General features: G+C 50.3%; 2 protein-coding genes across 11 annotated transcripts; one reads left to right on the top strand and one right to left on the bottom strand.

Annotated features, from left to right (window-relative positions):
- Nucleotides 1–29,211: 29,211 nt before the first annotated feature.
- Nucleotides 29,212–107,332, top strand: LOC144933053 (SH2B adapter protein 1-like). Of its 4 annotated transcripts, XM_078857536.1 has the most exons (11): nt 29,212–29,339; nt 30,339–30,554; nt 65,466–66,620; nt 85,714–85,815; nt 93,015–93,106; nt 95,263–95,354; nt 96,776–96,967; nt 99,884–100,068; nt 100,615–100,780; nt 102,099–102,207; nt 102,636–102,791. In XM_078857536.1, the coding sequence occupies exons 3-11, from the start codon at nt 65,493–65,495 to the stop codon at nt 102,652–102,654; spliced, it is 2,085 nt and encodes a 694-aa protein (XP_078713662.1). In that variant the 5' UTR covers nt 29,212–29,339; nt 30,339–30,554; nt 65,466–65,492; the 3' UTR covers nt 102,655–102,791. The 4 variants fall into 4 exon arrangements, with proteins under 4 accessions (XP_078713662.1, XP_078713659.1, XP_078713661.1 ...); XM_078857533.1 differs by lacking the exon at nt 102,099–102,207 and having other exon boundaries at nt 102,636–107,332; XM_078857535.1 differs by lacking the exon at nt 102,099–102,207 and having other exon boundaries at nt 29,220–29,339; nt 30,339–30,562; nt 102,636–107,332.
- Nucleotides 107,333–109,949: 2,617 nt separating this feature from the next.
- LOC144933051 (ataxin-2-like protein) lies at nt 109,950–140,917 on the bottom strand. 7 transcript variants are annotated; one of them, XM_078857525.1, is made up of 23 exons: nt 140,199–140,917; nt 136,197–136,239; nt 135,022–135,072; nt 134,763–134,834; nt 134,023–134,176; nt 130,919–131,040; nt 129,179–129,270; nt 121,961–122,176; nt 120,831–121,003; nt 119,753–120,334; nt 119,084–119,224; nt 118,812–118,885; nt 118,353–118,672; nt 118,138–118,213; nt 117,636–117,776; nt 116,449–116,506; nt 116,107–116,294; nt 115,332–115,491; nt 114,503–114,648; nt 113,547–113,771; nt 111,937–112,133; nt 111,341–111,385; nt 109,950–111,179 (listed from the first exon to the last, which is right to left on the bottom strand). In XM_078857525.1, the coding sequence occupies exons 1-23, from the start codon at nt 140,255–140,257 to the stop codon at nt 111,047–111,049; spliced, it is 3,468 nt and encodes a 1,155-aa protein (XP_078713651.1). In that variant the 5' UTR covers nt 140,258–140,917; the 3' UTR covers nt 109,950–111,046. The 7 variants fall into 7 exon arrangements, with proteins under 7 accessions (XP_078713651.1, XP_078713653.1, XP_078713652.1 ...); XM_078857527.1 differs by having other exon boundaries at nt 113,547–113,756; XM_078857526.1 differs by having other exon boundaries at nt 119,099–119,224.
- Between the last annotated feature and the right edge of the window lie 3,262 nt (nt 140,918–144,179).

Here is a 144,179-nt window from a genome sequence, read left to right as displayed (position 1 = left end):
GTAAATCAATCACCTTGCGAAAACAAATATAAATGTTGTGGGGTTACTCGTTCAAATATGCCGGTGTGCTGAAGCAGCAACCGGTACGTTTTGCTTACGTAAGAAAACCTTAATAATTGACTGTGTCGGGTGGTAGCGGATTAAACGACGCACATTTGCATGATAAACACCCCCAAAAAAATAAACAAATGTTGTACAGCTTGTGTCTGATTCGTTATCGAACAGCTTCTGTTTGCGTGGCATTTGCCAACAGCGACTCGTTCCCGGAAGCTGCAGACAATAGCATGCGGGGGGAGTGGACCATAGCTCGCGGATACGCGCCGCAGACGGTGAAGAAAACAAGAGCATCTGTCCGCCGCTTCTGGTCCACGGACGATTTAAGTTGTAATCACCAGAGGTGTGGACTCGAGTCATGAATTTGATGACTTGCGACTCGACTTGGACTTGCATAACAATGACTTTGTCCCACCTGTGAGATGTGGACTCGAGTCATGTGACTTGGACTCGAGTCAGACTCGAGTCATGAATTTGATGACTTGCGACTCGACTTGGACTTGCATAACAATGACTTTGTCCCACCTATGAGATGTGGACTCGAGTCATGTGACTTGGACTCGAGTCAGACTCGAGTCATGAATTTGATGACTTGCGACTCGACTTGGACTTGCATAACAATGACTTTGTCCCACCTGTGAGATGTGGACTCGAGTCATGTGACTTGGACTCGAGTCAGACTCGAGTCATGAATTTGATGACTTGCGACTCGACTTGGACTTGCATAACAATGACTTTGTCCCACCTATGAGATGTGGACTCGAGTCATGTGACTTGGACTCGAGTCAGACTCGAGTCATGAATTTGATGACTTGCGACTCGACTTGGACTTGCATAACAATGACTTTGTCCCACCTATGAGATGTGGACTCGAGTCATGTGACTTGGACTCGAGTCAGACTCGAGTCATGAATTTGATGACTTGCGACTCGACTTGGACTTGCATAACAATGACTTTGTCCCACCTCTGGTAATCACGTCTTAAGGTTTATTTATTAAACGAATCGTGAATTGGGGAGGGGTGGGGGGGTATCGATTTTTTTTTAATTCATGCAAATGCACAAATCCATTCTAGATTTGAAGCTTTCGTGACTGCAAGGATTCATATTTTTAGGTTTTCTTCGGTAAAGTCATGTAGGTAAAAACATTAAAATTAATAAAAGTAGAATAAAAATCACGACGTTTCGGAGGCAACACAAGTAAAATTAAAATCACGACGTTTCGGAGGCAACACAAGCTTCCGTCTTCAGCTGTATCATTTATTTGATACAGCTGTCGTGGCTGTGACGGTTCCACCTGAAGACGGAAGCTTGTGTTGCCTCCGAAACGTCGTGATTTTTATTTTACTTTTATTAGTTTTAATGTTTTTACCTACGTGACTTTACCGAAAAAACCTAAGAATATGCACAAATCCAGCTAGGCAAAGCGGACGGTACATTGACCCCACCCCCCTGTACGTCTGTGAAAAAGAGCTTCACCACTCATCGGATTCCTCCGGTACAAATCGATATTCTGATTCGAACAAGGCGCAAGTTGAATGCTTCTTCTTTCGTACGGCTGATGTACATGCAGAGCGACAACTACAATGTCACATTCACGTGGTCAAAGGCAGCCTAAGCGAAACGGAAGCAGCGGAGTGGTGCTGACGCTACGATGTCGACTTCGTATTTGTGGATCGGAGCATTGCCTCGTCACGCGTTGTGCGGTCGAGTTCCGGATGACCACAGCCGCACACGACTGGAGAGGTTTCTTTAAAATTACATTTCCATTTGGGACCGTCCATAAATGACGTCACGCACATAGGGGAGGGGAGGTGGGGGGGTCAGACATTTGTGACGATGTGTGACGAGGCGAGGGGGGGTTTGAGAAATGTGACGTCACGTAAAAATGCGCAACTTTAAATCAATATAACACGTTCTACTTAATTAAATAGACTTTGTAATAAATGTTTTCTCCTACAATATCAGAGTGCAGCGCCACATTAAATACGCACTACAATGACAATAGTTTAAAGCGATTTGAAGCATGTTTTATTTTTTGTGGGGGGGGGGGGCAGAGCTTTGTGACGTCATATTTGAGGGGGGGTCTGACTTTTTGTGACGCCGTGTGACGAGAGGGGGGGAGGGGATCAAAAATCGTCCAAAATCGCGTGACGTCATTTATGGACGGCCCTTTTGTGCGTCAGTGCCACCGTTTGAGCAGTGGACGAGGTTAAGGGTGGACCCGTGAGAAAGCCTCGTGGAAGACCAAACCCCAAGAATCTTGTGCGTTTGGGTCTTTCACAAGGCACACGGAGCAGCGGCTGTTTTCACAGGGGGCGTTGCCAGAGATTCAGAGTGGGGCGCGCGCGGGGGGGGGGGCACGTTGTTATCTGCACGTGGCTCAAGGGGAGGGCTTGTGCCGAGTCAGTCGACGATTTCGCGTCAACGTGGACACGAGAGGGCGCTGTCTTCACGACAATGTGGGGAAAAAATTATATCGTCTTGAATGGAATCGCCGTCCGAATTCACCGAGTCACAAAACCAACAGCACCCGCCTTTGCCTCGCCCAATATTTTCTCTCTCCCAATATTTAACGCTGAATTGACCTACTGAGTACACAGCCCAGGTCCTGGCAATTCATGGCCAAACCTCGTGTGTGTGTGGTGTGCGTGTATCCCATCTCGTGCAAGAAACTATTTGGCGGCAGGTGAATTCATCGTGGCCCGAGTTACGATGAAGCTGATGGCCAAGTGTCGAACCCAATTCTCTGCAGCCGTGAGCGGGCTGCTTCATGACGTTGTTCACGATTAATTTGCGGCTATTTTATTGGTAAGAACCGCCTGGTTCCACCAGCCCACAGAGGATTATTGTGTCCGTCCGTCCGTCGTGAATCCAATAATGGGAGGGGTCGGGCTGGGTAGAGAGAGGAGGGTGGGGAGGGGCTGGGTGGGGAGGGTGGGGAGGGGCAGGGTGGGGAGGGGAGGGGGGGAGGGTGGGGCTGGGTTGGGAGGGGTGAGGCTGGGTGGGGAGGGGCTGGTCACACCCTGGTGCCCTTTTAAAACTCAACGTTTAACCTACTCACGCCGGCTTGTGCCCGCCCTCACTCGGGCATATTTGTGGAATACACCACGCCGCCGTTGACCCTGGCCATTGACCGAGCAACCCAACGTTACTACCAGCTCCCTCCGCAGGAATGTGTTAAATATCGAGTGCGGAAAAAAAAACCCTAACACAATGGCTCCTCTTTGTTATTTCATGCATGTCGGCCTCCTTATCAGTGCCTTACCTTATTACAGACCAATTCAGACATGAATGGGACCTTTTTGCCAGTATCACTAAGAATAGGGTTAAACCCTTTCTGACAATAAAACTGGAGGTGTTAAGATGTTCAAACACCAAATAGAGACCTTTTGCAAGGAATCAAGTTACTGCATTAATGCGTGTGTGTTTTATTTAGTGCCCCCTTATAACATTTACCATAGTTACAGGCCCCGCACTCGGAAAAGTGGGAATGAGCAGTTGCTTTGATGTAGAATCTTCGCTGCTTTTATTTCAACGTGTCTCAAATAGGTCGGCCCTGTTTTTGTTAATCGGTGCCCATTTCCTGTGATGATGTTTGCACTCATTTGCACGGGCAACCCGGATGAACGACGGGTGAACGCGTAGTATTGTTATCTTTAATATATTTACCATACTCTAGATATTCATAATGGAATTGTTTGGACATTTTTTTTATCTAGCTGTGCCGAGTGGTGCTCTCATAAGTGGCGTGTTAATTGTAAGTGTTGCACGTCGCGGCATATATAAACATGTATATAACGCGTAGCAAATATATAAAGACGTAGCAACAAACAGGCAATTCAACTTCACCTTTTCTGAATGTTTTTTACTGGTAGGAACCTCCTGGTTACACCAGCCCACAGGGGATTATTGTGTCCGTCGTGCAGTGAGGGGCTGGGTGGGGAGGGAGGGGCTGGGTGGGGAGGGTGGGGCTGAGTGGGGGGTGGGGCTGGGTGGGGAGGGTGGGGCTGGGTGGGGGGTGGGAGGGGTGGGGCTGGGTTGGGAGGGTGGGGCTGGGGGGGGGGAGGGGCTGGGTGGGGAGGGGCTGGGTGGGGAGGGTGGGGCTGGGTGGGGCTGGGTGGGGAGGGGCTGGTCACCCCGTGGTGCCCTTATAAAACTCAACGTTTAACCTACTCACGCCGGCTTGTGCCCACCCTCACAGTCGGGCATATTTGCGGAATACACCACGCCGCCGTTGACCCTGGCCATTGACCGAGCAACCCAACGTTCCTACCAGCTCCCTCCGCAGGAATGTTTCTCTCTCCACTCAATCGGAGTTTCTGCTCGCTTAGTCCTCATTCCTGGCCTGGGCCTTGCATGTCCACCCCACATTCCTTCATATCGTGGTTTATCATTTCAAACCATCTCTTTCTCAATTTGACTCTCAGTTCCTGGGGGGTGCTTGCCTCCAACCACATTCGTTACTTCTAGATTTGAAGCTTTCGTGACTGCAAGGATTCATACTCATAGGTTTTTCGGTAAAGTCACGTAGGTAAAAAATAAATAATAATAAATAATAGAAATGACACTTGTCATCTCGTATTTTTTAAAATTATTATTTTCGGAGAGTTTCTGCAAAACTAATTATGCTGTGGATATTATAATAATATACAGCGCTGTATCAGTGAATTGCAAAGACATTAAAACAATCAGATTAGAGCCCCCATTGAATTGAATGTACGTTATTTTGCAAGGGGAATATTTTGAACCGAGCGAGGTCATCAAAACGGAGATTGAAGAAAAACGGAGCGCCAATGATACAACAACAACAAACGTGTCACATTTTGTATTGAAAGGTTTCCCACTAAATATGGATTTTCAGGAACAAGAAAGGCCTGCGTTTGATCCCCGACTCTGGTACATTCCTGTCTGGAGCGAGCGCCGTTCTCCCCTCTCCTGCATGGGTTTCATCTGGGTGTTCTCAGTTTTGATAGCAAAGAAAAACACAGTGTCACTGGTATTGGCCAACAATTAGAATGATCATCAAACCCCTGCAAACTTCTCCAGTTGGGATTACGTGCGAGTACGCATGAGACAACCAGACAACGTCGTGAGAATTATTTTATTGTTTTATTATTATTATTATTTTATTATTTCCATTCTACGTGACTTTACCGAAAGAACCAAGAAGATGAGTGCAAAGTGCTACACGCGAGAGGCAGTAACATGCAAGACACACAGTACGCAACAGTACAGATGACTTGGTAGTCAAGACCAACAAACTGTGCACACGTGGCAATACAAACGAAACGGTGGGAGCGAGACAGAACGAACAAGTCACGACGATGATTCGGGTCACTCTTGCAAACGGCGCGTAAACCCCAGAGGTCACGAGTTGTCACCCGCTTAAGACGTGTTTGACTTCGAAGAGCTACGACAACACGGTACACACACGCAAGACAGCACTGTCGTTGAGCACAAGTACGCATGAGACTACCCAAGGACGACTAAACGAGTACTTGACGGTGCTGAATGGACGGCAGCGGAGTCACAAACCGAAGCGTGGCGGCATTACGCATCGAGGCAGTCTGGACGGGAGTGGATGCCACACAAAAAGACAAACAGCCTGCCGGGGCAAGTGCTGTCGGCGAGGGCCTTTGAAGGCCGGGGGGGGGGTGCGGTGTGCCAAGTAACCGTGGCCCGGCAGCCTTTGTCTTCCCCCCAGTGGGCGACTCATTTGAGGTCGTGTCCACCGTGAAGGGGAGAAGAAAGGACAACCTCCACCGCCCCCCCCCCCCCAACAGGACCTGTTGCAAATATTTGTCACTCGTTATGAATAGGTCGATGAGAGTGGGAATCGAACTTGGAGCGGGGGGAGGCTGCGGGGGGGGGGGGTCTTAACGCAGTGGGGCGCACTAACTTTCACCGCGCCAACTTTCACCGCATTTACTTTCACCGCACAAACTTGCACCGCACCAACTTGCACTGCACCAACGTTCCACCGCACCAACTTGCACCGCACCAACTTTCACCGCACCAACTTGCACCGCACCAACTTTCACCGCACCAACTTTCACCGCAACAACTTTCACCGCAACAACTTTCACCGCACCAACTTGCACCGCACCAACTTTCACCGCACCAACTTTCACCGCACCAACTTTCACCGCACCAACGTTCCACCGCACCAACTTGCACCGCACCAACTTTCACCGCACCAACTTGCACCGCACCAACTTTCACCGCACCAACTTTCACCGCAACAACTTTCACCGCACCAACTTTCACCGCACCAACTTTCACCGCACCAACTTTCACCGCGCAAACTTTCACCGCACAAACTTCCACCGCACCAACTTGCACCGCACCAACTTTCACCGCACTAACGTTCCACCGCACCAACTTTCACCGCACCAAATTCCACCGCGCCAACTTTCACCGCACCAACGTTTCACCGCACCAAATTTCACCACACCAACGTTTCACCGCACCAACGTTTCACCGCACCAAATTTCACCACACCAACTTGCACCGCACCAACTTTCACCGTACCAAATTTCACCGCACCAACTTTCACCGCACCAAATTTCACCGCACCAACTTTCACCGCACCAACGTTTCCCCCGCGCTCCACCAAACCCCGGTGCGTCTGCGCTCCACACGCGGACAGTGAGACGGGACAGTGCGACTGCACACCCAGACCCACAGGCCCACGTGTTGTGGTCGCGAAGGAAGCCGTGACGTCAGGGCGGAGAGGCGGCGGTGGGGGGGGAGGGAGGAAAGCGTGGAGGTGGTGGACCACAGCTCGCGAAGTTTGCGCCCGATGCCGTCTATGATGGGGGGCGGGGGGGACGTTAGCATCACCCACCGCCGCTTCCACCAACATCAGCGGCGACTTCTGTCTGCCCCCCCCACTCACAGTCATCCCACCAATGCCCACGTGCGGTGGAGGGTGACAAGAAGCGCGCATCTGTGGCAGTCGTGAAAAGCCAGGGGCAGGGGGACATCTCTGGTCTCTCTGTGCACGTGCGTCTCTGCGTCCATCAGACAGACACCAGCCCAGCTCGTGGAGAGTGAGACGGGCCAAGCGACGGGGTGTTCAGTGGGTAGTTAGTTCGCCAGCGGTGGTATCGAGTGGCGGAATTCTTTGTGAACACGTGAACATTAATGATCGTGGCCGTTGAATTGAATAACCGCAGCGGGAGGAAGTTTCTTAAAGTGTGTTTCGCACGTATCGTCTCTGTGTTTAAATAGACCGCGTTAAGGCGGACAAAAAAACTAAATTTCGTTATTTCGAACGGAACAAAACAATTCCAATGATGCCTGCTGGTACGAGAGAGTAAAGGCTGTTTTAGCTTCTGGCAGAGAGGCCAGCATCGCAGCTGGAGGGAGACGAGTAGTGGTTTGACGTGGACGCCAATGTTTTTTGGTGGTCTCGTAAAAGACAAACCCGACATGGATAGAGACAACGGAGAAAACAAGAGACAGAGAGAGAGAGCGAGGAAACAATAGGTGTGTTTCATTAATTTTAAAGAGGACAGAAACCCCCCCCCACCCCCCTCTCCATCCATCTCCCTGCCATCTGTGCGGCGCATTGGAGCGGGCCGGGCCGTGGGAGGGCTTCGTCCTCCGCGAGACGTGCGCGGGGACAGGAGGAGGAGACCTGGGATTACAATTGAACACGGGCACCGGACGGGCGAGAGACAGGTGCTGTGGCCAGGTAGGTGATCTGGAGAGGCGCAATGCACCTGTGTTGGGGGGGAGGGGAGGGGGTGGCTGGTCATTTCGTTGTTCTTTTTTTCCCCCCGAACGCTTTGTGCGAAAACGGCACGCACGCAGTAAAACACGCAAACATTGACGGGTTTTTTGGAGAAATAAAATCGACTTTCGTGGAAATTGACTTCCCATATTACCCCTCTGTCTGCTTTGTCTTCACCGGAGATGGTTTCATATTTGTTTTATCTCTCCCCCCCCGTTGTGTCAAAACCGGTTGAACTACTGCGGCATGGATGATGACGCGCGTAAGGAACACGTGTAAAGTTCACATTTGACCGGTTGTGCAGGGGGGGGACGGGACCCCCAGCGTGAACTATATAACACACGTGGGGATTGTTTGTTTGTGGTTGTTGTTGTTCCTATCGCTGTGCATGTAAAATTGTGCGAAGGATGTTAAATGAAAGGAGGAGACGGAGAAGAAATTGCGCGGAGACTTTTTTTTTTGCTGGGGACGCAATTGGATTGCCACACTCGCGTCTTATGCAATTGAATGTGCGCGTCAACAGCAACCCACGCAGTCCTCTACAGCTCCGGGTTGTCGGGGCCTTTCAAGCGGCGGTGCCTCCATCCTTACCCCCCAGCAGTTTCATCTTCATCAGCCTCATCATCATCATCTTCATCATCATCTTCATCATTATCACCACCACCACTCGTGACTGCCCAACCAACACAACGCGCGTGTTCTGCTGGAACAAGCGGACTTTACTCAGCGACCACCGGCGGATACTGCCGTGGAATTGCTTGCAAAATAAAATAACACGTTTATTTAAGTTGTATACGCAATCGTAGCCTGTTGCCGCTTTTCCTTCTCTTCTCAAAACGCGAGACGAAGGAACAGGAACGTCATCACCATCGGCAGCGGCGTTGTTAGCAGCAGCAGCAAGGGCATCATCGTGCATCAGTGTGTAGCTTAGCAGTGGCGGCATTAAGGTCATCGTCACAGCATCATCATGACCACCACTATCAAGGGCACAACGGAGGCATCGCCACCATCATCAATATCATCATCATCATCATCATCGGAAGCCGTATCAGCGGCAGCAGTCCCCATCAACGTGATGATCATCGTAACCATTAACAGCGGCATCATCATCATCATCACGAGCACCTTCGATTAGCGCGGTTGGCTACGTACGGTGCGAAAGAAGTTCAATATAAGCAGCAGCATCTGACGTCGCCATAATCATATTCATGTCTTTTACGGTTGGAAAACATCGGATGTTACCAAACTCTGCCCTCATCAAATTGTCAGTGACTCTTTCATCAGTCAACGGTTACGTGTGTATGTATGTATGTTGAACTTCGGAGAAGTGCAAAGGTTAACTGTGAGATGCGTTCAAATGTTATGGACGTAAGTCGCTCATCAATCATCATCATCATCAGCCAGGGTGAATCCACTGCTACATGAAGGCCCGCCCAAGCCACAGCCAGTGTCTCACTTTCCTGCGATGCAATAAATCCACCTTGCACCTAAACCCGAGCTGATTTAATTGTTCCATCTCAACGGCGAACGTCCCGGATAAAATAGGACGGGTTCCCATTTCCTTTGCCGCCTAATCCGTCATTATTCTTGTCCATCTTTTCTCGCGACCTGTCCTGCCCAAGCCCGCCTTATCTTTCTCAGCAGTGCGAATAAATGTATGTACTGTATGTTGAACATCTTTCGCACCGTACGTAGCCAACCGTGCTAATCGGAGGTTCGGGGGAAGGACGGCAAACACAAAACAGCTATTCTAAAGCAATTCGTTTGTCGATCTATATGATTTAAAAGTGCATAGCTTCGGTGGCTTCCTAATATCGGAAGGAAGAGCGTTCCAGACGGCCGCAGAAGCGCATCTGACAAGACCGCCTTTGTTCAATGTCCAGCCGAATTCCGCGGCGAGGATGATCGGAGTGCGCGTGATAGTTTATACTCCTTGGCGAGATCAGCACGGTGTTGTGTGCCTGATTTGTGGCCAGCACTTTGCGTGTAACTAGTGCGACCTTATAATGGCAGTAGCCTGTGAATAACTTCAGTAACCTTTGTACTCTATGGTTCTTTCGGTAAAGTCACGTAGATATAAACAAAACAATAACAATCAAGTAATACAAATAAAGTGAATATTTGATTATTGTATTGTTATTATTATAGGTTCTTTCGGTAAAGTCACGTAGATAGAACAAATAATAACAATCAAATATTAACTTTATTTTCATTATTTTGTTGTTATTATTTTTTCTATCTACGTGACTTTACCGAAAGAACCAAAAATAATAACAATAAAATATTCACTTTATTTTCATTATTTTATTGTAATTTTTTTTTAAATCTACGTTACTTTACCGAAAGCACCGTAGAATATGAAAGTTTGAAGTCAAAATTTAACCTTTATAAGTTTAGTTTTTGTTTCATTTCCACTTTCTGAATATCTGAATATCGCTCTGTAAGTAGAGGCATTCTAGGTAAATAGGACTCTGAACATAACTGACATTCTACTTTGAGAGAAACGGGGTTTACCATCGCTGAACTTAGCCCCCTTTATCAATCCACTACTGGATGAAGGGATTGAAGGCCTCCCCACGACGCCACGTTTGCCCTTGAGGTTTTTTTTTTACCACATCCATAAAATATTAATTACGGTAGTTTAGTGAGAACTCTGGAATTATAAAAGAAATTACAAACACTTCGATAAGAGTTGAACTCTGATTAGTCCTTCAATTATTAATCTTCAGTTGTAGTATAATTTCTCCTTCAACATCATCATCGGAAACACCATCAACATCACCACCATCATCGGCAGCAGCAGCAGCGAGAGTATTATTATTATTATTTTTCACTTTAATCTTCCCGAAGCAGGATATTTGGCCAAAAACAAAAAGTCCTGGTGACAGTCACATCCTTCTAAGTGACATTCACATATTTCATGTTTTGTTGCCCTCCATACCTGCTGATCATTGTTGTGCAATGTCGTTGTTCACGTGTGTTCAGCTCTCTCCCCTTTGTAAATTCCACTGCTGGATGAAAGCTCCACACGCCATGCGGATCTTGGGGGATATGATGTCCATGCTTCACCAGTCTCGTCAGTGGGAGATGGTGGAGGTGAGGAGCTAGACATGACAGCATAGTCCAGTACAACAATGTATGTTGCTGCAATGTCCGTGTGCTTCCCATATAACGTAGCCCTGCAGCAGCCGATGACACCTGGTTTGTGCATGGTGGTGGTGGTTGGTGGTCGCCCATCCAGGCTCTATCCAGGCTAAATCCAGGCTAAACCCTGCTTAGCTTTTGAGAGCTGAGAAAACAAGATGGGATGCCTTCGGGGTTATGTGGGCATCGGCGAAAATTGTATTTAGCGATTACAATTTAATGACAACGTAACTGCTATTATTGTTCATCTCCTAACATCTAAATTATTTGCCCATTAGTTGTATCGCGCAGCTAAAAAAAAACATGATGGATGTAAACTTGTGGGTATGGATCGTTTAGTTTCATCCGGCATCATCATGCATGACTGCGGGTCGTTCCCATCGTTCATCATCCGTGAATCGATCCTTCACAAAATCGATCCGCTTAAAAAGAATCCTGATGTGGATCACGATCAATATTAAATTAAGCCGTTTTACGTAAGTAAAAAAAAATCTTTGAAAATTACGTAGTTTTTTTATATGAAGGTAAGGATAGTTACACATTGGGTTCCATTCGTTAAAAGTGATCACCGTGAACTCTTATTACATCGTAATTGTTTGTGATAAGGAAACAAAACGTGGAATCACACACACGTGGCAGTATGATGCTTGTGTCGTCATCATCATCGGCCATTCTTGATCCACTGCTACATATACAGTATATGACGTACTAGGTTCCGGTCATAGACACGTGTAATTGCCACCACGGGCTCACAAGTGTTTCAAAGATCGGAGAGGACTCTGACTTATTTTTTTTCACGTTATAAGTTAGAAACAAAACTATTTTGAGCCATCATGGGACCTCGTTTGCCAGTACCAAAATATGAGAATAGGTTTTCCCCCTTTTTTTCTGGAGAAAAAAAAAAGTGGAAAACCTATTCTCATATTTTGAGCCACTTTGTCAATTAACTGCTGGAAATCCTCCCCACACCGTGTCAGTTATGTGGGTTACTTGACCATACTTCCCCACGCACTGCCGCTGGGACCATCCCAGGGGTTCGGAAACCAGAATAACTTAGAAGAGACATTTTTTTTTCAAATTCGGTAGTAAAAAAAAAACCCTCAATCTTGCAAGAGGCGCGATGCGTGGTGAATACGAGACGGTGGGTCCTTAATGAATAACGGTCACGAAGCAGTCCTCAAAGAGCCTCATGTTGCCGACCTCTGGACTAACCTAACCACGCTGGCTGGCCAGTGGCTGGCCAGTGTGGGTTGGTTGGAAGGGGACCCGAGCGGGCGACCCGGGCACCCGTTCAGATGATATTACGCGCCACTGATGTTCGCCGCGTCCGGGAATTCGAACTTGTATTGGGGTAGTTTGGAGCGCAACATGATTATATTACTGCGCCACCACTCCTCTCCTCTCCTCTCCTGTGTGTATGTGTACATATATTATATTCTTGGTTCTTTCGGTAAAGTCACGTAGAAGGGAAACAATAAAATAATACAAATATAAAATAATAATATTATCACGACATTTCGACTGCAAGACAAGCAAAAAAATTAGAAATTTTCTTGCTGTGGATTTCACACCTGATGATGATGATTGCTTGTCTTGCAGTCGAAATGTCGTGATAATATTATTGTTAATATTGCTGTGGATTTCACACCCAATTTCTAATTTTCTTGCTGTGGATTTCACACCTGATGATGATTGCTTGTGTTGCAGTCGAAACGTCGTGATAATTTTATTGTTTTATATTTTTATTTTATTGTTTCCCTTCTACGTGACTTTACCGAAAGAACCAAGAATATGAATCCCTGCAGTCACGAAAGCTTTAAATCAAAATGTACGTATATTGTTTTTTTAATGATTTACAACGAAGGTATTGAAAGCGATTGTACACATTAGCTCTGCCCGCCATGTGCGTCCGTTTCGTCCGTCCGCCTATAACATGGGGGGCACGGAAACTCTCGAAAAAGGCGATTCAATGTACAAATTAACAGAGGTGGGACAAAGTCATTGTTATGCAAGTCCAAGTCGAGTCGCAAGTCATCAAATTCATGACTCGAGTCTGACTCGAGTCCAAGTCACATGACTCGAGTCCACATCTCATAGGTGGGACAAAGTCATTGTTATGCAAGTCCAAGTCGAGTCGCAAGTCATCAAATTCATGACTCGAGTCTGACTCGAGTCCAAGTCACATGACTCGAGTCCACACCTCTGCAAATTAAGCTTTAGAATAACGCAGTGTTGCCATTGGGGGGGTACTCGCCCTAGAGAACATTCGGACACATTTATGAAAGGGCTCCTTCCCCCACGCCCTCTCCTGGAGGGTGCTCCCTCTCCGCTCTCTCTTCTATCCGAACTCCCGTTTCCCATCGCGGGCGACCGACTTGCAAGCTTCCTGTGCGGCTATTGACGCGAACGCTACCGTTGGGGTTTTTGTTGTTGTTGTTATCGCGAACGAAACATTTCCGAGGACGAACCCCGTGCTAGAAAGCACTAGCGGGGGGAGGGGGGTCGGGCGGGGGATCTCATGCGTATGCAATATTTTTCTTCCTTGTCTTTAAAAAAAAACCTACTTTTTAATATTAAATTCACGGAGGATATTTTAACTTCCTGCGTCTGGATTTGTCAGAGTCCTGTGTTTTATATACTTCGGTACAAACCGCAGCTGAAATATCAAAGCTAAGCAGGGTTTTTTTTTAGCCTGGATAGTGCTCGGATTATGGGCAACCAGCCGGCCACTGGACAGTGCCACACGACGATCAGCAGAAGGGCAAGTGTAGCGAACTTCCATTGTTGTACCAAACTTCCGATCCGCACAGCGTGGGGAGGCCCATGGTTAGTCCACTGCTGGATGACGGCCTCCCCATTCCACCCATCACCTGCACACGAAATTATTTCATCGCTCTGTTTCCTGAGCCAGTACATTATTATTATTGACCATTGTCCCATCATCCTTTCGATCGACCAAAGCCCCACTTATTTTGCTGAACAGTCAATATGATCGATAACCTCTAAGCTGCGTGTGTTCTCTCTCCCACTTGTTCATATTTCAGCCTCTCAATGCCATCTATACGCAATGTTTGTGCATTCTTCCGATCTCATTGTTCCATTAATGTTTTAAAGTTTTTGTTTAATGCCCTCCATGTTTGTGTTGGTATCAGTGGTTTGGGTGGGGGAGGGAGGGAGGGGGGCTCCATCCAGCCGTGGATAGACCATGGCGATGCCTTGAAATCAGAAGCCTGGCCAGGAGGGGGCATTAACAGGGCAAGGCATTCTAAGGATCCGAGGCAGGTTTATCAGCAAAGCATTTCGAGGCAAGGAAGAGCGGGGCACTACAGGGCGGGGGATGGGGGGGGGGTCAAGGCAGAGTTGGTGGGGGGAAGGGGTCAAGGCAGTGGTGGGGGGGGGGTGGGGGTCAAGGCAGTGGGGGCAAGGCTAGGCAGCGCAGGGCAGGGTAAGGGCATTGCAAGCCAAGGCATGCCGAGGAGAAGGCATGCCGAGGCGTGACCGGTACAGGGCAGGGTAAGGGCAGCCAGTTCCGGATGACCCCCTAGTAGCACAAGTGCTACGGGCCCCGCACTTTGAAGGGCCCCTGCGCTAAATGCTTTCAAGCTATCAATTCCGGTTCAGTGATTCTGCACTTGCTCTATTGCTATAGTACTATACCGCCTTCAACTTTTATGAACGACTGGGTGTTTTAAGGTGAGCGATTTGTCGTATTATCCGGCCGTATAGCAAAATGCAAAAATACAATTACTTTACTACGCAAGTTAAACATTTGTGCGTTTTAATATTTACGTTTTTAAAACGAATTTGGAGGCCCCTTTATCACAGACGCTACAGTCCGTCACTGAGGACAGCGCAGCCAGGGCCCTTGCATGCACGTGTGGGACGCCACGACTCCCGAAGCGCCTCTGGGGTGTTTCCCAATCGCGTATCGCAATCTCCCTCCCCGACTCGCGACTCGCTCGGCTTCCTGGCACCACCACCCAACCCAACCACCCAACCACCACCACCCACCATCACCACCACACCAACTAACCAACCACCACCAAAACCAACGTGCCCTAAGCACGTGCTCGCGTGTACTGTATACACAAAAGGCCGAGCTGCACAGTATGTGCACGTGTGCTGTCAACGTGCTCTGTCAACGTGTGAGAGAGTGCACTGTGTATGTGTGTGTATACTGTGTATATGTGAAGTGTGTATGCTGCCCAGTGGATTACCATTGCAGGCACTGCAATGGCAATCCACTGGCACCTATGATGGCCGACACCACAAAGACAAAGGTCCCCCGTGTAGCATTGCACAGGCTGTTGGGGCAAGTGCTGTTAGCGAACACCTATGAAGGCCGACACCACAAAGACAAAGGTCCCCTGTGTAGCATAGAACAGGCTGTTGGGGCAAGTGCTGTTAGCGAGCACCTATGAAGGGCTGACACCACAAAGACAAAGGTCCCCCGTGTAGAATAGAACAGGCTGTTGGGGCAAGTGCTGTTAGCGAACACCTATGAAGGCCGACACCACAAAGACAAAGGTCCCCCGTGTAGCATTGAACAGGCTGTTGGGGCAAGTGCTGTTAGCGAGCACCTATTAAGGGCCGACACCACAAAGACAAAGGTCCCCCGTGTAGCATTGAAGAGGCTGTTGGGGCAAGTGCTGTTAGCGAGCACCTATGAAGGCCGGAGAGGCACATGATGGGGGTGGATGTTCCAGCGCCATCCCCGGCCGCCTTTGTCTCCCCGAGAGGCTGAGTCGACCTAGGGGAGGCACAGGACCGGTTTAAATGTTCGCCCACTGTTATCGGTCGTGGGCGGGAATCGAACCCGGATCGCCGCGTTCGAAGCGCAGTGCACTAACTATTGCGCCACCGCTCTCCACACACTGTAGACACACATGCAGTATTCACAAGTAGTACAACACACACGTGTATACTGCAGTATGAAGTGTACCGTTGGCTAAGTAATGCATGCACTGCGGTATGCACGTGTATTGTATCGAGACTGCAAGCACTTCGTATACAGACTACAGTATGCACGTGTTCTGTAGACACTAACAATACCCGCCACAAAGTGACGGTGACGGCGCCCGTGCCAGGCTAGGTGCACTTTGAGGCTATCACGTGACGTGTCGATGGCTCGCTCCTGACAGGAGGCGGTATCGGGACCGACCCAGCAGGTGCCACGAGTTGGCCGACTGAGATGCACCACCAGCTGTACCCCCTACTTGTGCCAACTTGCTGTATTTTAACCGCCTCCGGCGCTCTGCTCGTTGTTGTGAGCGTCGCTCCTCTGCCCTCCGTCGTTGTTGCTGGGCGTCGACTGCTTCCAATTGCCCAGCAGCAGCAGCAGCGTCCTTCACGAGCCTCCTCCTCCACAGAGGCCGATCTTGACACCGCTGGTACCGGTCATCGTCAAGTCCACTCAGCTCCACATCCTCCCGTACCGCATCAGCTCCATCTCTTCTCCAGCCCGTGTCGTGCCCGTTGAGCCTCCCTCTATGCGGCCAAACAGAAGCTGCTTGGGGGCATGTGGTGGCTGGGCATGCGGTGGTTGGGCTCTATCCAGGTTCAAATCCCCACGCGGCTTCTAAGATCGATCTAAACGACGTGGGAGCATCAACGCTGCCTGAAATGATTTTCACTGCAGCGTTGGCAATTGTAACAGGAAGGGGTCAACTCAAGTGGCATCGCCGCAGTATGGCAGTCGGAGTCGTCACACCGTTGGCACCAACGTTCCACGTTTCATTGGGAATAGTCTCATCAGCAATAGCTAGTAGGGTGCTATAAACGGTAACGGCATTGTATGAAACATAAGAATAGGTTTTACCCTTACTGGAAATTAAACAGGAGGTGTTTAAAATGTTCAAACCCCAAATTGAAACATTTTAGCGAGGAATTAAGTTAAAGTTACTGCATTGACCACTTACTCTACCTGTGGTGAACTTGCAAACTAACATGTTCTGATAATAGATGTATTGTCTTTGAACAGCATTATTATAATCATCAGCAGCAGTAGTAGTAGCAGCAGAAGTAGCATAAGTAATCTCATCATCATCAGCTGTACGCAATAGCAGTACAGTCCTGTAATCAGTAGCAGCATTATTATAATCATCATCAGCAGCAGCAGTAGCAGCAGTATTCTCATCATCATCAGCTGTACGCAATAGCAGTACAGTCCTGTAATCAGTAGCAGCATTATTTTAATAATAATCATCAGCAGCAGTAGTAGCACTCTCATCATCATCATCAACTGCACTATCATCAGCGCAATGACAACAGCACAATCCTAGCCACACATCCTGAGCAGCAGCAGCAGCAGCAAATCTGTCGACTCTTTCTAGGAAGAGCCCCCCCCCCACCACCTCCAAATCCCCCACCCCCCAAACCCGCCCCCTCCCATCCCCCACAGCCCCCACCCCACAACCCCTCCCCCCCTCCACCACAATCCGCCTCCGTTTCCTCTTCACCCCCCCCCCCACGCTGCCCCCCCCCCCACTCTGCCCCCCCCCACTCTGCCCCCTCTCTCCCCCCCGCCCCCGGGGCCACTTTTTGCCTTTTAAGGGAATGCAGCGAGAGGCTTGCGGGGCTGCGAGTTCGGCCTTTTCATGCGATATTCATGGGATGAACATTTATTTTATTTTTATATTATAGAACAACACAACACGTTACGGGTTTTAACCCCTCCTTTTTAACAATTCCATTGAGGTGTTGTTGGTGGCCATACTTCACCTCGCTGGTCAATGCGTGTTGGTGACGGCGGGGAGCATAGAAGTAGAGTACAACGATGGCGTTTTGCTCCCCTGTCACTCTCTGGCGGCTCAATCCTCCCTTGCACGGGGATTCAGGAGTCACACCCAGGCAGCCCACAGGGGATTATTGTGTCCGTCGTGCAGGGAGGGGCTGGGTGGGGAGGGGCTGGGTGGGGAGGGTGGGGAGGGGCTGGGTGGGGAGGGTGGGGCTGGATTGGGAGGGACTGGGTGGGGAGGGTGGAGCTGGGTGGGGAGGGTGGGGAGGGGCTGGGTGGGGAGGGGCTGGGTGGGGAGGGTGGGGAGGGGCTGGGTGGGGCTGGGTGGGGGGGGTGGGGCTGGGTGGGGAGGGGCTGGTCACCCCGTGGTGCCCTTATAAAACTCAACGTTTAACCTACTCACGCCGGCTTGTGCCCGCCCTCACAGTGGGGCATATTTGCGGAATACACCACGCCGCCGTTGACCCTGGCCATTGACCGAGCAACCCAACGTTCCTACCAGCTCCCAGCTCCCTCCGCAGGAATGTGTTTGTGTCATGGGCGAGTCGGTTAACACAACTATTTTTTATTATTATGAGGTGCCCCCACACGTGTATATATATATAAACTTTTAATACAATGAATGTCACAGGTCATAAATTATTGTCTCAAGCATTAACATGTAATCGTCCAACTTAAACGGCATACAGGACAGTATATACGAACGACTAATAATACAATTTCCTTCCCGTGTAAGGGGCCGTCCATAAATGACGTCACGCACCTAGGGGGGGGGGGGTCAGACATTTGTGACGATGTGTGACGAGGGGGGGGGGGTTAAGAAATGTGACGTCACATCAAAATGCGCAACTTTAAATAAATATAGAATTGTTATAACAACACTAATTATTTTAACAACACTCCTACATCACAGTGCAGCGCCACATTAAATACACCCTACAATGATAATAGTTTAAAGCGATTTGAAGCATGTTTTATTTTCAAAATGGAAATATGGTTTTGGGGGGGGGGGGCAGAGCTTTGTGACGTCATATTTGAGGGGGGAGGGGTCTGGCTTTTTGTGACGCCGTGTGACGAGGGGGGGGGGGGTCAAAAATCGTCCAAAATCGCGTGACGTCATTTATGGACGGCCCCTTAGTGTGTCATTTCTAATTGGCTGCATGTGCTACACGTGTGTTTGCGATGTTGCCTTGAAGTGCACCTAGCCTGGCACGGGCACCATTATGACGTCGCCGCCACTGAACAGCGAATGTCGGTGGTTGTAATAATTTGTGTGTGTGTGCGATGTCATGGTTGTGTGATGTGACGACTCAGCCTCAAATGAGTACCTGGTCCGATGTGTAAACATCACCACTGGGGAGACAAAGGCGGCCGGGCGTGGTTGCTGGCCACCCACCACTCTCCGTGTGCCGTTCCGGCCTTCAAATGTGCTCGCTAACAGCACTTGCTTGCCCCCAACAGTCTGTTGAGGCTGTGGTGGCGGTGGCGTTAGGGTCAGAGATGGGTGGCTGACCCGTGGTATCTAGCGATTTATAGAATCATCCCTTGACATGAAATTATGAATAAGCGGACAATGCATTTCCTTCATTGACAATATCCGTCTGTTGACATTGCAACATAAGAGCCTCACTGCTTTCCGGGAGTGCATCATGTCAGCAGAATTGGTTCAAGACAAGCAAACTCTGGACCGCTTTTGACGCTGACTGCATCTCTGATGATGGTGAATCGTCGGTCAAATTGTACGTACGTGCGAGAATGTGCAAACGATGCATTTCGCGCCGATGGAACTAGAGGAAGAACGAAGCCAGATCGAGTACAAACGCGACGGTTCCAAAACTAGACAACAAAAAGCAATAATAGATTATAATCGATTATAATCGAGTATTGTTTAAAGCGATAATTATGGCGTTAAACCGCCGACGCCAAATCACACGACAATATGATCACCAGCGGGGAGAATTGTTAATGGGGCATGGTGACAATGTTGTTGTAAATGTGGTGGGTTCACTCTCCAACGCACCGGTGTGATGTCTTGTTTACGTGACAAACCCTACTACAGTAATTGGCTGTCGGGTGGTGGTGGGTTCAACGACACATTTATATTTACACGATCTAACCCCCCCCCAAAAAAACCCTATATTATGGATTGTTTGGCTTTGACGGTCTCGCTGCAGACATTTGGCCCTATCGTTCCGTGACCACCCAGCCTGCCTAACAAAATCATCGTTTACGAATCGTAATATTTGCACCCCCCCGCTCCCCGCGCGTGGCATTGGTTGTTTGCTGGCCGTTTGTGGACACCATCGGCCTTTGGGCCTCCGCCCGGTAATCGTGATGGGGGGGGGGTCAGCCCAAAAGGGCAGAGCTCTTGCGGATATAAGCAAGGGTACTGAGTACTCCCCGTCATAAAGTCACCCATTCCGGGAAACAAAATTGATTACATGTAAAATTACGTTTTCATTATACGTAATGCATTATTAATTGTATGTAAATGGTGCTAGAAGTAAAAATAAACCACCAAGAGGCAGTGATTATTTATTTACAAGTTTACATTGACGGAAAGAAAAATCTGAAAAAGGTCCATGTGACATCATTACAGTGCCCGTCTAACGCACGTGGTTTGAAATCAAGAACGGATATTGTTTTAGGCTCATCTCGTACTCTGCAATTTTATTTTCGGCCACGTTCCGTTCCGTATTCCCATAATTATCAACGACATTTGCGTGGGACGTGACTTGCCGCTTGTGAAACGCCGGCTTGTGTCGGTGTGCGCGAGCGGTCAACAACAACAACAACAAAATCCCCATGGCAAATTTTTTGTCGAGCGCTTAGGCCAGGGATCGGCAAACTTGTGGCTCATGCGGCTCTTTTAGGGCTGCTCCGTGACGTTGGTTATAAAGGACCGCCGTCTTTCACGTGTTCTTATTTTGGTTGCCGACCCCTGGCCTAGGTGGTGAGCAATCAGGCTGCCGGACAACGTATCTGGAATAAAAAAGGGCGCCACGGTAGTGAGATGTTAAATAATTCTAGATTTGAAGCTTTCGTGACTGCAAGGATTCATATTCTTAGGTTTTTCCGGTAAAGTCACGTATGTAAAAATGTAAAATTAATAAAAGTAAAATAAAAATAAAATAAAAATCACGTGACTTTACCGAAAAACCTAAGAATAAGATGTTAAATACCTTGCCTGGTATACAGGAGGTCGTCGGCTTGATCTCGACCCTCACACCTGTATGTTTGGAGTTTGCGTGTTCTCTCTCCCCGTGGTCACGTGGATTTTTCTCCGGGTCCTCCGGTTTTTCCCTCCGGTTTTTCCCTCCGGATTTAGAAAGGTGCGTTTAGAGTATTTGGCCGCTATAAATTTCCACGTCACCGGCCACTTCGTTGGGCTATCGTTTGTGGCCAGGTCGCTTCTGAAAAAGAGCTGTGCACCTCAGTGGGGCTTACCTGGTAAGTATAAAATTGTTAAAAGCATTTAAAGTCACGGGGAGGATGGGTTTACCACTGTACAGTTATTGAACACATTATTTGGTGATGCTGCTGCGTTGATGGCAGTGATGCATGTTTCTTTATTTTTCCATTGTGCCTAATTTAGCACCTTGTCCAAAACTTTCCCACCTCTTGTGTGTGCTTGCGTGTGCATGTGTGTGTGTATGCGTGATTGTGTGTGGCCTTCATAGATGCTCGCCAACAGCACTTGCCCGAGAAGCCTGTTAAAGCTAGACGTCCGTGTAGTGTGTTATCGCGCTATGTTACGAACCCGGCGACCCACGTTCGATTCCCAGCTCACGGCCAATGTCGGTGATGGTTATCTGAACCGGGTCCTCTGCTTCTCGTAGGTCGACTCAGCCTTGAATGAGTAACCTGGTGCAGTGTGTAAATATGACCACTGGTGTATACAAAGGTGGCGGGGACGCGTTTGGTGCTGGCCACCCATCCCCCTCCGACATGTGCCGTGCCGGCCTTAATATAAGGCGCTCGCTAGCAGCACTTGCTACGACAAGTCGGCTCAGGATACACGGGGGATCTTTGTGTGTATGTGTATGTAGCAATTGCCCGTTCTGGAGGCTGTCCAAGAAAGAGTGGGGGGGGGGCGGTGATGGTTCCAGTTCCCCCCCAGCTTGTCTGTGCCAAAAGGGGTGAGGCCAGGGTCGTTCTAGATGCGTGTCCCCTAGGGACCTCATGCACATATTTATTTTCACTTTCTTGTCGTGGTGGTTGCCTGTTTGTTTGTGTGTGTGCGCGTGTGTGTGTGTGCGCAGTTATACAGGGTTGGGCAAAAGTCACAAACCGTACGTCTGGACAGTAAAAGTATAGCAGATGTTTGAAACGTGGGTGCCGTTTTACGTGGGACGCGCGCCTCAAATCCGTTTCACACGCAGGACGCTCTTCAACGTTTCTCAACGTGTCCAACACCGGCACAACCGCAGAGGTGTTCCATCATCGTGCTCCTACTGCTGCTGCTGTTGTACGGCTCTCCGATGAGGTTTTCGGGTTATCCCAGCATTGTTTGTCCGTCGTTCCGCTCCATGCCGGGAGCTTCCGCACGACGCCCCTTCAGGAAGCTCCCTTTGCACGTGGACAAACAACAGACGGACACCGTAGCGGACACAACGTGGCACGTGGCACGACACGAACGCCGCATCGGGGAGCTGTGTCCACGTTAATCTAGGCACACTCAGCCCGTGTTTTGTAATAAACGACACTTGTAATGTACACAGCGAGGTCCTGATTTTGCCATGGTTCCTGGATTTTTGCCCTACACCCTGCGTATGTATGGCTATGAGGAGGGCCCAGTCCACTCCTCCGTTACACTGGAACATGAACAAAAGCAAAGATCCCCCATATAGCCTTAACAGACTGCTGGGCCAAGTGCCGTTAGCGAGCAATTATGAAGGCCGGCACGGCACACGAGGGGGTGGGTGACCAGCACCACGCCCGGCCACCTTCGTCTCCCCAGTGGTGATGTTTACACACCGCACCAGGTAGTCACTTGAGGCTGAGTCGACCTTGGGGGAGCCCCAGGACATGATTCAGATAATCGTCACTGGTGTTGGGCGTGAGCAGAAATCAAACTCGGGTCGCCGGGTTCTTAACGCAGCGTGCAAACCACTACGCTACCGGCTCCCCACGGGACGAAAACTCATACACCCACACACACACGCGCCCACACACCCACACGGGTCTAGCCGCAATAGCTCGCCACCAGTTTTTTTGTGGGTAGAAATTCTTGTAATTTTAGAGGCAGTAAGTCGAGGAATTGCTGAAATTTAAATGTAATAAATAACACGACGTTTATCACCATGATATTTGCATAATTCGTCACTACCCGGTTTATGATTTTTTATAATGACAGTTTTAAGAAATGGGAGTGGGGCGGGGGGGGCTAAGGCTGTGGGTATGCAATCGTGTATGAGATAAAAGTCTGGAGAACACCTGTAGCGTGACAGGGTGTGAAGCCGGTTTCAGATCCTGGGTTAATAGGCTATCACAATGGCCTGATAACAGTTGGATTCTGCCTAAAGCCATCACTCAGTAGATGTTTACGATATCCTCTATTTAACCACGGTTGTAACGTTTTTTTAACCCTTTCAACTAAAAGTTAAGCGTTTGCCGCACGCGTAGAAATGTTTAGCGGTAAGCTTTACCAATATTTAACCATTTTAAATGACAAATGTAGGGAGCTTGGTTACCACGCTGGACCTGCAATCCAGGGGTCGGTGAAAACGGGTGTCACGGCGGCGAGATGTTAACTACCTCGTCTGGTATACAGGAGGTTATTTGATCCCGACCGTTACGCATAAATATATTTGGAGTTTGAATGTTCTCCCTGCGGCCGCGTGGATTTATCTCCGGGTCCTCCGTTTGTTTCCCTCCACACGAAGAAACGTGCGTTTGGAGTATTTGGCCGCTATAAATTTCCACGCGACGATAAGCCACTTTCGATTTAAAGCTTTCGTGACTGCAGGGATTCATCTTCTTGGTTCTTTCGGTAAAGTCACGTAGAAGGGAAATAATAAAATAATAAAACATAATACAATTATTCTCACGACGTTTCGGCCACAACGCAAGCTGCCGTCTTCAGGTGAAGAACAGGGCTGTCGAGGAGACAGAGTCTGAATGGTCTCCCTGACAGACCTGTTCTTCACCTGAAGACGGCTGCTTGCGTTGTGGCCGAAACGTCGTGAGAATTATTTTATTATGTTTTATTTTTATTATTTTATTATTTCCCTTCTACGTGACTTTACCGAAAGAACCAAGAAGATAAGCCACTTGGTTGAGCTATCATTTGTTGGCCAGCTGTCGCTTCTTAAAAAAAGAGCTACGTAGCTCAGTGGGCCTTACCTGGTGAAATAAAAACATAATAACGATTCCATCTCCTGGCACGGCAGTCGTCGAAAAAATTGGGCAAAGCGTCTCAAAAAATAGTCGCTTTGCCTCTGCTCCACCCGAGCCATATAATTGGAGACACCACACCAGCGGCGTGCTAATAATCGCTAGGTGGTGGAGCGGCGGCGCAGTGGATAGCGCACTGCGTCACGAAAGCCGGCGACGACCCCGGTTCGATGTTCTGGCCACGGCGAACATCAGTGAGGGAATTATATATCAGCAGCGGTCCTGCCCCATTCACCAACCCGCACTGACCAGCGTGGTGAAGTATGGTCAAAAAAACCCTCCCCCCTTCCCCCCATGACTGACACAGTGTGGAGAGGCATCCATCCATCACTGATTAAGAAATGGGTTGGCCGTGACTGTATTATTTTTATTATAATCCTTATTATCCACAACCCTTATCCTATTGCTGCAGTAGTTGTTGTTTATATTCTTGTTGTTATTATTAGAGTATTTGGCCGCTGCTGTAAGTTTCCACGTGATAAGCCACTTCGTTGAGCTGATATCATTTGTGGCCAGGTCGCTTCTGAAAAAAAGAGCTGTATAGCTTCGTGGACCTTACCTGGAAAAAATTACAAAATAAAGTTTCGTTTAGTTTTGCTTTGATGCCGCCCTATCGATGACTGCCTGCACGGCCGCATCCTGCAGACACAACACGGAAGGATTGTGGGGGCACAGCCAACAGTTAAACACAAGATAAGACGAGATCCCCCCCGTATAGCCTTTACAGATTGTAGGAGCAAGTGCTGTTAGCGAGTAGCACCTATGAATGCCGGCACATCACGCACGAAGGAGTGGGTGGCCAGCACCGCGCCAGGCCGCCTTTGTCTCCCTAGTAGCGATGTTTACACACCGCATCAGGCACAAGATAAGGAGAAGAATGGCCCGGTCAGAGCCATAGCAGCATAACAAGCGACGCTAGCACGGACTGATGGGTTAGACCACACATGCCAACACAAATCGATAAGGCAGACAAAATCAATGCACTGGGCAGCGGCGTGGCTATCGAGTGTGCAGGCGGTGCAACTGCGCCAGGGTCCGGAAGAGGGGGGGGAGGGGGCTGTAGAGAGGGTGGGGGGTTGGATAGGAGAGGGGGGGAGGTGACCCATTACATTCCCATGCCAACCATTGACACGGATGATGAGGGCCATTGACTGAAACGTCGCCTGTTATATCTATGTACTTTTTTCCTCGTAAGGCCACAGTGATGTTGACTAATGTGTCGAGTTATTTTGAGTTACTCGTGAGGTTCAGAGAGACGTGTATATTTAAAGCAAAGAAAAAAGGTAACCAAAAGCAGAGGTCCTTCCCCGCACCTCCGATTATCACGCTGTGCTACGTACGGTGCGAAAGAAGTTCAACGTACAGTACATACACACACATACATAGGTCGTGTTGGGGTTGTTTGATCATATTTCACGGCCCAGCGGTTCTTCGCGCGGTTCGAATCCGGCAGGCCGCCCCGATTAATACTACTTCAACCCGAATATACAACATGACGTGAGAGATCCCGCGACATCAATCGAAACCAGGAGGCCGGCCCATTTGCGTACCAACCCTTTGACAGATCTGAAAAATTGCACTCCAAATGACTTAGTTTGGGATGGGGGAGGGGGGATACACTCTTGCAGCATTGCCCCCTCCTCCCCTACTATGGAACCACTTGCAGGCTGTGTCTGTGTGAAACACAGCAGCAGCAGCGTCTTCAGCAGAGCCCTGTGTGCTGACATGAATGGCAACGCCGCCAATGCCAAAATGCAGCAAATGATTTTGACGCTATGGGAACCTGGTCCAACCCATGTGAGACTAGGCTCTAAGGAAAGCTGTCTCGGGTGTGGACCAATCAACTTCAAGGACAGTGCATACATTATCAGAGTTATGTCTTTTTGTTTGCATTATGACTGCAGGTATTGCGGTCTCTGCAAACATGACTCCTTGTAAAAAAGGTGTCAGTTTTGTTGCCAGATAGAAGGGTAAAGAACCAATTATCATATTTTAACTGGCAAATGAGGTTCCCATAGTGTAGATGCTTGCCCCGAGCTCTCATACTCTGATGGTGCATTGTCCTTGAGTTGTGCGCCTTTTGGCGTCATCTGGTCCAACCCATATGAGACTAGGCTCTAAGGAAAGCTGTCTCGGGTGTGGACCAATCAACTTCAAGGACAGTGCATACATTATCAGAGTTGTGTCTTTTTGTTTGTATTATGACTGCAGGTATTGCGGTCTATGCAAACATGACTCCTTGTAAAAAGGTGTCAGTTTTGTTGCCAGATAGAAGGGTAAAAAAAAACAATTATCAGATTTTGACGCTTTCACCGAAGAGAGACAGAGATTTGGGTGTCAGGAGATGATGATGTTGATGTTGTTGTTGTTGGATGGATCTTCTCTGGGAATTTAATGAGATGGCCATTGTTGGACTGCGCTTCTATGCTCCTGCACTTAACGCTTCACCTTCGCTTAACCGCACTGACCCGGCGAGGTGAAGTATGGCCGATAATTAGCAACAAAACACATGAGCGCACAAAGACACGCACACGCAGATACGTGTGAAACAACGGCCATTCGCTACCAAGTGGTGGTGCCGTCACCGGGGCACTTGTGCCAGGCTAGGTGCACTTTGAGGCCACTCAAAGATATACACGCGCGCATAGATACACAGACCCACTCTTAGGGGGCGTCCATAAATGACGTCACGCACCTAGGGGGGGGGGGGTGATAAATGTGACGTCACATCAAAATGCGAAACTTTAAATAAATATAGAATTGTTATAACAACACTAATTGTTATAACAACACTCCTACAACATCAGAGTGCAGCGCCACATTAAATACGCACTACAATGACAATAGTTTAAAGCGATTTGAAGCATGTTTTATTTTCAAAATGGAATGTGGTTTTGGGGGGGGGCAGAGCTTTGTGACGTCATATTTGAGGGGGGGGGGGGTTTGACTTGTGACGCCGTGTGACGAGAGGGGGGGGGTCAAAAATCGTCCAAAATAGCGTGACGTCATTTATGGACGGCCCCTTACACAAATACACACACAAATACCATACAGAGACAAAGAACTCCCCGCCGTGTAGCCTTAACAGACTGTTGGGGCAAGTGCTGCTAGCGAGCACCGCTCTCCATCTGTTACACCCCACGCACACTCTGACTAGACATCGTCCTCTCAACACACAACAAACACAACAAACACAACAAACACAGACGTATACAACACAGACGTACACAACACACACGTACACATAAACAAACCCACAACAGGTACACACAAACACACACACAACAGGTACACACACGCACACACACAACAGGTACACACAAACACACACACAACAGGTACACACAAACACACACACAACAGGTACACACACGCACACACACAACAGGTACACATAAACACACACACAACAGGTACACACAAACACACACACAACAGGTACACACAAACACACACACAACAGGTACACACAAACACACACACAACAGGTACACACAAGCACGCACACAACAGGTACACACAAACACGCACACAACAGGTACACACAAACACGCACACAACAGGTACACACAAACACACACACAACAGGTACACACAAACACACACACAACAGGTACACACAAACACACACACAACAGGTACACACAAACACACACACAACAGGTACACACAAACACACACACAACAGGTACACACAAACACACACACAACAGGTACACACAAACACACACACAACAGGTACACACAAACACGCACACAACAGGTACACACAAACACGCACACAACAGGTACACACAAACACACACACAACAGGTACACACAAACACACACACAACAGGTACACACACGCACACACACAACAGGTACACACAAACACGCACACAACAGGTACACACAAACACATAACACACACCAAACCGCGAGAGTAAACAAATAAACAAACCCACCCACCCACCCACCCCCGCGAAGCAAACAGCCAAACAACAACAACAACAGCAAACAACAAACAACAACAACAGCAGCAAACAACAACAGCAGCAAACACCTTCAGCCTCGCAGCGGGTTCGCTTCGGGGAAAAGAGGGGGGGGTGGCGGTGGGTAGGGCGTGGGGGGGGTACGTGGGGGCTGTAAGGGGTGGAGGGGGGGTAAGGGTGGGGGGGTAAGGGGTATGGGGTGTAGGGCGTGGGGGGGGGGTGCGTAGGGGCTGTAAGGGGTGGAGGGGGGGTAAGGGTGGGGGGGTAAGGGGTATGGGGTGTAGGGCGTGGGGTGTAGGGCGTGGGGGGGGTGGGACGTGGGGGCTGTAAGGGATGGGGGGGGTGTAAGGGGTAGGGGGTAAGGGGTGGGGGGTAAGGGGTGGGGGGTAAGGGGTGGGGTGTAGGGCGTGGGGGGGGTGGGACGTGGGGGCTGTAAGGGATGGGGGGGTGTAAGGGGTGGGGGGTAAGGGGTGGGGGGTAAGGGGTGGGGGGTAAGGGGTGGGGGGGCATGGGGTGTAGGGCGTGGGGGGGGGGTGGTGCGTAGGGGCTGTAAGGGGTGGAGGGGGGGGTAAGGGTGGGGGGGTAAGGGGTATGGGGTGTAGGGCGTGGGGGGGGTGGGACGTGGGGGATGTAAGGGGTGGGGATGTAAGGGGTGGGGGGGGGTGTAAGGGTTGGGGGTAAGGGAGGGGGGTAAGGGGTGGGGGGGCATGGGGTGTAGGGCGTGGGGGGGGGGTGGTGCGTAGGGGCTGTAAGGGGTGGAGGGGGGGTAAGGGTGGGGGGGGTAAGGGGTATGGGGTGTAGGGCGTGGGGGGGGGTGGGACGTGGGGGCTGTAAGGGATGGGGGGGTGTAAGGGGTAGGGGGTAAGGGGTGGGGGGGTGTAAGGGGTGGGGGGTAAGGGGTGGGGGGTAAGGGGTGGGGGGGCATGGGGTGTAGGGCGTGGGGGGGGGTGGTGCGTAGGGGCTGTAAGGGGTGGAGGGGGGGGTAAGGGTGGGGGGGTAAGGGGTATGGGGTGTAGGGCGTGGGGGGGGTGGGACGTGGGGGATGTAAGGGGTGGGGATGTAAGGGGTGGGGGGGGGTGTAAGGGTTGGGGGTAAGGGAGGGGGGTAAGGGAGGGGGGGTGAAAAAAATGCTCCGAGTTAAATAACCAAATAATTGCTTCCAGTTAAATAACAAAATAAATAAAAGGCACCCGGCCATTCGCTCGCTCCCCTCCCTCCCTCTCCCTCTCGGGCTCCGTGGCTCACTCAGTCGCTCGCTCGCTCGCTACCGCGCGGAGGTGGTGGAGGAGGAGGAGGTGAGGGTGGTGATGGTGGTGATGGTGGTGATGGTGGTGGTGATGGTGGTGATGGTGATGATGGTCGGAATAATGAGATAGCTGCAAGCGCGGTTCAAACCGAGGTACAAGCTCATCATCGGTACCACCACCGCCGCTGCTGCCATCATCATCACCGCCACCACCACCACCAACATCATCATCAGCATCAACATCATCAACATCATCATCAGCAGCAGCATCACCAACATCATCAGCATCAACATCATCATCAGATGCAGCATCACCACCACCAACATCATCAACATCACCATCAGCATCACCACCAACATCATCAGCATCATCAAGATCAGCAGCATCATCAACATCAGCAGCAGCATCATCATCACCGCCACCAACATCATCAGCACCAACATCACCATCAGCATCATCAGCAGCATCATCACCACCACCACCAACATCATCATCAGCAGCAGCAGCAAGCGGCGTGAGTGTTCGCTGATTCTCTCCCTCTGGGCGCAGCGAAGGGATGGATTTTCCGCTCTTCCCCTAGGCATCGCCACTATGGTGGTGGTTGTGTGGTGTGTTGTTGTTGTGCCTGTTGTTGTGTTGTTGTTGTGTGTGTGTTGTTTTCTCGAGTGTTGTTAAATGTCGCACGTAGCCGCTTTGTTAATGACAGCTCGATTCGCAGAGAGAGAGACACACGCGTTACCGATGTCTGCGTTAAACTGCGAGTGCACATTTATATACACACACACACAACACACACAAGGAAGCTTATACATACATATACAAGCGGATAATATTTATCTAATTTTGTAATCCAATATTTTATACAGTACACACTCGGTATATAGAACGGCAGCAGTGTGGTTTAGTGTATATTGCCACGTATACAGTCTATAGTGTAAAGAGATTGTGTAATTATTATAGTGTATGCATTGTGTATATATATACACACACAGTCACCGTTTACCATTGTGAAACGTGGATAGTCATCGCAAATGGTCATTCTTAAAGGCACACCGGCGCAGCCGCTGCGGATGCTCGGTTGCGGCGGATGCTCGGTTGCGGCTGATCCGCGCGAACTCCGCTCGTGCTACGGAGGGTGGCGGTGGTGGTGGTGGTGATGGCAGTCGGGGAGATCGGAGGAGATCGGAAAGAGGCCTCGGATCGCAGAGGATTAATCCGCCCCAACACCGGCCACGAGAAGCCGGCTCGCGTCTCTTGGCAAGGGTGAGTGAGTGAGTGAGTGCTCGCACGGGCTGATTGATGTTCACTGATGGGGCTTTTTAAGTAAGGATCTCGTCCGTCATTAAATGCGCGTGGGTGAGATTAATTTGTCATCGATCGTCGTCGTCGACGTCGTCTTCATAATCACGGTTATACGTAGCATCACCATCACCGCCATCGTTAACACAATCATCATCACCAGCAGAAGCATCATCGCCATCGCTATTAGCATCAACAGCTATCGTAATCGTCACCTTCGTCATAACCATCATCATCATTGCCACCACCACCACCGTCATCATCGTAATCATCGCCACCATCACCCGCGTCATGTGTCAGCAACGTTGACAGTTCTCATTACCATCGTCGAGTGACGGGCGTCTGCATCATTATCATCTGTGATCATAATCATCATCATCATCCATCATCGTTCTTCATCATCATCACGTGCATTGCATCTCCTAACCAAAAAAATTATTATATAACACGGAGCCTCGTTGTCCCATGGAAAGACTGGGCCCCGTCATGAGAATGTCGATTTTCCACTCAAGGCTACCATCCTTTGCTCTTTGTGGCATGAGCGTCATGGGGGTCGGAGGGGGGGACAGGGGCTCGCTTTGTCTCTTACATTAGGAATCGCGGGTGCATAAAATACATTTATTTATTATCCTAATTGTAAACTACTGAAAATAATTTAATAACGGTGTCCAGTTTGGAGGGGGGAGGGGGCGTTGGACCCCCGTGCCCCCTCCCCTCCCAAACTCCTCCCATGAGGAGCGTGGCCTCATCAGTGACGCGGCGCGTTCGGGGCCGCTTTGTTGCAGAGGTTTCGCGGTTCGAATCTGGTAGGCAGCCCCGGTTATTGTCACGGGCGTCCGAGCCGTAGCAAAAAAAAAGAATACGCCGATCGCCATCAGCTTCAAAGTGGACGGTTCAAAGACCCCACGGCGTAATTCGGGAACGAGTGAGACCATCACGTACCAAGCAATTGGCCAAATTCGATAGAATTCCCACATATTACTCCCATTTTTGGATCGCGCGTACTAACAACATGGTTCCCCTACCACCACGAAACTACCGCAGACTGTGTTCGTATAACGGAACAGCGCCTTCCTTCGTCCTAGTCTCGCGCCGTAAGAATGACAGCGCGACTGGCAAAAAGTACTAAGTTCTGATTTATTTTGACTCGTATACGACAGCAGCGAGAACTGGTATATTGATACCTCGTACTTTAGTTTAACACGGCGGCTTACTTGAGACCAAAACGGGAAGACGTCCTCACAATTCTGGCAAAGCGACCGATGAAGCCGGTTGTTGTAATCGCCAGCGAAACGTGACGGTGCTCACATTGTGCACATCGTGGGTTTACTCTCCAACACACCGGCGTACTGAAGTAGTAACTAATTGCCACTTTTTGTTTACGTGACAAGCCTTACTAATTGGCCGTGTCGGGTGTCGGTGGTGGGTCAACGACACATTTATATTTACGTGATTTGACCCAACAAAAACCTTTATTATGGCTACCACGTACTGCTACTGTTTTAACAGCAAGGACTGTATTGATAAGCTTAAGCGCTGGAGGTAAATGATCACACCCTCGTGTTAATCCACGAGTGGGAGGGGGGGGGAGGTTGTTTGACCATACTTCATAATCACGTTGATGAGTGCGGGTTGGTGATGGTGAGAAGCCATGGATAGACATGGGGAGCATAGAAAAGTACAACACAACAATGGAGTTTGCTAAATTGTCCACCTCCGCTGCTACCCAACTAACCACCTCCGATTGGCACGGTTGGCTATGTACGGCGCGAAAGAAGTTCAACATACAACCACATAGCAACCACATAGCAACCTCTGGACTGTTCGTGATAGTCATGACCGGTATTTGTATTGATGTTCATAACATGATTGTTTTGATTGTTTTTCAATGACGCTGTACTTACGAAACAATGCATCGAAGACTTTGATGAATCGATTCACAAGGCTGAGGAATAGTGAAAGAATTGGCGTTTGATTTTCCCTGCGTAGCGCGCTGTGGTTAGTGCACTACCCCTACGAACTGGGCTATCCGAGTTCGATTCCCGTTCACGGCCAACATCGTTGACGAATATTTGAACCGGTCCTGTGCCTCCCCGAGCTCGACTCAGCCTTAAATGAGTACCGGGTGCGGTATGTAAATATCGGCACTTGGGACATTTTGTTGAGGCGACATGGGGGATCTTTGCCACACGTGGAGCCACTCGTGGCGCTATACAATTCACCGCAAACGTTTCAAACAAAGAACCGATCCCTGGAATGGAATTGCGGCAATGGATCTTGACTTAATAGAATAACGGGGGTGGGGGAGGGGGATCACCACTGATGAGCGTGTTGTGTGCATGTCATTACCAGTCTATGATCTAGCCACTGTTGAATCAAGGCCTCCCCAATCACGATGATCTCCCCACGGTCTAAAGATGGTCACCGCATCGCGCGGCGCTTTCAGATGCGCTTCCGCGGCTGTCTGGAATGCTCTTCCGATATCAGGAAGCTACTAGAACTCTGCACTTTTGAATAATCGACATTTAAAACTCATTTATTTTGTACCGATTTTGTGTTGTCCATCCGCCGCACCCCCCATTAGCACGGTTGGCTAGTATGGTGTCAATGGGCCTTCTTGCGGCCGTGCTATATATTTACACCGTTGGCCACCACCACTCCGTCTCTGGTCTCAGGATCCTTTTTTTTCATTCCAGCTTTCTGTAGAACTCAAATCTCAGTGCCAATGAAAAGGATGTGTCCTGCTGGACATCTGTGAAAAAGTGCTTCATAGCTTACCGGATTTCTCCAGTCTTAACAAATATTCTAACTCTAATGAGCCATTTTTTCATTCCTGTACAGTGGAACACTTTGTCCAACAGGCTGCTGCTGCTGCCGCTGTGCTGTAGGTCTATTTGTCTTGTCCTGAAAATAAACTACAGTAAGGTACTTTTAGCAATTAATCGACAGACAATACGACTCCTTCCCATATATGTCCCTCCACTTAAGACAAATACTAGCGTTTACAGGATGTATATTTTTGTACACATTACGTCAGCTGTATAGCTATCCGGGGAAGTGGATGTTTTGTTTCATCACAGTAGGTTTAATACCTATGTGGGCGCCACGGTGGCGAGATGTCAACTACCTCGCCTGGTCTACAGGAGGTCGCGGGTTCGATCTCGACCGTGACGCCTGCTGCTGTATATTTGGAGTTTGCGTGTCTCTCTCTCTGTAATCATCATCATGGTGGCTAGGAGATGTTAACTACCTCGCCTGGTAGGTCGCGGGTTCGATCTCGACCCTGACGCCTGCTGATGTATATTTGGAGTTTGCATGATCCCCACGTGGTCTCGTGGATTTTTCTTCGGGGTTTCCGGTTTGTCTCTCCACATTTATAAACATGCGTTTAGAGTATTTTCACATGATAACCCACTTTGTTGAGCTATCATTTGTGGCCAAGTCGCTTCTTTAAAAGAACTATATAGCTCAGTGGGCTTTACCTGGTAAAATAAAAAACAGTGTAATAGTTTTGAGTGTTAATGCCAGCAACGACGGCACGAATGGTAACTTAGCATTGTTCTGCTTTTGTATTGTGTTTGAAAAAAACAAGCAGCAGGGGGCTACAATTGTTACGTCTAATGTTGTTGTAGGCCATTCCACAGCAGCATCCGGGGGGGTGGTAGCCGGGTGGAGAAGTCCACTCGCTCCACCAGGGACCACGTGGTTGTGTCGGGGTAGTTGAGTGGAGCAGTCCACTCGCTCCACCAGGGACCACGTGGTTGTGTCGGGGTAGCTGAGTGGAGCAATCCACTCGCTCCACCAGGGACCACGTGGTTGTGTCGGGGTAGCTGAGTGGAGAAGTCCACTCGCTCCACCAGAGTGCACGTGGTTGTATTGAGGTAGCTGAGTGGAGCAATCCACTCGCTCCACCAGGGCCCACGTGGTTGTGTTGGGGTAGCTGAGTGGAGCAGTCCACTCGCTCCACCAGGGCCCACGTGGTTGTGTCGGGGTAGCTGAGTGGAGCAGTCCACTCGCTCCACCAGGGCCCACGTGGTTGTGTTGGGGTAGCTGAGTGGAGCAGTCCACTCGTTCCACCAGGGCCCACGTGGTTGTGTTGGGGTAGCTGAGTGGAGCAATCCACTCGCTCCACCAGGGACCACGTGGTTGTGTTGGGGTAGCTGAGTGGAGCAGTCCACTCGCTCCACCAGGGCCCACGTGGTTGTGTCGGGGTAGCTGAGTGGAGCAGTCCACTCGCTCCACCAGGGCCCACGTGGTTGTGTCGGGGTAGCTGAGTGGAGCAGTCCACTCGCTCCACCAGGGCCCACGTGGTTGTGTTGGGGTAGCTGAGTGGAGCAGTCCACTCGCTCCACCAGGGCCCACGTGGTTGTGTCGGGGTAGCTGAGTGGAGCAATCCACTCGCTCCACCAGGGCCCACGTGGTTGTGTTGGGGTAGCTGAGTGGAGCAGTCCACTCGCTCCACCAGGGCCCACGTGGTTGTGTCGGGGTAGCTGAGTGGAGCAGTCCACTCGCTCCACCAGGGACCACGTGGTTGTGTTGGGGTAGCTGAGTGGAGCAGTCCACTCGCTCCACCAGGGCCCACGTGGTTGTGTTGGGGTAGCTGAGTGGAGCAATCCACTCGCTCCACCAGGGACCACGTGGTTGTGTTGGGGTAGCTGAGTGGAGCAGTCCACTCGTTCCACCAGGGCCCACGTGGTTGTGTTGGGGTAGCTGAGTGGAGCAGTCCACTCGCTCCACCAGGGCCCACGTGGTTGTGTTGGGGTAGCTGAGTGGAGCAGTCCACTCGTTCCACCAGGGCCCACGTGGTTGTGTTGGGGTAGCTGAGTGGAGCAATCCACTCGCTCCACCAGGGACCACGTGGTTGTGTTGGGGTAGCTGAGTGGAGCAGTCCACTCGCTCCACCAGGGCCCACGTGGTTGTGTTGGGGTAGCTGAGTGGAGCAGTCCACTCGTTCCACCAGGGCCCACGTGGTTGTGTTGGGGTAGCTGAGTGGAGCAATCCACTCGCTCCACCAGGGACCACGTGGTTGTGTTGGGGTAGCTGAGTGGAGCAGTCCACTCGCTCCACCAGGGCCCACGTGGTTGTGTCGGGGTAGCTGAGTGGAGCAGTCCACTCGCTCCACCAGGGCCCACGTGGTTGTGTCGGGGTAGCTGAGTGGAGCAGTCCACTCGCTCCACCAGGGCCCACGTGGTTGTGTTGGGGTAGCTGAGTGGAGCAGTCCACTCGCTCCACCAGGGCCCACGTGGTTGTGTCGGGGTAGCTGAGTGGAGCAATCCACTCGCTCCACCAGGGCCCACGTGGTTGTGTTGGGGTAGCTGAGTGGAGCAGTCCACTCGCTCCACCAGGGCCCACGTGGTTGTGTCGGGGTAGCTGAGTGGAGCAGTCCACTCGCTCCACCAGGGCCCACGTGGTTGTGTTGGGGTAGCTGAGTGGAGCAGTCCACTCGTTCCACCAGGGCCCACGTGGTTGTGTTGGGGTAGCTGAGTGGAGCAATCCACTCGCTCCACCAGGGACCACGTGGTTGTGTTGGGGTAGCTGAGTGGAGCAGTCCACTCGCTCCACCAGGGCCCACGTGGTTGTGTCGCGGTAGCTGAGTGGAGCAGTCCACTCGCTCCACCAGGGCCCACGTGGTTGTGTCGGGGTAGCTGAGTGGAGCAGTCCACTCGCTCCACCAGGGCCCACGTGGTTGTGTTGGGGTAGCTGAGTGGAGCAGTCCACTCGCTCCACCAGGGCCCACGTGGTTGTGTCGGGGTAGCTGAGTGGAGCAATCCACTCGCTCCACCAGGGCCCACGTGGTTGTGTTGGGGTAGCTGAGTGGAGCAGTCCACTCGCTCCACCAGGGCCCACGTGGTTGTGTCGGGGTAGCTGAGTGGAGCAGTCCACTCGCTCCACCAGGGCCCACGTGGTTGTGTTGGGGTAGCTGAGTGGAGCAGTCCACTCGCTCCACCAGGGCCCACGTGGTTGTGTCGGGGTAGCTGAGTGGAGCAATCCACTCGCTCCACCAGGGCCCACGTGGTTGTGTTGGGGTAGCTGAGTGGAGCAGTCCACTCGCTCCACCAGGGCCCACGTGGTTGTGTCGGGGTAGCTGAGTGGAGCAGTCCACTCGCTCCACCAGGGACCACGTGGTTGTGTTGGGGTAGCTGAGTGGAGCAATCCACTCGCTCCACCAGGGACCACGTGGTTGTGTTGGGGTAGCTGAGTGGAGCAGTCCACTCGCTCCACCAGGGCCCACGTGGTTGTGTCGGGGTAGCTGAGTGGAGCAGTCCACTCGCTCCACCAGGGCCCACGTGGTTGTGTCGGGGTAGCTGAGTGGAGCAGTCCACTCGCTCCACCAGGGCCCACGTGGTTGTGTTGGGGTAGCTGAGTGGAGCAGTCCACTCGCTCCACCAGGGCCCACGTGGTTGTGTCGGGGTAGCTGAGTGGAGCAATCCACTCGCTCCACCAGGGCCCACGTGGTTGTGTTGGGGTAGCTGAGTGGAGCAGTCCACTCGCTCCACCAGGGCCCACGTGGTTGTGTCGGGGTAGCTGAGTGGAGCAGTCCACTCGCTCCACCAGGGCCCACGTGATTGTGTTGGGGTAGCTGAGTGGAGCAGTCCACTCGCTCCACCAGGGCCCACGTGGTTGTGTCGGGGTAGCTGAGTGGAGCAATCCACTCGCTCCACCAGGGCCCACGTGGTTGTGTTGGGGTAGCTGAGTGGAGCAGTCCACTCGCTCCACCAGGGCCCACGTGGTTGTGTCGGGGTAGCTGAGTGGAGCAGTCTACTCGCTCCACCAGGGCCCACGTGGTTGTGTCGGGGTAGCTGAGTGGAGCAGTCCACTCGCTCCACCAGGGCCCACGTGGTTGTGTTGGGGTAGCTGCGTGGAGCAGTCCACTCGCTCCACCAGGGACCACGTGGTTGTGTCGGGGTAGCTGAGTGGAGCAGTCCACTCGCTCCACCAGGGCCCACGTGGTTGTGTCGGGGTAGCTGAGTGGAGCAGTCCACTCGCTCCACCAGGGACCACGTGGTTGTGTCGGGGTAGCTGAGTGGAGCAGTCCACTCGCTCCACCAGGGCCCACGTGGTTGTGTCGGGGTAGCTGAGTGGAGCAGTCCACTCGCTCCACCAGGGACCACGTGGTTGTGTCGGGGTAGCTGAGTGGAGCAGTCCACTCGCTCCACCAGGGCCCACGTGGTTGTGTCGGGGTAGCTGAGTGGAGCAGTCCACTCGCTCCACCAGGGCCCACGTGGTTGTGTTGGGGTAGCTGAGTGGAGCAGTCCACTCGCTCCACCAGGGCCCACGTGGTTGTGTCGGGGTAGCTGAGTGGAGCAGTCCACTCGCTCCACCAGGGCCCACGTGGTTGTGTCGGGGTAGCTGAGTGGAGCAGTCCACTCGCTCCACCAGGGACCACGTGGTTGTGTCGGGGTAGCTGAGTGGAGCAGTCCACTCGCTCCACCAGGGACCACGTGGTTGTGTCGGGGTAGCTGAGTGGAGCAGTCCACTCGCTCCACCAGGGTACGCGCGGTTGTATCGGTGCAGTTATCAGTGACGCACTCTTCACAGTTTGCGCCTCACGGTCCTTGATTGTTCCATTCATGGGGGGACCATTCACACCTTCTTCCACGCGTTCATTCGGACACGGTGCAGAGCGGCCCTAATGGCATTTCATAACGATTAAAGCTCCATGTAATTGCATTGAGTGGGTCAGCGTAATGTTCATAGTGACTTGCCCCCCTCCCCCCGCCTTCTGCCCCCCCAACCCAACCCTGCCATTCAAGGAGGGGTGCGGTGTAGGGGTGGGTGTGATTAATATCCCTAATTGGCTATACCGGCCCACTTGCAGATGTGATTCATAACCCGGCCGTCTCATTTTAAAAGGGATCAAAGTCGTTTTCTCATCCATCGTGGCGACTCGCGCGGTTGGCTACATACGGTGCGAAAGAAGTTCAACGCACACGCACACGCACGTACGTCGTGCGCATGTCGCGACGAGGTGAGCTCGTGCGTGCTCGTGTGTGGAAAGAAGAGGTGGATTTTTAAGTCGTAGGATCGCGAGAGATGTCGGGAGCTTGGGGAGGCCTGCATTCAGCGGTGCGTTGGTCATGGCTGACGGTGACGTTTAGTGAAATATATTGGCGTGTAATGATGACATTTGACGCGTAAGTTCTCGATGCATGATGGCACGAGCCGTGGGTGGCGGTGGCGGCTACGATTCTGCACGTACGTAGCTGCCTGTAACCCAGCACTGTGGAGGCAGCAGCGAGAGTTGGTGGAGCCATAACCGTGTCTCGCCTGGAGAAGGCGGTGGAGCAAATGCGGACTCCACCCGTTCCATCTGTATGGGATAGAGCGTTGCCCCCTCGCCAATCAAACACTCTATGATTGGCCAATAACACCTTCATGTATTTGTGGATTTTTCTGTTTGCACATAGTCACTTTAAGATGTTTTCTTGTTCATGTTTTTGTTTTTTGTTTGTTGCGGTTGCACCCGATTCAAGAGCCGAATGGCTCACATGGCTATACCTAATAAATGAACTTTGAACTTTGATGTACAGAGGACCGTGGAGTTTGGGTAGCGCCAGCTCGCCGCCTGGCTGCTGCTGTCTTTCCACTCGCCTGTGGTTCCCCCTCGGCTCGGCGTTACGAGTTGAAATACATTTTATTGCGACTTGTATGTTTCACGCAAACGGCGGCCATTTAATCGTCACACTTTTAGACCGACGGCAGCGGCAAACGAGACCAGGCGAAACGAAGGCCAGACGGCTCGCAAAGAGACGGGGCAATGCGAGCTCGATGGAAGGAATCGGTTGTTGAGAATCGCAGCCCCAGGTCGTGACTGTTGAACTTTGCGCGCAGCACTCAGACGGATTGGATCGCCGTTCTTCATAACGGTGGGAAGCCCGTTGAGTATGAACTGCAAAGGGAGTTATTTTTTCCTTACCGGCAAAATTTTGCATTTTCGCTTGAACAAAAAATAATTTCACTCGCCTGGTTGGGCTCATAGGTATCTCCTCTACCCCCTCCTCGCCCCCCCCCCCCCCCATTCATTAGCTGCCCCAAACCTCTCGTCCACTCATCCCTCCGCTGCGGTGCACGCCTATCCTTTGTGTGATTTTTAATGGGGGCCTCTCGTCACATGCCGGGGCTTTCATAAGCGGCAGATTGGATAAGTTTGCGCCGGAAGGATACGCCAAATTAGCCAAAATTGTAAGGTCGTGCATTTGTAACGGCGACCTTGTCCGTCACGCAAGCCGCATGTCACGAGCTTTTAAAGTGGCACCGTGCGTGGTTGAAATTGGTGGAGTATTCTTACAGAGAAAGAAGAGGGGATTTTTGGCAGACAAACATACGCGTGCACAGATTCACCTCTTTTGTAGTTAACGAAATACGTGAATTATTACTACGCTTGTTCAGCAGGGAAAGGCCTCGCCACGTCTGACGACTCTTACTTAGTTCAGGAGGGTCCTGCCAAATTATCAGCGATGTCGCTGCTGCTGCTGGTGTAAGACCCTCCACCACCTGACACAGCCAAACAAATTAACTTATCAACGTGCACAAGCATTTGTATGTATGTACGTTGAACTTCTTTCGCACCCTACGTACGTAGCCGACCGTGGTAATCGGAGGTGCAGGGGGAGGACAACAGACGTACAGTATTACCGGATGTGTTGTTGGTAATGGTGTTGCAGGTGTGGTGGAGGCTACCCACGTGGTGGTGCTGGTGGTGGCAGCAGTGTGTGGCTGATGGAGGCTTTGGCTGACTGGTGGTGGTGGTGGTTGTTGAGTGGCCGTGGTAAATGTTGCGATTGTTGGATGGAGGCTAAGCCGCCGTTGAAAGCACTAGTTGTTGGGCAGAGGGTATCTGGTTGAAGTTGGAGGTGAGATTACCTTAGCGGTCGTGGTTTGGTGGTGGTGGTGGTGGTGGTTGTGGTTGAGAGTGATTACTCCGTTGGTGGTTGTGCTGGTAGTTTGGTGGGGATGGTGTTGATGGTGGGGAGTGGGAGTGCAGTGGAAAGGCGACGAACCCAGCGATTTGAGCTGAGTTCTCGCTGAACGGCCAACATCAGTGACACATTTTATACCAGCCCTGGGGTCTCCCCTCGACCGTCTTTAATGAGTACCTGGTGTGGTGGGCATCAGCACTGGGGAGAACAACACCACCAGCACCGCTCTCGTGCGCTGTTCCGGATGCAAGGCTGTGCGGGTGGAACCCCCAACATTGTCTTCGGTGGTGACTTTGCGGGAATGACGGCAACGTGACGGCGGGTCGCCGGTGGCGATCACGATTCTCCCCGTGGCCTACTCCGAGTGCCAGGGCGCGAGGTTTTCCCCGCAGGTTGGTTGACTCACGACACGTCGAGTGATTCCAGGGCCACATTATGGGACTTTTTTTTCTTCGAATGGGAGAGGTCGTTTCCACATCTCGTGACGCACACGGCGCAGTTTGTTTTTAATTGTATCATATCCGATTGTGCATCAACGTTGGCGGCGGGCGGCGGGGGGGGGGTTCACCTGATTCTAACGCGCGAAACTTTCTGTTCGGTGACCGCTCCCTCGCGTGGTCTTCCACGAACAATGAAATGACAAAAGGCCAAGAGTAAAGTCGACGTTATGGCAATGACGATGACTACGGCGAAATGTTGAATGTGTGTTTGCAGAAAAAGGCCTGGAATAAACCCTGCCCTATGGAACCGGCATGCGTCACTCGCGCTCACCCACCCACCCATTCATTCGTTCATTCATCTTTTTTGTAATTTTTAGCCTTGAGCTAAAAAAAAACCACCCAATGGCTCTTCCGGCAGCGTGGCGATAACTCGTAATTGTGCTCCAAACTTAGCCTCCTATTCCCCCGGATCCGTCTGCTCGCACATTTTTGTCGTCGTCGTCATCATTATTATCATTACGGTTGTCATTGTTGTGTTAATTACGACCTCCCCCTTTGTCGTGCTAGATAGACGAAGCGATAGACCCACGAGAGAGTCGTGATGATGAGATTCTTGACGTGCGAAGCTGGCTCGGATTCCTGTTTAGTTTTTTTGTTTGCGACGCCTAATGGTGTGCATAACACTCGGGGCACTATCAACACGACCAACTGCGAGATTTCTGCTGAGACTCGAGAGATGTAGAGCGCGAGAGAATGTTGTTTCTTGACGGATAGACCTGGGTTACGAAAATTACAACAAATCAGGTGCCGACAGGTACAATTGTAAAACACCGAAATGTCACACGCCACGTACACAAACCCCTACAGTGAGACATAGTTTGGTCACGCAACAATAGTAACCGGATGAGGAGTAAATGACAATAAGATTAATGCAGATTATTATTTTACGCACGAATACAGGGGGGGCGGGGGAGGGTTATGCTATATTGAGGTGCGTGACCGGTTCCATTGATGGCACGTGTGGCGGGTGGCTTCTTGCGTGGGACCAAAACCGGAGAACCACGGAGAGAACCTCACACGCCCGACGACAACTCTCAGCCACCGGTCCCCACCTTCCCAGCCACCACACCTCGCCGCCCGATGCCAAAATAAACCCCTCTCCCCCACTCCCTCCCCGGCAAGCCTTTGTGGCAAGCCTTTGTGGTGGTCGCCCATTCAAGGGGGAGGAGATTTTCTCGTTGGGTGTAGAGTTCGGAGAGTGGCCTTGCAATCGGGGGGTGTGTAGGCGGTGTGACTGCACAGGGCTACAAGAGTGAGTGGGAAGGGGGGTATCAGACGGTGTGGGTCTCCTTCGGGGGGGAGGGAGCAGGGGGGATGGGTCGCCCATTTCATGTCTTGCACCAGGGCCCATGCCAGTCAGCCGCGCTATGCCACTGATTTAGGGGCGCCACGGTGGCGAGATGTTAACTACCTCGCCTGGTATACAGGAGATCGTGGGTTCCATCTCGACCCCGACTCCCGTGGTCGTGTGGATTTTTCTCCGGGTCCTCCGGTTTTCCCCCCTCCACATTTAGAATCAACAACATCACGCGTTTAGATTATTCGGCTGCTATCAATTTCCACATAAGCCACTTTTTTTGAGCTGTCATTTGTGACAGCCGGTCGCTTCTGAAAAATGAGCTATATAGCTCAGTGGGGCCTTACCTGGTAAAATAAAAACAAATTGAAAAATAATTAAAAGTAAAAAATTGTTTAGTTTTTTTATATTGAGGGGGCACCGACTACACGATGGCCTTCGTTAGGTGCACGTGGAACCATCGGGGGCTGGAGGACCCCCCCTCCCCCGCCGTCGCTCACGAGGTACGGGCGGCTGCCCGCTGGCCTTTGGTCAACAAAGGGAGCGAGCGAGGAGAACTGCAGCGACGGAAATAGCCGCTCGGTTAAAGTGTGGGCTATATAAGGGAGGCGTCGTGTCTCTCTCTCGCTCTCTGTCTCTCGTTCTGTCAGTCGGCCGATCAATGTTTCGTTTCGTTCCCTTTCTCTTTTGTTCGTGTGTAGGGGAAAAAAGAAACCCCGCCAAAAGATGATTCCTAAACAGAATATTTAGATATTTTTTTGTAAATATCGGAATCGTGTGTACTGGAGGAGTCTGATGAGCTATAATGCATTGAGAGTTTATTTGGAGTTTGCGTGTCCCTCTCTCCCCGTGGTCGCGTGGATTTTTCGCCAGGTCCTCCGGTTTTTCCCTCCACACTTAGAAACGCGCGTTGATGGAGGATTTGGATGCTCTGAATTTCCACACGATAAGCCACCTTTGTTGAGCTCTCATTTGTGGCCAGGTCGCTTCTGAAAAAACAAGCAAATTCCTCGGCGGGCTTTGCTTGGTAAGATAAAAAGAAATTGTTTAGTTTCATTATATATATTTAAACTGATTTGTTTACCTTTCCGAAACTATGCGCTGCTGTCGTTTTTTTTGCGTTGCTTGTTGTTGTAGCGTTCTGACCCCGTGCCGCTATTCGACATCCTGCGAAAAAGAGCTTTATGCCTCATCGGATTTCCCTCGGTCTAAATTAAATGTTCCGACTCTGAAACCGGATCCAGCGTGACCCCGTTTATGCTACAGAGCTGCCGCCGGATCGCCAAAATAATAATAATGAGGATAAAAAATAAAATCTAAACATAATCATTCGTTTGTGCACGGCTCGCCTTAAGCTGGCTACCAAGGGGTGGTCAGAAAGTTTGAGGCCAGGGCTAATAAACGTAGGAATGCACTAGAGCTTGATTATCTTAAAACAGTAACCCCCCCCCTCCTCCCCCACCACACGCAACATCTGAATGCGTTTACCACATCGCATGAGTAGCAGCAGCCGTACAGGCTTGGGTGAACACAAAGACAAAGCATCCCCGTGTAGCCTTAACATACTGTTGGGGAAAGTGCTGTTAGGACCGGTTCAGATCTTCGCCACCGGTGTTGGCCGTGAGCGGGAATCAAACTTGGGGTGCCGGGTTCGTAGCGCAGCGCGCTGACCGCTGCATTACCGCTCCCCATAATGCGCTCACACACACAGACACACACAGACACACACAGACACACACACACAGACACACACACACACACAGACACACACACACAGACACACACACACAGACACACACACACACAGACACACACACACAGACACACACACACAGACACACACACACACAGACACACACACACAGACACACACACACAGACACACACACAGGCGTCACACGCACACAAAAAATACAGGAAAGTAAAAAAATGTGAAATGCACTTCAACTTCGAATAGGGTTGTGTGTTTAAAAAAAGGCGAATTCCCTGCACGCTCCGAGCTCGTGCGGCATGGCGTGCCGCATTCTCGCACCGGTACAGCGCCGCTCCTCCGTTCATCTCGATTCGTTCTTTAATGCCAGTCCCATTGCATCGCCCTTTGCACTCTCTCGCTCTCTGTGTGTCTTGCATTGCTGCGTGATGTAAGGCGGAGAGCGAGAAGCCGTCGTTATGGTCTCGAGACTCGAGACGGTCGGCTGCGTACGGCGCGAAAGAAGTTCAACGTACATAGAGCTACATACGTAATAAAGTGCGCGTATGTATGTCGACTCGGCCCTCGGATGAGTACCTTAGTGCGGTGGTGTAAACAGGGGGGGGGAGACAAAGGCGGCCGGGCGTGGTGCTGGCCACGCCACCCCCTCGTGTGCCGTGCCGGCCTTCATAGGTGCCGCTCGCTAACAGCACTTGCCCCTAAAGTCTGTTGAGGCTATACGGGGGACCTTTGTCTTTGTGTGAGCGTGATCTCATTTCGAGCAGGTCGGGCTGCCCGCTAAACACGGAACGTTGTCGGGCCAACGTTGTACCAATGTTGTACCAACGTTGTTCCTCCCAACGTTGACCCAATGTTGTTCCAACGTTGTTCCTCCCAACGTTGTTCCAACGTTGTTCCTCCCAACGTTGTACCAATGTTGTTGCAACGTTGTTCCTCCCAACGTTGTACCAATGTTGTTCCAACGTTGTTCCTCCCAACGTTGACCCAATGTTGTTCCAACGTTGTTCCTCCCAACGTTGTTCCAACGTTGTTCCTCCCAACGTTGTACCAATGTTGTTCCAACGTTGTTCCTCCCAACGTTGTACCAATGTTGTTCCAACGTTGTTCCTCCCAACGTTGTACCAATGTTGTTCCAACGTTATTCCTCCCAACGTTGGAACAACGTTGTTCCAACGTTGTTCCTCCCAACGTTGACCCAATGTTATTCTAACGTTGTTCCTCCCAACGTTGTATCAATTTTGTTCCAACGTTGTTCCTCCCAACGTTGACCCAATGTTATTCCAACGTTGTTCCTCCCAACGTGGTACCAGTGTTGTTCCAACGGTTCCAACCACAACGTTGGACCAACGGATTGACGCGTTTACTGGCTCGGCGAGGAATTTAAAAAAAAAGTGTCCTTGCCACCGTGGCTTTTAAAGTGTTCCCCTGCACAGCACTTGCGACCGTGGACTCTGTACCCACCACCACCCTTGCCGCCCTTGTGGGTTGGGGTTTGTTATTGGAGTGGTTGCTACTACTACTATTGGGGGGGGGGGGGCATGGGTGGGTGTGGGGTGAGAGCCCTGCTGCTGTTGCTGCCGCTTGCTTGCAGGGGTTGTGGAAATGACGTGAACATTCCGGGAACTCGATTTTTTGAAGCAAATTTTTATGAAACGGTGGCGGCCAGGTTCCGCGTTGAGCTATTGTGTTGCGGTTTTGTGTTGTTTTGTTGTTGTTGTTACCAACAGCACACAACGACAAAGACCCACCCCACCCTTACCCCCGTGTGTAGCCTTTAACAGGCTGTTGGGGCAAGTGCTGTTAGCGAGTAAACACCTCTGATGGGATGACACGCAACACGATGGCGAGTGGGGGGGGATGGTTGCCAGCAGCCACGCACGGCCGCCTTTGTCTCTCCCCCATTGATGACATTTACACACAACACACAGAGCCGTCGGCGGCGGTGAGTGGCGGCAGTTACATTTAAGGCTGAGCGGACCTAGTGGGGGTGGTGGGGAGGGAGGCTTAGGACCTTTTCAGGTATTCGTCACCGGCGTCGGCTGTGGGCGGGAATCGAACGCGAGCACGCCGAGTTCGAGCAATGCAGTGGTGCGCTAAGGGGCCGTCCATAAATGACGTCACGCACCTGGGGGGGGGGTCAGACATTTGTGACGAGGGGGGGGGGTTTGAGAAATGACGTCACATCAAAATGCGCAACTTTAAATAAATATAGACAACACGTTCTACTTAATTAAATCGACGTTTTAATAAATGTTTTCTCCTACAGCATCAGAGTGCAGCGCCACATTAAATACGCACTACAATGACAATAGTTTAAAGCGATTTGAAGCATGTTTTATTTTTTTTGGGGGGGGGGACAGAGCTTTATAACGTCATATTTGAGGGGGGGGGGGTCTGACTTTTTGTGACGCCGTGTGACGACGGGGGGGGGGGGGTCAAATCGCGTGACGTCATTTATGGACGGCCCCTAACCCCTCTGTCACCGCTCCCCACACACACACGTGGCATGTCGGCTGCCACGCCACCATGACGTCGTGGTGGAATTGGATTAACGTTGCCTCACCGACAGGCACGCACACAAAGATCTCCCCGCTCGAATATCCGTACAGAACGCTTGAGTGGCGGGCGGGGGGGGGTGGGTGTGAAGTGCTCGTGTTAGCGAGCGCCTGTTAAGGCCGCTGGCATGGTGCCCGAGGGATTGGTGTGGCCGGAAAACCAACGCCTCACTCCCCGCTGTCGTCTGCGTCTCGCCAAGTGCTGATGTGTTCATTGAGGCCGAGTGCTGGGGGCCTCCCTTGAGTCGACAAGTTCTTGGCCGGGAATCGAGCCGAGCTCCGCTGGGTTCCGTGGCGGAGTACACCAACAACATCCCGAGCCGCCCATGCTGGGAATCTGCGAAAGAGAGCTTCGTAGCTCATCGGATTCCTCCTCCAGGCTGGATAAAGATTTTTCTGAGTGTCATCCTTTCCGCCGCCCGCGGACAAAGATCCCCCGTGTAGCCTCAACAGACCGTTTGGGCAAGTGCTGTTAGCGAGTTGCACCTACAAAGGGCGGTCAGCACCACGCCCGGACGCCTTTGTCTCCCCAGTGGCGATGTTTACACACCCCACCAGGTACTCATTTGAGGCTGCACCGACCTAGGCGAGGCCCAGGACCGGTTCAGATAATCGTCACTGTGCATACGTACGTTGAACTTCTTTCGCGCCGTACGTAGGCAACGTGCTCAGCGGAGGTGCGGTGTTGAGTCGAAGGTTTGTGGCGCAGACGACGTCAACCGCTGCACTACCACTCGCCCGCCCGCACGCACGCACGCGTGATAACGCATAACTCGCGCGTGCATACGGGCATGTTGACGAGGGTTATTTGCAGTTGGAACCCCTCGTGCTCGTTATTTCATCTTCCCGTTTTCATCCCTCGAACGTCAGCGCCGCTGATGATCTGCGTTCCGCTGATGATCTGCGTTCCGCTGATGATCTGCGTTCCGCTGATGATCTGCGTTCCGCTGATGATCTGCGTTCCGCGACAGCGCAGCTCGCGGCAATGCGGCGTTCGTTATAATCGGCTTTAAACTTGACTTCACCGTGACCAATTTAGCAGCCGTTCCCGAAACGTTCCACCTTGCGTGTGCGTATCTTTACTTGCGCAAGTTTAACACGGAGTAGACTAATATCATCCATAACATAGCTTTTTTTTGGTTAGATCGCGTAAATATAAATGTGTCGTGAAACCCGCCAACACCCGGCGTGCTGTACTAGTAACGAATTGGCACGTCCTGTTTACGTCACAAACCTTGGCAGTTGGTTGTGTTGGGTGGTGGCGGGTTTACCAACACATTTATATTTACGCAACATTGGCGATGAATGTCTGAACTGGTCCTGGGCCTCCCCCCTCGGTCGTTTCAGCCTTAAACGAGTGGTTTGAGCACCGGGGAGACAAAGGCGGCCGGGTGTGGTGCTGGTACTCAACCCCCCCACCCCCCCCTCTTTGTATGCGGTGCCAGCCTTTAATAGATAGGTGCTCACTATCAGCACTTGCTGTTGAAGGCTATACGGGGGATCTTTATCTTGTCCTCCGTGCGGTACAGCCAGCGCCGCACCTTTGTTCTTTGATTATAATTTTTGTTTTTGAGATCCATTTTGTTTCAATTGACGATCGTTCAACCAGCACTGCATGGTTGCCCACGTGGTGTTGTGGGGAGGCCCTCGTCCAACAGTGAATGGTCTGACTATCCGTGCGCTTCCCACGGGGTGTGGGGACACCACCCCCATCCGTGTGCTCGTGAGTCTAAACATTGGCCACGCTCATTTGCGTTGGACTAGAGCTCAAGCCTTACACTTTGAGGCTGCGAATGAGTCCTTGGCCCGTGTATCTGAACGATTGGGGGACTCTCTCCTGCCTTCCCGCCGCTGATGCGGGTTTCACGATTGTAATATATTCGTCCCGAGGTTAAATAAGAACAAAAACAACAATAATCGCAGCACGGTGCGGGTTACCTGCATTCCGCACCATAATGACTACATTGCTGTCAAAGTGCCATTGGTGTCCACGTGTACTGTACACGTTGAACTTCTTTCGCGCCGTACGTAGCCAACCGTGCCAATCGGAGGTGCGGTGGGGGTGTGGACAACAAACTGAAACTCTTAAACAGGATCAACACGAGTCAATATACACGGGCAGTCCGCATCACGTGTTTGCAGTGACATATTCTCTCTCTGTGTTTGCAGTGACATTCTCAGTAAACCGTGGGGCTTCTGGACTTCGGAATGTGTTTTTTTTTCTCTCTCTTTCTCCCTTTCCTGAGTCAACTTGCCGCGCTAATTTACACAGCGGGAGAAGTTAACATCGTGGACAAACAATCGTGCGCAGTCCCGGTGACCCGAACTCGCCACGCAAGAAATTGACCGAGGGATTAACTGAAGTCCGGGGGGCAGCAGCAGCAGCAGCGCGTGTCTTGTCTGCGCTCCGCGAAGGCAACTTTCTTCCACGTTGGTACATTTTGAGAAATTTGTTTTTTTTTTCGCTCCTCGCAAACGGCACGGACGGCGTCCCGGGAATGCGGCAGGAGGCGGGCGCGTACCGCGCGCACGCAGACACGTGGCGACGTTTGCACACCGCGCCGGGTACTCATTTGAGGCCGAGTCGACCTCGAGGAAGCCCATGATCACTTCAGATAATCGTCGCGAGTGGGAATCTGACCCGGGTCCGCCGGGTTCATGTACACGCGCGCAAATGTACGCGCGCGCACGCACGTACACAGGCACGCACGGATATATGTCCCAGGGTGCATCACGGCCACATCATGAGTGACGGATATCCGTACCTGTACCCGGGCCTCCACTAGGTCGACTCGGCCTTAAATGACAACGTGGCGCATCGCGAACAGACACTTGCCCCAGCAGTCTGTTAAAGGCTACGCGCGGAGGATGTTACGTCCTTGGTCTTTGTGCGTGCGTGGCGTGGCTGGGGCGGGTGAGTGGGTGGGCGGGAAGGGTTAGGGACGGGTGTCAAGTAGGAGTTGAACCAGCCACACTCGACTGGATGAAATCTGCCATGACTGCCACCAGCGCAACCTCTCCAGCATCACCACCCCCCCCCACCATCCACGCTCCGTCACTCAATCTGTGGCTCGGGCACAAATTCACCGGTGGACGCAGACCTGGCCTCACACCTGTGCCACTGCCGGTTTGCGTCACGCTGAACGAGCGATCCCGGGGGAGTGGGGGGGTCGAGGAATCGTCGTCAGGTTGTTTTGTCGTCGTCGTGAATGAAACCGACACGGGCTCCTCTCGAGCGACGCTCTGTTTTCTCCCAACGGCATCGGAATCGGATTATTTTTGAACACTGGAGGTGAATCCGATGAGCTGTAAAGCTCTTTGCTTATTTGCTTCTTCCTCCCGCGGATGTCCAAAGCGCGGCGGCGGCGGCGCACCCAGAACGAATCGCGCGATTGAGAATATTTCGGCGAGGGATGTTTTTTTTTATTGGTGCGGGGGGTGTGGGGAGGGGAAAGAAACACAAAAAATTTGAAAGGGCGCAGGCTGGCTGGCATGTTAACTTCACGCTCCGGTTGTCGTGCCACGATAATGCCATTCGTGGATGATTTTCTTTTTGGTTAGGACGTGTAGCAGTCGTACGAGTCGTAGTAGTGGGAGTTGTAATCCGGCAACATTTGTTTGCCTGCACAGATTTGGCCTTATCCAAAACTGACGGATGAAGTGCACGGAAACGCGCACACATCTGACGCCCCCCAAAAAAAGCCAATGACAAAGATTCCCCGCATAGCCTTAACAGACTGTTGGGGCAAGTGCTGGTTAGCGAGCACCTAATGAAGACCGGGAATAGTACACGAGGGGCTGGGTGGGTGGCACCACGCCCCGGCCGCTTTTGTCTCCCTGGTGGTGATATTCACACATCAGGTACTCATTTGAGGCTGAGTCAACCTAGGGGAGTCCCAGGACCGGTTCAGATAATTGTCACTGGTGTTGGCCGTTCGTAGCGCAACACCCTAACCGCTGCACCACCGCTCCCCACATCTTACACGCTCGCGCACAAAAGAAAAGAAAAAAGCTCCCCTGTTTGGTCTTACTGTTATTGTTCAAATTAGCAAACAGCTGTCTCTCTATGTAACCACACGTATCCGAGTTTCCTTTACAAACCGGGAGATTAATATCCGTGGCTTTTCACACGGTTAAATGAAGGACACTGCACGGCGTGCATACACGTGCACAATCATCGTATACGGGGACGTCAAAGTACGATGCGGAATTATTTTAATTTTTGTGTATGCACATATGTATTCGCCTATCTATCCTCATCCCCTCCGGCGCTACGAAGCAGCCAACCGCCGGCGAAAACGATCGAATCCTCGCGATGGCGAAAGGGACGGCGGCAGCGAACGACCGGCAGGCCCGTGACCGCCTCCGCTCCTCCTGTTTATTTGGCAGCGGTTGCCGGGCGACGCGGAATGGGTCGTGTTTCGTTCTATTAAGGGGACCCCGTCAACCCGCATCACCACCGCCCCCTCTCCTCCTCCTCCTCCTCCATCCCTCTCTCCGCCCTGTCCTCTCCCCCGTTTGATGTCGGACGCGCCGCCGCATGAAGTGCGCGTCTGGTTTTCGGTTTCTCGCGCGGGGAGAGACGACGGAGCGGTCGTCGGTCGTAAATGTCGAATATATCCCACTCTCGCGTCTCTCTCTCTGTTGTGTCTCTATCTGTGTATCGGTGTATTGCAATAACTGCGAGATGTGCCGTGCCTGTAACTGCGGCACCCCCCACCCATAAATAGAAGCTAATGGCGTCTTTTTCATGCCTCTGGGGAGGGGGGAGGGGGGAGGGCAAATTGTGAACGTCGATGGCTTTTTAGGAATAGCCGTTTTAAAATTGGTGATGCAAAGCGCCGTTACCGAAGAAGTTGGAAAAGGAACGTGCGACCTCTCACTCTGCTCGGTCACCCGTCGGGATGTGAGCATATGATTATTACAATATATATATATTTTTAAAATATAAAATATTAGAATATAAATTGACTCACGCCTGTGTTTGAGAGCTGTGCGGACAGACGTAAGCCACCACGGAGGCACATATTTTTTTACGATCCATGGGTTTCCGTGATCAATGCTCAAGACCCGAGCGTTAAATTCCGTGGAAGGATCAAGGTGCCGTACCGGGGGGAGCCGGCGTGGCTTGCCGCCTTGAGTTTTTAGCTTAAATGCGAATCTGATTGCGAGCTTCTGTCCTCCAGGCGGGCGTTGTGGGCGCGTGTCAGCGAGGCCTATCGAGCGGGAGACACCCTGTTCCCCCCCGCCCCCCCCCCCCCCCGGCAGAACCGCCAAGGGTTTGCGACTGCGCTCCTCACAACAACAACAGCATCAGCAGTGGCAGCGGCGACAACAACAACCGACAACAACAACGCCCCTTAGAGGAGAGAGGGCTTTAATTATTGATGGCATTGAGTGACCCCGGCTGACGCGTCCCAATTTGTCTTCGCGCCAAACGATAGATCGCCAATTCAACTTAAAGACGTTTCGAGAAACCATTTAAAGCCCCCGTGCGGAGGCACCTGCGCTTAAGTAGCTGACCGGTCTAATCATTCGACACAACCTCTGGGCGTGCAGCCGCGTCCGAGGTTTGTGACCGTCTCTTTGTTTCTTGGTTTGTTTTGCTTTTGTGACCGCGTGCCAATTTCCAATGACCTTTAAAATGTGAAATCTGAGTCATGTTTAGACCGTGGCGTTGCACGCGTGCTCGCGGCGTCGCGATAAATGGCGGAACCTAGAAACGAAAATTATATTTATTTATTTTACCAGGTAAGGCCCACTGAGATATACTGTATAGCTCTTTTTCAGAAGCGACCTGGCCACAAACGATAGCTCAACTCGGTGGATTATCATCACGTGGAAATGTGCAGCAGCCGAAACCGAGAACCCGGAGAAAATTCCACGCGACCACGGGGAGAGAGACACGCAAACTCCGAATATACAGGCGTCAGGGTCGGGATCTAACCCGCGACTTCCTGCGTGCCAGGCGAGGTAGTTTACATCTCGCCACCGCGCATCTCTAGCCAAGAACCGAACGAGGATCGTTAAGCCCCACGTTCGATAGCCTCGATATCATAAAAAAAAATGCCGTGTATTTGCGCGCACGGATCGAAAAATCGCTCGAGAGTAAACAATGTCACCCATAACGGCGCCAGAATCCTGGTGAAAGGAACGTCGGTAAATTGAAATGGGAAAACATTCCGAGGTCACTCGCACACGGCCACACGCGCACGAAAGGCAAAGAGGTCCCACCCCCCCCCCCCCCCCGTATAGCGACGCAGGCTGCTGGGGCAAGCGATGTGCAGCGAGTGCCGTATAAAGGCCGGCACGGCGGCTCGCAATGGAGCGCAGTGACCTGTCCAGCACCGTACCCCTGTGGCCTGTCTCCCCCGTGCTGATGTTTACACATCATTTTAGGCCGAGTCAACCTAAGCGGAGGCCAAAGACGGGCTTCTTACGCCCCGCGCCGCTGACGTTAGCCATGGCGGGGAATCGGCCTCGGGGTGCTGGCGCAGCGCGGCGCTAAGCACCGTGCTACGGCTCGCTGGACGCCACTCCGCACACACACGCGGACGACAAGACGAAGACCGATATCCCCCATATAGCCCTTACCAAGCGCTGTTGACGAACACTCATTGGCGCACGAGGGGGTTGGTGGCCAACCCCACGCACACCCAGCAGCCTTTGTCTCCCCAATGCTGATGTTTACACACCGCTCTCTATCGGATACTGATTTAATTCTGAGTAGGCCGAGGGGAGGACAGTGCCCAGTTCGGATATTCGTCACCGATGTTGGCCATAAGCGGAAAAGGAATTCGTATCGCCGGGTTCGTAGTGCGGTGCGCTCACCACTACCGCCGCTCCCCATATGCAAAGACAAAGATCCCCACACACATGTGCGCACACACGCACACAAAGATAAAGGTTGCCTTTGTGCACACACACACAAACACAATAGCCAGAATTTCAGTCGTCGCACGAATTTAAAAATCGCCACCGATCCCTTCTGGGTGGGGTCTCTTATAACTTTATATATTTTTTTATTTTTGGGGTGCTGTGAAACTGTAACCTTTGCATTTGATCGCGCGAAGCTCAGCCGACATTAGGTAACCCGACGATTATCCTCTCGCAAACGCCGGCCGAAAATGACCACGAGCTGTCAGCCGTGTTTAGTTTACGTGGTGGGGTGGGCGATCGCGGTGGCCCAAGCGCTGCGAGTGGTTTCGGTTTGTATCTATGTACGTTGAACTTCTTTCGCACCGTACGTAGCCAACAACCGTTGTAATAGGAGGGTTGGGTCGTGGGCTTGGGAAGGACCGACCGGGATGACGGGTTCCCCTGGAGGAGCCGGTAGAGAGACGGCGACTTCCAGTGAAACCTCATAGATTCCACGTAGGGTGGGCCACCTCTGTGCTACAAACAGACATAAATGGGACATTCCGTGGGAATGAATAAGAATCTCTCACAGTGCCAGGACAGATGAGGGCTGCACACGCAAATGCTTTGTCTTGAGCGGCGGTGAATTATTGTCATTATGCCACCGACAACACAAAGAGGGAATTTTCACCTCCCAGTAAGAATTGACAAAAAAAATGTCCCAGGTCAGGTTACCTCCGCCGGAGGCCGATCCTCGGAAAAACCAACCCCCGATTCCACGTAACGGGATGAAAGAGTGGACAATACGCATCCTGCGCGATACCTCTCCCTGCGTACGTACGGCCTCGTGTATTGTAGCATTGCGTCGAGCTAGGATGCAAATATGATGGAGGGGTTCCTTGCCTCTAAAACATTTGGCAGGTGACGACCATTGGCTCAAGCGAGCCCGACTCCGCCGATGAGACGTTGAATGTCCAAACCCCGCTCGTGGTGTTGAACCAATACTGCCACCGCCGCCGCCGAAGTTATCCCTGTGGTTGCTGACGGGATGTGTCAAACAAAAAACGTTTTGAATGTCGGAGGAACAGAGGCGGTGTGGAGCCACGCGTGCTGGCTACTGATGATATATTTGTTGTCGTGTCACCGATTCCGTGCGTTTCCGCTCGAAAAACTGTCGTCCACGCACTGCCGGATTAAGCTAGAGCGGGGCCTGTTGCAAATTTTTATAAAGGGGCCCTAAATAAAAAACACACAAATGTGAAACACACATTTTTTACTTGCATAGTAAAGTAATTGTATGTTTTTATTTCCAATACAGCCAGATCATACGACAAATCGCTAACCTTAAACACCCAGTTGTTCATAAAAGTTGAAGGCGGTATAGTACTATAGTGATAGAGCAAGTGCAGAATCACTGAACCGAAATTGATAGCTTGAAAGCATTTAGCGCGGGGGGCCCTTCAAAGTGCGGGGCCCGTAGCTACTACACTACTACACGTGTTGTAGCTACTTGTGTAGCTACTTGTGCTACTAGGGGGTCATCCGGAACTGGCTGCCCTTCCCCTGCCCTGTACCGGTCACGCCTCGGCATGCCTTCTCCTCGGCGTGCCTTGGCTTGCAATGCCCTTACCCTGCCCTTTCCCTCTAATGCCCTGCGCTGCCTGTCTAGCCTTGACCCCCACTGCCTTGACCCCCACCCCCCCCACCACTGCCTTGACCCCCCCCCCCCCCGCTACTTTGCTACGGGAACAACCCGGCACTGCGTTCCACGTCTTTGAGATTCGCTTCTCAGTCACAGTGGGGGGGCGGGGGGGGGTGCAGTTAGGGGGCCCCCTCCCCAACCGTGGCCAATAACGAATCGCACGCCGTTCCACAGGAAACGAGAGAATGCGAGTTCTGTGCAAGAATCCGTGGCGGTTGGGGGGCCACCGGGGACCTGGGACCGGTGGGGGAGGAGGAGGAGGGGGGTGGTAAAACAAAAGGGTTTTTTTTTGTTGCGCACAATCGTTTTATTTCCTTGCGGAGGAGAACATGCGCAGAGTTTCAACTTTTAAACTTCCACGCGAAAAGAAGAAGAAAAAACAAACTAACAAAAAATGCGTGGTCGCCTCTGCTCGGCCAAGTCCCCCCTCTGTGACTGCACAAAGTTCGCCGGGAAATATTTGCACCCCATCGCAGACAGAGAACGGTGGGGGGGGGGGCGGGGGGCAGTTTTCGTTGCCAGCGTTATCATGCAAAGCATAATACATCGTGTGTTTCATTTGAGTCACAATAATAATAATGTGTGCATGTATGTCGAGCTCGTTTGGCACCGTACGTAGCCAACCGTGGCTGCGGGGGATGGACAGCAACACGAAACACAAACTAGTTATTGTTTTACTGCCTGAAGTGAATTCATTGCTGTGAGAAGGCCCTCCCATGCCGTACCGGTCATGAAGGGTTTGCTTGACCATTCTTCACCACACTGGTCAGTGCGGGTTGGGCGGCGTGGGCGGGTCCGTTCAGATATCGCTCGCCACCGATGGGACTTGAACTCGGGTCACAAGATTCGCAAGGCCCTCCTAACCACAGTGCCACCGCTCACCCATTACTCACACAGACACACGCTATGCACACGTGATTGTTGATACCCGGTGGGTAAAGAACCGCTGCCCTCCACATCGTTCAACGAATTGTCACGATTCAGGGTTGCTGATTAAAAGAAAAAAACAAATTTCCGTTGCGGTGGATGCAATGGCCTCTAGTGGCTGCAGGGGTCACGTAAACCCGTGATGTACGCGTGCAAAACAATAACAAATTCCACATTGATTCTAAGACGTGCGATCTGATGCGTGTTGCATCGGCTTAAGAATCGATATTTAATCGACGCGTGCTTGGGCTCCGCTTTATAATCAGAAGAGTTCCCCGCCGAGGTCCTTCGTGATAACGTAACGACTTGGCAACGTTTGGTATTCACGCCATTCGTCATTTAGCGCAGGACCACATTCAGCATCATCATCACCACCACCACCAGCATCATCATCACCACCATCAACATCACCATCATCACCAGCATCAACAACAGCAACATCACCAGCATCATCATCATCACCAGCATCAACAACAGCAACATCACCAGCATCATCATCACCACCAGCATCAACAACAGCAACATCACCAGCATCATCATCACCACCACCATCAACATCATCAACATCACCAGCATCATCATCACCACCATCAACATCGCCGCCATCATCATCACCACCACCACCATCAACATCATCACCACCATCAACATCGCCGCCATCATCATCGTCACCATCAACATCGCCACCATCGCTACCATCACCACCACCACCATCAACATCATCAACATCACCAGCATCATCACCACCACCATCACCACCACCATCAACATCACCATCACCACCATCAACATCATCAACATCAACATCACCATCAGCACCACCATCAACATCATCAACATCACCAGCATCATCATCACCACCACCATCAACATCATCAACATCACCAGCATCATCATCACCACCATCACTACCATCATCACCACCATCAACATCATCAACATCATCAACATCACCAGCATTATCATCACCGCCATCAACATCGCCGCCATCAGCATCGCCACCATCAGTACCATCACTACCATGAACCACCACCACTACCATCACCACCACCATCACCATCACCACCACCATCAACATCACCACCACCACCTTCCTCATCAGCATCGCCACCATCAGTACCATCACTACCATCAACCACCACCACTACCATCACCACCACCATCACCACCACCATCAACATCACCACCACCACCTTCCTCATCAGCATCGCCACCATCAGTACCATCACTACCATGAACCACCACCACTACCATCACCACCACCACCTTCCTCATCAGCATCGCCACCAGCAGGGAAGGCGCTGCTGTGTTGCTACACGGGCACCGCCCGCGGCAGGCCCCCAAAATCCGACGGCACCGGCGCCCACAGCTGCAACGGCAGTGACCGTGGACCTCGCGCGGCGACGTTTTCCGAGCTCGCCCCCCCCCCACATCCCCCATGAGCGCCGGTAAAACCCCGACAGGAGCCATCTCGATCAGACGTGTCTTCTTCCAGCGTCTTCTTCCTTCGCCTCCTCTTCCCTCGCATCACCGGAGTCATTCACAAAGCGGTCATCGCCGCCACCCGCCCGCGGCCCCTTCTCGCTTCTCTCTCTCTCCCTCCACTCTCCCTTGACTCTCTTCTTGGCTCTAGAGGGGTCAGGGCGGGGAGGCAGAAGTCCGGGTTGACCAGCTCCAGCAAAGGGCAGATGTGTAAAGAGCGAGAGAGTGCCGTGCGTGCGTGTACTGTATAGAGTGCGGGGGAGCGGTGGTGTAGCGGCGACGATTATCTGAACCGGTCCCGGGCCTCCCCTAGGTCGACTCGGCCTCAAATGAGTACCTGGTGCGGTGTGCAGTAAACATCGCTACTCGGGCATGGTGCTGGCCACGCCACCACCTCGTGTGCCACAGTGCCCGTTCCGGCCTTCATAGGTGCTACTCGCTAACAGCACTTGCCCCTCCAGTCTGTTAAGGCTACACGGGGGATCTTTGTACTGTATGTGGAGTACGTGGCAGCTCACGACACTAAACCGTCATGGGGGGCAGTTAATGGCTTCAAGACGCGTGTCCCAGAAGGAACATCCTTCCGCGGGATAGACACTAAATCTTCCTCCTCTTCTGTTTACCAAATAACAAAACATTTTCCCCGACACTGTAAACGCAACCGCTCCGATTTGGTCCGAACAAAAAAAAATAAGTCTCATCATCTCTGATTTTTGTTGTTGTTGTTGTTGTTTAAACCAGTCCTGGAAAAAATGCATCTACGCTCGTACGGCAGAGAACCCGTAAGCCCAATGAACCGAGACTGCTGCCGTTCTTTCCATCCCAAGTGCCACTCGGAATCTGGATTTAGACTGCAGGAGGAATCCGATGAGCTGTGAAGCTTCGATTTAAAGGGATTCATCTTATTGGTTCTTTCGGTAAAGTCACGTAGAATGGAAATAATAAAATAATAAAAATAAAAACCTAATAAAATTATTTTATTCTATTATTTTATTTCATAATGTTTTATTTGTTTTATTTTATTATTTCCATTCTACGTGACTTTACCGAAAGAACCAAGAAGCTGTGAAGCTCTTTGTTTTTTTTTTTAAACAGAATGTCCAGTGTGGGCGGGTCAGCAAAGTTACAACTCAATCCATTGATTTTTAGTCACCGATCATGACGACGATGACGACGGCGACGATTTAGTTTCGTCGTTATTTTATTTGTCGCCTCGCAGGTTAAGCGATACCGCAGCGCTCCCGAGGAAATCCCGTGGTTGCGACCGGTCAAAGGTGACGGTGGGGTGGGTGGGGGTTTATTTAAATGGACATCGTCGTCAAACTCAACCCTCGGCTTTAAGACGTTCTCGAGGTAGCCAGCTGTGAACGAAGAAACAAAGCAAAGCTCGTTGCTCGCTGTCAAAATTGGCGACAGAGTGACGTTGGGAGCCCCCCCCCGCCGCCTCCGAACGACCACCCTTTATCGTCGGCGCCATCGCGCTTCTCTCCCCCGTCGTTGCACAACTCCTGTCACGAGTGTAAAAACGTTTTCCCGAAACGGCTGACGGGCGCGCAAAAGTTGGGGAGGGGTGGGGGGCCCCCCCCCCCCTATCCACCCATGGGGGGCCCCCCCCCCTATCCACCCAATGATTCCTTCCCATCTTTGTTTCCTTCATTCGGTGCGAATGACGTTACGATTATTCGCGCGCGTGTGTGCGCGCGTGACCGCTCGGAATTTAAAGAACTTGCTTCTTTTTTTTTGCACGATCAACTCTGCTCACCCGCGCGAACGCTCGTTTCCACTGTACGTACGTAATTTCACTTCCTGTTGGCACGCGTTTCTGTTCTCGCGTCCTCTTCCCCCGCTTCCCCCACGTTTCCGCGCTTTATTTCCGCGTTCACCCGAGTCTCCCCTTCCTTTTTAAACGTTTTCCTTCCAAAACTCGGGCCCGTAGTCGTCTTGGTGTGGGTGTTTCAACATGGCGAGGAGAAAAGTAAAACCAACAACAGCGGTCACTCGGTGACCGAGCGAGCGAGTGACCGACCCATCATGAAATTGCCACGTTCTTCAGTTTTTCGCTCCACCGTCCCCTGGGAACTTCCGCGGCCATCGGACTCCATGGCACGTGGCGCGAAACGTCGACACGAGTCGGAGAACGTGGACACCCTGGAGGAGAGAAAAAACTCACGGGGGATGCGACCGAAGCGTCGGATACGGCACGATCCAATATTTCTACTCGCCCTGTCCTTCTCTCTGCGTACAGTAATGGGCCAAACTTCTCTTTTTTGTCTCTTTCATTATTAAGTGAAGAGAGAGAATAGTTTTTTAATATATACTGCGAATTATTTTTCATACGATTACCACTTCCTCAATTCCCCACCCACTCCTCGCCTGGTTTACAGGAGGCATCGGTTTGATCCCGTCCCTGACGCCTGCATATTTGCGTGTCTCTCTCCCCGTGGTCACGTGGATTTTTCTTTTGGTCCTCCGGTATTTCCCTCCGTTTACAATCGACGTGCCTTGATACTCTTTGGCTGCTATAAATTTACCGGTACACATGATGATGATGATGATAAGCCACTGATTTCAGCTTTCATTTGTGGCCAGGTCGCTTCTGAAATAGAGCTATGCAGCTCAATGGGCTTTACCTGGTGAAAAATTATATATATTTTTTATAGTTTAAATGATATCCGTACGTCTTATTCATTTCCCCTTTTATTTGTACATTCGTATGACTCACTTGACACCGGGTGTCCCGCGTGAGGGTGAACTCATCGTGCTGCGTCGGTGACTTCGCCACATCCCTTCACGCGAAATAACCTCTCGCGTTTCTCCGATGTGTTCTCGAATGTGCTCTTAACACCCCCCCCCGCACCCTTCCCCACTTTGAAAAAATGGTTCAGAAACGTGGCCCATTGACAAAATATTTTTGTCAAAAAATTAGGAACAAAAAGAGGTGGTGCATGCTTGGCGTTGAGAGACCGAAAAGAGGAAGAGACACGACTGAGAAAAAAGTACAACGAGCTAAAGACATAATTCAAACTCTAAAGAAAATTAAGTGGGGCCTTGGCCAGGACACGTCGCGGCTAAATACGATGATGGATGCTGGTAATGAATAACGATGGAGCAGCAGCCAATGGATGGAATGCATCCAAAAGGAGGTCCTCAGAGGGTTGTTACCTCCCTGGACGCATGTTTGTGCACCGTACGAGGCCAACCGTGCGAATCCGAGGTGTGCGGGGGGGTGGAAGGACAACAGACTAAGCACATGAAGTAGTTCTAAAGAAATTCGTTTTCAATGTCAATTATTTAAAAGTGCGTTGTTCCGGTAGATTTCCAATATCGGAAGGAATAGCGTTTCAGACGGCTGCGGAAGGGCATCTGAGAGCGCGCGATGCAGGGACCGTTTTTGTTCGGTGGATCACGGGAGAGTGCGGCTTGCGGAGGTCTTCATCCAGCAATGGATTGGCCATGGCTGCTGACGCTGATGATGGATGGATTTTAAAATGAACGTCAACCAAATTGGCACGATCAGTGTGGAAACGATTTGATTAAATAAAAAGTGAAAGTGTGTCTGCTGCTCAAGCCAGCATGGCTGGGTGCTCATCTTCGCTGGTGGCCAGTGGTAGAATTTCCACATTTCTATGGCAAGGAGCCAGCCTCTCCAAAGGGGCATATATGTAGAGACATTTACAGCACAGCCCTTTTGTCCATCCACTGGTGGATTAGGGAAATGAGCAATTGCTGTATAATATGAACAGACTTGTGCCTTCAGAGTGATTGTGGAATTTCCAACGGTGCCTCAACACAAATTTACTTGGCTAGGTATAGAGGCGAATTGACTTTAACCAATTTGTAAAATACATTTTCCAAAACGCCATCTACATTGTCAGTTAATCAGTGACGACACTTGCTCAAGTGTTTCATCTCGTGTAGAATCGAGTCCCGGCTCTTTCTGAACGGTAGGCGCCATGAGCCCATGGCATTGAGTATGAGCTACGTATGACCTATGAGCTTTGACCTGGGTCACAATTAATCACGACGACGTTTCGCAGCGCAAAGCCTAACCACCGGCCTGGCCACCCGTCACGCGATGCTCCCGCGTTCAGGGTTGCAGTTTCGAAAGAAGATTCACCCCATCCGTAGGACGGCCCTGCTGCCATCATCTCATTTCCGCTCGCAGGCCAAACTAAAAAGAAACGTGGATCTATACGGACGCCCGGTGCCAACACCTGTCCAGACAACTCCGCGTTTCAATTGAAGCGGCGATCTGCGCCGTGGAATTTTAAGGCAAAGGGAGAAAAGAAAGAGAGAAAAAAGTTAAAAAATGTGCGCCGGCGCCAGCGTCGGGAGGGGGTGGGGGGTGGGGGGGGCAGCGGCCAAGGACGCCCCTCGCGGCTCCGCCGTGCGGTCGCCGCAGCTGCTGCCCCGTTGACGTTTGCCGGCGTCGGCGTTGGGGGCGGCGGCGGCGGTGAGGATCGGCCCGCAGACACCGCCGGCGGCGGCGGCGGCGCCCGAATCGAAGGGGCTACGACAGTAACTCCAGCCCAGGGGTTTCCTATTTAAGGCGGCGGTTTTTAATTGACGATCAAAAAGCGGAGGCTCCGCGTGGCCGCATTTGGTCCCTCGGGGTGGATCTGGGCGCTGCCGTCCGGTGGAGGAGAGGCTCCTTCCGGCCGAGTCGCTGGCTGCTGCCGTGGATATTCCGGTTGCTCGATTGGATATCTCCCGTGCGGGAAAACGCTGGCAGTGGCATACCGGGAGGACGGCGGAACGCGCGACGTGGAGTTTTTGTCGTCGTCGTCCTGATCCGTTACGACTTGTCCATTTAGGACGGACTCATCCATTCAAATTTCCGCTCAAGATGTCATGCAGTTGAGTCGCGCGCGCAAGAATCGATGACGATTTTTTCTGTATTTGCATTCCGATTTATTGGGCCTCTTGACAGCGAACAAAAGTGCAGCAAACGAGTCAGAAAAAAGATCGAGAACCAGAGGACAGGGAAGAAGAAGCTCAAAAACGAAAAAAGGGAAACCCGATTTTTTTTTGTTTCCAATTGAAGCGCCATTTTCTACGAATCGCGACAATTGGCGGAATCGCCCGGGGGGGGGGGGGGGGCCGCGGGCAAATCGTAACGAGGTCCGAGTGTCCAACGGACCTGAATGCGACGGGTTTCCTTGCGGGCGTGCGGCATCGACCACTCTTTCTTTGTCTCCAATTCGGAACGGCCGTCGCGAGCCACGGGAGTCGCTGCGTCGGGGATGGCCCCGCCGTGGTGGCCCCACCGTGTTGACCCCACCGTGTTGACCCCACCGTGCTGGCCCCACCGTGCTGGCCCCACCGTGTTGACTCCACAGTGTTGACCCCACCGTGGTGGCCCTACCGTGGTGACCCCACCGTGTTGACCCCACCGTGTTGACCCCACCGTGCTGGCCCCACCGTGCTGGCCCCACCGTGTTGACTCCACAGTGTTGACCCCACCGTGGTGGTCCCACCGTGGTGGTCCCACCGTGGTGGCCCCACCGTGGTGACCCACAGTGTTGACCCATCGTGGTGACCCCACCGTGGTGACCCCACCGTGGTGACCCACAGTGTTGACCCATCGTGGTGACCCCACCGTGGTGACCCCACCGTGGTGGCCCCACCGTGGTGGCCCCACCGTGGTGGCCCCACCGTGGTGGCCCCACCGTGGTGGCCCCACCGTGGTGACCCCACCGTGGTGACCCCACCGTGTTGACCCCACCGTGGTGGCCCCACCGTGGTGACCCCACCGTGGTGACCCCACCGTGTTGACCCCACCGTGGTGGCCCCACCGTGGTGGCCACCCGCCACCCCCGTGACCCCCGTGACCCCCCCCCCACCTCCGTCGGCCTTCGGGATTTTTTTTGCGAACTCATTTTCAGAACGCGAGGAGCTTATTTTGAAACCGCCCTCTTTACGGAGAGCGATGCGACAGCGGAACGGGTGTACGGATGTTCGTGGTCACCACCACTGTACCGAGAAACGTGAAGTGGGGAGTCCTTGCGCTGCGTTACGAAATGTGTTCATCGTTCATTGGGATTTTTCTTGGTAACTACTGACATAAACGCTAACTCTCGCCGTCTCGCCTTTGCACTATACTCATCAATACGCGTGTACAGTTACAAATCAAGTTTATTTATTAATTTATATTCGCCGAAAATTGATGGTGCAACAGGATTAATCATGCGGATTAATGTTTCCCAGTAGCATGAGCTCATTGTGATGAAAAGTCAACCCTGTCGAGTGCCGCTCTACATTTGTCCGAGTTTCATGAAGCAGTGCCACTTGTGTAACGACAGCGTCTTGGACAGGCGCCATCCGTGAACACTGTGAGAGCCAAACGTTTGTGTCTGTGTGTGCTGTTACCATTACGTAACAGCACAAAGAGAGTCAAAGATCCTCATGGCCTTAACAGACTGTTGGGGCAAGCGCTGTTGCTTAGTAGCACCTATGAAGGCCGGCACAGCACACGAGGGGGTGGGTGGCCAGCACCACGCCCGGCCGCCTTTGTCTCTCCAGTGGCGATGTTTACACACCGTAGTAGTTACTCATTTGAGGCTGAGTCGACCTAGGCTAGGCCCAGGACCGGTTCAGATAGTCGTCACTAGTGTTGCCCGTGAACAGGAATCGAATTGGGGTTGCCGGGTTCACAGCGCAGTGCTCTAACCACTACGCTACCGCTCCCCCCATTGTAACAGTCACACACACGCACACAGTGTCTCGAACGTAATCTAAAACACAGGAAAGTGGTGGAGCGTGAATGTGTGTGTGTGCGCGCGCGTGCGTGCGTGTCAGCTCTGTTCGCGTGTGAACGGAGCTCAAATAAGGAAACCAAAGAACATCCCCTTACATCTTCCTCCGTCGCGTTTCCACACGATGCCCACAGCTGCCGCCCCCCCCCCAGCACCGCCCCCCCCCCACCTCGCGCCGTTCAATTACGGCCGTTCAACGCGGCGGTCACTCGCTGGCTCGCCGCCCTCTGCCTAACCGCCCGCTCGCTCGTCCGCCCGTCTGTCCGCTCGCTCGCCCGTTCAGGTGCTCTCTCCGTTCGCTCGCTCCGTCGCGCACGCACGCGGCACACCTGCACCGCTCGGGTTTCCACGATTCACAGAAAGGCCGGGCGGCCTCGGCTCCACGAATTGGAGGAAGTGGGCAGTGCCGGGTTTTGCCTTTTGACACACGTGGGCGCGCTATAAAGGGTCGCTCCCGCCCGCGCGCTTTACTTTGCTGCAAATTCATTTGACATCCGTCCGCGTGTTGCCGGTGAAAAGACCGGCAGACGCGAGGAAACCGGTTTCTCATTCATTTTCTCGCGCGGGGCCTCCTCTGTTTGTGGAAGTGTTCCGAGCGGCAGCGGAGGAATCTGTTTGTTTGTTTATTTATTTTATTATCTGAATGCGTTTCAAACATTCATGCTCTATGCATTATTGGGATGTTACTGGTGAGTAAGTAAGTACACAACCAGCTCACTGCCGTAACGGGGTCGCTCCTCGCCAGGCGGTGTGCGTTTCCTTTGGGCGCAGAGTCCTGACTAAATCATCACTAAGAGAGAACTTGTGGGGAAACGCTCGACTCTCCCGAGGGAGCGCAGCGTTTTTTTCTAGTCGCGCTGAAATTCACGACCTGGGGAGTTTGTTTGCCGGCAGCCGCCAGAATTTGTGGTTCGCGAATTACGTCGCTGGAAAAATGCTTTTCTGCCGCCGTACATGTCGGGTCTGCCCCCCCCCCCCTCCCGGTGTTTTCTAGAGAATTGCAGAAAGTGGGGCCAGAGCCGGCAACCACGGCCGATTTATCCTGGCCCTGCGCAGGACGGTAATACTTCTGTGTTCGTCTTCTGTGTTCGTATGCCGACGCCGACGACGACTCGGGCCCCGTGCTGACCGCGACGTGACGTCTCCCTCCCCCCCCCCTCTCTCGCAGTCTGCGAGTGCTTCATGTGGCGCGGAGATGAGCGGCGGCGGCGGTGGTGGCGCAGGGGAGCGGGAGGCCCCGCCGTGGCCGCCCCAGGACGGGCCCTGGAGGGAGCTGTGCGAGCGACTCGCCCGCGAGGCGGCCACCGACTTTGCGGGGCAGTACCGCGCCTTCACCGCGCTGCACCCGCAGTGGGCCGGCCCGGACGCCGCCGCCACCTTCGCGCAGATCTTCGCCGAGTGCTTCGCGCAGCGCTTCCGAGCCGAGGTCGGCCGACCGAGCGGCGCCAACGACAGGAGAGGAGGACGAGGCGGCGGTGCCGGCGGCAGCCCGGCGGCCGCGAGTAGCGCGGCGTCCGAGGAAGCGGCGGCGGCGTCGAAGAGGGGAAGCGTCGGGTCGGACTTCTCGGGCCGGGAGGGCGCGGCAACGGCGGCGGCGGCGTCGCAGATGGCGGCGTCGCGCCGGCGCAGCACGTCGCAGGAGTTCACGACGAAGCGGGACAGCGTCTCGTTAGACCCGCTGCCGCCCCGCGGCCCGGGCCCCGCCGGCGGCGGCGGCGGCCCCGACGTCTACCCGGCGTCGGAGCGGCGCTCGCTCGCCGAGCCGGCGCCGCCGTCGCCGTCCTCGACGGAGCAGGCGCGGGACGGCGCCGACTCCGCCGCCGATGCCAAGTCGCTGAGCTCGGACGAGGCGTCGTCGCTGCGGAGGGGCTACGGCCCCGAGCCGCCCTCGCGCCTCAGGGCGTCGTTCCGGCGAGTGTGCGACATGTTCCGGCTGCGCAAAAGGACGAGTCAGGGCGGCGGCCACCTCGCCGCAGCGAACGTCGCTCGCCGCGACGGGGAGCGGCCGTGTGCCAACGGCGACTCCGGCGAGGCGAGCCAGGAGCCCGCGGCGGCCGTCCCGGGCGCCGCCGCCGCGTCGGCGTCTCGCGAGCGGGGGCGGCCGCCGCTCTACCGCTGGTTCTCGTGGTCCCAGCAGCGGCGCTCGGACCCGCGGTGCGTGAGGCGCGAGGGGACGCTCAGCTACGTCGTGGCGGAGGACGTCAGCGGCAGCCAGGTGCGGTGGCGGCGCTGCCGGCTGCTGCTGTGCCGGGCCGAGGGTCGTGGCGGCGGCGCCGTCGCCTCCGCCGCCGGGTACCAGCTCGAGTTCTACGTCCCGCCCAAGGTGGGTGATGCGCGAGGATCGCCGAGACGTCGGGCGCGCCGCCGTGACCTGGCGAGGCTGCTGCGATCCGATTCGCCGTGTTGGGGTGCGATGTCGTTCGCCGGCCGTACCGTCGCACGGCTTGGGCCGTGCCGTAATGCATCGCGTCGTAGCAGAGTGTCACGGAGGGGGGTGGTTGAGAGCTGCGCCGCATCGCTGTAACCGCGCCGCAGAAGGCCTCGGGGCCCGGGACGTTTGCGACACGCTGTTCTCTGATCGAAGTTTTGAGCTTAAAGGCAATGCGTGTGTCGATCGCGTGAGCGGCACGACAAGTCGAGGCAGTTTTCTGGCCTCGCATATGAGAGAAACGAGGAGCGCTCTGTTGTTGGCGATGATGGTGTGGGCGAGTGGATGTACATACGTTGAATTTAGTTCGCGCAGGACGTAGCTATACCGTGCTAATCGGAGGTGCCGGGGGGAAGGACAGCGAACTAAAACGCACAAACGCACAGGAAACGCAAAAAACGTACCCCCAGGGGTTGGGGCGGGGGGGAAAGCAGCAGAGGAGGAGACGATGAAGGGAATAATAATCATCGGATAAAAATCTCCACTTAGAACTAAAATAAAAACGTTGGTCCGATGTGGCTGGAGTGTACCATTTTCTCCCAGCAGCGTTTGTTTTAAGCCCTGCGCGACAAACGCACCGCAAACGAATGCCGGTCGAGTCCGCTCGGCCGCGTAGACCTCCGGGCAGCGAACGTCACATCCCTGCCACCGCCGGCCGCCACCACGGAATTTTTTTTGGTTCCGTTGATTCGGCGACGCCGAAAGTCTGCCGCCGGGTTATCGATCTGCGGCAGTCGGGCTCGGCGTCACGTCAGCGAGGAGAGGGACATTTGCTTTTTGCAATTCTCCAAAAATTCGAGCGGCAGCGCACCGATAGCGGCGACGGCTCTGAAGGATAACGTCGGGGGGACAAACTCGTTCCGAACGTGCCCCACGGGTGAGGCCTATCCACTCTGGCGGCGGCACACACATCTGGTCACACGCCTCGGGGAAAGGGAGAGTGCCCGTCCGCGGATTTGTCAACCGGGCCAAAGGATCGTCGTGAAAGTGAATTAAATGAACGGGCCAGATTTATTTATTTGGTTTGGCTACAAGCTTGCTACTGCTTGAGAAGCCGGTTTTATGCACGGGGGCGGCTGAAACCCGGATTCGATCCCGGGTCTGGTGTTGACATTAAGCACGGACTTTGCTTGGCACAGTTTCCCCGGCCCGCTGGTAATAAACGACGCAGTCCCAGGATCGTTGGCGTATAAATCGCGCAGCTTTAAATCTTTGCTTGGGGATTTTGAAAAATATTTTTTAAACAAAGTTTTCTATGTACCTTTATATATTTATTTACGTCTTAACTCGCCCCATCTGATCGATGCGCCTTTGCCGCGAGGAGCTGTTTGTGCAGGGCCCGCGGTCATGCGCGTTCCGCCGAGCGGGGGCAACGATTTAGCGTCTCCGCTGCGGCGCGGGGGCTGCAGAAACAAAACGGCAAAGGCCCCCCCCCCGGTGTCGTGCGTGGGCCCCCCAAAAATACACAGCGGGCCTCCCCCGTTGCTCGAATCTCAAAAACGATGAACTAAAGGCAAAAGCGCAAACCCGGCAGGGGCGGTGTGGAGGGTTTTCGGGTAAACTTGGCCGACGTTTCAACTGCCGCGCCGGGAGACGGAACCGGTACCGGGTTGCAAGTCCCCCCGGCGTTGCCGATCGTTACCAACTAAACCAGCGGTCAGCAAACCTGCGGTTCCGGAGCCGCACGCGGCTCTTTGAAGGATTGCCTGCTCGCGACGTTATTCACGTTGCGTTGGTGGCTCTCGAAATATTGACTATAAATTTTTTTATTTGACCGAAATTCGAACAAAAATGTCTCCTCTTGTTATTTTGGTTGCTGATCCCGGAACTAAACTCACGTTACTATTTGTTTTATATTACCGGGTTCTTAGACAGAAGCGACCTGTCTTTCACGAATGATAGCGACAGCGGAGAGTTTGCTGGAAGGTGCTGCCCGGTTCAAATTTACTGTTACGGCAAAGACGCAGGCCCGCCATTGCCAGCTTCACACCATACCGCGGATTGTTTGGCCTACTCTTCCACCGTCGTTGGCGAGACGTCTCGGAAGTAATGGGAATACCCCCACACTAATTTGGACCCGTAACCTAACCCTGACCTCAAGCATAACTCCAAGCCCGAGATAACTGCGCTCTCAGCTTGGCAGCCTCCCGTCGTTAGAGCCGCGGGGAGATATTTGGCATGACTCGAGAGGAAGTTATTCAGGCGCGTTGTGGGAACGACACGTGGCTGGCCAAAAGATGCCTCGCAAAGATTGATTGCCCGCTTTCTTAGAAGTCCAGGATAATGGCAGTAAAATAAGTGAACTATGAAACTGAACTATTTTTATTTTGCCAGGTGAGGCCCACTGAACTATATAGCTCTTTTTCAGAAGCGACCTCGCCACAAACGATAACTCAAGAAGGTGGCGCTGATCACGTGGAAATTTATAGCAGCAAAATACTCTGAATTCACGTTGATTCTAAATGTGGAGGGAAAAACCGGAAGACCCGGAGAAAAATCCATTGATCACTGAGAGAGAGAGACACGCAAACTCCAAATATACAGTAGGCATCAGGGTCAGGATCAAACCCACGACCTCCTGCGTGCCAGGCGATGTGGTCAACATCTCGCCACCACAGCACCTTTATATATATTAAAAAAAACTCTTATTAATCACAGACATCAGAATCGGATCTTTATCTTGTGACGTTGGTAAATAGTAACCCAGTTGCTCTGATTCAGTCGTACGCGAGCGAGGGGGGGGGGGGGAGGCGTTGGCGTTTATTCGTAATTGCGGCGGCCGGCTGATAATTGCGGCGACAAATTGTAGCCTGGAAACTGGCGTTTAAATTTATTTTTACTCTTAAGTCTTCTGCTCTCATTGTCTGAGCCAGTCGTGTATTTATCGTCTTGACATGGCGATTCAGAACCCCGTGATTTTGGGATATACGAGTTTGTGTCGGGAGCTATTCCGGAGGCGTAAAGAAATTTGTCAGAGCCTCGCAAGCTCCATGGACCCTGACGAAACCCTGCAAAGCTTTCCCGGGTAGATGTGTGTGTGTGTATATATATGTGTACATACGTAGACTGTACTCCCTCGTTAACCGCGAGGGAATAGCAAATTTCGTGGACAACGATATTGGCCTACGAAATGAATTGCCTAAAATAAATACGCAAATAAGCTATGAAATACGTGAAAATGATAATAACACAAAAATAAAAATGGGTAAATTAAAATAAATCAATGTGAAAGTATCTCATCACATTCTCTCTCGTCACTTTCTTTCGCTCTCTCTCGACGCAGCAGTAGTTGTGTAGAGTTCCAGATGCAATTCGCAGAGAGCCAAAATCGTGGACAGCAAGTTCGTGAATAACGAGCGAATTCCATCTATAGCATCGGTGCCGATCTCTCTGTCGCAATCGGAGGTTGGTACCTCGTATCCCGGGTTCCTGAAATCACTACAGCTCATTATCATCATCATCATAATCATCATCATCATCATCTCTATCGCCGCCTTTATCAGCAGTGACGGACTGGGACTAAACGTCGGCCCAGGCATTTGTAAACGCACCGGCCCAAATTCGGGATATGGAGTGGCTCTCTGTTGCCCAGTGACGACGTTGTGAGCGTGATTTTGCCGTGCGATCTCATTGGGCCCGTTCGGGCTGGGTCCCAAAAACAAATTAGGATGCCGGTTAGGAAAAATCTTCAGGGCTGCCGAATATATGGGGACTTAATGCCAACTGAGAGCGTAAATAAGCAATGAAGCGTTACACAGAGGTGATCAAATATTTTAATAAATAAAAATACACTTTGATTACATTTGCAAGTTCTCCCACACAGACCGACCCGGCCCCCCGCACCGGCCCACCGAGCATTTTGCCTGGGCTGCCCTATGTCCAGTCCAAGCCCGATTTATCAGCCGTTGTAAGTCCACTGCTGGACAAAGGCCTCCCAAAGGCTGTCGGCCATCGCTCACCATCCCGCCACATCTAACGGTCGGCGGCCTGCAGAGCTCGTCCAAGCTGAGGTGTCAAATCGGTTGTTTCCTGCCACGTAAAAAATGTTGACGTCTGTCTCGTTGACCGCAACGGTGAAGAGATAAGCCTCTCCCTGTGGATGAACCTGCCTCGCGGTGGGGGGGGGGGCCGTCATGGTTTAACTTTTGCGGACGTCGAACGCATTTCCGATGAGAATAACGGGGTGGTGATAACTGCCACTGCTCAGGTTTCTCTGCGATGTGATTTTCGTGGGGGGGGGGGGGGTATCAGAATCGGAATCTTTATTGACCCTGTTCCCAGTCGACATCGGGTCGGGGGTCGTTACCGCGTGGCCCACGGGTCGCTGCGCCCGAATGAGCTCCCCCAGTCCGTGGGACGTCGCGTCGTCGAGACTCGCGGCTACAAAGCCGAGAACGCGGGGGGCAAGGAGCCGCGTCTGCCTTTGGCGAGAGTCGGCGGTGATCGCGGCGACCAGCTAGGTTCATCTTTGCGCTTTCCATTTATCGAAGCTTTCCACGGAATTTCTCAACCGAACCACACCAACCTCCCCCCCCCCGCCTCTTTGTCGCGGTGCCGCGAGCGTGGCGGCAGCGGGGTTGGGGGTTTCGAGGTTTACGGTTTCTTGGAAAAGCGGCTGAACACTGCCAAGCTAAGCGTAAAAAACAAAAACAGCAAAACACAGAGAAAACGCGACGGCGATTTAAAAAGTCGCGGACGGCGAAGTCAAAACGGGAAGGACAAGGGCAGAAAACGTGCGCCACGCGCATCGCGCCAGGTCCAACGATCGTACGTCGTAGAGCGGCCCTCGACCGGATACGTTCGTTCAGCCGGGTCTGTTCGGGGCCAGCGACCTGGAAAATAATTCCTCACCCAGAACACCACAGCCAGCCGTAGCTCTCGCTATGGGTGGCTCTCGCTATATAGCTGGCTGTGGTGTCAAGTGATCGGTGTACTCGCTGCAAGTCCACCAGTGGTGCGGAAAATATTCAGTGAGAAACGGATGTTGGGTTTTTTGTGCTGTGTCTTTTGAATGATGTGTAGCCGAACCCAACGCGTACGCACGGTGGCGAGCGACAGATCGGCAGTCAAACACTTTGACTGCATCGAGCGAGGTTATCATGAGAATTCGGGGGTACCAAAAAAAGAACAAGACACGAGAGGGAGGGAATTCCGGAGTGGAGGAGGGCGAGGAAAGAGGCGGACCATCACAAATGATAGCTCAAGGATGTGGCGGCTTATCATCGTCACGTGCAAATGTAGAGCAGCCAAATACTCTAAACGCGTGATGTCGATTCTAAATATGGAAGGAAAACCCCGGAGAAAAATCCACGCGGCCACCGGGAGAGAGAGAGAGAGACGCACGCAAACTCCAAATATATACTACAGCAGGCGTTATGGTCGGGACCGAACCCACGACCTCCTGTATACCAGGCGAGGTAGTTAACATCTCACCACCGCAGCCAGAGAGACAACTGAGCGTGACAGAAGGGGGGGGTGGGCAACTTTTGGCATGGTGCCCTCCGAGCGAAGAGGCGTCATTTCCTCCGCATTACGAGGGACCAGACGGGTTTCAGCCCAGGCGTGCGAGATTGCGACTTCAAACAGAATTGCGCAAGATCATGTTGGCTGCGCCGTAAAAGCAGAGGTTCGTGCAAATACTCCGCTCCCCACTGCCACGGCTCACCTGGCATCGTTCACAAAAGTGGGCACGGGCGAAGCCGTCTCCACCTTTTCTCCACCGACTGGAATATAAAGGAGTCTCCTAAATGTGCCCGCGACGACACCGCAAAAAACAGTGGAACACATCGTGAGCTCGTGCGTGTGCGAGTTTCTCGTTCTCTGCGTGAGCCCGTGGCCCTCTGCATGAGTCCATGGGTCTCTGCGAGCCTATGGTTCTCTGTATGAGCCCATGCTTCTCTGCATGTGTGCGTGGGCCTCTATATGAGTCCATGGGTCTCTGCGAGCCTATGGTTCTCTGTATGAGCCCATGCTTCTCTGCATGTGTGCGTGGCCCTCTGCATGAGTCCATGGGTCTCTGCGAGCCTATGGTTCTCTGTATGAGCCCATGCTTCTCTGCATGTGTGCGTGGGCCTCTATATGAGTCCGTGGGCTACTAGGTGAAGCTATGGGTCACTGCGCAAGTCCATGGGTCTCTGTGTGAATCTATAGGTCTTTTTGCGTCGTCTATGGGCCTTCTTTGAGCCTATGAGTCTGTGTGAACTCGCGTCCGCTGTGAACATTCTCGAACGACACAACTGGGGTTCAACGGCTGTCCTCTGAAGCCTGCAGTTGGATTTACCACTTAAGACGTCGGTTTACGGTCGCGAGTCAATTCATAGCCACGTGAAACGAGCAAGGCCTGAGAGCCGCCACCCTAAGCCTAAAGAATCTTGAGCGGTGGCTGCGTTTAGCCACGATTTGAATCTCTGACAGTCGCCTCGCATCAAGTCCGCAACAAGAAATGTGATCGCCACATGAGATCTTGCGACATCTCCGTGAATGCCCGAGGCTCACAAGAGGACGGACGGAGGAGGCACCTTCGTGAGCCTTTTTGTGTTCATCGTGAACGCCTGAGGCAGTAGTAGAGAGAGAGGGAGGGAGCGGAGAGAGAGGTGTTCATTCAGCAGACGACCGATCATGGCTGATGATGTTTGATGTGTGCAGTCGAGGGAGGTTTCCCCATACGTCGTGAGTGTCGGTGTTTTACAACGCGAATCAAATGCAGTTTAACCAGTTCCGGGGAGTTCTTGGTAATTGTGAAAGGGATCAGCTGCCCCCTGCGGCTCCGAGCTTCTTTACCCTTGAAAAGCGAGTTGTTTACTCGGGATAATAAACCACTGAAAATAAAGCTGATGAATCTGGCTCAAGCAGCAGCCTCCGTTTTCCACCGCGAATATTCCCCAACCTCGTACGAGAGTGGAACTGTGGTAAGAAAATATTTATACGTGCTTTAAAATTCATGTATTCCTCGTTTTTAAACGTTCATTTTCAGACCCCCGGGGCAATAGGGCCGATAAATCGGCCAAATTCCTCCTGGGCGGTAAACTGTAATGGAGTCCGCAAGTTATTGAAAAAATAATAATAACAACTTACAGAAATTTGTCGCTCGACTGGCAGGTGAAGTTTTCTGCATCAGAAGCCCCCCCCCCCGCCCTGGTCATGGGGGATTGCGTGACCATACTTCGCCAAAAAAAAAAAACGACTAATGGAGTGAACGCAAGTAAAAAAAAAAGTGTCGGTTTTTCAGCGCCGGTTTCCCAAACGGAATCCTCCTCCTCGTCGCCGTCTTCGCGTTTTTTGGCACAAACGCCTTTGGGTTCCGTCGGCCTCTTCGCGGAACCATGGGGGTTAGAATTTTTGGGTTATAACTAAAACACGGGAGGAAGTGCGGCGGCGTTAACCGCCACCGTCATCGCGAGCGAGCGAACGAACGCGACCTTGAGTCAAACAAAAACCCACGATGGGCGAGCCGACCGCCTCGGAGCGATCGCTGGCCCCTCTCTCTCCAGAGACGAGCTGGGGAGAGGTGGGCGGTGGGTAACGGGGGGCCTTGGTCGGCATGCACGTCAAATAATCCCATTTGCATATGTTTAGCTGACAACCCCACAAACCCCTTTGTAAATGACGATGATAGTAAATTTTTTTTTTTAAAGCGCAATAGCAGAAGTTTGGACTTCCCAAAAACAAAAACGCATGCACCTGGGCGGATCTCGTTCTGCGTCTGCGAGTGCAGCTTCCCCCTCTCCTCGCCGCCTCTCGCATCCCCTTTCACGAGTGCCACTGTGAAATTCCCCCAACGCAGAAGATCCCCTGGGGGTTTTTATCTTCCACGAAGCTTGCTCACGATCCACCCTGAACCGCGTCCGCAGCGCAAACCGCGGCAGATGCGGGTGACATCTGCTGCACAAATGGAAAATGAACAATTCTCCAGGAGCGTGCGCCTGCGGTCACACAGAAATAGAATGTACAACGTATAACGACGCAATGCCCCGATCCACAAATGCGAGACATCACGGAGATATCCACAACGCTGCTCCTGGCTCCCGTCATCTGGCTTGACCACCGGAATATGAAATTGTAGTCGTTGCTCTGCATCTTCATGAGTCGTATGGAACAAAAAGAAGAAAACTGTCCGGATGAGTGTGGCGGGGGCGGGGCGAGCGGCTGAGACCTTCACAGTGGCCGTGTCGGGCTCTCACCGGCACACCTCGGTGGCGATGTCTGCTCCAACTTGAATGCGTCGCCGGAGATTCTAATGCAGTACCGGGTTTCTTTCTTAATGCGGAGTGAGTTTTATGTAGGTGTCACCTTACCCGGTCGCTGGTAGCCGGCACGCCACTGAACAAAGACGGTCACCGCATCGCGCGCTTTCGGATGCGCTTCTGCGGCCGTCTGGAACGCTCTTCCTTTCCGATGTTTAGGAAGCCACTGGAGCTGTGCACTTTTAAATTATCATCTAGATTGAAAACTCATTTCCTTAGAACTGCTTTTTTTGCGTTTAGTTCGTTGTCCTTCACACCGCACCTCCGATTAGCACGGTTGGCTCGGTACTGTGTTAAAGAAGTTCAACGTACACACGTACGTGCGCACAGCTGCGTGACCAAAAACTAAAGACTGCTCACAACGTGAAATACTCAAACGCGCCCGAGGGGATGACCACGGCGGTGTAGCTTGCGTCTTCTTCTTTCGTACGGTTTAATAGCAGCAGGTTAAAGATCCAATCTTAGATTCGTTCTCCACTCGGTTGTCTGTTCGGAAGCGCGAGTGGACCTCGCCCTTTCCTCCTTTTGACGGAGTGGCATCGGACAGAGAGAGAGGAAGAGAGGCTGGCATCAGGCGGCAGCGGCGGTGGCGGCGTGGTGCTTACGATGTGCGTCGATGGTTTGGGATTCGTGGCCGCGCACTCGCAGTGCGTGTGTGGGAGTGAGATGCACGGCCGCGGCGGCGGCAGACCTTGAGGGTTGGCGTTCGGGGGAGACATTCAAGTGGGGCAGGAGCCATCCATTTCATCTGTGGGCACCATCGGCGTGAAACAGCGCGGCGTTAAGAGGCTCGTTACGCACCGTTGTGGGGCACCATGGGTCACAAATACCGAGGAAAACGACGAAAAAAAACTTCACGCGTTCGTCAATAAGACTGTGGCCTTAAATGAAAAATGTATGTAATCGGTGACGTTTCGGGCAACGGCTCTTTCTTCACAGCACATGGCACAAAGGTAAAAAAAAACGTCTCCACATTCAAACAAATATTGCAATCCGTCGACCTGGACCTTTTCGGGATAATGTTTCATCACAGCCTTTGCCTCGGTAGGCGAATGCTCGGGGCTGGTTCCGACCTTCTGGGTGTCGTCAGCGATCGGAGCCGGGCCCGAGTTGTTAGCACTGCGTAAACATCACCGTGCCGCACGTAGATTTTGCCCACCCCCTCGCCTCGCTTCCAATCTCGGCTTGTCGCATCGAGCGGCGACCGTCGCTGCTTCACGGCGAATCGCCGCCCTGGCTACGCTAAGAGCGCCGCGGTTCACGAGGGAGGCTCCAGTTGAACACATAAGTAGAGCTTTCGCAATATCATCCGTCCGTAATACAGGTTCTTTCGGTTAGATTGCGTAAATATATTAATCTGTCATTAAACCCGCCACCAACCGACACAGCCAATTGGTAAGGTTTGTCACGTGAACAGCACGTGCCAATTCTTTACGGAGGCTCCGATGCTGTGAACTTCATCCGCTCGTGAACGCGAAGCCGCCGCGCTCGTCCTGGAGTGAGGATTCCCTCTTGGCTGACTTGAGCGACACCCCCTCATCGGCGCCCACCGCTCTCTCCAATCCTCGCCTCTCTGTTCCCTCTCCCTCTGAGTCTGATGCCAGCGTCTCTTCCTCGCTCTCATTTTTTTCTTTTTTTACGATCAGTGGAAACAAGAAGATGCTCGGTGTAGTCGGCACTTTGTTTCGTTCATCATTTCGTAATTTTTTTTTTAATTAACATTTTTAAACTCTGCTTCATGTAAAGCCCCACCTCTCGCTCACTCTCTCGCTCACTCTCTCGCTCGCTCTCTCGTCTCTCTCTCTCATCTCTCACTTTGCTTCGTTCATCATTTCGTATTTTTTTTTTTAAATAACTTTGCTTTATGTAAACCCCCACTCTCTCGCTTGCTCACTCTCTCGCTCACTCTCTCGCTCACTCTCTCGCTCACTCTCTCGCTCTCCCTCGTTCTGCACGCAGCCCTTCTCGCAGTCCGACGGCCTCCGACAGGTAGCTCATATCAGTATGCAGAGCTCCCCGTCATCTGCCACCGAGCACACGGCCTCCTCCATCGCCCACTGCTCCTTGAAGGCCGGCACGGCGTGCCAGTCTCTCTTCCTCACTCTCTCTCTCTGTGAGAGGGGTCTCCGAGCTCCACGTTAGCGAATCTCTCGCAGATCCCGGGACGTCATTGCCCACCGCCACCACGACCGCCCGATTTCCCAGTTTTCACGGCGGTCTCGTGCCAACACGACGATGGCACCGGTTGTATTGGAACTCCGAGCCTTGCAAGTTAAAGCTGGGGGGGGGGGGGGGGTGCTGCCATCCGCTGGGCTCGTCTTTATCCTGTAAAACCTGTGAGGGGCTTGCCTTGCCTCTGCCACCTCGCGTCCCCGGCCCGCCAACCCACAATTCCTCGCTTGACATTTGTGCAACCTGAGCAGAAAGGTGCGGCGAGGGTTTAGGCCACACCCGTGTTAGAGTAGAAGAGGGGGACAAGTACAAAATGGACCGATCTATCCACTGCTAGATGAAAGCGGAGAGGTGGCACATTTGACTTTACACTGAGAAACAGGAATTGGAGAACAAAACTAAACTATTAACTTTTTATTTTATTTCACCAGGTAAGGCCCACTGAGCTATACAGCTCGTTTTCAGAAGCGACCTGGCCACAAATGATAGCTCAACAAAGCGGCTTATCGCGTGGAAAGTTATTGCAGCAACATATTCTGAACGCACGTCGATTCTAAATGTGGACGGAAAAACTCGACGACCCGCGGAAAAATCCACGCGACCACGGGGAGAGAGACACGCAAACTCCAAATATACAGCAGCAGGCGTCAGGGTCTGGATCGAACCCACGACCTCCTCCATAGCAGGCGAGGCAGTCAACATCTCCTAGCCACCGTGGTGCCCCCATGACGCGAGTGGCAACGATCTACACACAAGGTCGGATCGTAAACCGTCTAGCCAACTCGAGCGAATGGCGTCTGTGTCGTGTGGAAGTGAACGCAGAACCCCGTTCGGGGGGGGGCAGCCGAACGTCGCGAGTTTTGGTCGTGGATTTGCCACGCCACGCGGTTGTAACAGCCGAGCGACTGCCCAGGCGGCCTTGAGTCTCAGCGCACCGCCCTCCCCCCACCCCCCACCCCCCTCTGCCCCCCTTAGGTCTGTCAGCTCGTGGTACTAGGTGAGATGAACTTGCAGTTAGTTGATGGATCGATCTCGCATGAAACAAATACAACGCGCGGGAATTAGAGATGGGATTGTTGCATCGTTGAGCGGTGAGGGATGATGGCGACGATGTGGGAAAGGCCTTCATCCAGCAGTGGATCGACAATGGATGACGACAAACCTTTCATCCAATAGTGGCTTGACAACGGACAATCGTGATTCAGTTTTCAGTTTCATTTATTAGGTATAGCCCTGTGAGCCATTCGGCTCTTGAATCGGGCGCAACCGCAACAAATAAAAAAAACTAAAACATGAACAGGAAAACATCTTATAGTGACTGCGCAAACAGAAAAATCCAGGAAAAAACTGCAAAGTCTTCCAGAAAAAACGCACCGTACACCGACGCTGAAATGGGAATATCTTCATCCAGCACTGGATATACAGCAGTTGGTGATGGGGTCTTCATCCAACTGTGGAGAGCCAATGGACCGTGATGACGACGACCACGAAGACGATGGGGGGGGGGGGGGGATGGTCGATGCCAATTGCGGGAACGTCGCAGAGAGATCGATTTAATTGGCGAGTTGAGTTGGTGGGGGGGGGATTTTTTCGCCTCAAGTTTGTCTGCGCACTTTTCCACGACAGGCGACCGGGGAAATGATCCCTGAAATAATTCAATAACGGAGCGCAGCGAGCGTCCAACGTCCACCGCTACCCAGGGCCTTTTGTTTTTTTGGCAAGATCAGGGGTCACCCTCGATAACGATCCATTCATTAAAACATTCGCTGACGTGTGCAACCCGCGCGCGTGTGTGTGTGTGCGGGGTGTGTGTGTGCGGGGTGTGTGTGTGCGGGGTGTGTGTGTGCGGGGTGTGTGTGTGTGTGCGGTGTGTGTATGTGTGCGTGCGCGGGTGTGTGTGTGTGTGTGGTGCGTGTGTGTGCGGGGCGTGTGTGTGCGGGGTGTGTGTGTTGTGCGGGGTGTGTGTGTGTGCGGCGTGTGTATGTGTGCGTGCGCGGGTGTGTGTGCCGCGTGTGTGTGTGCCGCATGTGTGTGTGTGCGTGCGTGGTATGTGTGTGTGTGTGCGGCGTGTGTGTGTGTGCATAACGTATGTTATGTGCACGTTTTAATCGGTGGTGAGCGGTGGCGTAGCAGGTGAGTGCACTGCACTACGAACCTTGGCAACCAGAGTTCGATTCCTGCTCAAGGCCACCAACACTGGTGACGATCATCTGAACCGGTGCTGGGCCTCCCCTAGGTGGACTAAGCCTCAAATTAGTATCTGGTGTGATGTGTAAACATCGCCACTGGGGTGTAGTTTTGGACACACACTCCCTCGTGTGCCGTGCCGGCCTTCATAGGTGCTCGCTAACAGTACTTGCTCCAACAGTTTGTTACAGGCTATACGGGTGATCTTTGTCTTTTGTTTTAATCATCAAAGTCCTCCCCATGAGAGCCACTTCGATACCTCGCTTCTAAATTTCGATTTAAAGCTTTCGTGACTGCAGGGATTCATCTTCTTGGTTCTTTCCCTTCTACGTGACTTTACCGAAAGAACCAAGAAGATGAACCTCGCTTCTATTGAAAGCGACTTAACGCGAAATCCAACAACGATATTTGCACAATTCTTACGTGGCCACCGACGGTAACTTGACGGACGCGTCCGCCAGTCGCCCAGCTCATGGAATCCTCCGAGGCGGTTTTCCTTCACAACGAAAACGGTTCCGATGTCACACGATCGGCCGAGCGTTTCTCCGTAATTTAGCTTCTCTCTCTCTCCCTGTTCCTCAACACTCTCCTCCCGCTCGATCACTGTTGGCTCCGAACTCTCCCACCCACCGTCCCCCCCCTCCTTACTCTCCTCTCCTCCCCACCGATTGCTCCCAAACAACACAAGCACCCCCCCCCGCCATACCTCCCCCCATCCGCCGCCCCAAACTTCCAGCCTCCACCCTCCCTCGGCTCCCTAACTCGCCTGCTGCTCCAGCGAATAAACCGAGCGGAAACTGGCAGTAATCTCACAGACCTCTTCAAACTTCCTCTGGGCTGGGAGCCCTGTGGCTAATTCCGAGAAAAGGAAGAACTAAACATGCGTAACCCACACCCTCCCTGCACCCCCCACCCCCCACCCTCACTAAACCCAATCCCCAACTCGCACACGCACACAGAGCGCCCGTTGGCCTCCGCCAATTCCATGCCCACCACGATGCCACCTCATCTCTCTTCTTCTCCGCCCGCCCGCACCACATCCCCCATCCCGCCTCGTCTCCCCCGGGTCCGCCCGCCGATGGGGTCCCTGCCCCACGGACGAGCGCTCGCAAAACAAAACTCTACGCCACGACGTGTCCCACGTGTCCCCACCGACAGCGCACCACAAGATGGGGGGTGGTGGGGGCACGGGGTGGGATCAATCATCTTTGAGAGGCCCGCAACGAATCGAGTTTCTCAGTGCAGTAGTAGATACGCGTGTGTGCGTGTATGCACGTATTTTGAACTTCTCACCGTGTGTGTGTGAGCGGTAGTGTAGTGGTTAGCGCTACGCTGCGCTACGAACCTGGCGATCCGGGTTCGATTCCCAATCACGGCCAACATCGTCGGTGATGATATTCTGCACCGGTCCTGGGCCTCCCCTAGGTCGACTCGGCCTCAAATGAGTACGTGGTGTGGTGTGTGAGAATCGACACTAGGGAGACAAAGGCGGCCGGGCGTGGTGCTGGCCACCCACCCCCTCGTGTGCCGTGCTGGCCTTCATAGGTGCTCGTTAACAGCACTTGCTCCAACAGTCTGTTACAGGCTATACGGGGGATCTTTTTCTTCGTGTTTTTTGTGTATGCACATATGTTGAACTTCTTTCTCGCCGTACGTGGCCATCCGTGATAATCGGAGGTGCAGTGTTGAGTCTATGGGCAGTGCTGAGTCAATGGGCAGTGTTGAGTCTATGGGTAGTGTTGAGTCTATGGGCAGTGTTAGTCAATGGGCAGTGTTGAGTCTATGGGCAGTGTTGAATCTACGGGCAGTGTTAGTCAATGGGCAGTGTTGAGTCTATGGGCAGTGTTGAATCTACGGGCAGTATGTGTGTAAGCATGTTGAACTTCTTTCGCAGCGTACGTAGCCAGCCGTGCTCATCGAGGGTGCAGGGTGAAGGATAACAAATGAAACGCAAAAAGCAGTTCGAGAAATTAGTTTTCAATCTGGATGTAAAAGTTCTCGAGAAATTAGTTTTCAATCTAGATGTAAAAGTGCATAGCCTCCAGCGGCTTCCTAATATCGTAAGGAAGAGCATTCCAGACGACCACAGAAGCACATCTGAAAGCGCGCGATGCAGTGACCGTCTTTGTTCGATGGCTAGCCACAAAAGCCGCTGTGAGGATGAAGCTGAGATCTGTTCAGCGATTGACTCTGCGGAGGCTGCGTGTGCCGTGTGCTGCCGACAAGTTAAGCCCTCGTGTCAACACTGGTCGTGAGAGTTATTTGACCGGCCTCTGCCACGCGAGTGAGTGCGGTTCTGGTGACGGCGGGTAGCATAAACAGTGGCGCAGAAGTACAGTACAACAATGTACGCTGGAAGTTTGCACGTTGTACCCCATGGTCACGTGGATTTTTATCTGAGTCCTCCAGTTTTTTCCCTCCACGTTCAGGATCAACGTGTGCGTCGAGGCTGTTTGGGCTGCCATACATTTCCACGGGATAAGCCGCTTCGTCGAGCTATCGTTTGTGGCCAGGTCTCATCCGAAAAAGAGCTACGCATTTAAGTGGGCCTTACCTGGTAAAAGAAAAACACTTTTTACTTTTAGTAGTATATGCTTAAATTTCGATTTAAAGCTTTCGTGACTGCAGGGATTCATCTTCTTGGTTCTTTCGGTAAAGTCACGTAGAATGGAAATAAGTTCAACATGCTTACACACATACAGACGCTGTCTCCCCGACAGACCTGGTCTTCACCTGAGGACGGCTGCTTGCGTTGTGGCCGAAACTTTGTGAGAATTATTTTATTATGTTTTATTTGTATTATTTTATTTCCTAGTACATGCTTCCCACACGTAGCTCCTGTGCAGGCCCTGAGACTGACCTGCACGGTCATGGGTGGCCGCGCGTCCACGCAACTCTCCGCAGGCTCGGCCCTGGCTCTTAGCTTCTTGGGCCTCACGGGACCCGGGCGCGTTTCAGGTCGACGTCAGTGACAACGCCGACAGGTGCTCCTGGGAGGGCGAAGTGCCCTCAACGCCGCGGTGGCAGCCGAGCGGCGGCTCACGAAGACCCTCGCTGCTGCTGCCGCCTCCCAGAATATCGCATCGCGTGCGCTAAAAGTATATATATGTATAAAAAAAATTACATTTAGAATACTCCACACACTTGGCGCTTTACGCAAGAGGAGGAGAGAAGCTGGCGCGTTAGGAATGTGACCCCGCGATGCCCCTGTGCGCACGGACAACGACGATAATATCTGAATGTTTAGAAATAAACACGCAACCAGAGACACGGCGTCACGGCCGTGACGTGTTCCGCGCCGTGGGTTGACTCATCGTCGAGGGGCACAAAGCTGATCCGGAAAATATTTGCAAATGTGGCAAATATTGCGGTTTGGTGTAAATGCATCAGACTCGTAAAGAGCAAACAAAAAAAAGGGACGGCTGATGACAAATTCTTGCGAGCGGTGGGCGAAAACGTCCATAGCCGGACAGCCCGACGACTGCCTTCGTCTGCGCGTTGCGTTTCTCACACTCGACGAGGCTGCGTGGGAGGCCACACGCAGGGAACCGCTGGCTCCACCACTGCAGCATCACGCATCACGTCGCGCTCTCACTTACGTAACGCGCCCCCCCCACCCACCCCTCCCCCACACACCCACCCCCCCCCCCAGCATAATTTACCAAAAGCTAATTTGTTACCGGTGCCTGTGAGTGCAAATCGAGGGGCCCAGTTCATTCGAGGCAACGGCGTGTACAGTTACCGGCGACCGTGCTCATTCAGGAATTTGGATTTCAAGATGCACTGACGGTAAACCTTACATATAAGGCGCGGAGGCGGACGTGTGGTAAGAATGGTCGTTCTCGGATCGTACTGTGAAGTCTTTGAGAAAAAGAAGAAGGGGAAACTGCGGGGGACACCAGGAGGGGCGTCCTGCATTGGGATGTTCGGGCCAATTCCGTTACTCGTGAGGGCATCTGGGACAAAAATTGACGAACTTGAAGGACAACGCACAGAGGGGGGAGTGACGCTCAGCAACGACCATCGTCTGGACCCTCACCTCCCAGCTTGCCATGCCTACAACACACCCGGCAAGCCTTGGTGGTGGTGGTCACCCATCCAAATACTATCCAGGCTCAAGCCTGCTTAGCTTCCGAGATCCGAAGAGCTTGGGCGCATGCCGGATGAATGAGTTGACGAGCGAGGACGAGGTGGTTGATTTGAGTTGTGGGGGGGGCGGGGGGGGGGGCGGGGGGGGGGACCTGAAGCACCCAGGGATCAGATTGGAAGCAGGGAGGGAGGATCGTGAGGAATGGGGAGAAGAGATGAGAACAACGGGAAGACAAATGAAGCGTAGAATTGTACGGTTGCCGTCAAACATTGTCATTGCTCGCAATCGCGAACGCCGCTTGGCTCCGCGCACGCTCGATTTTCACGGAACGTCGATGGCCCGTGGCGGCATTATTTATTTATTTCCTCCCCCCCCCCCTCCCCTGCTTGCGAAAATAAAACGCCTAAAACGACGGAGCTCGCTTTTGGTTTACAGAGCAAGGGTGGAGAGGCCCGCAAAGTCCATCGCTCGGGAGGGAAGAATTCGCGAGCAGTGAGGAGTAAACAAAAGAAACAAAGAAACCCGACGGCCACTGTAAAGCGCACGAGAGCACACGTGAGAAATCGGGGGCCGGCTGGTCGGCCGGTCGGTTGGTAGCCGACGGGCAGATGATTGGGGGGGGAGGGAGCCCCCCAGCCCCCCCGGCTTTTGTTTTTCGTGCATTCCCAATGCATAGAAGAAAATGGAGCTCGAGGGGGTGGTGGTGGGTGGGGGACAAAGGTCGATTGGTTCAATCGATGCCCGGAGTGGCGGCGGCGCAACGTCGCTATCACTTAGCCCCGTCGCAGCTCCACTGGACGGGTCACAACGAGCAAGGGCATTTGTGTTTTGTTTTTGTTTGGAAAGCGGCGTTACACGCGCGCACACAAAAAAAAGAGAAAAACAGGACGCGACACGTTCTCGCCCCCTCTCCGTTGGACCGCTTCGCGGCTTTCGTTCCCGACGATTGGCCCCCGCGGTGCGAGGGGGGGGGGCCCTGGCTTTCGTTGGGCGGCCCCCGCTGTCGGGTTGTTCGCCGTGCGGGGGTTGCTTCCGCGGTGCCGATGGTTTCAGCGCGCCGGACTCACAACGGGAAGGGTCACCGCGGTTCCACAAGTCTTGCGAGTTTCGGAAAATCACCGCCCCCCCCCACCCCGCCTCTGTGCGCCCGGCGGTATGAATGTGTACACCACGGTCGGCGGGTCGGTCGGCGGGATCCGCGTGTGGTGGGGCAAAGTGTGGGTGCCCTCCCATCTCTTACGAGACATTTGGCCAAAATTCCCTCTGGAGGCTCTCTCTCTAGAGGTCCCCTCGAGCTAAAGGCCTCTTTTGAACAAAAAGGAATTCTTTATCGCCCCCCCCCCCACACGGTTAAGATGCCAAAAAAAAATGTACGACAACGATACGGAGGAAGTTATAAAGATGCGTCGGTGCGTGCAAGAAAACGACGCCGTGAGAAAAGAGTTTTCGGAAGAAAAACATTTTAACATGCGAGAGTCTCTGGAGCGAAATGGGAAATTCGAAGCAGACGGGGGGGGGGGTGGGGGGGGGAGTCAATAAAACTGCGCGCTCCGGCCAGCTGACGGCGGAGGCGACACACGTGATAGACGCTCTTTAACCGCCGCGCCGCGGGTCTCTGTTGCCCTTATTACGGAAAATGAACGGCGACGATAATCGTCGTGCGCGGGAAGAAACGCTCCGTTTGATGGGGGAGTTGGGGGGGAGCTTACGAGCACCCCCCCCCCCACTTCACCCAGGCAGCCCCCTCGTTCTCCTTGCCGCCTAACGATTATATCGGCTCGCGCACAGGTGCCCCGTGAATCGGCTCTTCGCGACGAGACGATGAAAGGCGATGATGGCTTGGCGGGGGTTTGGGCGGCTTTCATTCTAGCAGTGGATTGATCATGGCTGATCACGATTTTTACCTCTTTACTCCCCCCCCCCCACCGCCGCCACACCATTTTTATTTGTAACGGCTCTTTGTCAACACAACTACTCAATGAAGGCCTCCCGGCGCTGCGTCGGTCATGGGAGTTGCTCGACCGTATGTGATGGGGAATCGTCGTGTGGCCTGCACCACGCTCGCCAACGCCGACGTTTCACGCGCCCCACTGCACCAGATACCCGCGGCGCTCGACTGTGTCTCCCGGGAATCAAACTCGGGTCGCTGGGATCATCGCGCGGTACGCCTGTGACTAACAACCGACGCGCGCGCTCGCCGCACGCACACCCGCGTACCACGCCTGTACGCACGGCCGCTGTGAACCTGCCTCGTGCCTCCCCCCTCCACCCCCGACCCTCGTGCTGTGTCCTGCAGTCGAGCAAAGCAAAGATCTCGGTGCCGTGCTCCTCCATCCTGGAGGTGCGCAAGACCAACCCCTTGGAGATGCCCGAGAAGGACAACACCTTCGTGCTCAAGGTGCGTTCCACGCATCTTCGTTTCACGACGTGGGGTCACGGGGGCCCGCGGGGGCCCGCGGGGGCCCGCGGGGAGATACACGGGGAGAGACGCGGGGAGAGAGACACGGGGAGAGAGACACGGGGAGAGAGACACGGGGAGAGACACGCGGAGAGACACGGGGAGAGACACGGGGAGAGACACTGGGAGAGACATGGGGGGGTCAGTGAAAGTTAGTGCAGTTACAGCAGCAACGTTAGCGCAGTTCCATTGCGGCTGCGATCCATAACAGATGACACAATCACAATTCATTACACACGACACGGCGACAATCGCTTTTGACCCAGGCCTGCACTGGGACACCAGGACCCAGCGCGTGTCTCGCCAACGCGGTGGCGGCGTTCATTACCGGTGAACGTCGCGCGTCTCGGACACATCCCGGACACACGTCGCAGAGAAACGTGGCCAGACACGGGGTAGAGTAGGCGCGGGGGGGGGGGTAACAGGGGGGCGGGGGGTGAAGCCGGACAGAGGGGCGGCAGCGAGAGAACGACTCGAGCGATGCACAAGGGGATGCGGTTGACAACGTTGCTTTGCAGATCCTTCTCATTTTCAGTAACAGCATTCCTAGCATTCGACGCCGCGCTCACTTGCTCGCCCACTCGCTCACTCACGCACGCACCCACTCACTCACTCACGCACGCACCCACTCACTCACTCACGCACCCAATCACTCACAAACGCACTCACTCACGCACCCACTCACGAACGAACGTACGCATGTACGCGCCGTGGACAAAAAAAACGCATCGCACGGCGAGCGCAAACTTGGCAGCGCCACATCGGCCTTTCGTGGCAAAGCGGACCGAGCTAGCGTGACATTTTTGTTAAGGAAAATAGGGGAGAGAAAATAAAGGAGAGAGAAGAAAAAAAAATATCCATTGTACATATGAACAGGAAAGTCGTTCGAGCTGATAAAACACTGCACATGAAAAAAAAGGGCCTCTCAAATTCCCAGAAGGGTTCTATTTGCGCTGCCGAAAATACTCGGCAGTGTCGCGACCGATACGGCCTGGGGCTGGGCTCACGGCGGTGGCAGGAAACCACGCGTCGTCTGCACGCCGCGAGATTGTCGCGCCGGAAACCCTCGCATGTCGCTCTTCACAAGTCTCCGGGCAGGCGCGATTAATTAATTACTTAGCGCACATCCACAAGCGCGCGCGCACGCACGCACGCAGACGCAACCCGTTTCATTACGCGCCGCTTAAAAGCAGAAGCGCTTCTTACGTTCGTTAAGCTTTTTCAATTCATTTATTCCGGTGCTCCGCCGAAGGACGTCACCGCTTCCCCGTCACGTAGCCGCCGAGAGTGGCGCAAGAACGGGGAGGGGGGGGGCCCAATCGTTGCGGTGAGATGCCCCCCCCCCCCCGGAGGTTGCGACCTCGCTGCTGCTGGCTCAGCAACAAATGACCTCTGTGGGTTACAGCTGCGGCGGAACGAAAGTACGGTTTTCGCTGAACGTGCACGTTGGCCAGGGCGGATTCGTGACTCGACAGCGAATGCGCAGAATTTGAGCAAACTGAACTCCATCCGTCACTCGCCACCACACGGCGGTGGCGTTGGTGGCGGTAGTGACGTCGCTTTCGCTCCTTTGCCGGGTCTGGATTCACTCCCGAGGCCGCGCGGAGTGGCGAGGTTCGCTGTCTTGAGGTAGTCGTGAGAAAGACCCAGGGACCATGGATGGAGAAGCAGTGAGATTCAATTGACGGGAGGTCTAAATTAAACTTTGAAACTATTCCGAACTATTTTCATTTTACCAGGTAAGGCCCACTGATCTAAATATAGCTTTTTTTCTTAGAAGCGACCTGGCCACAAATGATAACTCAACGAAGTGGCTCATCGTGTGGAAATGTACAGCAGCAGGTGTCAGGGTCCGGATCGAACCCACGACCTCCTGCACACCCGACGAGGTAGTTAACATCTCGCCACCGCGGTGGAACAGACCCTGTTGGTTTAGGCATGCGGGTAGGAATAGGCAGAATGGACACATGTAGCACTGATCCAGGCATACGAGTCCCTTATTGAAGCCGGTCAAGAGCCCAACGAGACAGAAAGTCCCCTTATTTAGAGAAACCGGTGTGACAACAACAGTATAGACTCCACGTGTGTGTACATGCACGCAGGTACATGCACGGTTCACGTGAACGCGCACTCATGGTCCAGTTGTCCATGAGCAACGAAGTGGTAGGAATTTGTTTTTCGAACGTCGATCCTTCCGCTCGTGGAGATTCACGCGCAGCCGCGTTGACGCGCAATCGGCACGGCATCCCTCCTCGGCCGCTGCGACGCTCGGCCACACGGAACCCGGGCCGCCGGATCGCGTGACGATCGTCCATCGCCCCTCCTCCCCGTGGTCCACCAGCCCTTCTCCCCGCCCGCATGATTGCCTGGTTGATGCCGGGGAACATCTTCCGCCGGCCGTGCCCGGTTTGGCGCTTTGCCTCGGACAACCTCGGCAGGGCGAGGGTGGGGAGCAAAGAAACTCCCGGGGAGTTTGGCGGATGTCACGTTCGCGGTCGAGCTCAGGACTTTGTTATGTCAGCCGGTGAGGCTCCGTTGAGCTGAGCAGCGGCTCTGTGGCAGAGGTGGCAGTCCACAGGGCATTGAAGTTACACAGCTGCATAGAGATCCACAGAGTTACTTGGAGAATCGTAGAATTGCATAGAGGTTCATAGAGTTACATGGACACCCTCAGACTCGGGCTTTATTATGTCAGCCGGTGAGGCCCATTGAGCTACGAGGCACTCGTACAAGGACGACCACAGCCCAAGATTGTGGGCAGTGGTGGCAGTCACAGGAGATCGCAGGGAGGCGATGTGGAAACTAACGAGTGCGATGGTCTTTCGGGGCGCGATTCGATTCGAGGAGTGATCCTTGAACATTTTTGGCGATCGTTGTGGCCGCTCATTGCTGCACCGGTGACGTGAACCCGCGACGTGAACCCGCGACGTGAACCCGCGACGTGAACCCGCGACGTGAACCCGCGACGTGAACCCGCGACGTGAACCCGCGACGTGAACCCGCGACGTGAACCCGCGACGTGAACCCGCGACGTGAACCCGCGACGTGAACCCACGGCGTTTGCCACGCAAGAGTTGAAAGACAACGACGCTTACAAAAGACGGTAACGATGCGTGCATTGTGAGCCTTAGGATTCAACATTAATCCGACCTGCCCACCAACTTATCTTTCACCTACCTATCTACGAACCTGCCTTCGTAGTCACATTCCCACATAACAACCTCGTTCGCTTACCACCACCGACCTCTTTTGAGTCTGATGTCTAGTATGTAAAAAAACAAACTAAACGCATTAGTCACTAACACCTTGGCCTTGAAAGAGTAAATAACAGGTGACGTTTTAGACAATGGTCCTTCTTCATGGCACTTAGAGAGGCTAGAGAGGTAGAGTGGATAATAAGAGTTGGAGATTGAACCTTATACCAAGGGACCTAATGCAAATCACATGTTTGCAGTATATAGTTATAGTAATTACATTTTTGCAATAGTACTCTCAATGTTTTTTTTAACGTATTTTCATTAAACATATGTAGCAATCCGAAAATATATATATGTTCATGTGGTAAGAGAGAGGAAGTAAAAAAATAAATTGCAAGCATTACATTACGAGGAAATTAATCCATCGCCGTTTGGACGAGAGCCCCCAAACAAAAACCGTTGACTTTTTCCAAAATATATATTTTTTCATCTAAAAAAAAACCCCCATAAACTTAAATACGCGCATGCTCTGAAAACATTCGCGAGCGTCAGTCGGCCGAGCCTGCGGCTCAGCCAGCGATAGGACACACGAGGAGCTGTTTTAATTTGGATGCCGCCGCAGTCCTCAGGAGACACGGAGAGAGACACGGGAGAGACACAGAGATGGAGATGGGGGAGGATCATTCGCCAAGTCCCCATCCGGGGGTCGCGAGCTGTCCAAACGGCAGGAAACCGAGACCAAATAAAGTGCCGCGCGGGTCCTCTTAATCGTTTCCACCCACGCACTCCGCCAACGGGGATTCGGGATAAAATGAGAACTCCTCGCCGGGACTTGCGTGACGCATCGGAGCGAGCTGTGCAGCGCCATGGCGAAGCCCTGCATAGCTGTAATACCAGCGTTGTCTGTCAAGATGGCAAATGCTTTTTTTTTCAGGCAGAAGGAGTAGATGGGACGGTGGTTTTTTTTTAGCGGGTAGGCGAGTTTGTGAACTAAACACAATGTGGTGGTGGCGGAGTCGGCCACGGAGCCTGCCATGCCGCTGTGCTGCCCGGGGCACCGTTATCTCTCGCTGCAGAACGCGGCATGAATGTTTACACAATTACAGGAGCGTCCGCTCGCTCGCTCGCCCGCCCGCCCGCTCTCTCGGACTGTACCGCCGTTACGACACAGCGCCTGCCTCAACCAGAACACGCACCCCAGTAACAATAATATCAATAATAATACTCAAGATGACACTTATAGCGAGAGAGGCGCTAACCAATGCCGAGCGCCCTTGCTGGCAGATGTTGGTGGAGGGTGCAGGCCCCCCCCCCTCCACCGTCCCCCCTAAATTCACGAAATCGTGAGTTTAAACCCTGGTCAGGGTCGGCTCGGCCCCCCAGCATTGTCATCATCATCAATCGTCGTCGTCCCTCTAGGGTTGATAAAATGAGTACCATCTGGAGTGCGCGGTAACACGTGGCGCCCGCACAGTAAAGTCAACAATGCTTCTATTGCACAGAGACTGGTTTCCCATGTCCACATTGTTCAGAAACTTTGTTTGTCTGTGCGTCAGTCCATCCGGTCACAGAACTTGCTTGACTATTGTTTGCAGAGCAGAGATGTGTCAGGGTTTATTCAGACAGGAAGGAACCAGGAACCTATGGTAATGATGATGAGCTCTCCATGACCTATGAACTTTGACTTGGGTGTAAAAAACAAAAAGCCACGATCACCGCGCTAATCTTAAATGGTTTTAGAAATGTATAAGCCCTATTCCCATATTTCTCATTTTTGTGTTGAGAGTCGGGAATAGTTCTGTAAATGCAAGTAAAATCGAGGTAACGTAAAAGAAAATGGAGCCTTTGTGTCGGTGGGAGGGGGGTGGTGGTCTGGGGAGGGCTTAAACGGTGAACATTTCACAGGCATTTTCTGAACATAATAATGTGGAATTTCCACCACTTGGCCCGGGGCTGCCAAAGGAGGTGAGCACCGCCCATCATTCGCTCTGTGCAGGCAGATGCTGAAAATCTAACTTCATGCGCGATTAACAACTACTGCCGATCAATCCACTGCTGGTTGATGGTGTCCCCTCTGTGCCAGTCATCGGGATTAATTGTTTGACCATACTTCACCATGCTGGTCACTGCAGCTTGATGATTGTGGGGGGGGGGCTCAGTGGGTGGGGTGGGGGGGCTGGCAGTTCAAGACAAGTTCTGGTATCACTTGCCGCCCACGTTAACCACGGCCGGGAATCGAACCGAGGTGGCCCTGTTCGTAAGTTGCAGTTGCAGAAGCTGATGTTTGTTTGTTTCCCCCCACACGGGAGCCGTCTGTAAGATTCGCGGAGCCGGCGGCCCCCCCCATCGCACTCAAGGCAATAAACGCCACCGCCTGGAAATGCAGATTTATCGGCCGCTTTGCTTAGATTTTGTTTGGCGCTGTTTTCTTGGCAACGGCAAAACTTAGGGCAGCTTGGACACGTGTTTTTGGTCGCGGCGGAAGCCGCCGGCATGCCCAGCTCCTTGTGTTGGCGGATCGTGCTGCGGGTCGCACGCTCGTGAAGAACAGCCACCGGCGGAGATATACACGAGGCGTACCAGTGGGAATTGCGGCACAGAAAGTAGGATGCCAGCGAGCCCGTAATATCTGCACGGAATTTTCGGTGCCCCCCCCCCCCCTCCGGGCAACTCCGGTTTCCTCCCCCGTGAAGGAACTAAAATACCCAAATCACGAAATTGGCCAAACGTTCCAAGTCAGGTCCCTCGAGGGAGAGATCTTGAGACTCAACCGGGACTTGGAATCCATAACCGGGCCCTCATCTTTACACCTTTATTGTGAATGCATTGTGGTCGTTCCGGTGCCTCAGTTTGGTTGATGGGCTTCGAGCTTGAGAGCGTTTGTGGGGGAGTCAGGGGCGGTGGGAAGGGTGGGGGTTGCCGGGCCCAATCAGTGGTCATCGCGTGGCGTCGCTCATTCTGTTGTCACCTCCCGTGCCTCTTACATCAGCCGCCAGCGAGCCCACTGCCCAACGTGTTGGATTGGCACTCCACCCCGGCCTCCCCCTCCCCTGTCACCCTCCCGAGATTCCATTTGAAGGCTTGCGGAGGTTGCGTGAAGCCGACTCAAGTAGTTTGTAGAACGAGTTTGGTTGTTGCAGCAGCAGCGGAGATAATGTCGCCTGTGGCAAAGCATCTTGAATATTTATTTACCGCTTTAAGAGGATACAATTACGCGGGTAAACGACGTCTCGCTTGTAGCGTTCTTGCGCAGTCGGCAGACTCGCTGCGTGCACTGTCGAGCATTCGTGTAGTCGTCTTGGTTTTTTTGTGTTCTCTCTTTTATGGCAGCGTTCCCCAGTTTGGGGTCTCGTCGTTGAGGTTTGCAATGGCAAAAAAACAAACAATGGCCATTAGTATATCAGTGCATGTCTTAGCAGCCTTAGCCCGAAGCCATTCGGACTATTTGTGAACTTTTATTTTTTTTTGCACACGCAAGCAGTCGTGCAGATAAGACGGCCTCGCCCCCTCCCGCTGCAGCGGTTAAGGACGCTGCCCCGTGCCTTGGCTTGCTCAGCCCAACGCCGATAGACAGTTCGTACAAACAATTGCTCGCTCGCTCGGGCACTCGCCCACTCACTTACTCACCATGCGTTCAGCAGCTAAATGCCAATGTCGAGGTCTGCCACCCACGAGAGGGCTTCAGGAGTTGAGTGTTCGTGTATTATTATTCTTCCTCCTTGGTTTACTATATACCGTCCACAGCTTGGGTTGCATAGCCACAATCGTGCTGCTCGTGCATGAGATGCACTCGTCCACTCACCTACAGACATACACTCGCACACATTCCAAAACCAGAAATGCTGATGCTGCAAGTCACTGCTGTTGCACACAAATATTATTACTCTGAAAGGTTACAGCGGTTAACGGCTGATGCGTGTGTTTGTGTGTCGTTGATTGCAGACGAGGGATTCGATGGAATACATCCTGGAAACGGTTGATTTTCTGCAGATGCACTCATGGCTGGCCGACATTAAGGATTGCTTGCGGCTTGGGTGAGTGTGGAACACTGCTCCACTAATCGACCCTCGCTCGGTCGCTCCCACCATCACCCGCTTCCTCCCTCCCATTTCTCCCACCCTCCCTCCCATTGCTTCCTCCCCTCCCTCGCCAGTAATTGTCGACGCGAATGCAGGACATTCATCGCCGTTTATGTAATCAATCATCTCCCCCTATCCGCCTCCCCCCCCCCCCGACAACAACAATTCATAGAATTGTCACGATTCACGGACTCGACTTACGTCCAAGAATTAAATGTTTTTTTGCCATTGTGGTGCGTCTAGAATCTACAGTGGCTACAAGGTTTCCAGGAATCGGTCGCGTTTCCATAAACCAATCACGTCTATGTAACGGAGGGGCTAATCTGTGGTTCTGTATATTTGTATTTTACCAGAGAACTCCCCCCCCCGACCCCATGACCACTTTATTTGCAATGAATGATGTTTCATTTGAAACTTCGTCATTGAATGAGGTTGAAAGTTCCGAAAATATTTCACCTTTGACACCTGCCCAGGGCCCATAAAATCCAACATTCCAATAAACCGCCGTGGACGGATTTTCCGTTCCTGCAAACGCTCTCTCCCTGCCCTCTCCCCTTGCCCTTTAGAATGCCCTCTGAATGCCCCTCCCACCGCTCCCCAGAGCAGGAGAGCTTCACCGGGAGTCACCTTGAATCTTGGAGCCGTGAGGCGGAGGCCACGCGATCGGCTGCCTGGCCAATTAGAGCACACGTCGCCGCTGTCACTGGAGGTCATCGTCCCGCGGGATTTAGTTGCAGGGTTACTGCCAAAATACGATCAACGAACCGGTTTTGAAAACTGCAAAGGGATAGGTGACTTAGCATGAACTCTCAGCGCATTTCATTTAATTTCAGTCTGCCAAACTAAATTCGTGAGAATTTCTTTTTACTTTCTCACCGATTTACCCTGCTGGATTTTTTATTGTTGCGTTTGACAAGCGTTGCCCAATCCAACCGCGACTTGAGACTTTTATCCAATAATAAACGGCAACATTAGGAACATCATCATCATAACCACGAACAACAAAACAAAACATCAGGAGCAACGACGACAACAACAACAGCCACGTTGCTACGCTGTGCCAACAAAAATTCGGCCACTTTTTTACATGGGGTCACTGGAACCGCACGTGGGATTTCAGCCCCGCCACGAAAAACCACGACTGCCGCTTTCTGGAGAGGCGCCAGTGGCTCCGGACCACGTGGCCCCATGGGCCCCGTCAGGCACCCCAACACCCCCACCAGCCCCCCCCCCCCCCGAGTTGAACGCCACCCGGCCTTCACTCGACAACTGCTGTCCCTCTCCGACTCCCACCCAAACACCCCATTCTACCCCTGCAGTGTCTCTTCCAAAATGTGCGAGCGGCGTCGCACGGCCCCACACCGTCGTTGTGACTCACTGCTTGAGGGCGTTTACGTTTGTAAATTGCTTGGAAAGGGCAGCTTGGATTTGGTGCAAAGTCTGGTTTTACGAGTCACCGTGCGAACATCCAGGGGGGGTGGCGGGGTAGAACAAACATCCTCCGAAGCAGCTGCCTCGCAATTTAAAAACCCATTTTTTGGTGCTAACGCCGGGGGGTAATGTTACACGCAGCTCACGGCGAAAATCACTGACGCCACTCGCAGCACTTTGTCAATCCACTGCTGGATCAGGGAGGGCCTCATTGTGGCACGTCAATCAAAGAATTGCTACAACCGCACTTTGCTAAGCTAGTCAGCGCTCAGTGGTGGTGGTGGAACATTGTTGTTTGTTCGCAGTCGATAGGAATAGATCTCAGGTTGGTGGGTTCTTACCGCAGCACACTAAGCACTGCGCTACCGCCTTTGCCCCGCATCCAGTTAAAAGTATCGCATCACAACCCCTAGCATGTGCGTGTGCCATGTGTTCTTGCTGATGATTTTTATTAATTATTATTTCGTTTTGTAATTTTTTTGTTTTAATTATATTGAACAAACTCTGTTTCGCATTTCACCATGCGGACCGTCAAGATCATTTAATACGCTGATCGTGTTGTAAACAAATTACGAACGAAGGAATGAAGCAAGCAGCGGGGGGGGGGGGGGGGTTGCTATGACCCCCCCCGTGGTCGGCGTGTCTCACCGTCCACCTCCGCCGTGTCTCCCCCTGCTCAGGAACGAGGGCACGAGGCTGCAGGCGCTCGGGAGTTCGCCCTCCGACAACTCCATCCACAGAATCTCGTCCGACATGAGCGCATCGACGCAAGGTGCGCAACCGATGCGCAAACGGGTCGCACCACCGCCACCTGCCCCGGCGATTCGATTTGCCGTGATTGTTCGGGAAGGAGATTCTACCCGAGAATGTTACCGCGTCGATCATTGCGTTTCTCGTTTTTGGTCCGTTTCACTCGTTCGGGTTGTTTTTTTTCTCGCACGATTAGCCTCAACGTAATAGCGCACGGTATTACCACGGTGCGAGCGAGTTGTTAAATAATATACGATGCCCGGTGCGCGCGATTGAATGTTGGATAAAACTCAAGTCACCGTCCTGATTATTATCCACGATCGTTACATGGCTAGTACAAACATCGCGAACCCTTAAGTTTACGGGGCCTCAGATTGAGGAAACCAGGTTTCCCTTCGTATAACGAGCCAGGCAGCATAGCAAGCGGGTTTCCAACAGTTCACCTGAACGTCAGGAGCGTAAGCGTTATTAAGTGGCTTTTCTAAGTATTCCGGGGGAAAACACAAACTACCGAAACCTTGACATCGGTTTAGATTTTTTATCAAAAAGTGATTAAATATTTCTCAACGTCAAGCCAAGTGCTAGGTTGCGGTGGCCAGTGACGCTCGCGTGTCCCTTTCAGCCACCTCCCCCGTGAGCCACGTGCGAGCGCCACGGCGAGGAACTACAGCGAGGCAACGCGACGTCGCAGAATCCGCGGCGCGAAAAAACACACGGGGGGGGGGGGGGGCACGCGGGCGATACCGAGGCCCTCGCCTCCCTCGCTTCCCGTTTGATCAACGAGCAACTTGTACCACGAGGGAGGAGGGCGGGCGGGCGGAGTGGGGGGGGTGCGGGACGAAACTCAGCTCTGCCGCTCAACTTGCGCTTTCAGGCTGCCGGAATGGGTTAAAATAGCATTTTAAATGGCACTTCTGAGAAAGGCTCTCGCTGGCCCTATCGATTCTAGGCAGCGGGCTTTTGTTTGCCATTCGGTCGCCGCTGGCCGAGTTTCAAAACCGGGGGTTTTTCCAGGTAAAACGGCTGGGGTTTTTGTAAACGCTTCAAAACTTCCACCCACAGAGCGCAGCTCTCGTCGTTTTTTTTTCCGGCACAAAGCGGGGTGAACCGTGCGCGGGTTTAATGCGCCACCATGTATAGTTAATACAGTTAAGGTCGAGCGAACGTCCCAACCCTTCAGTATTCTTTTAACGCGTAGATGCGTATTTTTGTTGCGATGTGGATTTGTTTCATTGAACACATCGCTTCGATTTGGTCGAATTTCAAGAGTGGTATTTAAGAGCGACCATTTAGCCGGGGGGGGGGGGGGGGGTCAGTGTTGCGAGCTTGGAGAATCCCTCGCTTAGGATACAAAGCCCACCTCGTTGCCGGCGATGTCTAACGCCCTCCCGTCGGAGGGACGGTCCCGTCACCGCGTTGTTCTCCGCCGTGTGCCTCGCTCAGGTGGCTCCGGGAGCCACAGGACAGCCCGTCCGCGCAGCCTCGACGGGGACGGCGGCGGCTCCCGTTTTTGCCTCGTGGACGGCGCCCCACCAGAGGTGCCACCCCGGGCGCCCGTGCACGGCCAGGGCCCCGAGCCCACGCACTTCCTACCCATGATCGCCTCCGGCGCGATGGACACGAGCATGGCGACAGGCGAGTGCACCGGCCCGCGCGACGCTCGCACGCTTGCTCACCCGCACGTCGCTCGCACACTTGTTTGCTCCCTCAGTCACTAGCTTGCGTAGTTGCAGTCACCCTCCAGTCACCCTAAAATGTGTTACTCGCTCTCTTGTGCGAATGCTTAATTCGTTCAATCACCCGCTCACTCAATGACTCTCAATCACTGTTGCTTCTTCCTTCCGTCACCCGCTCACTCATTCATTCACTTTCTCATATGGTCGCTTACCCGTTCGCTCACTCAATCACTCACTCACTAATATTTGCTTTACTGTCGCCCATTAATTCGCTCATTTATTCATTGACTTTGTCACTCAGTCAGACACGGGATGCTCGCTTACTAGCTTCAGCAGACATTCATCAATAACGCTCAGGGAATACAGATGCGTGCAGATCGTTCAACTCATGAGCAACACAGGGGGCGGCTTTCAAGCCCAGGAGGATGATGGTTGGGTAAAGGTACAAACCAGAGCGGAATTACAGCGAAATTAACTTGATGTTTTCCCGAACCGCTCATGTTTATTTGTGTTTGTACAAACCCTATTGTTTAGCGTTCTATTTATTTTGGCATTGAACCCTTGGGCTGACAGACATTAAGTCGAAAAGAGTTCTGGCCAAGCAGCAAGTTCGTGGAAATGTTTAATGTTTTCGTTTTATATTTAAATAACTCCGTCATCATTCATGCAAATCACATCTCGCAATCGCCAAGAAACCACTGATGAGCTGCAAGGCAGCAGCCAGGCGGTGAGCCGGCGCTGCCAATTGCCCAAGCTTTGCAGTCCTCTATTGGCAAAATGAATGACCGTTTATTCACGTTGCCATTAAAATTATTTGACAATAAATAAGCGGCAGAGGAACCGAGAAGAAACCGTAACGTCCGGGCTTCCAGCAACGTTCTCTGAGCACTTGTGACCAAGGAGGGAAGTGAGCGATGGGTGGAAAAATGACAAAGAACGAACCCGAGATCACGAGCCTCTGCGTTGCGACTCCCCCCCCTCGGTCCCGTGTGACAATCGTGCGTGCCGCCCGCGCGGCTTGACGTGGGAGAATTCTCCGAGCGCCACTGCTAGTGGAATTTCCCCTGATCGTCGCTCGAACCGCCATCAAGAGAGAGGGGTGGAAAAAACCCCAAGAGCAGCTTTCAGAACTGAACGATTCAAAACAAAACTCTGTGACATGCCTTTTTTTACGGGCCATTAACTCTTGTTTTATCTCAGGGGTCACTTTAAAAGCTGTCACCTCTCTTCGCTCGATAACGTACTGATGAAAAGTGACGATGATGATACAGCGATAATATGGTTATTCATGAACCATCTCTGAATCTCAGTACCTATCTTGTGCGCGTGAGAGGGACTTGGGGTGACAAAAAGAAAACTGTCTAGCCTACTTGCTGTACTGGCTCTTATAGGCAGATCGCAATTCCTTTTTTCGGAGGTGAGCATATGCTGCCCTGGTCACAACATCCACAATATTTATGCTGGAACACAAAACGTTCGGCCTCCATGTGCCGGTATCTCGCAGGCCGATGAAGACAACGATCCCACTGTGGATAAAACATTCATTGAAGTAATACATTCTATAGCCGGTGCACGATTGCCTATGGCGTTGGCACGCAGCTCCGGAAAATCTTTTTTTTTAACAGCAGAAACGTGCAGATGATCAAAACCCGAAGCACACATTTACAAACGCCCACGCCAGGCCCTGCGGCGGCGATGTTCCGCAATCGCTTCTGGATTCAAAATGCGAAGGTGATAAGGAACGGACGTACGTGTCGGATTCTTATCGCGTTTCCCGGCGAACGCCCGTGGTGTTGCGTCACGCACGGGAGTGTCGCAAACGAGGCGACGCTACCTTAGGGCACCCACCCGGCCTGTCAAACACGACGGCGAAGATCTGACCTTAAATTTAAATCCTTGCCAGACAGACCCACGCGACAAACGCACACGTGTCGCGCGGTGGTGGGGGGTGGGGGAGAGGTATTCGCCGCGGCTACGAAAGCGCTGCAAAGAGTTGCGCGAGCGATCATCTCGCAGATGGGCAGGGGGTTTGAAGAAAATCCACAACACTGTAGGTTTTGTGCCATTGTGGGATGGGTGACGGAAGGGTGGCCGAAGAAAAAGCGACGGTTGGTAAGGGGAGGAGACTCGCGGAGAGGCCTTTTTTTCAGGCTTACGAGAGTGGCAAAGGGCCCCGCAACCTGATGTGAAGGTTACTCAGCGCGATGACTAATCAGCCAATGTCTGGCAACCCACAAAACGCCTGCTGCGTGCATTGAATTGGGGCTGGCTTTTAAATGGAAAAATTAAATTGTAATAAAAACACACTGCCCACATTACATGAGTTCAGACAGTCTGCACCCGTTCGTTCGTTCGTTTTACTTGGAAACGTGAAAATCTAGAAGCTCGTGAAGCGGGTACCTCCCCCCCCCCCACGAAGCCACGAAGCCACCGACCCGGGTCCCAGAGACTCCCCCCCCCCACGGCACGTCGTGACGCAACGTAGATCGCAGGAGGGAGCAGCGCACGCGGAAACTGGCACGGGGTTGCGTTAGGCGACACGGGTGTCACTTTTCCCCGTGCTGATCACCACAGGCCCCCCTACCCCCCCCCCCCCTGCACGTGGGTCTCATCGCCGTTGGCACGGCTTGGTAGGCGCAAGCGCCGCCCCCCCTCTTCGTCCAATGTTGCATTTCTTCATAGCCCGTCACCTGGGCCCCTCCGGCCTGTGGACCCCAGCGTAATTGCACCGCCTGTGCACTCGACAGCGGTAATCGGGCCTCCCCCCTCCGCCCCCATCTCTTGCAATGGGCGTAATCTCTCTCGCCCCGTCCGCTCACAGAGATGCCCGTTGCGTTGTCCACCCCCCACCCTCTCTCCCCCCGTGTCACCGCAGGCGCCCAGGACTGCAACGGGCCACTGTCGGAGTGCCCGTGGTTCCACGGCACGCTGTCGCGCCTCAAGGCGGTACAGCTGGTGCTCACGGGCGGGGAGGAGCGGCACGGCCTCTTCCTGGTGCGCGAGAGCGAGACGCGGCGCGGGGAGTATGTGCTCACCTTCAACTACCAGGGCCGTGCCAAGGTTGGTGAGGGTTTGTTCTTTTTAATATGAGATGGTGACAATAATAAGCCATCACCGACGAGGTTTGCTCAAGCTCGGCGTGGTAGGGGGGCAGGGGGTGGGGGGCAGGGGGTGGCAAACAGCAAGTTCAACTCCTGCGGTCAGCACGGTCCATTGAATGGTTTCTTGTTCGCCGATACCAGGAATCGCTAATGTAGCAGGGATGTGATTATTGACAACACAGTGCTCGAATTTCAAGCGACTCCCAATCACAGCGAGCACACTGCTAGCAGGTTTGAAAACGCACACTCGACAGTGAAGAACGCTTGAACCGAAAATGCCTTCCTCGATCTCTTTCCACCTACGTGCAAAATTAAATTGCAGGCTGCAGACGTTTACCAATTTAGCTCGGCGATGCCACTTGCTCGAATTTTTTTCTTTCCCCGCGTGCCCACCACCAGAGCATGCTCGCTCCTTCCATGGCGCTCACTTGAACCGTCTGCTCCTTCTGTCCCGTTCCCCCTTGCGTCTCCGCCACCACCCCCCCCACTCTCACAACCACCCCAGCACCTGCGGCTGTCCGTGAGCGACAACGGCTGCTGCCGCGTGCAGCACCTCTGCTTCCCCAGCGTGGCGGCCATGCTGGAGCGCTTCCAGACCGAGCCCATTCCGCTGGAGTCCGGCGGCATCGGGGACAGCGTCACGCTGTCGCGCTACGTGGCACGCGCGCAAGGTGAGGGCCCCCCCCCACTGCCGCTCGCTGCCACCGTCGCTTGCCGCGTCGGCTCCCAAGGTCTAACATTTACGCAAATTCCCCGGGAAAACCCGACTATGGAGGTGAATCACGCTGGGCGACAAGGCTGACGGGGATCTAGAATGCCGGTGACGGACACAGTGGCATTGTGTAGTTTTCTACCAACAGAATGCCACTGTCGCATTCATCCTGGCAACCCGAATTCTCCTTTGGTTTTTCAGACCGATGCCCAGCGTTGGCAAAATGGAAAAAGTAAAAAAGGTGGTTGCATAATGGGTGATTGTATTGCCAACTCATGACTTGTGTACCAGTTCTGGGTCATTGCTGGGTTACAGGACCAAAGGACTGTATAGCCAGACTAGAGCCAGGCAATGGGCTGTGGTGTGCGTGGGCGAGAACATGGCTGGGTTTAACTCGCCTGGTTTCTCCGGGGTTCGAAGCTCGAAAACGTGAAGGTATCAATCTGGGGGATATGGGCGCCTTTTCAGGATCCAGCAAGCATGGCGAGCAGTCATTTCTTAACTGCCATCATGTCAAGAGCACCACGATTGGGTACTAATTAAAAAAAGTTGTTTCCGCCAGTGGCATTTGCGATTTTATATATTTAAGTCAGAGGGGCAATCCATGTGCGGGGACCAGAAGCTCGTGTCCAAGTCACTTCTGAAGGATGGGGGGGGGGCAGGGGAGGGGAAAATATTAGTGAGAGTCAGGACGTGGACACTCGTGCCAACTGCAGGTAGAATCCCTCATCAGTTCCCAGGGCGAGGGGATCGGGCACGAGGCCTGCCACTCATTATGATGGGACCTGACAAAAATTCCAAAACAAATTAAAAGGAAGCATGTGCAACCAGAAAATAAATAAAACGTTCAATGTATTTGGGTTTGAGATGACGGCACAAAGTGAGCCCTGCTCAAGCGGGAGAGATGGATGCGAGGTGTTTGTGCCCCGGAGGAGGCATAATCTGTGGCCGGCAGCCACGATTTGCTCGCATTAATTCCGCGGTGAGACGACACTCGGGCTAACAATAACAGCAGCAGCAAAACAAACCCCAACAGAGCTGCGACAACTGGGATCCGAGTGCGACGCACCATCGAATCGGGCGCCACCCCCCTCTCACGCAAGTCCCGTTTGCACTAACCCCCTTCTTTCCCTCTGCCTGTCTCTGGCACTAACACCCGGGTTCGCACGAGAGACGCTCGCTCGCGTCGCGCGACCCCAACGCGCGGGGGGGGGGGGGCGAGAGAGCAACGCGAGGCCCTGCTGAGGCCACTCGTTGTGTGCTGTGCCCCTCCGCAGGCGTCGCCAAAGCAGGCACTAAAGCCTCACCCGTGTCCGATGCCAACCACCGCTTGCCAATCCACTCACAAGCTCATGCCAGCCTCCCCTTAGGAGCTAATGATTATTTGTAAGTCCGCACGTGCATGCGCCTGCCTGTCGTCCTCCCAAACCACCCCTCCCCCCCCCCGAAAAAGGCTTCTTCTCCGGCTGCTCACTTTCCTTTTGTTGTTGTTGCTTTGCTTGCAGCCTTTCTCTTTGTGATGCTTCCATTTCTGTGATCGAGTCGCTGTAATGGACGCTGCGGTCAGCTGAAGAGGCATGGTTTTGCATTGATATGAATGCGCGCTGCTGGCGCTGCTGCAGGAGAAATATCGACAGAATGTTCCGATTTCCCCTCCCCGCCACGTTGTGTACATGGAAACATGTGAAATGAGTCCCTTTACCCCCACACCCTGTGACCCCGCCCTTGTCCGTTGAACGTCGGCGATGATGCTGCCCTTGTAATCCTGCCCGCGAATCCGTTCCCTCCTCCCCCCCACCCCTCCCCCCCAACAGAGGCGATCAGCGTTCGTAGCCAGACCCCGATCCAGACGCCCATGCGCGCGCCCCGCACCCAACGGTGGAATTCGGAGGGCGACCTGCGCCGGCCACAACTGCACACCCGGCCGTCGGCCGCCACCACCGCTGCTGCTGTCGCCGCCACCGCCTCCGCCGCCGCCATGGGGGCGTTCCCCCAGCAACGGAGCGTGTCTCAGACGACGGTGTTCATGTCGGAGCGGAGGAAGGAGGGTGGCGTCACCTTCCTGCGCACGTTCGACCCCGCCAGGTTCCGCGAGCTCTTCCAGCGGCGCCACAGCTCGCGGGCGCAGCGCGAGCCGGAGCCGCACTCGCCGGGACGGCCACGCGCCACGGACAATCAATACTACGTGGTGTGACGCACGCCACAGGCGGCCAACGTGCGATGTGACGTGCACCGCCGACGGAAAACGTCGTGGAACGCCGCTGGTCACCGGCCCTGCGCCTCCCCACAACAATTGCTGCACCATGTGATGTGCGCCACCGACAAAAAGTACTGTGTGGTGTGACGCTGCTGGTGACGAGTGCCAAAGGCGACCAGTCCTATGTGGTGCAAGGCTCCTGGTAACCAGTGCTAACGTCATGTAATGTGTGCCCCAGGCGACCAGTATTATACGTGGTGCGATGCGTTCCACTGACAAGTACTGTGGTGTGATGCCACTGGGTAACCAGTGCTGTGTGGTGACAGATGCCAAGCGAAGCTTTTTAAAAGAACGTGCTATTTTTGGAACCCCCGACTCTCATTGGCTTATTTACTTTCACGAAGCATTCACTCAACACAAAGCGAACACTGGCCTGGAGTTGGGCTCAGTGCTATTAATAAACAAAACAAAAAAAAAATCGGGATTTTTTTTTACATGATTTTTGTACTGATTTCTCACAAACGATCTCACCAAACCACCGTGGAAATTGCTCTCTTGGAATCACTCCCGGTGAAAGTGATATTTGTTTGCACATACCTTCTCAGTGTGCCCGGAGGGTCAAAAAGTGCTGGAGGTTTTGGAGGATGGCAGGTAACGTATGACACAGACGTGCACGCGTTCACGCGCCGCAGCCTCTTCTCTGCATTGGCCCGTCTATTTTGCCCAGTTTTTTTTGTCCTTCGTGCAACCAAGACACTCCCAAGTAAAAAAAAATGCAAACGTAGCAGCAGCAGTTGTGCTTTGGCCAGTTGCTGTAGGCAACTGCACTTACAACCGAAGGGGGTGGCAGTTTAGTCAGATGGGGTTAAAAATACCATAACCACTTATATAAGCCAAGAGTGAGAGAAATGCTGATATTTTCTATAAAGGGCCTCAAGGTTGTTATGTCCCCTTAAACACAGCATGATTAAAAAAGAGATACAAATTAGACGCTTCCTCTGCAATGTGTGCCATTAATTGCCAGATCATGGATACACAGTCCTGATGAGTTTCCACTTTTAACTGTGTCAAGCGTTCAGTCCCAGAAATGTATGTTCCGCAGATTTGTGAGATAAAAAAACCTTTGCACATTTATAGCCTCTTAACTTACCCTGAATGTGAAAGCGCTCACCAGCTTGCAGAGCAGCCAGGCAGAACAGACTTGGGCCAAATCGCAGGAAGTCCTGAGCTTTGCTTGCTTAAGTGCTTTTCAAGCCCATCCTTTGTTGTCCGAAAACAAAAGGAAAATCAGAGGATCGTAAATAATTTCGTAATTTTAAAAATAAACTATTGACGTCATAGGCAAAGTCGCAATTACTGGTTACCTCAAAGTTCTCGGGAATATTTCAAAGTTTGTAGGGAATAAAAAAAAACTGACATTTTGAAAAGTATTACCGATTAAAACCTTGACAACACCACACGGAATTTTGTGCAAGGTGACAAATTCCAACGCAAAAGACTTTTAACGTGGCTCCACTAAATGTTATTCGCCACCTAACCGTATAATTAATGCAATCGAATCACCGGTGAATTTTAACTTTTGTTTTCCTTTAAAAAAAAAGGGTAACCCATACAATGCTGTATTTATAGGAAATACTGAATGTATGAACATTTTGCCTCAATGTTTAAAGCTGCTCCTGTTAAACAGTATTAAGGTCACGAAAGTACTGTAACCTGTGTTCATTAAACGTAAAGTCGGAACGTGTGTGTGTGAAACAGAGCAGAGTAGATGGGGTGTTAGCTGCTTTCAATTTATTTTCCTCCGCATTACGTGGGACTCACCCGAACCATGTGTCTTGCTCGAAGTCCACGGTGGTAGTTTCTCGATTTCGTTCCTGTAATCCAAACAGCCAGGCCAGCAACCTTAATGGGCAGGGCAAAAAAAAACACAACCGCTATACATTCACAATGTCCATAAAGGTATTATGTACGATTAAATAATTACACACGGCAGTTTAGGACTGCGTTATTGAGTGCTGTGGTTATACGAAACGTAAAGGCGTTTTTGCCAAAATGCTGCAATGCTCGACTGATCTGCAAGAGTAGATAACAGAGGCCTTAAAAAAAACACAACCGACAAAAGTTTTTCAACTTCAAAGATGCAATCTCAGAATCTCATCGTCAAAAAAATCATCAGCGCCTGGCGGACACGGACGTTTAGGAGAATCAAGCTCGTGTGTGCGCGCGTGCCGTTATATTCTCATGAAAACCGCCATCTCGAATAATTTCAAAATGCATCCCTTTATGGACACCCTGCATGTGTTTAAACAATTCCAGCGGCTGTTGAAATGTTGGCAATTTTTTTTTGCTAAAGGTTGAATTGGATAAAAAGGTTAAGAAAAACCTACTCCCGTTATGAAGCTACTTTCAGATTTATTGTTGGGTCTGGATATTTGCCAAGTTGGAATATCGGTTTCATGATCACATGCTACGATGTCAACAGCGAGCACGTTTCTTCTCTTTTGCTATGTCCTGAGTAACTGTTTAATTTTGTTCTAGATAATATATAAGAAAAAAAATCAGCATTATTCACTTGTGCTGTTGTAGATCAAGTCAATGAGAGGCTCATTTCATTTGGAGGTGTGCAACCGCGTCCTATTTAATAAAGTAAATTGTGTACCATCGTCATTTTACAAAGCACTGCCATTAAAATATATTTTAACAAATATCTTGTAAACAGAGAGACAAAAGAAAACATTTAAAAAGAAAAAAATATACGAACTCAATTAAAAAAATGCTTTGTATAGTCTTAAGTTTATAGATTACGTATTATGCAGCGGCATTGCTCAGCACTGATGCAGTGGGGACGTATTTAAGTATTGTCGCTGTCCAACGTGTCTTTTCGTTATTTTGATTGTAGTCACTGTAAGCATTAAGGTCTTACAAATCAATGTAGCGCTTCAAACAGCGCCCGCGCCCCCCCCCCGCCGCCGCAGAGGTGAATTATGCCATTTCATCGCTAACGCAGAGAACTGTTTTTTTTTATTATCCCCCCCCCCACTGCCGCGTTAAGTCACGCTTGTGAATGCTTCAGGTGTTTTCAACTCATTCCATGCGGAATTCTGCACAAGGTAAATCTTAGGACGCTTTCCAGCTATTTATATTTCTTAACTTCAGTCACTTTACGCTGCGATTTAACGATTGGAAATGTCAGGGTTGGACCACGACAACGGCCAAACGCTGGGGGGCCTTCAACACAAACCTGCAATAAGCACTCTGGGTAATTTTAAAGTCAAATTACTTTTTTTCGACATTTGAACGAGTTCTTTGGAAGTTGAATGCTTTAAATACAAAGCGTGAGCGCATAAGGGCCTTGAAGGCGGGGGGGGGGGGGGCGGTTGGGTAAGCGTGTTTATCTTTCACTTGGAATTCACTTAAATCCTTTAAAACAGTCAAAAAAAAAACCCATGTACATTTATTTATATTCCAAGTGTTGTTGTTGGTTTCGTTCGGCTCGGTGCGCAGATTTTCATTGACCCCCCCCACCACCCCCCCGGGGTTGCGAGCCCAATGCACCCAGAGGAAACGAGGGCGAGAGAAGGGATGCACTGCAGCGCAACCTCCCCCGCGGGCGACCCGACATTTTCAATCGTTTTCACGATCGGCAGCGGTTCTGTGGATGGCACGGACGTACGAGTGACGCCGAAAACTTTTCTGTCCCTTCAAATCAAAGCAGCATTAAGCGTGTACTGTTGGCAAGCAGTTTCATAAACGCACGGGGCACACACAAAAGGGAGGAGTCCCGTGAATAATGATAAAAGCATGTACTTTCGGAACTTGTGGATTATGGGCAAAATTTTAACGAACTTTGAAACCAAAACGTTATTAAGAAAAAAAGGTTTGCACACGCAGCAACCAACACTACATAAATACGGTACATGTGAACATTGCGCACACGTTGAAGGCATTGTTACCAATCCCAACGTGTATACATATTGTCAATTGCCCAAGCATTCTTACACGGGTCAAAACGTTTTGAGAACGTAAAAGTTAATGTAGCACCGTGAACTTTAACCAAAATTGTACAAGCGTCTCGCTGTGGTATTAACGTACAAGGGACAAGGCATTTCCCACGTGGAAACAAAGTTTTCAAAACTTTTTGACTATGGAAGACAGTTTACACACACAAAATTATGCCCACTTTCATTTTATTATTAGTATGTATCAGCCTATATTTTTATAAACAATGTTTATGATTTACAGAAAGTGTTACCTCCTTTGTGCTAACTTTTAAGATTATTTATTCCATTTAAATGGGATTAAGAAAAGTATATTTTATTTTAAATTTTTTACCGCTATGCTGAAGGTAAATAAAACAAAAAAAATGTTTTAGTGTGTACTTGGTCTCTGTAAAGAAACAATGCGTAAAAAGTATTTGCATATGTGTGCATCTTTAAAAAAAATGCCGACTTCGCCAAGTCATGGATGAAAAACTATCGACAAATCAAAAAAATTATCCCAGAATTTTCACTCGTCACAATTGCTGCATCCAAAAACCGTGCTTTTTAATTTAGCGATATATTATCGAGCACTGAAGGCACATTTGAAACCGTTCAGGCCATTCATTGCTTGGTTGATTTTCAGCTTCATATCACATTAGCCACTCACTGTGCAAGTGCTCTGTAAATGCAGCATACGCCATCTGGGTTGTGTGCTGGGCGATTGGTCTCTCGTCAACTAATTGCAATTCATTCTGCGTCTTCACGCGCATGTTTCATTTAGTATTTCACAGTGAATGGCAGCATCCGTCGACAATTTTGAATAGCCCACATGTATCTGATCTTAAAATAATTTACATAGCGCCTTATTGAAGGCGCCTTACACAGAATGAACAATAGTACACATGCATGTAATGGTGGAGATGCGGTGAATGAAATGAGGAAGCAATGGGGGAGGAAATCTGTGATGCGTGAATTTGCTGAAAGCAAAATTGATTAGAGTAAATGATGTATTGAATGAATGGGGAATGAGTGAAAGCCATGAGAATATGAAGAAATAAAACGGTGGTGGTTATGAGGGGGAGAGATTAAGGGGTGTTTGGGGTGAGCTCGGGGAAAATAAGGGAGTTTAGTGCAGAGAGGAAACTAGCCAGCGAAAAAAAGCGAAAGCGTGGAATGAGTGCGAGGAGAAAGAGAGACGGCAATTATTGAGACCGGAAGGGGGCGAGAAGGCACACAGAAAGATACAAGCGTGGCAGAATATTCTGGGGCGAGACCACGAAGGGATTTGTAGACCAGGGTGAGGAATTTGAACAGGCAACGGTATCAGTTACAAGTGTAACCGATAGACAACACACCCATGCATGGGATCGGGATTCGCACCAATGTAAAGGTCGACTGGCATCAAGGCCCAGGATGCACGGTTCCAATACTCAAACAAGTCATCTCTCTCTGCCTGTTTGTGAGAAAACGAATCTGTTAAGTGGCACAACAGGCCACATCTGGATATACATTGCTCGGTGGCTGGTTTAGTGAGGTTCACAATGCCAGAACTTCAGGTGTATTTTAAATCTGCCCGCCCTTTAGGTTTCACCAATGCACATAGCACGATTCTTTTTTTTTGCACGAGATGCAGGACAAACACAACGCTCAAGCAGCAGCACATGAACTCATGTTTCGTTTTAAAATATTCATCACCATGCAATCATATTTTAACCGTGGCTTTCAAGGTGACCCAACTGACAATCCTATGGGTGACCTTGTGGACCTCGATAGGTCCAGAAAACTCCGTTTTTCCCATCTTCCATCCTGGCTTTTTCTGTGGGGGAAAAAAATCCAACAGGTGCCATTTATAATAAGGTGCTTTTATAATAAAGTGCTTTTATACACCGTGGTGTCATTCCAGCAGAAATGCATCTCACAACACTACACTATCTACAATACACAGGGAGATGTTTTTAGCCAATTATTTTGTATCCACCTGGGAGAAACCGGAGCAGCTGTATAAAACACACATGTTTTAAGGGGCAGCACTCTATCCCACATACAAATGCAATAGATGGAATAGAGTCCACACTTGCTGTGCCAAGAAATCCCTTTGTTTTACTTGTATTATTTCTAGAGGATTTTTCGGCAGTGGCTCCCTTGTCTCATCCTCAGATTTCCTCGAGGCTTGTGGCAATTACTCCGGTGCGTTCGCCAATCCCACCATTCTGTAACACAGCACACCCAATCTGAATAGATAAAAAAAATATGCTGTTAGTGTGGTCAATGGCAATTCTGTCTGTGCCTTTAACATTAATAATACATAAAAAGGGCAGAGACGTTCAAAAACTGGGAAATATGTAAATGCAATGAGTGGACAAGGCTTTTAACGGTTAGTGGAGAATGAGTTCAAAACAATTAATTCAAATCGATCCCTAAAACTCAAAAGATACGTGAATTGGATCAGGTAAATACCAATAATATTTTAACATACTGCCTGCACAATTAAAAGGGCTACATTCACCTAATGTTCAAGTGCCACAAACTCGAACCTCAAACTATATTATCCACAAGTACCATGTCATGTATTTGGGAAACCCTCACCGAGTGACGACTTTATTAAGAGGGTCTGACATTGGGGTGCTTAAGCAATTCATAATTTTGCTAAATTTAAGAATGGTTCCTGTTCTAACACGGGAATCTAGTAGGGTGTAATAAAAATCCCAATGGGCGGCCACCAGGTTAAATAAAAACCAACACAATTGGTCTTAAACTGGTTGAAAGTTACACGAGGCTCACACATTTCACCGCATACACAATCATTTTGCAAACACAAGACCAAAAGGGAGTCATTTTTGCGATGAATCAAGAAAAAAAACAGTCGCTTAAAACAATCAGAAAGAAAACTCAAGTATCCAATGCATGTACACAACATAAACATGAACACAGGCTTGATATAAACTTTTTTTTATTTTTTTGAATTTTTTTGTTTTACAAAGAATTCTTATTAAAATTATTAACTTTTTTTTGTATTTTTTTTGTTTTATCTTTTTTTTTGTCCTGGAAAGCTCAAACGATTCCTCGTGGTGAAGTGTAACAACGCCCCGCCCGTCAGTGCCACAAACGCGAGCCAGCAGTCTGCCCTGCGGCGGAAGTGGTTGGACTGAGGTGGCTCGGCGAGGGATTGGCCCATGCCTCGGCTCGCAGTGTCTGCATAGTGGCGTCAGGAAGACACGATTCACCCGCGTAGGGCCAGGCCACGCGGTCCTCACGCTCTGCCCCGTTTGTTGTTGGGTTTTTTTCCTCTTCAAATTTTGTTTCATCACAAGAGCGGCATGTAGAAAGTTCCCATTGCACTCTTGCAGCAGCAAAAAAAAAAACAGTCCGTTAGGCTGCACATTTCTTTTTGTTGAAATTTTTTCGTTGCTGTTGCATATTATCGTTTTGAATTTCTTAACTTTTTTTTTATAACGATGAACTCACACAAGTCCTGAAAAAGCAACAGCTGCCCCAAGCACAACAGTTCAATCTGAGGAATTCGTTCCAAAGTCAGTTCTGTGCAACATTTCAAAATACAATCTCTTGTCTTTTGCAGTCTCTATATCCCATTTCCTTTCCACCTCAAAGTGTTCGCGAGATATCGTGGCTTGCCGAGCTCCGGACAGTGACTTTTTTTTGCCGATCGCTGAACCCGTTGGGGTGCTTAACAAGTCTGCATAGACAAGCACAACGAAATGAAATTAAACTCAGTGGAAATAATAATATTAATTACGCTTCGCTTTCTGTGTCCAGGTCACGGTCACGAGGACCCGCGTTTCCTTTCAACGCAGGCTCAGCGCTGCATTTTCAGTCTTTCGCTTTGCACACTCTTTAACGACCCGTAGGCCAGCAGCACAGGAATCCCAACGCAGTGTTTCTGTGCGTTGTAAAATTGTCACTGTAAAACAAGTAGCAGGTATAACTTGTTCCAAAAAGCAAAGATGACGACGGTGGTAGTCAGGGAAGGTGGGAAGCAGATTTTCCTCTCAGCCAAACAGCTGCTTGGCTTTGGGGTCTACCGAAGACGTCAGTGTCGGTCACAGGAAAGTCGATAGCGTTCACTGCCAAACAGCTGTTTTGTTGGAAGGGGCGTCGGCTGCCGTGGTCCAATCAGCTGCTTGGGTGCGGAAAGTGCATCTGTTGCTGCGGATGTTGCACTGCTGCATTAAAATGAGGTCAAAGGGGGGGGGGGGTGGGAGGGAGAAACAGAAAATCAGCAGAATACCACAATCTACATCCTTTTGGACAGTTATTCTAAACTTATAATAGCAACACTTCTTAAACATACTGTATAAAGTGTAATTGAAAAACAGTAACTTGCCACAACATCGGTATTTTCAAATGCGGTACTTCAGAAAAATAAAATCTACGGGAAACAAAGTGGCAGCAGGACACAAGTACAAAAAGGTCTTTATGTGCAACCAGCACAAAACTCACAGGAAGCAAGACCATTTATAGTTGCCTAACAATGTCGACCAGCGTGCTAAAGGCGTGGCCTTCATAAAGGTCCGTAGCATGCAATCTCTTGGCCCAAAACACAAGTTTAATTTGTTGTCAGAACTATAATATCCTTGTAGTACAATCATAACCATGGAATTTCTCAATTGGTCCATGAGGCCAGATCAGTTATTTCATTGCTTTGGTACCAACTGAGCTGGCATGACTTCAGTGGTTCTAATGGTTTTATGTGGCAAATAGCATTGCATTGTCATAACTATTTCAATCGAGTGGGTTTTCAAATAATCCACTTATTATCCTTACAAAATTACATGGGTACAACTGAAGTTTTGAAAAACTTAGGTGGTAGCAATTTATGCTCTGGCCCACGGGCTAAAAACCCAATGTAGCCGTTTTTCATCACTGTACTAGATTTATGATTTAACAGAGGCCGAAATACAAGACAAAAAGCGAGGTTACCGTCGAAACAGACCCTGACCTTGCGGCTGCAGAGTCATGTAGGCGTAGGGTGCCCCGGATGACACGGACATGCTGGGCACGCCCGAAAGGGACATGGGGCCCTGGTGGGGGTGCGGAGGTCCTGGAGGGCCACCGTGGCCCGAGGATGACGGGTGTGCCGCCATCAGCATGACCGGCGCTGGGTGGGCAGCATGCGACTGTGGTGGGACAGATGGCACGACGATGCGTAGTTATGCATGTATATATGTACGTGTGTTCAGGGACTCTTCTGCTTACGAACATTCGAATTAAGAACTTTCAGAGATACACACAAACCTGTCCGTATGTCCAGTTGCCTGTTCGGACCGAGAGAAGTAAGTTCAACCCGCCGCCCAATAGATGGCGGTGGTGGCATATACATCAGCAGAAGGAGAAAAAACTACTTTTAAAGCCATTCCCCGTGTTTAGTGTACATACCGTACAATTTGCTTGGAATCGCCAGGAGTAAAGTTGGACTTACGAACAAATCGACTTACGAACAGATCTCTGGAATCTAACTCGTTTGTAAGTAGAAGAGTGCCTGTATGTTGAACTTCTTTTGCACCGTACCATGCTGATCGGAGGTGCGGGGAAGGACAACAAACTACGTGTGCTTACAGGGCTACAAATCTCATAGGCACGCACAAGCCTGGCAACTCTGACCCCATTGTAATTCGATTTTTTATTTTATTCTATTAATCTCTTGACTTTATTTTTCCCGTTAATATGTTTGTTATTCTGCAATAACGGCCACAAAATAAGCCTTTGTGCAAAGAAAAAAACCACGGCCATTTAATTTAAAATTGGCAGCAAGAGTACATAACTACATCCAGTTATATGGAAGGGAAGGGCTCCTTTTTGTCTCATCTTGCAAAACAAAGCACTGTACAATTATGGTAGGGGGAGGCACCTAGTCAATTAATCTCTAGATCCTTTGAACTTCCTCTCCATGTACCAGGGTGAGACATTTTATCTTTGAGCACTGGAAGCTATTTTCTTTAATCTACTGCAATGCTACCACCACTGGTGTTCCAGGGATCAAACCTTTCCAACAATTGAATCCGGGATTTCACTCGTACAAGCTGACATAATCAGGCTCCTGAGCAACCTAGCTACTACCTCTCTACACCATTATTTACACCTCGATCTTCAACAGGTAGCTCCACCACTCACACTGCAGAGTTACCGTTAGCAAAACTGTTTATTTTACTAGGTAAGTCCCACTGAGCTATGCAGCTCTTTTTCAGCAGCAAGCTGGTCACAAATCTTGATTTGAAGCTTTCGTGACTGCAAGAATCCATACTCTTTGGTTCTTTCGGTAAAGTCACGTAGTTAGAAATAGCTCAATGAAGTGGCTTATCATGTGGAAGTTTATTGCAGCCAAATACTCTAAACGCATGTGTCTAAATGTGGAGATAAAAACCCGACGGACCCAGAGAAAAATCCACACGAGCACGGGGAGAACATACAAACTCCAAATATACAGCAGGGTCGGCATCGAACCCACAACGTCCTGTATACCAGGCGAGGTAGTCAACATATCGCCTCTGCGGCGTCCTTAGTAAGTCCGCAAGGCGGGCGACGTTACGCACCTGCGCATTGGGCGGTAGCCCTGCGGGACTGGAGTAGCCGTGGTGTGGCGGGTGGATCGTGTAGATGTGCTGGGGGTGCGCATGGGGGTGCGGGTAGCCACCCGGTTGCCCGTGGGGACCCGGACCCTGCGACATGAGCCCGCCTGGGTAGAGCCCCGCCGCCTGATGTTGCTGAGGGGCCCCCATGTGGGGGGGTTGCCCCCCCTGTGGCTTTACAAGGAAAAGCTATCGATCAGTGAAGAGCTGTATTCACAAACAATCACACCGTCATGCCAAGTGGCCAGGCCACAGCTTATTTGTGAGATGCACGAACTGTTGGGAGGACTGTAGTGATTTGTCTTTAAAAAGGAAACACCGCATCTCTTTCGCAAAGTGGAACCTTATGGCACAACGAAAAACGCACAGGAAAAGTGTTTGTGTATAAATTAAACATTATGCGATGAGAAGGAAACCGGGATTAGTGATGGTTTAGTGCAAAAACATCCAGTGTAAGTAAAACAATAAGCATGGTAAAATCGGTCCAGTTACATTATTCAAGATTGAAACTTATGTGAAACTGTAATCCAGGCTACCATCCTTTAAACACTAAAAATCAACAACAAAAAAGAACAGCTCCAATTGGTGTAATCACATTAATACAAACCTCAGTAGTTATTGTTCTGCTTGCCTGCATTACTACAGCTTTAAAATCATTGACATTCATGTTTGCTAGTGAGTGACTCAATCTGTGTAATGAAATTTGATGTTTCCATTAAACAAATCAATGCCAGGCAACTGCAGCAGTTTATCAATTCAATGTCAGCATGAACACGCGCACAGTGCGAGTAGGTGAGAGCGGGGGTGAGCGAGTGGGTGAGCGAGTGGGTGGGTGGCTGGGTGGGTGAGCGAACGGGCGAGTGACGAGGTAAGTGGGGAGGGTGGAGCGGGCCAGGCGAGTGCCTGCACCTGCTACTTACTTGCATCGCGCTGGGCATCTGCTGCCCGCCTGGGTGTTGATTGGGTGCCGCGTGCGTTGGTGCCCCCTGCTGGGCGTGCGCCGTGAGTGCGTGCAGGGACCCGGGGTGTGGCGGGGGGTAGTGCTGGTGCACAGGCGCCGGTGACACTGGGCAAACAAGAGGGAGCGCGGTGAAACCTCCACGGCATCAACGGACTTTGCCACCTGTGTTTTAAGCTCGCGACAGATGCTTTAACCTTGAACAGCCTCCGATTAGCACTGTTGGCTACGTGCGGTGTGAAAGAAGTTCAACATATACATGCAGCCTTGCTTTTGATACTCCAGTTCAAAACTTATTTTTTGTTACAATAATACATTACTGCCAATCACTCGTGGGGATTGTTTGACCATGTTTCACCATGCTGGTCAGACCAACACAGTGTGGAGAGGCCTTCAACCAGCAGTGGATTCGGAAACGGATGGAAATGCACGATTGAAAGTTATCACAAAATGTCGGCAGATTTTTAAGAACTACTTTTAATGATCACATCACAAAACATTAGTAATTGATTGAATCGAAAGTGAACAATTGCACACTATAGTCAGATCTGCCTTTCTAAACTGTCATATTTAAAAGGCCACAATCTTAACAGTGTCCATCATCAATAGCTCCCCCACATGAGAAAACCAAAAATCATTGCAGATTAAATGGGGATTTAAGATTGTAACTAAATGATGTCCTGCAGTTCCTGTGCATGACTGGGCATTGCCACAGCTGTTCGGCAGCACGATTTAGCCAGGCCATCCGAGTAAGCAAGGCTGAGCGAGCGAGCCAGTACCGTGAGCCTTACCGTAAATGGTCTGTGGGGGCGGCGCTGACTCAGCATTGGGAGGGTATTGAGGGGATGACGAAGAGGGGGCCCCGACCAGGCCGGCCTGACCAGGCCCCATTTGGGGGGCCGCAAGCACTCGCGAGCCCCCCTGCATGAGGGGAGGGTAGACAGCCCCCGCCTGTCAGACACGGACACACACACACCATTGAGTACAAGACAAACCACTGAATTTGAACGCTTCGGTGAAAAGACCTTCATTTATTGCATAATGAGATGACGTCTTACATACCCTTTTCATATCAAGTGTTGAATGAAAGATACATTGATGAGGTTTTTGCGTGGTCAATCGTGACTGAGATAATTATTTTTTTAGAATGCATCTTAATCACAATAAATGTATAGACCGCTCATATTTAAATCCAGGATTTAATTGATGTTATATAGTGACTCCTAAATGAGCATCGGTAGGTATGTCACGATGCAATGACTCATTGAGATCAGTCATAACATTCCCAACACATTAAAAAAACAATATGTTAATTTTAACATCCTAAACTGAACAAGTATGTACAGACGAGTTACGACAAGAATATAAATAATTGGTGGGAAAAAAATAAACAAATAAGAATCAACGCTTGAATCTAATAAAGAACCTAATCATAAAAATTCATAGAATCGCGAGTGGGGTTAAGTGTTACATGCCTGATCTCTCCTAAGCCACTCAATAGACTTATTTCCAGATGCTATGCAGGCAACACTCGGTTACACATTCACGCACGCAGCCAATCGGCACCTGATGCAGCGGCTGGTAGTGAAGCAGGTTGGGCTGGCTTGGGTAGTGCTGGGGGCTGTAGGGAATGAAGGCGTGGGAGTAGGAAGCTCCGAGCGGTGGAGCAGACACCGTGGCCATGGACACAGAGTGTAGGATGGCCTGGTTGCTCTGCGGGTGCGCGTGGTCAGACCGAATCTGAGGCATTGTTCCTGTTTGGGTCAGAGGTTAACAAGAAGGGGGTGGCATGAGCAGGAAAGAATGTCGCTAGTGTTACACACTCATTCACACTTCATCCTCGCTCCACCCAGCTTTAATTCACTCACCCCCTTGTCCATTTAAACAATGTCAATCTGCAAGCATTACCTTTTGTTGGTCTGTACGGCTTGTGCTGGTTCAATGGCACTGGCACTTGATAGGCAGCCTGGAATAAACAAGGCATTTCATTTGCTATCATTTTTCATGTTAGTATTAGTCAGTATACACTATGCCATAACAACCAACACATGCCCAAGCACTGCACAATGGCTGTCAAAGGGCAAAAGCCATAAGCAAGAGGAATGCTAAATACTCCAAACACGTAATGTCTTCGTTTTTTGCTCAATGTTGAGCTTCACTACCCATCTTGACCGAGAATGACGGACCCATTCTCCAGTCATCTCCTTTTGGTCATCTAAAGCCATCCACCATGACCTACACGTATCCTTTTAATGGCTGCTCATACCCAGAATTCGAAGCCACCACAGCTCAGCCTCAAACCCAGCCCACAAGTCACCCATCACTAACAAGCTCATTCCATGGATCTCGTCGCCTGTCCCCTTACAACAGAGACATGATGCCCCCAGTGACATGTCGCTGCACCGCTAATCCCAAAAAAAAGTTACATTTTACCAGGTAGGGCCCACTTGTGACCTGGCCACAAATTAAAGCTCAACAAAATGTGGAAATTTATTGTAGCCAAATACTCTGAAACGCACGTTTCTAAATGTGGAGAGAAAAACTGGAGGACACGGAGAAAAATCCATACGACCACACGGGGAGAGAACATGCAAACTCCAAATATACAAGTGTCAGTGGTCGGAACCAAATCCACAACCTCCTGTATACCAGGCGTGGTAGTCAACATCTCACCACCGTGGCACCCTAAATGCCCTTGATATCAACATCTAAGCAAAATTGAGCCTGGTTAGCATTTGGATAGGAGGCTTCATGGGAATACGAGATAGATATTGTAGATCATGCTGCGAGTTGGCCAACCAATGGCAGCACAATGGGATTGTTGAATGCACCTGTGCGGAGCTTTGAGAGTTACTTGGCAGGCATGGTGATTTTTCCCCCCAGCTACTATGGTTTCCCCCCACACAAAAGCCAAAACATTCAAACGTGGAATTGTCCAAAAGGCATTCCAAACCAGGGCACTCCTTGAACAAGTCCATAGGACTCAGTGAGGCTTTCATGGTTAAATATAGGGGGCATCATTCCGATAAGCCCACACACTTGCAGCCTACCCATGCTGCCTCGAAATGCGTGCAAAGCAGGTGCAAGCGCTGTACCGGCACAGGGTTGATGGGGATGACGGGCGGGTAGGCAGCCAGGGGCTGGGGGTTGTAGAGCGGTCCTTGTGGCGCTGGCATGATCACAGAGGGGCTCGCCTGCTGTGGGCGGGGAGGGGTTGGCGTAGGCACCGGCTTCACCTGTAAAGCGACAAGAGAGTGAGATTGCTTACCCGGAGTAACAACCACATTTGTCGTGAGAATGTGGCAAAATGGGAACTGTGTTGCTTCATTGCAATGGACAAATTGTAATGCATTACAATGGGGCAATCGTGAGGCGATTCTACAAAAGCCAAATTGTAAATTATAATGTTGCACTTCAAGTAGATTGTGAATTATGATTGCTAGAATGAACAAACCAGTCAAATTAAATGTGCTACAACGGTTGCAAATGGATAATTACAATGCACACATATAGATTCACATTAGTGCAGAATTGAGTGCATAATATCAAAGGTTCATGTTTTTTGCAAATCGGTCATAAAATGTTCCTGCGTTTTACCATGGGAATGAAAGGCTTGGCACTTGGGTTCAACACAAACTCCTTGGCATTAGGATTTAGGTTGGACTTCTTCGAACTGAACACACAATCAGAAAGAAAAAAACAAATCGGGGAGAAACCATTAAATTGTCCCGAGCTGTGCAAGCACAAAATGACTACAATTATTAAATGCATATAAAACTTGGTGTGATGAAAGCAAAAACAACACCGCTTACTCTGTGGCATCCGATTCCCCTTTGTCTTTACTGCCTTCAACATCTGCTGCTTTTGGCGTGGACTCGGAGCTCACATTCGGGCCTTCTGACCCCGGTTTAGTGGCCGTGACCTCACCGCCAGTACCCAAGCTGGCAACTGCTTGTGGCACAGCACTTCCTGCAGTCTGGCTGCCACTGTTGGCTGCCTGCGTGGACGCAGACGTGTCAGTGGTCTGTGTGCCGGTGCTGCACTCAGCCGCCGCCTCGGCACCGTCTCCCTTTGATTTGTCCCGGGTGGAACGCTCTTCCTGTGGGCCCGGCTCCGCCTGGTTTAGATTCAGCTGCAGGACACAGGAGCGCAAGCGACGCAAAACATCCGATGCGGAATCCATGAGCAAATTTCACATCAACGCGAGTTGGGAAACATGCGGGATGCTTATTAAGTAATGATAGATCCGGCATAATAGGGTTTAAACTCACCTTGAACTCGGCACTAAATCTCTTAAGCTCTTCAATTGGGTTTTTCTTTGCCTCCAGCACGGACTGGTATGGGACTGGTGGAGGTAACAAATAAAGCAATAAAATTCACCAACAAAAACCCAATGAAAGAATATTACGGTATGCAGTTGAGCACAGCACAAACTAGTGTGGAATATTATAGAAATGGTGTAAGTGAAGAGGCAAAAGGGTGTTGAATTTACAGACAATCACAAACTACTGAAAAACAGACAACAGCCTAGCAGGTTTCTGACCTTTGTAAGTTTTACCTCTAACAGGTACAGCACTCGGCGCTCGTTGCAAGATGGGCTGGGCAGGGCCAGGCGCCCGGGCTTGCTGCTGATCTGCAATCATGTTTTGTGGGCCTTGTTCCACATGAATACTGGTTTCTTTGCCTGAAATCGCAGAAACAAAACCACCTGCACCATCTTCAGTGACGCACACACAGAAATGTACTTCGAACGGTGCGTGAGGCTCCAACATTCTAATGAAGGCCACCGCTACCATATAACTTAATTAAGCTGTAACAACGTTGCATAATTCATTTAAAAAAATAATTAAATTACTAATACATGCATAGGTAATGTATTTTTATGGTGAAAGATTGTTTTATCAAATTGCAGAGAATTAAAACTCTATTAAGTGATCAGCGTTTAATATAGTATCCTTCATTTTATTTTTCAACCAATGAAGTAACATAAAAAACTCTTATTATGTAACCATTTCCAGGTTTTCCCAGGCCTGGCTGTAAAGCACCACAGTTAAGTATGACGTGACAGCAGGAGGGGCGAGTGAGAAGGGGGTTATCCAACCAGTGCTCCGTTACTCCTTACCCCACCCTTCCCAAGCCGAGCGTTCCAGAACTTCCACCCCACCCCCCTCCCAAAAAGATTCCACAAAAGCATTCCAGGGTATTCCTATACCTTCTGCCGAGGAAGGCTGCGGCTGACAAGCTGACTCAGCACCGGAAGTCATTCCAGATGACGTGGTTGGAGCAGCTGACAGCACGGCACCGCGCAGAATGCTCAACCCTGTAACTGGAGCGGAGGCGGCTGGCTGCTGAAAAGCAGCGGTGGTGGCGACCGTAACGGCAGCAGCAGCCATTGCCGTGGGCGCCTGAGCTGCGGCGATGATTGTGTTGGCAGGCGCGGTCGCCGGCGTGGCGACTAGATGAACGTCGGGGACCTTGGAGGCGCTGGGTGGAGCGTGGGCCGCCGCAGCCACAGCCGCCACCCCCTGTTGGGCCACGAGCGCTCCTGCCTGAGCAGAGGATGGTTGAGGAACGCCCGGCGGGGGTACGGAGACCCAAGCCACAGGCTGCGGCATCCCCGGCGCCGGCTGAATGGCCGTCACAGGGACGGGCTGTGTCTGGGCATGGCCAGCGCCTGCCGCGACAAAGGCCTGCACGCCGGCCGGTGCACCCACCATCAGGCCAGGCGGCGTGGAGAGCTCCTGACCTGGTTTGGGAGACTGCGTCACCTGGGATCGGATGGCCCCTCTGCCCGCTGCAAAGGGAAATGGGGAGCGTTGATAAAAAAAAAGATAAATATCACAAAGGCATATTGGCTGTTTTCTTTAAAACGGTACTTCCTCTAACTGTGCTGTCTGTGTTGCACTCATTCTGAAATTCTATAAAAGCTTTTCTGTTACACTTTGCAGGAATGTGCAATCCACGAGAAGTGCATGCATGCACGAAGAGAGTTGGTTGCCTCCCAAGGAGTAAGGGAGCAGCTATTCTCAACCACTAAGCAAATTTATAAATTCCCTTTTTCTTACAAAAACATCGTGGTCATGCTTTGCCAGTCAAATCCACTCAATATCTCGATTGTCCGTAAGGCTCTCCTGTTGTTGTATCAAAGAGAGAAAATATCACGAAAAAAAGGCATGACGGCGATGGACATTGATTTAACGTCTCGGGCTGTCGATTTGGCTCAGCGTTAACACTCCTGGGAGAGCAAAAAAAAAACAAGACGGTGACGTTTCGGCATTGGCCACCCTCACCTCCATTCAGAGCACGGTGATCCAGACCGGGGCTGGGGCTGGGCTCGGGGTAGCGGTAACCGCCGCGGCTCGGCTGTGGCCCCGCTCCTTGCCGACCGAACTTGGGAGAGTTCTGTCGGCCACCCCCGCGGCCCAGTGGACCCGAGCGCTGGCCAGGGGGCACGTACCTCCCCCTGAGCACAGACAGCGGCCTTGGAAGTCAGAATCACTGCTCAAACGGACTGGCTCATACAATAATAAAAATAAAACATAATAAAAATTCTCACGACGTTACGATTGCTTGCTGTAATTTTAGCTAACATATTCTCGCTGTAGTTTTCACACCTAATGATGATTGCTTGTGTTGCAATCGAAACGTCGTGATAATTTTTATTATGTTTATTATTTTATTATTTCCCTTCTACGTGACTTTACCGAAAGAACCAAGAATATGAATCCCTGCAGTCACGAAAGCTTTAAATCGAAATTTGGCTCATACAATGTTTCATGAGAGCAAGGCCACTATCATGCATTTCAGCTTTATAATAAAATAGTGACAAAGTTCGACATCATACAACCAGAAAACTGGATGCTGTAAGAATTAGCTGAGGTGGCCAGGAAATTGTAATACAGCAAAGGAGTCTTGATAGAATCTGTGTGGAGCTTTGAGCATTACTACATTGTAAGTGTGGGTTTTCTCCACGTACTCTGATTTCCTCCCAAAGATAAAATACTTCTGGATATTAGTCAAAAGTCCAGATGAATGCAGGACCCTACTGCAACAATTCTTGAGACTCAAAGATTCCTTGCAATTGCCAAAATTCAAGAAATGAATTTTTTTACCTTATTATTACCGTATCATTTGGTCTCGCTCATTCCATTTGCCAAAGAAAACATTAAATTATGTGGATACATAATACATATTAAATTCACACACAATATTTAATGCATGTAATGGGGGTCTGAATATATTTTAATGATGAAAACATTAATGGCTAATTACCTCGTGTGCATTGCACCGCTAATGTCCTGGCAAAACAGTGCGGCGTAGAATGGCAACGCCCATTATTTACCACGATATTTTCCAATGAAAATTCTCTCCTCCTCGATCCACACTTACAACTCCACCTCCCCCCCCATCGAGCCCTGACCTGGTGTAGAGGGTGGGGCCATCCCGGTCAGGCTGCTGCTGCTGCTGCTGCCGGCGCTGCACGGAACTGAAGCGGTCCTCCTCTGTGCGGCCATCGTCGTTCTCAAGCGCCGCGTGCGTACGGTACTGCGGGCTCGACTCGATCTCGCGAGCAAGCTGCTCTGCACGCGCCTCTCGTTTCTGGAACTCCTCCGAGCTGTCTTTGTCGAGGCGCGTCCTGGACGGTGTCAAGCATCGGGGGCAGGGGGGGGGGCTATCAGCGGGGAGCATGCCCGTGCACGGAGCCGTTTGCGACGTCATAAGGGCGACTGGTTCATTTTACGAGGGCCTGGACACTGATCGAGTAAAGCTCGGCAGTGTCTTCAGCCAGATGTCATTTGTAGCATAAAAATGTATTTGAAATTGTGACAATTTCCCTTGTTAGGTAGGCATCTTCAATGTCTACTGACCACAGTAGTCAGGATTGGTATGAAAACAAAAATCACCCCTATATCTGTTGCACATAAATCTTGGCCCCCAGTCCTCAGGAGTTCTGCTTCCAATAGAATACATTTTCCAGTAAATATATTCTGAAAAAAACTGAATTGGCTTCCAGTGAAAAAAATGCATCGATTTCAGTCTTCATACAGATGTTTAAGGTCATCCATGGACTTGGTAAATGTGCTCAACCCATTGAACCCATAACCTTCCACAACCTTTGGCACTATGATAATCTGACACCCATCTCCTGGTATTCACAACGATCAGTTGCGCTCGTGATGTTGACAGATTTTGTCAAAATTAGCGCCAACATTATGGAATCGTGCTCCATGACTTTGTTTGCATGTTATTTATTATTTTACCTGGAAAAATCCCTCGAGATTTAACATCTCGTTTGCAAGGGTGTCCATATATGGTCATGCCCTTCTCTGGTTTAAGTCAAGTCTCAAAACATGGCTCATAAGGAGTTTTCTAAGTTAACATGGATTATGTAAAGATTATTTTTGGTAAACAATTGAATATATTATTATTATTTGGATGTATGATGGTATATAGCATGAAACATTTCTCCTCACCTAATAGAGTCCAAATATGTTCCAATGTATTTCCCTCTGGTTTGACAAGGTTTCATCCACCATAGTGCATATGTTGTATGTAGAAACAGTCATATCCACAAGGCATCATACGTTCATACACAGTAACTCTTAGCACCCTTTTCTTCTGCATGTACCAAACTAATGCCACAGCTGTTGGAACCAAAACTGCTGTGGACTGAAGACTAATGTGCAATAGGCTTCCTCATGCCATATAGCTTTTGGGGGTTATTAGACCAGTTTACCAAACTGGTCAGTGCATGTTGAACGCGCGGTGCATATATGATGGAGCACATTACTTCGTTACAAACGATTTTACTGCGATGCCCTCTGCTGATAATGATAAGATGATAATGGGTGGAAAGCAAGTCAGTTTAATCACCCATTTTGAATGATTCAGGAATCCTTCGATGACAGAGGTCTTTCCTTCCTATTTATACATTTAGTAAATAGGTCTGCTAATTTTGTTCCAACAACTGTTACACCATTTGGTCTCGAGGTTTCACTCTTTCCATACTGAGGGTGCACATTTTTTGTTCAAGTATGACATGTGGAACTTCCCCCTCTACATCTAAAAATGGTTCGATACCTGGCACCTATGATTTTTGTTGATAAATTTCTGCATAAAATGTCTTCCCTCCAGAAAAACGCGATTATGCGATCGCATGATTCCATGCAAAATCAGCCAAAGTCCGCATATTTATGCGGGGGGCGCGTTTTTTCAAATACGCCGCACTTTCGCCGCATAAATTGCAGATTTCCGCGCGCAAAATATGCGGGCTTGCATGATTTCATAATCCCCGCATTTTCGTTGCAAAAAGTCACATATATCTTAACAGAAAGTTGAAAAATGTTGCGTTTACTTCACACAAGCGCAGCCATTTCCCCTGTTGCCATGGGAACGTTATGAAGTGACGTCACTCATTACGCGACATCATTGAAAAGCTGCAAACCCCGCGATGCCAATGAAACCATGATGAAGCCCGCAAATCTTTCTCATTTGCCAACAAACATAAGCGCAAAAGACCGCGCAAAGCAGTTTCCCAGTGTGTTACATGACAGTGGGGGCAAATTATTTTGCACTCCGTGCAACTGCGTGTTGGACCACAGGCGGAAGTCGACGCTGGACAGTCACTTTGCAACCGACAAACATTCGAGGATGGTTAAAGCAGCAGCGGAATCAGCCAAGATGAAGCAGCTCACCTACACCGAGGCGTCAACTTCCAAAACAGTTGCTAGGGCTGAAAGAATCAAGGTCAGTAGCCTATTAGATTAAAGCTTGTAAAATTATGAAAAGGCTGATAGTTAAATTGAAACAGAGAGAGGTGTGTGTGAATGAGATTTCCAAGTATGTTGCGTGTGGATGTAAGTTAACGTTAGGGTTAGATAGACTAACAATAGTGTAATTTCCCATGCAAGATGATTGATTTTGGCATGAAAGAATTATGTTTTATTTGCAGAAACACTACTGTTCTGCGAAAGGCTTACTGTAAATGATTCAGTTTTATACAGCAGTTTTCTGTAAGTTACACTGGACTTTGTGTGTGTGTGTGTAATACAGCCCAATGATACAAAAGTATTTTTCTGTTTGTAGATTTGTGAAACCTGGGTTGCCACCTGCACTGCCATCAACATCCCACTGTCTAAGACTGACCACCCTGCACTGAGGAAATTCCTGAATGAGAGTCATCAATGGCGGCGCCATTCCAGGGTTTCACCAGCTTCAAGATATGTACTTGGGAGCAGTATATGAGAAGGAAAAAGAGGAGCTGAAGACACTTCTTGCCAGAAAACCTCTTGCTGTGATATTTGATGAGACTCCAGATGTTGAGGGGAGATGTGTCCTGAATATCCTCCTTGCACCACTTGAGAAGGATCATTCTGGGAGGATCTTGGCCTACCTTGCAGATACTGTTTTCCTTGAGCAATGCAATCATTCCACTGTATCTATGTCTGTCGTAAGGTGCCTTCAAGAATACAGCATTAACAACGAGGATGTGATTGTGTTCGACACTGATAATGCAGCCTACATGAAGAAGGCATTCACAGCAGCTCTGCAGTCGTTGTTCCCCAACTCGATACACATCACATGCATGGCACACATAATGAATCTCATTGGCAATGCCTTCCGCAAACCTTTTGTTCAGTTGAACAGCTTCATGCTAAGTTTCTCCAAGATGTTCTTCAATGCTGGATCACGCAAGAGAAGATACCTCTGCTTCTTGTCAAACAAGCTGCCTAGAAAAAAGGCGGTCATGCCTCCAAACCCCTGTGCAACACGCTGGAACTCCTGGTTCTCTGCAGTGCAGTACCACGCACAGCACTTTGGACTGTACAAGGAGTTCATAGAGATGGAAATCGAGGTAAAAACTTCCTTCACATAATTCCTCAATACAATTAACACTTCCTTTTCTTCATTAGTTAACCCCCTTTGCACATACAAACATGAATAGTTTAGTAAGATCAAAGTAAAAAAATGTATTGCATTGAACATATTGTATGTTTGACCTAATTCCTTTCTTTCTATTTGTGTTTTTATAGGTGTGTAGCAGAAGTGCTCCACAGTCTGTGGAGAGACTCCACGAGATGCTTCAAGACCAAGACCTAGCTCAGTCCCTGAATGTCCAGATCAACATCATGGCTGACAAGTGCAAACGCTTCCTAAGTCTTCTCGATATCTTCCAGAGCAGACGTCCTGTGACCACAAAGATCTTCACTTATCTGGAGGATCTGCAGGTGGTCTTTGCTGCCAACAAAGAGCTGCAGTATGAGGCGTGTGCCGAATACTTTGAAGGGTTTAACTTACCTTACACCACAAAGACACAGATCCTCTGCACAGTTGGTCAGGCATATGAAAACGCTGAAGAAAAGCTCACCAAGTACATGTCACATGGGCAGCCGGCCATTGAGTTTCTCCAGGAGGTTAGGGTGTTTGACCCTCGCCACATTGCATTCCTAGATGACTCCGTAGCAAGCTACAAGGCCATTTCAGGTTTCACTGAAGTGCAGGGTGATGAATTTGATTCTTACTTCAAGACTCTTGGTCCAGCAGCACTCAGAGCTGCACCATTCGGCGTGGTGGATTTGGATGTGTTTTGGGATGGCCTACAGGAGAGACTTCCTGTGCTGAGTTCCTTGGCCAAGCGGTACAAAGATGCTGTCTCAAACTCAGCTGATGCTGAACGCAGCAACAGCATCTACAAACTAGTGTTGTCTAACCGAAGAAGATCAACTACCAACCAAAACCTCAAAGCCTTGGTCTTCCTTTACCATAACCAACGAGTCCGCAGTGGAGCATTTGAGAGGGAGGAGATGGTGGAGGGGGAGGAGATGGACACTGAGGGAGAGGGGATGGAGGATGAGGATGGTGAATGATTGGCCAGTGTTAGAGGCTACGTAGTTAGTTTTATTCAGGAGTTTATGCAACTTTCCAGTTGTAAGATTGCACTTTTTTGTTAGTAGTATGTAAATTTACATTACTGTAAGACTGTACTGTTACTGTATTGCTTACGTTACTGTGCACTGAAAACACTTATTTTAACAGAAGATGTCTGTTTTGTATAGCTACCTCTGTAAAACAGGAAGCACACATTTTATTTTTTAATATTTTATTTATTCATTTTTACAGAAGTTGTAGCATATTCATTTTGTAAAGCTACAGAACTTGTTCGACTCAATGTTTTGTAAGTTTGAGCCATCTGTTTGTTAAGGTCTGAAATAAAACAAGATGAGAACTTAAATATTCCCAGCACTTTCTGTGATGTAGTATGCTTGCTTATCATAGGAAGTAATAAGAAATGACTCTTTACATTAAAGTAGTAGCCTAGTGAATAGGGTGTTGGGGGAATCACTTTTTTTTCTCTTTTTCATCAAACCGCAGTTTTTGCAAGTTCCCGCAATTTTTGCAAGTTCCCGCAATTTAATCGCATAAAATTGCATAAATATCCCGAATATTCCATCGCATTTTTTAAGAAAACGTGCCGCATAATCAACGATTTTTGCCCGCAACAATCACCAAAAAACTCCGCGTTTTTCTGGAGGGACTGATTAAGATTATATCTCGATCATGTGTTGCAATTCCGTTGCACGATTTGTTGTTTTCTATGACCTCTTCAAATATTTGTCTTTGCCAGAATTATGCTCAGTCTCGACTGTTCTAATGGTGACTGCTTGATCTATGCTAATGTTCACTTAAGATTTGACTCATGCCATTTCCATCTTCCAAATAACCTTGCATGCAGGGTCCATGCTACACTGGCTAGCTGTGCAATAAAGAATTATAAAAAACATTGTAACAAACTTAAAAGACTTGACACCGTGTTACCTTTCAAAACTGGCTATTCTCTATGTTAATATCCACAAGTTTCATTCTACAGAGGGCAGACTGCTAATCCCTTGAGTTCAACAAATATCTCAGGTAAAGATTATTTTCTTCATTTATGATCATTAAAGGTATAACACACTTGCACGATGCTAAGGGACAAACTCTAGCAATGGTCTGATATTATTTTTAATCAATATATTCTTAAATGCTTAGGACGTGGGTTTTATTTATTTTTTTATAAAGATTTGCCATTTTTATATATTTAATTTCCTTAATTAACAGCAGTAGTTTTGTTTTTGCACTTCAACTCGAAGAGTAAATTCAGACAACTTGTTTAAACTTGTAAGCTAGTTTATATTTTTAGGGTCATTTTATTAAAAAGGTGTCTCAGTTGACTCTAAGCTTCAAGTAATTCCAATGAATACTGTTATGCTTTTAATTTACAGATATGAATGATCATCATCTCAACGAGCTGAAAGCTCGTTGAGATGACATCACTTCTGGAAGGTATACTTGATTTTTTTGTATTCTTATAATCGTCATTGACCATACTACTGGATTAAAGGTCTGTCCAAGTTGTCATGAGATGCATCAATGTGCCGACTTCCATTCTTACACTGCATGTAAAATGTTTGGTTTTGCGACCAAGTGAGAAACAAGTCTGATGTAACATGTGCGCGTGCCTATATTCGTAGATTTTTTTTTCGCCAAAAATAAAGGGTTGGGTCTCACGTTGCTGGGGAGCTGCGAGCAACAGACCATCTTCTTGGTTCTTTCGGTAAAGTCACGTAGAAGGGAAGTAATAAAATAATTAAAATAAAACATAATAAAATACTTTTTTTCCCTTCTACGTGACTTAACCGAAAGAACCAAGAAGATGAATCCCTGCAGTCACGAAAGCCTTAAATAGAAACAGACCATCTCTTGCGTGCACGCCACCGCCCTCATGAGAAGAGCCCCATGGCGGGGAATCGTCACAGCTTAAGTTCTCGCTGCTTAGTGTTTGGCATGGAGTATAGGGGTACAGTGGACCCATCCCCAAATGAACTTGTAATCCAGAGCCACAAGCGGCCCATTACAAATGAGTGCCAACTCCCTGGCTTCTAAATCTATTATTACCCGGTCATTTGTTTCCTTGTTTGTTTTAGTGCGAGGGGATTTTAGGTTGCGTAATTGTACAAATTACTCTGTTCACACCTGAGGTTATTTTCTTTGTAAAAAAAAAAACCCAAAGGCATTCCCCTGTTCCAGACACAATACCACGTGATAGACACGCATAACTTGGAAACTGCATGCACATGTTACCCGTGACATGCTATTTGTTATCTATGAGTAAAGACAGAAAAAATAACAATGCTAAATAAATTTAGATACATTAAGCATTCTAAAAATAACTGCATATGCCAACTCTTGCTTGTACAAATAGAGAGCACAAGTATTACCCGCGGACAAAAGCAGAGAGACGTAATTGAGAGAGATTCCCAAATTCACCCTCTCCCTTCATGCACATTTCCTTCGCGTGCAGAGGCGACGTACAAATGCCATGGACGAGCACGTGGCTCCTACGGGGCCCCGTGGCAGCACTGAAGACTGCGACTGCCAGTTCGGATTTGCTCACAACGGACGATGAATAGAATTAGCACAGCGAGACGCGGCACGGAGGCGGAGGCATGCAGGGACGGGTATGGATACAAAAATCTTGAGTCTGGTGTACAGTGCAGCTAACATGGAACTCAAAAATGCAAATGTGCCTTTCAATTATCTATGGCTTGTCTGACCACAGTAATTAACACCCCCCCCACCCCCCGTCTCCAACACTCACGTGTAGTTGGCGAGGCTGCTATCGTATGTTGACTTGACGCCGTAGTTCTCCTCGTTGTAGCGAAACATCTCATTGGGATCCCAGCCGTTTGACTGCACAAAATGATAGAATGTACAGTTCTGTTACTTGCAACACTGGTTGAGATAGAACCAGTGTGTTTGTATACGTACATATAAGTTGCACAAAAGTGCATACCATCACACGTACACACACGATTTCCAAAAATATACTCTCAAATGTGTAATGCGTATATAATAAACTCATGATGGGGGCTTCAAAACCTAATAATCAGTGAAATGTAGTTGTAAAATCATATTCTCTATTTTTTATTTAGTCTTTATATACTGTACAATAACGGAATCGTTATTTTTTTTTATGAATTAAAAACGTACATACACTACAGATGCTGACTGGGTGACCCAGGGATGAGGGAATACTTTTTAGTGAGTGATGAAACCTCAACATTTTATCATTTCCTCATTTTAGACCAAATATAAAGTGCCAATTTAAAGAGGCAGTGAACACAATCAGTCTGGCTTACACCTACAAAAAACAAGATTGGATACAAATAACAATTGTATTACTAGTGCAAAATATATTCATGAACACTGCCCTTCCAATTTTTTTAAGTTAAATGATCGTGTATCGAATATCACAGAAAAAGCACCTACAACACTTTTAATCAGTTCTTGTGACTTTTCTGGTACAACCATGAGTCAAAAACACAATTCGAAAATGCTTATTGGTTACCGACAAAGGTGATTCAAATAATGCAAACAATCATCCCTGTCAAGGAAGCAACAGGAAATATATAATTCCATTACATTTTAGTCAAGGTGCCTCAAAGACTACATTGTATATGGAGTCATGCTTCACCAGTGATGCACGGTTCAACGAATTATATTTGCAGTTTATGAAATTTAGTTACTACATTGAATTATTTATGTTCATGATGTACTTTAATTGTTTCACTTGAATCTGCTTGCCATTTTCCTACTTGAACCCAGGTTTCCATTGAAAACGAGACTTCCGGTCTCAACTGGCTCTTCATCTTCTTGGTTCTTTCGGTAAAGTCACGTAGAAGGGAAGTAATAAAATAATAAAAATAAAACATAATAAAATAATTCTCACGACGTTTCGGCCACAACGCAAGCAGCCGTCCTCAGGTGAAACCAGGTCTGTCGAGGCGACAACTTCAGACGCTGTCGCCTCGACAGACCTGGTTTCACCCTAGGACGGCTGCTTGCGTTGTGGCCGAAACGTCGTGAGAATTATTTTATCATGTTTTATTTTTATTATTTTATTACTTCCCTTCTACGTGACTTTACCGAAAGAACCAAGAAGATGAGTCCCTGCAGTCACGAAAGCTTTAAATCGAAATGGCTCTTCATCATCGTCCATGATTAATCCACCGCTGGCTGAAGGCCTCACCAACCTTTGCCATCTCACACGGGGTCCCACGATGCCAACAATCCACCCAACACGTGCACACGAGCCGACCTCATTGCTTCCAGTCCACGGAGCATTTTCTCTTGGGCATGTTCCCTCCCTTTGGATGCCACTCAGTAATGGTTATTGCCCACGGGCCATCATCCCTCTCTAGTAATGTGTCTTGCCCATGTCCACTCACATTCCTCAACACTAAACATTACATCATTACACTCTAATCTGATAAAGGAATCGGTTAGGTGCGAGTGTGAGTGAGCACAGCACGTGCTGGCATTGGGCGCCCACGCTAACCATGTCGGTGTCAAGCGAGCTCATGTCGTCTCCAGCACCATCCCCTCCCTGCCAGGGCTCCAGCTCCCGCTCCCGGTGCTCTCCGTTCACCCGTCTCACAATCACGCTGTCAGTGAAGCCATCTGCAGACACAGGCCATGCCGTCACCGAAAGCCACGTTTTTGTCTCGCACGCTCAAGCACCTTCACAACTGCCGAAGAGGAGCCGACTGCTGAGGCTGTACTCTTAGGTTTTTTCGGTAAAGTCACGTAGGTAAAACATTAAAATTAATAAAAGTAAAATAAAATAAAAATTCACGACGTTTCGGAGGCAACACAAGCTTCCGTCTTCAGGTGGAACCGTCACAGCCACGACAGCTGTATCAAGTAAATGAGAGATTGCAGGAGCTACCACTCCGTTTATATAATGGTTGGAGAGGGGGGGGGACTGGGCAAGTACAGCACACTTTTATTCATATGGTAAGGTGAGGCTTAAGAGGGTGAGCCTTTGTTATGGAGAGGTACGGTTTGTGACTTAACCTGTGAAAACAACTGAACATGGTAAACCTGTAATAGTTGTCTGTCAAATAAGATTGGCCAAATAAGTGTAGTTAAATCTTTTTTGCATGGTTAATCACATCTTTCCAATGAGGCTGTACCTGCGGTGTCGAGGCACTCTCCGATCATGTGACGGCTCAATTATAGTTTTTCATTTTACTGCTTCTGAACAGCGTCTTGAGATGGTATAACAAATCTAAAATGTTGTTATCACGATGCCTTTTAGTAGAATTAAATTGTGCATGGATTTACATTCAATGTAAACATAAAAAATAACTATTATCGTGCCAATACATACGTATGTTGTGATGTCGTATTGCCGTCACGGATGTGCTATAATAGCATGGCTGAAGATAAATTAAGTATTTTTTTCTCTCATTAATTAACATTTAATATTTAGTCAGAAAGCCTTGAATATACAACTTAAATATGTATCTACAACATAAAACCTATTTATTGTGTTTTCCTTGATGACATTGTTCAATTAGCTGGTAAATATATTTTCAAGTTTATTTGATTAAAAGCAATGCTTGCATAATGCCACGTATAGTCTGGAATCAGCACACTGGTAAATGTCTTTGCATCTCCAATTAGTGCCAAGTGACACCTATCTCCCATAATCATCCGATCCGTAAGCCCCAGCGAGACTACTAACGAGGAAACTTCAGATTGCCCAGCCGTGAACAAGCTTTGAAAGGAATCCTGCTGTTAATCCGCAGAAATGATCAATACAACTTCTAATACAACATCACGTTTGCTGAGAGTCAAAAAGATGTTAAACAACAAACGGCTGTGGTAAAAATCAATGAACTTGATCATCTGACTAACATAACATCTGCCTGTTCAGATTTTTTAAAGTGACCACAGAACCCACGATAGCATTCTGAACCATAAGGACAGCATTATTATAATAATGCTCAACTCCACAACTGTATCACTAGGTGGGGAGAAAGTGCTTATAACACTAAATCTGTTCATCACAGAAATACAAACAATTGATGTTATACTAATATTTCTAAAAATGGACAAACCTTATAGCATTAACCTATGCTGTTTAATGGGAAGTCAATAAAATATAACACTGTAATCCTATTCCAAAAATGTTGAAGATTTAAAGATATAATTTTAATGTTAGCCACTTTATTAAACTTCATTTTTCCAAAAGGTCATTTGCCAATGGCAGTTAAAGGCTAATAAAAACATAGTTTATAAGTAAAATAAATTGGCTAATTCAGAAAATACATTTCAAATTTCTCTTCCCAAAGAAGTGATGTAATTTTAGTCCTTGTGCATGCTGACCAACATAGCCCACATAGTTAGGTGTAAGCTAATTTTATTCATCATCGCCCCTATACTACAAAAGACTAATGGTAACATTAGGCTGCTCTTTGGGGGGGGGGGGGGGGTACTGTAAGGAAGTGAAAAATCTGCAACATTTCAAGTGGTTTAACCAACCACCATTCACGTTCATGAAATATGAGGGACTTTAAACGTATTGTATTTTATCCATTAAAATAATACTGAAAAGATACTCTTTTGTGTTTTATTTTGAAGTTGCTTCATTGCATTTACTGTCGACTAGACCTCAATTAACGTGCGTGACTGTCCGATAGATCTTATTCCAAGTTAATATTTTTGAATGATCTCAATGAAAGAGAATGGTGCTTGTCGGAAGCTAACTTAGCAACTGGTTTTGATAGATGACGTTTAATACGTCTCAATGAAAGTGAAAAATCTCCCTTAAAATATCTCAACGGATATGAATTATGAGATCCCCTCGTATACATCTCAATGAAATGGACTGATGATCAATTTTATTGCCTTGAGGTATTTTGACAAGAACATAAAAATATTCAGAGCAACCGACTTCACTCATCCCCTCCTGTAAACATAAATTAGCACAATTCCTCAAAATGTAACAAAGTAAAATGCTTGCACCAAACAAGTTAATTATCTTTGATGTAAATAGGGCTAATGATTTTGCCATATTTATTGTTTACCAACTCTGATTTAATTCATGATGATGATTCGAGGTTGCAATTTCATTCGATAATAAATTTTTCTTTATTTCTCATCCATATTATCTTATTATTCATCTCATATGTATGGTATGTAGCATGAGAATAATATACACATCATAAATGCTTTATTATTACATGCACAACTCAAAGCATGTATGTATGTATCACGAGTGAAATAACATATTTTGAGTAAAGAATCGATACATCGTTGGACATGTAGAACCTTCTTACAAATCCACTGCTGGACAAAAGCTCTCTCAGATCGTGTGGTTATTTGACCAGCACAGATTGGTGAAGGTGGGGAGCACCGTACAGTGCATAAATGATGTTGCTGCATTGCTGTCGGCTGCCCACCACATAGCCCATTACACGCTTACCAATGATACTGCATCGGTGCTGGCCTTGACAACACTAATAAAAAGTGAATGGCGGCGAGTCACAATACATTACATTTAAGTTATTTTTTTTCTTTTGCAGGCATTCACCGCCTCCCTCAAGAGTCTCTTCCTGCCAAAATAAGCCAAGTGCAAGGAGAGAAGACACGCACCTCGCGTGGCATAGTTTAGGTCCACGTCCTTGTACTGCACCAACACCACGTCGCTCGGGCTGAAGATCATCGTGTTGACGATCTCCTCACTCTTGGGGCCTGACTGCGTTGAGTCGGCACTCTGCTGATGCGCCGCGTCGAGCACCACCTCGTACTGACGGCGCCAAACACAAACATTCCCGCGTGGTTAGGCGTGCCACAAATTTATATTTCGGCGTCACGTTGCTGATAATTTTCCTGCGTAGCAACTAAAACTGGTATTCGTGCCAGCTGCCTTTTTGTTGGTGGTTTTGGATTTATTTTCAATTAAGAGTCCATTAATTTCCACATTACAGATGGGCAAAATAATTGATAGTCATAGATTTGCTAAGTAAGGTTTCAAAAAAATATTTGTCACAATGCCAATGTACAGTGGTGACAAATGTACCAACTGTAGTTTCTGACTCACTGTATAAACATCTGTTTTAATAAAAGGCTTGATCCTTCTGGATTTACAATTGTCCTGGAAATCTCACCCAATTGCCAAAGTTAGCAAAAATTCCTGTGCCCTCCAGCATTGCAATGAAAAACAAAAAAAACGATTTGGTCTGAATAGTTTGGGAGTGACAACATGCTGATAGCAGCATAAATGCACAAAAGCCAACATTTGCAGTTCCACAACGATTGCCCAGACCTTTCCAAAGCTTTAGAAGCTTTTGTATGCATGACTATTCTTTGCAATCTCTCCCCATGCAACATACCTTCGGTCCGTAGGTTCGGAATATCCCTTCAAATACTTTCCCACTTTTCACGAGCAATTCACATCTGGCACCCTGTCGAGGAACACACGTACATATTAAACAAAACCAACAAGCGGCATGTATAAGGATCCTGTCTGTTGATTAATAAAAGCAAAAATTATGCAGCATGAAGTAAATTAGAGAATTTCCAATCTCAGGTAGCAAAAAGAACCCATGTTCAAGCATCCAAAATGTAATAAGTACATCAGACCACGCTTACCACAACAGAGGTCAACACGTGAACCATTCTGGGATTCATATAGGCGCCTTCCTGAAAGCGAGAAATGCATAAAAAATGTTACATTGCATCATTCCGATTTTTGCAAATTAATGCTGGTATTGCATGGGGATAATGAAAATATAAGCAATAAATGTATTGTAAAAATTGCTGGTGGAACCACACATTTTCAATGCTTTTCCCTGCGCATTACAGCATGGGCTCCCAAATACTGCAATCCATATAATTTCAAGGAAAATGTAACTCAAGAAATAAGGAGCACTTATGCTGTAGATACAAAACTAGGTGGTTGTGTGTCTCGAGATATTCAACACGAGTTTGCATCTTCGCTAACGCAAAACAAACATTAACATCATTCATTATCAGGCACGCAACATCCACCCCTTTGCTTGCTGGTACAACTAGAGTGATGTACAAAGAGCACTAATGACTATGAAGCTTCAAACTTGTGTCAGATCGTAAATGACATAATGCCCAAGTACATATCTACAATCAAAATTGCACCTTCATTTAAGACCCGGTGGCAACACCTGAGCCACCAACTAAATCATCCGTAATCTGCCCAATTCCATCACACCTCAAACTAAGCAGGGTGAGGGCCTGGATAATGCATGGATGATGACAATGCATAATAAAAACAGGTGTAGGAGGCACTGTTCGCAGTAGAGGGCAGTGCAAGAAAATCCATTGTTGCTCTGTAGTACCCCCACCATCTTCACCAACTTGCACTGAACAATGCCGTTGAGAGTATGGCCAAATAACCCTTATGGCCCACAGAGCAAGGGGAAGGACTTCATCCAGCAGTGGATTGACAAACGGGCTGTACGTGCCAACACTTGGGATCCCTCTAGGATTCCTTTCTTACATATTTAGAGCCCATGAGTAGTATTCTGCACCAGAAAACACCACGTAGCCAGGCAACCTGGGCCTACTGAGGGCAACCACCAAGGGTTCAACAGTTAGATCCCCACTGCAATAAGAGCATTACCGCTTTTGAGTTTGTTAAATCAAGCATCAAAGATCCTAAGACGTCATCTCCTTTAATGGTGAGTGAGGTTACAGGCTTCCCTTCACAAGTATCAATGCATCTCAATAAGGCCTCCTATGCTTCCCAAAAAGGAAATTTCAATGAATTTTAATGAGGGGTTGCCACTCACCAGAACGTGCGAGGGTGTGGAGTTCCTCACAGCTGGGCGGCCCCTAGAAGTGAAAAAAACATTTAATTTAAACATTTCACAAATATTACGATAAAAAAACACAATATACTCGTGATGTATTTACACCAATACTGGCCACCTTCCGCTGCATCGCTCTCCATCGTACGTGTAAGATCTAAATGGAGGTGTGTATCATTCAGACATGTATTAATCGTAACTACAGGTTTCACGAACACCAGCACAGTCTTGGAACAACAGAAGCAGCAGCTGCATATTATGCAGGTTACCCAAATGGTGAATGGTGCGCTTCAGGGGATGTATTTAAAAGTGGAGGCACGTAGAAAGGCAATACATCCTCTGCCGAGCGTGGAAACAGTTCAAGGGAGAAAATGGAGATTGGGAACTGTCTATCGGGATTGGTAGCCACCTACAGAAAATTCTCAGAGTTGCCGAGCGCTCGGCATGTTTGTTAGACCAGGGCAATGGAGAACGTGCAAGCAGGCTGGGCCCGCTGAGCTACAGTTTTCCCCACTCAGATTTTACAAAATTCATACAACGTTTTACACGCCATAAAGTGAGACCGATAAAATTCACTGAAGCCCACGAAAAAGCAGTCAATTGTAAATGGGTCCAACTGGAAAAAAAAAAAATGTGGGCAAAACAAATCACAAAAGATGCAACTCGTCCGCAGGTGATTCGTATGCAAATAATGTTCCCATTTTAGAAATTGCAGGATAGTATGTTAGAGTATGCAATGGAGGAGATTGCCTCATGGATGCTTAAGACCACATTGTGCTTTCCAGTTTTGAACAATTTGGTGCAATTTATATTCCTGGGGTAGAGTAGGCATTTGCAATAGAAGCAAAGAAGGTCCTTCTTAATTAGAAACAGGAGTTTGATGAGCTGAATGGCCTTTCACATTCTAAAACTTCTTATGTTTGCAGCATTTACGTGAGTGTTTTGAAAACGAGTTTGCCTTTAAGCGAACGAGTGCAGGTCATGTCCAAGGATTGAATTCACAACCTTCTACTGTTGTCAGCTAGCGCATGACGCAGATCTCAATTTAGATTTTTGAAGCAACGGACTGTAAATAGAAAATAATTTTACCGTTACAAAAACCTAAAATTAGGAGTGCACCACAAACATGACCCTTGTCTAAATTTCATTTGCAAGCGTGTGCACAGACAACTTGGAGCTCATTAACACGACGAATTACGAGCTCCTATTAGCTGCTTGAGGAACTATGATAAAGGTATACGAATGTCATTTTTAATAAGAGCATTAAATCGCATCTCCCAATAATTGGCAGCAGCACCAGCACGTAACGTTTCGTACCGACAGCTGTTAAAATAACAAGAGAGACAATGCAAGCCGGTGGTTGTATAATGGCGAGTGCAACAATGCAAGCTGGCAAAATCTGACGCATCGGAGGCAGTTGTGTTAAATTGCAGGCATTATTCTTCTGTTATATCACTACAGTTACTGTATTATATAATCCACGGCATGGCCAGTCTCTCGTGAACGTGCCTTCCCCGTTGTCTGGCACACGCGGAATAAAAAAAGAAACGAATATATTAGCGGTGAATCCAAATCACGACACAGCACTGTAGTAACTAAAGGGACATTGGGTGGTATTATTCCTGACCCCACCGCCCCCCCAATTCCTCCCGTGGGAGAACGGGGTGCCCGGGGCCCCCCCAAAGTGTCCCCTTCCTGAGTCAAAGCCCACCCTGTTGGGTGCCCCCAGGGGATGTTATCTTTACTGTATGTCTAAATACTATTGTGTACGGTTTATAGAGAGATACATATTTTGAGGGAATTAGAACATTACCAAAGCATGAAGGTCAAGCGGCCATTATGACCAACCAATTCCATTAATGCCAGACACCGCGATCGCTTCCTTCCTTCTGCTCGATCTTGCAGCTGTTGGAAAGTTGACACCCGACCACTGCTCCTCTTACAGTATCATACCATCTGGCTTGAGGTCTTCCCCTCAGTCAGTCACCGACCTCTAAGTGCCCCTTCCAATGCCTGTCTCTGTAACCTGCCCTCCTCCATTCTTAAGACCCATGTCCAGTCACTACAATGTCGTATTCCTGATTTCACTTATTGCAATGCTTTTTTTGCCACGTTCAATTCCGTGTGCATTTTTTATGCAAACTAAGGGAGGGGGGGGGTGCATTGGTCCATTGGGTTAGTGCAATGCAGCATCGCTTAAGATCTTATTCAATTAGGGGTCAACTCCTGGCTACGTCAAACATCAGTGGCGAGCAATGTCCGATTCAGTACTGAGCGACCACTTCACAAATCCGCAATGCCCAACAACCCCAATTACAGACACGGCATTGAGGCCTTCTTCATCCACAAGTGGATTTACAAAGGTCTGTATATTACAAATGAGTAAGCACCGTTATATGTTCATATCCAATTGCTTTCATGCAAAGGTTATGTATTGAATATAGAGTTATAGACATACAGACAAGAACATGTATATGGCTTCGTATGGCAAACACATTAATTGAATTGGCCAAATATCCACACCGTAATGTTACAAGAAAAAAAACTTTCCTGGATACATTTGCAATCGCAAATTACATTATACGCACATGAGCATGCTCAACACATAACACGTGAGTATGCATGTACAACAACCGCCGCGCCCTTTTATATCTGAAGATAGCTGTTGTCAACGACCGCTTATTGCGGGCAACACAGCACAACCCATTGGTTATTTTATGGACATGATGATGATGTCGCCCATTTAATCATAATCCAGTCAGGATGGTTGGCTTCCCCGATGCACAATCTGCGACGGGGGGAGGGGGGTCGGGATGCCATCATTTAGCAGTGGATTGACTAAAAGGGCTGCGGCGACGTGCACGTTTAGGGAGGGTCCCAGCACACGCGGTGATGCCGATGCTAATTGAGTGCCGAGTAAACCAAGGGGGGAGACGCATTTTAAAAAATGTTAATTCGGTGAAATGGCCGGTCTCATCCTGGCCAGGGATCGAACTCTGGGGTCGCCCCGGGGTTTCTGGAAGGCGCAGTGCGCTAACCACAGCCACTAACCTCCTCCTCTTACACAGACACACACCACGTGAGAATCCATTTACACATTACGTATAATTGCATACACACCCATAACGGATGGGTTAGGGTAGTGTGTGGTGTGTGGGGGGGGTGTAAAAGGTTTAGTTGTTTTAAAGTCACAGATAAACGTTGAGTAGCAGTAGTAATAATATTAATAATGCGGTACTGGGGGCAGCCTTGAGGCGCAGAGGCGGGACGTGACCTGAATGATTGCCGCCTCGGTAGGGGCCTAAACCCACGGGCCTCCTCCCTCATCCTTCTCAACCATTAATCCCCTTCTCTTATTTCTTCTTCTAAATCCTTATTTTCAACATTTACAAACACCGCATGCTGCATCGTCATCAACCACCAAACCACCATCGCCAAACCATCACAAACGTGACTCGCATCGTGTGCGATAACTAATTAACTCGCCGTGGGTTTTTTAAATAACCAGATATATATGTTTGTTACCCCTTATTTCAAACGTGAACGTGAAGAAAAACCAAACGCGCGGCTAAATCTCGGCGGGTTTGGGGTTTGGCAGAGCGGTAGGTGCTGCTGGTGGTGGTGGCAGGGAGCAATTCTCTCCGGGGAGCCCAAATCCAGCCACACTTCTCTCGCTTGCTCTCACACCCCCCCCCCCCTATTTTTACCTTCAACCCCCCCCCAACCAGCAATTACCATTGATGCTACACAATAAACGCGAATCGTTTACAAATAATAAAAATGAAACTGCGCGGACAACCGGAACACGTTGGCTGTATGTCTCTCGGCCCCCGGCTTGGTTTAACGCCGGCGATGCTGACAACAACGATGATGACAACGACGATGATGATGATGATAACAATAACACAGATGACAATGAAGGGGGGTCTTTCTCTCTCGCTTAGCTGAATGGTGCGTGGACTTGCAGGGGACGACGACGATTACCTGCCCAGTGGAGGCCGACCGCCGGGTTTTCGCGTCGCCGAGAATTTGATGCTGGACATGATGGCTGCTGCTGCTGCTTCTTCTTCTTCTTGTTTGACGATGATGATGATGTTGTTGTTGTTGACGCTGTTTGTTGACGACGATGACAATGAATTGTTTTTTCCCTGCTTCGAGAGAGAGAGAGGAGAGAGAGAGAAGCGAGGAGCGCCCGCTCGCCCCGGCCGCCCGCTTCACTCACTCACAGCGCCCGGGCACCGCGCACCTCATCGCCACGTTCCTCCTCCTCCTCACGACCGCCGAACTAAAAATATTACCCCCCCACAGATATTTCAAGGCTTAAAATCGCCGAGTTTATTATTCGCTCAATTTTTTACGCGTAAATCCAGCCGCCCGATATGGATTTCTGTCTAAATTAGCCGCGCAAAATGAAAAAAAAATTGTGAAATTTCACGATCTTCGGTGATACACAGACGGCCGCTTTTGCTCGAATAAATTTTTATTTTCCCTTTAACACTCACGGCCTGCCCTCCAAACCTCGTGTTTTTGTAGGCTAAGTCGACCTAGCTAATTGTTTTAACGGCGACGTTGGCGACGTTTTATTTGTTTAATGTTAATGACGCTTTATTGTTGATGATGATGATGAGGAGGTGTTTGGTGTTTGGCGCCGCGGAGGGGCACACCGGGCGAAACAAAACATCGCCGCCGGCCGCGCGCCTGCGCACTGCGGCCCACCGCTTCACTGCCCCCAGCCCGGGCCAGCCGCGCGTCTCTCGGCGACGCAAGAAAGTAGTTCCTCTCCACAACCACCCCCCACCACCAAAATCCCCGCCCCTATCCCCCCAAACCCCGCCCCTATCCCCCCAAACCCTGCCCCTATCTCCACTGACCACGCCCATATCCCCACTGACCACGCCCCTATCTCTACAGACCACGCCCCTTCCCTGGATGACGCAACCGCGCGCGCCTATGGAACACGATGGCATGGGGGAGATTTATACGAGGCGGAGTCGAATGTTTTTTTGCATTCAAATTAATATTTACGTTTGGGTGTTTTTCTTCAAATATGAATATTTAGCATTGCTCATGTTGTTTTTAAGCGTTTATTGACGCCGATATGTCGTTTGAATTTGATGGTTATTGAAATGTAATTTGTACCAACACCGGTTCGCGAAATGGTCTCGCCCAGGCGCGTCGCTGCGAAATATTCTGGGGGAGGGGGGGGGAGAAACGTGATGCGTCACGCGTGCGTGGTGACGTCACGACGTTGCGCGTGACGGCATCACGCACACGCGCCGTCATCCGATGGCACACCCACGTGTATTTAAGCACACGTACTGTACTGTGTATATGGCTTTGTCTCTGCATATACTTCTATGTAATTATGCAATTGTCATATTTGCACTCTTAACAATACTATTGCTTGGGGAGGCCGTCATCCAGCAGTAAATTAATTGATCAATGGCCGAGTATTAATTACACAAGTCAACGGGTGTATACAGTAATTAAATGAGAATACACCAGGAATTACGGATGTGCGGTAATTTTATTCAGCAGGGGATTGACAGCTGAAAATTATCTTGTCATTCAGCAAGCCCTGCCTGACTGCATCTCAAAAATATGTTTGCACCAAGGTCCTGCATTTGGGACGTTTGGCCCAATCCCGTTAATGAGCATTTAGCATCGTAATATTACATCAACGTGTCTGGCAATGTGCAGTGTTAACTGCGTGGTTGACAGAAAAAGAGAGAAACCCTGCAATTTAACACCGTCGCCCCCTGCAGAGCAGACATCACACGGCAACACGCTTAGCTGCCTTTCCCTAGACGTTACATAACTGGACTCGCATGGAGACCTTCCATTGCGCTCGGCAGCACCTCCAGAATTCACGACACCATGTGTGGTGCACTGAAGATGCGGACGTCAAATTGGTGGTAAAGACAACCCCTCTAATTTCTTAAAGTGTCGACACCAATGCACAAGAGAGGGTATTGATTTGTTTTAAATACTCCCCAGGAAAACGTACTTCCAGATTGTATGACCGTGTTTCAGATAGATAACATTCAACAATGTCAATCCAACTGTTCGATGGACTGCCCCCCGCCGCATAGGTTATGGAGACTGACCTTAATCACGCTGCTCAATGTGATTTGGCGAAGAGGGGAGCCCAAGACCGGTTCAGGGGCGCCACGGTGGCGAGATGTTAACTGCCCCGCCTGGTATACAGGAGGTCGAGGCATCGATGCTGACCCTTACGCCTGTATATTTGTTGGGGTTTGCATGTTCTTGCCGTGGTCGCGTGGATTTTTCTCCGGGTCCTCCGGTTTTTCCCTCCACATTTAGAAAAAATGCGTTTCCAGTAATGTTTTTGGCCGCAATACATTTCCACGTGATACGCCATTTCAGAAGACTATTATTTCTGAAAAAGAGCTCTATTGCTCAGCGGGTGTTACCTGGTGAAATAAAAATGAGTAATAAATGTGGCCAGGCCCGGGAATCAAATGCAGTTCACCAGGTTCACAGCGCAGTGTGGGAACCACTGCGCCATTGCTCCACCGCAGGTATAAATACAGCAGGACAAAATGTCTTTTTTTAATCCACGACGGATACAAACTGTCTTGGTTGTCTGCCAGATTACGTCTAACGATGGTGCAGTGAGAAAAGAATATTGAGAATGTTTAATAATGTATTCTAAAAGGCAAAATGGGCAGTGGTGGTGTGGGGTGTGCAAAAGAAATGCCCCGAAAGGCACTGGGTGGGAATCTCTCCGAGATCATTTGTGACATTTCCTATTTCACAGCATTTCACCAGGTTTTTAAGAGTGGATCATAACTTCCAAGGCCTGTGCCCACGAGGAAGACACACGAACTCTTAACCTCTTGCCTAACTCATCGCTTAGCCCCTGAGTAATGCCCACTCCCATTCAAACCTGACATCTTAGTGGCTCAGAAAAAAATGCCCTGCGTCATTAATTGTTTTCTCCCCTTGATCCCAGGGCTTAATTTCGCAATTAATATATTCCGGGTTATTGGTAAACCGGGAGTTTGGCACGTGACTCGCATCCACAGCCGTAGTCAGTGAGATGTATACTGGATGCGGTGTTCCGGGTGAAGATATATTTCCCGGGTCACTTGCTCAGAAAGACCTGGCTGAAATGAAGACTGACATAGCCTTACCATTACTTTTAAGTACCACAATGCAAGTATTTTTTTAAAAATAGATATGGTTTGATCAAAAAAATATACAAAATTAAATTGATAGGATGGAAACAAATGTATAGATCGTTCCTAAATACATATCCTTCTCAAACCCATAATAAAGTACACTTATTCAAATAAATAATAAACCATTTGTCAATCCACTGCTGGATGAAGACATCCCCACAGCATGAAGGGGTTGCTAAACGATACTTCATTACGCTGATCACAACAGGTTTGCGATGGACAACAGCGCCCACGACCAACTTATATTTCACCCGCCACTGATATTAACCGTGCACGGCAATTGAACTCCGGTGGCTAGGTTCATAGTGCGATGCGCTAGTCACTATACCACCTCTTCGTCCAGTTGCATTCAACCCATGTGTATCCAGATGAAGGAATCGTACAGAATTTCAACTAGTGCAGAGATAAGGAATTCCAATTAACTGTTTCACTCGGTTATACAAAGTTCATCTGTCAATCAAACCTGCTTTGTATTCCATTGCAGTGACTGAACGTTGACGCAGGTTGGCCAAGCATTCGGATTTACAGTATTTATCTAATCCATCAATGTCAGTCATTTAATAAAGAGGTATGCACCCCAATGTGCAGCAAAGGCCCCCTAGAGGCTGCTTGCGGAGCACAGGATGGATGAAAAACAATGTAGCGAGGCGAGGTAAGTGATTATATATATGGGCAGGGTAGGTGGGTTGGTAGGCGAGTATTTTAGTTGAGTAACTAGGTTGGTAGAAGGTTAGGTAAGTAGGTATAATAAGTGGGTAGG

The sequence above is a fragment of the Lampetra fluviatilis genome, chromosome 6 (genome assembly GCF_964198595.1).
Source record: "Lampetra fluviatilis chromosome 6, kcLamFluv1.1, whole genome shotgun sequence".
Lineage (NCBI taxonomy): Eukaryota > Metazoa > Chordata > Hyperoartia > Petromyzontiformes > Petromyzontidae > Lampetra > Lampetra fluviatilis.
This window is presented reverse-complemented; position numbering and strand designations above follow the sequence as displayed.

Excerpts from the sequence above, each read along its gene's own strand:
- LOC144933053 (XM_078857533.1), top strand. The coding sequence starts at position 65,493 with ATGAGCGGCGGCGGCGGTGGTGGCGCAGGGGAGCGGGAGGCCCCGCCG. Across the intron at positions 95,355-96,775 it reads CATGAGCGCATCGACGCAAG|GTGGCTCCGGGAGCCACAGG; the intron begins GTGCGCAACCGA and ends TGCCTCGCTCAG. Across the intron at positions 100,781-102,635 it reads CTACGTGGCACGCGCGCAAG|AGGCGATCAGCGTTCGTAGC; the intron begins GTGAGGGCCCCC and ends CCCCCCCAACAG.
- LOC144933051 (XM_078857525.1), bottom strand. The coding sequence starts at position 140,257 with ATGTCCAGCATCAAATTCTCGGCGACGCGAAAACCCGGCGGTCGGCCT. Across the intron at positions 122,177-129,178 it reads AGCAGCCTCGCCAACTACAC|GACGCGCCTCGACAAAGACA; the intron begins GTGAGTGTTGGA and ends GACACCGTCCAG. Across the intron at positions 116,507-117,635 it reads TCCCCATCAACCCTGTGCCG|GCTGCCTATCAAGTGCCAGT; the intron begins GTACAGCGCTTG and ends TGTTTATTCCAG.